We start from the raw sequence: 144,179 nt of genomic DNA, 5'->3' as shown, positions 1-144,179 counted from the left end.
TGTGATAACAGAGAGGGTGTTGATGTGGTAACAGAGAGAGTGTTGGTGTGGTAACATAGACGGTGTTGATGTGGTAACAGATAGGCTGTTGGTGTGGTAACAGGGAGGGTGTTGGTGTGGTAACAGGGACGGTGTTGGGGTGGTAACAAAGGGAGTGCTGGCGTGGTAACAGAGGGATTGCTGGTGTGGTAACAGGGAGGGTAAAGGTGTGGTAACAGGGAGGGTGTTGGTGTAGTAACAGGGAGGGTATTTGTGTGGTTACAGGGCGGGTGTTGGTGTGGGAACAGACAGGGTGTTGATGAGGTAACAGAGGGAGTGTTGGTGTGGTAACAGGGAGGGTATTGGTGTGGTAACAGGGAGGGTGTAGGTGTGGTAACAGGGAGGGTGTTGGTGTGGTAACAGGGATGGTGTTGGTGTGGTAACAGGGAGGGTATTGGTGTGGTAACAGGGAGGGTGTTGGTGTGGTAACAGGGAGGGTGTTGGTGTGGTAACAGAGAGGGGGTTGGTGTGGTAACAGGGAGGGTGTTGGTGTGGTAACAGAGGGAGTGTTGGAGTGGTAATAGGGAGGGTGTTTGAGTGGTAACAGGGTGAGTGTTGCTGTGGTAACAGGGAGGGTATTGGTGTGGTAACAGGGAGCGTGTTGGTGTGGTAACAGGGAGCGTGTTGGTGTGGTAACAGGGAGAGTGTTGATTTGGTAACAGGGACAGTGTTGGTGTGGTAACAGGGAGAGTATTGGTGTGGTAGCAAAGAGAGTGTTGTTGTGGTAACATGGAGGGTGTTGGTGTGGCAACTGACAGGTTGTTGATGTGGTAACAGAGATGGTGTTGGTGTGGTAACGGGGAGGGTATTGGTGTGGTAACAGGTAGGGTGTTGGTGTGGTAACAGGGAGGGTGTTGGTGTGGTAACAGGGAGGGTGTTGGTGTGGTAACAGGGAGGGTATTGGTGTGGTAACAGGGAGGGTGTTGCTGTGGTCATAGGGAGGGTGTTGGTGTGGTAACAGGGTGGTGTTGTTGTGGTAACAGGAAGGTTGTTGGTGTGGTAACAGGGAGGTTGTTGGTGTGGTAACAGAGAGAGTGTTGGTGTGGGAACAGGGAGGGTGTTGGTGCGGTAACAGGGAGGGTGTTGGTGTGATAACAGGGAGGGTATTGGTGTGGTAACAGGGAGTGTGTTGGTGTGGTAATAAAGAGTGTGTTGGTGTGGTAACAGGGAGGGTGTTGGTGTGGTAACAGGGAGGGAATTGGTGTGGTAACAGCGATGGTGTTGGTGTGGTAACAGGGAAGGTGCTGGTGTGTTAACAGAGAGGGTGTTGATGTGGTAACAGAGAGAGTGTTGGTGTGGTAACATAGACGGTGTTGATGTGGTAACAGGGAGGTGTTGGTGTGGTAACAGAGAGGGTGTTGGTGTGGTAACAGAGAGGGTGTTGGCGTGGTAACAGGGAGGGTGTTGGTGTGGTAACAGAGAGGGCATTGATGTGGTAACAGAGATGGCGTTGGTGTGGTAACAGGGAGGGTGTTGGTGTGGTAACAGAGAGAGTTTTGGTGTGGTTACAGCGAGGGTATTGGTGTGGTAACAGGGAGGGTGTTGGTGTGGCAACAGGGAGGGTGTTGGTGTGGTAACAGGGAGGGTGTTGGTGTGGTAACAGAGAGGGTGTTGGTGTGCTTACAGCGAAGGTATAGGTGTGGTAACAGGGAGGGTGCTGGTGTGATAACAGAGAGGGTGTTGATGTGGTAACAGAGAGAGTGTTGGTGTGGTAACATAGACGGTGTTGATGTGGTAACAGATAGGCTGTTGGTGTGGTAACAGGGATGGTGTTGGTGTGGTAACAGGGAGGGTATTGGTGTTGTAACAGAGATGGTGTTGGTGTGGTAACAGGGAGGGTGTTGGTGTGGTAACAGGGTGACTGTTGGTGTGGTAATAAAGAGTGTGTTGGTGTGGTAACATAGACGGTGTTGATGTGGTAACAGATAGGCTGTTGGTGTGGTAAAAGGGAGGGTGTTGATGCGGTAACAGAGAGGGTGTTCGTGTGGTATCAGGGAGGGTGTTGGTGTGGTAACAGAGAGAGTGTTGATTTGGTAACAGATAGGCTGTTGGTGTGGTAACAGGGAGGGCATTGATGTGTTAACAGAGATGGCGTTCGTGTGGTAACAGGGAGGGTGTTGGTGTGATAACAGAGAGGGTGTTGATGTGGTAACAGAGAGAGTGTTGGTGTGGTAACATAGACGGTGTTGATGTGGTAACAGATAGGCTGTTGGTGTGGTAACAGGGATGGTGTTGGTGTGGTAACAGGGAGGGTATTGGTGTGGTAACAGAGAGGGTGTTGGTGTGCTTACAGCGAAGGTATAGGTGTGGTAACAGGGAGGGTGCTGGTGTGATAACAGAGAGGGTGTTGATGTGGTAACAGAGAGAGTGTTGGTGTGGTAACATAGACGGTGTTGATGTGGTAACAGATAGGCTGTTGGTGTGGTAACAGGGATGGTGTTGGTGTGGTAACAGGGAGGGTGTTGGTGTGGTAACAGAGAGGGCGTTGATGGGGTAGCAGAGATGGTGTTGATGTGGTAACAGGGAGGGTGTTGGTGTGGTAACATGGAGGGAGTTGGTGTGGTAACAGGGAGGGGTTTGGTGTGGTAACAGAGAGAGTGTTGATGTGGTAACAGAGAGGGTGTTGGTGTGGTTACAGCGAGGGTATTGGTGTGGTAACAGGGAGGGTGTTGGTGTGGTAACAGGGAGGGTGTTGGTGTGGTAACAGGGAGGGTGCTGGTGTGTTAACAGAGAGGGTGTTGATGTGGTAACAGAGAGAGTGTTGGTGTGGTAACATAGACGGTGTTGATGTGGTAACAGATAGGCTGTTGGTGTGGTAACAGGGAGGTGTTGGTGTGGTAACAGAGAGGGTTTTGGTGTGGTAACAGGGAGGGTGTTGGTGTGGTAACAGAGAGGGCATTGATGTGGTAACAGAGATGGCGTTGGTGTGGTAACAGGGAGGGTGTTGGTGTGGTAACAGAGAGTTTTGGTGTGTTTACAGCGAGGCTATTGGTGTGGTAACAGGGAGGGTGTTGGTGTGTCAACAGGGAGGGTGTTGGTGTGGTAACAGGGAGGGTGCTGGTGTGGTAACAGAGAGAGTGTTGATGTGGTAACAGAGAGAGTGTTGGTGTGGTAACATAGACGGTGTTGATGTGGTAACAGATAGGCTGTTGGTGTGGTAACAGGGAGGGTGTTGGTGTGGTAACAGAGAGGGTGTTGGTGTGGAAACAGGGAGGGTTTTGGTGTGGTAACAGAGAGAGTGTTGATGTAGTAACAGGGAGGGTGTTGGTGTGGTAACAGAGAGGGCATTGATGTGGTAACAGAGATGGCGTTCGTGTGGTAACAGGAAGGGTGTTGGTGTGGTAACAGAGAGGGCGTTGATGGGGTAGCAGAGATGGTGTTGATGTAGTAACAGGGAGGGTGTTGGTGTGGTAACATAGAGGGCGTTGGTGTGGTAACAGGGAGGGGTTTGGTGTGGTAACAGAGAGAGTGTTGATGTGGTAACAGAGATGGTGTTGGTGCGGTAACAGGAAGGTTGTTGGTGTGGTAACAGGGAGGGTGTTGGTGTGGTAACAGAGAGGGTGTTGGTGTGGTTACAGCGAAGGTTTTGGTGTGGTAACAGGGAGGGTGCTGGTGTGATAACAGAGAGGGTGTTGATGTGGTAACAGAGAGAGTGTTGTTTGGGTAACATAGAAGGTGTTGATGTGGTAACATATAGGCTGTTGGTGTGGTAACAGAGAGGGCATTGATGTGGTAACAGAGATGGCGTTGGTTTGGTAACAGGGAGGGTGTTGGTGTGGTAACAGAGAGAGTGTCGGTGTGGTTACAGGGAGGGTGTTGATGTGGCAACTGACAGGTTGTTTATGTGGTAACAGAGATGGTGTTGGTGTGGTAACAGGGAGGGTTTTGGTGTGGTAAAAGGGCGAGTTTTGGTGTGGTAAAAGACAGGGTGTTGATGTGGTAACAGAGATGGTGTTGGTGTGGTAAAAGGGAGGGTGTTGGTGTGGTAACAGCGAGGGTATTGGTGTGGTAACAGGGAGGGTGTTGCTGTGGTCATAGGGAGGGTGTTGGTGTGGTAACAGGGTGGTGTTGTTGTGGTAACAGGGAGAGTGTTGATGTGGTAACAGGGAGGTTGTTGGTGTGGTAACAGAGAGAGTGTTGGTGTGGGAACAGGGAGGGTGTTGGTGCGGTAACAGGGAGGGTGTTGGCGTGGTAACAGGGAGGGTGTTGATGTGGTAATAAAGAGTGTGTTGGTGTGGTAACAGGGAGAGTGTTGGTGTGGTAACAGGGAGAGTGTTGGTGTGGTAACAGGGAGGGAATTGGTGTGGTAACAGGGAGGGTGTTGGTGTGGTAACAGGGAGGGTGTTGGTGTGGTAACAGAGAGGGCATTGATGTGGTAACAGAGATGGCGTTGGTGTGGTAACAGGGAGGGTGTTGGTGTGGTAACAGAGAGAGTTTTGGTGTGGTTACAGCGAGGGTATTGGTGTGGTAACAGGGAGGGTGTTGGTGTGGCAACAGGGAGGGTGTTGGTGTGGCAACAGGGAGGGTGTTGGTGTGGCAACAGGGAGGGTGTTGGTGTGGCAACAGGGAGGGTGTTGATGTGGTAACAGAGAGAGTGTTGGTGTGGTAACATAGACGGTGTTGATGTGGTAATAGAGAGGGTCTTGGTGTGGTAACAGAGAGGCTGTTGGTGTGGTATCAGGGAGGGTGTTGGTGTGGTAACAGAGAGGGCATTGATGTAGTAACAGAGATGGCGTTCATGTGGTAACAGGAAGGGTGTTGGTGTGGTAACAGAGAGGGCGTTGATGGGGTAGCAGAGATGGTGTTGATGTGGTAACAGGGAGGGTGTTGGTGTGGTAACATGGAGGGTGTTGGTGTGGTAACAGGGAGGGGTTTGGTGTGGTAACAGAGAGAGTGTTGATGTGGTAACAGAGATGGTGTTGGTGCGGTAACAGGAAGGGTGTTGGTGTGGTAACAGGGTGAGTGTTGGTGTGGTAATAAAGAGTGTGTTGTTGTGGTAACAGGGAGGGTGTTGGTGTGGTAACAGAGAGGGTGTTGGTGTGGTTACAGCGAAGGTATTGGTGTGGTAACAGGGAGGGTGCTGGTGTGATAACAGAGAGGGTGTTGATGTGGTAACAGAGAGAGTGTTGGTGTGGTAACATAGACGGTGTTGATGTGGTAACAGATAGGCTGTTGGTGTGGTAACAGGGAGGGTGTTGGTGTGGTAACAGGGAGGGTATTGGTGTGGTAACAGGGAGGTTGTTGGTGTGGGAACAGGGAGGGTGTTGGTGTGGTAACAGGGAGGGTGCTGGTGTGGTAACAGAGATGGTGTTGGTGTGGTAACAGGGAGGGTGTTGGTGTGGTAAGAGGGTGAGTGTTGGTGTGGTAATAAAGAGCGTGTTGGTGTGGTAACATAGACGGTGTTGGTGTGGTAACATAGACGGTGTTGATGTGGTAACAGATAGGCTGTTGGTGTGGTAACAGGGAGGGTGTTGGTGTGGTAACAGGGAGGGTGTTGGTGTGGTAACAGGGAGGGTATTGGTGTGGTAACAGTGAGGGTGTTGCTGTGGTCATAGGGAGGGTGTTGGTGTGGTAACAGGGTGGTGTTGTTGTGGTAACAGGGAGGGTGTTGATGTGGTAACAGGGAGGTTGTTGGTGTGGTAACAGAGAGAGTGTTGGTGTGGGAACAGGGAGGGTGTTGGTGCGGTAACAGGGAGGGTGTTGGTGTGATAACAGGGAGGGTATTGGCGTGGTAACAGGGAGGGTGTTGATGTGGTAATAAAGAGTGTGTTGGTGTGGTAACAGGGAGAGTGTTGGTGTGGTAACAGGGAGGGAATTGGTGTGGTAACAGGGAGGTTGTTGGTGTGGTAACAGGGAGGGTGTTGGTCTGGTAACAGAGAGGGCATTGATGTGGTAACAGAGATGGCGTTGGTGTGGTAACAGGGAGGGTGTTGGTGTGGTAACAGGGAGGGTGTTGGTGTGGTAACAGGGAGGGTGTTGGTCTGGTAACAGAGAGGGCATTGATGTGGTAACAGAGATGGCGTTCGTGTGGTAACAGGAAGGGTGTTGGTGTGGTAACAGAGAGGGCGTTGATGGGGTAGCAGAGATGGTGTTGATGTGGTAACAGGGAGGGTGTTGGTGTGGTAACATGAAGGGTGTTGGTGTGGTAACAGGGAGGGGTTTGGTGTGGTAACAGAGAGAGTGTTGATGTGGTAACAGAGATGGTGTTGGTGCGGTAACAGGAAGGGTGTTGGTGCGGTAACAGGAAGGGTGTTGGTGTGGTAACAGGGTGAGTGTTGGTGTGGTAATAAAGAGTGTGTTGTTGTGGTAACAGGGAGGGTGTTGGTGTGGTAACAGAGAGGGTGTTGGTGTGGTTACAGCGAAGGTATTGGTGTGGTAACAGGGAGGGTGCTGGTGTGATAACAGAGAGGGTGTTGATGTGGTAACAGAGAGAGTGTTGGTGTGGTAACATAGACGGTGTTGATGTGGTAACAGATAGGCTGTTGGTGTGGTAACAGGGAGAGTGTTGGTGTGGTAACAGGGAGGGTACTGGTGTGGTAACAGGTAGGTTGTTGGTGTGGTAACAGGGAGGGTGTTGGTGTGGTAACAGGGAGGGTGCTGGTGTGGTAACAGAGATGGTGTTGGTGTGGTAACAAGGAGGGTGTTGGTGTGGTAAGAGGGTGAGTGTTGGTGTGGTAATAAAGAGCGTGTTGGTGTGGTAACATAGACGGTGTTGGTGTGGTAACATAGACGGTGTTGATGTGGTAACAGATAGGCTGTTGGTGTGGTAACAGGGAGGGTGTTGGTGTGGTAACAGGGAGGGTGTTGGTGTGGTAACAGGGAGGGTATTGGTGTGGTAACAGGGAGGGTGTTGCTGTGGTAACAGAGAGGGTGTTGGTGTGGTTACAGCGAAGGTATTGGTGTGGTAACAGGGAGGGTGCTGGTGTGATAACAGAGAGGGTGTTGATGTGGTAACAGAGAGAGTGTTGGTGTGGTAACATAGACGGTGTTGATGTGGTAACAGATAGGCTGTTGGTGTGGTGACAGGGAGGGTGTTGGTGTGGTAACAGGGAGGGTATTGGTGTGGTAACAGGGAGGTTGTTGGTGTGGTAACAGGCAGGGTGTTGGTGTGGTAACAGGGAGGGTGCTGGTGTGGTAACAGAGATGGTGTTGGTGTGGTAACAGGGAGGGTGTTGGTGTTGTAAGAGGGTGAGTGTTGATGTGGTAACAGATAGGCTGTTGGTGTGGTAACATAGACGGTGTTGGTGTGGTAACAGGGAGGGTGTTGGTGTGGTAACAGGGAGGGTATTGGTGTGGTAACAGGGAGGGTGTTGCTGTGGTCATAGGGAGGGTGTTGGTGTGGTAACAGGGTGGTGTTGTTGTGGTAACAGGGAGGGTGTTGATGTGGTAACAGGGAGGTTGTTGGTGTGGTAACAGAGAGAGTGTTGGTGTGGGAACAGGGAGGGTGTTGGTGCGGTAACAGGGAGGGAGTTGGTGTGATAACAGGGAGGGTATTGGCGTGGTAACAGGGAGGGTGTTGATGTGGTAATAAAGAGTGTGTTGGTGTGGTAACAGGGAGAGTGTTGGTGTGGTAACAGGGAGGGAATTGGTGTGGTAACAGGGAGCTTGTTGGTGTGGTAACAGGGAGGGTGTTGGTGTGGTAACAGAGAGGGCATTGATGTGGTAACAGAGATGGCGTTGGTGTGGTAACAGGGAGGGTCTTGGTGTGGTAACAGAGAGGGTGTTGGTGTGGTATCAGGGAGGGTGTTGGTGTGGTAACAGAGAGGGCATTGATGTGGTAACAGAGAGGGCATTGATGTGGTAACAGAGAGGGCATTGATGTGGTAACAGAGAGGGCATTGATGTGGTAACAGAGATGGCGTTCGTGTGGTAACAGGAAGGGTGTTGGTGTGGTAACAGAGAGGGCGTTGATGGGGTAGCAGAGATGGTGTTGATGTGGTAACAGGGAGGGTGTTGGTGTGGTAACATGGAGGGTGTTTGTGTGGTAACAGGGAGGGGTTTGGTGTGGTAACAGAGAGAGTGTTGATGTGGTAACAGAGATGGTGCTGGTGCGGTAACAGGAAGGGTGTTGGTGTGGTAACAGGGTGAGTGTTGGTGTGGTAATAAAGAGTGTGTTGTTGTGGTAACAGAGATGGCGTTGGTTTGGTAACAGGGAGGGTGTTGGTGTGGTAACAGAGAGAGTGTCGGTGTGGTTACAGGGAGGGTGTTGATGTGGCAACTGACAGGTTGTTTATGTGGTAACAGAGATGGTGTTGGTGTGGTAACAGGGAGGGTTTTGGTGTGGTAAAAGGGCGAGTTTTGGTGTGGTAAAAGACAGGGTGTTGATGTGGTAACAGAGATGGTGTTGGTGTGGTAAAAGGGAGGGTGTTGGTGTGGTAACAGGGAGGGTATTGGTGTGGTAACAGGGAGGGTGTTGCTGTGGTCATAGGGAGGGTGTTGGTGTGGTAACAGGGTGGTGTTGTTGTGGTAACAGGGAGAGTGTTGATGTGGTAACAGGGAGGTTGTTGGTGTGGTAACAGAGAGAGTGTTGGTGTGGGAACAGGGAGGGTGTTGGTGCGGTAACAGGGAGGGTGTTGGCGTGGTAACAGGGAGGGTGTTGATGTGGTAATAAAGAGTGTGTTGGTGTGGTAACAGGGAGAGTGTTGGTGTGGTAACAGGGAGGGAATTGGTGTGGTAACAGGGAGGGTGTTGGTGTGGTAACAGGGAGGGTGTTGGTGTGGTAACAGAGAGGGCATTGATGTGGTAACAGAGATGGCGTTGGTGTGGTAACAGGGAGGGTGTTGGTGTGGTAACAGAGAGAGTTTTGGTGTGGTTACAGCGAGGGTATTGGTGTGGTAACAGGGAGGGTGTTGGTGTGGCAACAGGGAGGGTGTTGGTGTGGCAACAGGGAGGGTGTTGGTGTGGCAACAGGGAGGGTGTTGGTGTGGCAACAGGGAGGGTGTTGATGTGGTAACAGAGAGAGTGTTGGTGTGGTAACATAGACGGTGTTGATGTGGTAATAGAGAGGGTCTTGGTGTGGTAACAGAGAGGCTGTTGGTGTGGTATCAGGGAGGGTGTTGGTGTGGTAACAGAGAGGGCATTGATGTAGTAACAGAGATGGCGTTCATGTGGTAACAGGAAGGGTGTTGGTGTGGTAACAGAGAGGGCGTTGATGGGGTAGCAGAGATGGTGTTGATGTGGTAACAGGGAGGGTGTTGGTGTGGTAACATGGAGGGTGTTGGTGTGGTAACAGGGAGGGGTTTGGTGTGGTAACAGAGAGAGTGTTGATGTGGTAACAGAGATGGTGTTGGTGCGGTAACAGGAAGGGTGTTGGTGTGGTAACAGGGTGAGTGTTGGTGTGGTAATAAAGAGTGTGTTGTTGTGGTAACAGGGAGGGTGTTGGTGTGGTAACAGAGAGGGTGTTGGTGTGGTTACAGCGAAGGTATTGGTGTGGTAACAGGGAGGGTGCTGGTGTGATAACAGAGAGGGTGTTGATGTGGTAACAGAGAGAGTGTTGGTGTGGTAACATAGACGGTGTTGATGTGGTAACAGATAGGCTGTTGGTGTGGTAACAGGGAGGGTGTTGGTGTGGTAACAGGGAGGGTATTGGTGTGGTAACAGGGAGGTTGTTGGTGTGGGAACAGGGAGGGTGTTGGTGTGGTAACAGGGAGGGTGCTGGTGTGGTAACAGAGATGGTGTTGGTGTGGTAACAGGGAGGGTGTTGGTGTGGTAAGAGGGTGAGTGTTGGTGTGGTAATAAAGAGCGTGTTGGTGTGGTAACATAGACGGTGTTGGTGTGGTAACATAGACGGTGTTGATGTGGTAACAGATAGGCTGTTGGTGTGGTAACAGGGAGGGTGTTGGTGTGGTAACAGGGAGGGTGTTGGTGTGGTAACAGGGAGGGTATTGGTGTGGTAACAGTGAGGGTGTTGCTGTGGTCATAGGGAGGGTGTTGGTGTGGTAACAGGGTGGTGTTGATGTGGTAACAGGGAGGGTGTTGATGTGGTAACAGGGAGGTTGTTGGTGTGGTAACAGAGAGAGTGTTGGTGTGGGAACAGGGAGGGTGTTGGTGCGGTAACAGGGAGGGTGTTGGTGTGATAACAGGGAGGGTATTGGCGTGGTAACAGGGAGGGTGTTGATGTGGTAATAAAGAGTGTGTTGGTGTGGTAACAGGGAGAGTGTTGGTGTGGTAACAGGGAGGGAATTGGTGTGGTAACAGGGAGGTTGTTGGTGTGGTAACAGGGAGGGTGTTGGTCTGGTAACAGAGAGGGCATTGATGTGGTAACAGAGATGGCGTTGGTGTGGTAACAGGGAGGGTCTTGGTGTGGTAACAGGGAGGGTCTTGGTGTGGTAACAGGGAGGGTGTTGGTCTGGTAACAGAGAGGGCATTGATGTGGTAACAGAGATGGCGTTCGTGTGGTAACAGGAAGGGTGTTGGTGTGGTAACAGAGAGGGCGTTGATGGGGTAGCAGAGATGGTGTTGATGTGGTAACAGGGAGGGTGTTGGTGTGGTAACATGAAGGGTGTTGGTGTGGTAACAGGGAGGGGTTTGGTGTGGTAACAGAGAGAGTGTTGATGTGGTAACAGAGATGGTGTTGGTGCGGTAACAGGAAGGGTGTTGGTGCGGTAACAGGAAGGGTGTTGGTGTGGTAACAGGGTGAGTGTTGGTGTGGTAATAAAGAGTGTGTTGTTGTGGTAACAGGGAGGGTGTTGGTGTGGTAACAGAGAGGGTGTTGGTGTGGTTACAGCGAAGGTATTGGTGTGGTAACAGGGAGGGTGCTGGTGTGATAACAGAGAGGGTGTTGATGTGGTAACAGAGAGAGTGTTGGTGTGGTAACATAGACGGTGTTGATGTGGTAACAGATAGGCTGTTGGTGTGGTAACAGGGAGAGTGTTGGTGTGGTAACAGGGAGGGTACTGGTGTGGTAACAGGTAGGTTGTTGGTGTGGTAACAGGGAGGGTGTTGGTGTGGTAACAGGGAGGGTGCTGGTGTGGTAACAGAGATGGTGTTGGTGTGGTAACAAGGAGGGTGTTGGTGTGGTAAGAGGGTGAGTGTTGGTGTGGTAATAAAGAGCGTGTTGGTGTGGTAACATAGACGGTGTTGGTGTGGTAACATAGACGGTGTTGATGTGGTAACAGATAGGCTGTTGGTGTGGTAACAGGGAGGGTGTTGGTGTGGTAACAGGGAGGGTGTTGGTGTGGTAACAGGGAGGGTATTGGTGTGGTAACAGGGAGGGTGTTGCTGTGGTAACAGAGAGGGTGTTGGTGTGGTTACAGCGAAGGTATTGGTGTGGTAACAGGGAGGGTGCTGGTGTGATAACAGAGAGGGTGTTGATGTGGTAACAGAGAGAGTGTTGGTGTGGTAACATAGACGGTGTTGATGTGGTAACAGATAGGCTGTTGGTGTGGTAACAGGGAGGGTGTTGGTGTGGTAACAGGGAGGGTATTGGTGTGGTAACAGGGAGGTTGTTGGTGTGGTAACAGGCAGGGTGTTGGTGTGGTAACAGGGAGGGTGCTGGTGTGGTAACAGAGATGGTGTTGGTGTGGTAACAGGGAGGGTGTTGGTGTTGTAAGAGGGTGAGTGTTGATGTGGTAACAGATAGGCTGTTGGTGTGGTAACATAGACGGTGTTGGTGTGGTAACAGGGAGGGTGTTGGTGTGGTAACAGGGAGGGTATTGGTGTGGTAACAGGGAGGGTGTTGCTGTGGTCATAGGGAGGGTGTTGGTGTGGTAACAGGGTGGTGTTGTTGTGGTAACAGGGAGGGTGTTGATGTGGTAACAGGGAGGTTGTTGGTGTGGTAACAGAGAGAGTGTTGGTGTGGGAACAGGGAGGGTGTTGGTGCGGTAACAGGGAGGGTGTTGGTGTGATAACAGGGAGGGTATTGGCGTGGTAACAGGGAGGGTGTTGATGTGGTAATAAAGAGTGTGTTGGTGTGGTAACAGGGAGAGTGTTGGTGTGGTAACAGGGAGGGAATTGGTGTGGTAACAGGGAGCTTGTTGGTGTGGTAACAGGGAGGGTGTTGGTGTGGTAACAGAGAGGGCATTGATGTGGTAACAGAGATGGCGTTGGTGTGGTAACAGGGAGGGTCTTGGTGTGGTAACAGAGAGGGTGTTGGTGTGGTATCAGGGAGGGTGTTGGTGTGGTAACAGAGAGGGCATTGATGTGGTAACAGAGAGGGCATTGATGTGGTAACAGAGAGGGCATTGATGTGGTAACAGAGATGGCGTTCGTGTGGTAACAGGAAGGGTGTTGGTGTGGTAACAGAGAGGGCGTTGATGGGGTAGCAGAGATGGTGTTGATGTGGTAACAGGGAGGGTGTTGGTGTGGTAACAGGGAGGGTGTTTGTGTGGTAACAGGGAGGGGTTTGGTGTGGTAACAGAGAGAGTGTTGATGTGGTAACAGAGATGGTGCTGGTGCGGTAACAGGAAGGGTGTTGGTGTGGTAACAGGGTGAGTGTTGGTGTGGTAATAAAGAGTGTGTTGTTGTGGTAACAGGGAGGGTGTCGCTGTCGTAACAGAGAGGGTGTTGGTGTGGTTACAGCGTAGGTATTGGTGTGGTAACAGGGAGGGTGCTGGTGTGATAACAGAGAGGGTGTTGATGTGGTAACAGAGAGAGTGTTGGTGTGGTAACATAGACGGTGTTGATGTGGTAACAGATAGGCTGTTGGTGTGGTAACAGGGAGGGTGTTGGTGTGGTAACAGGGAGGGTATTGGTGTGGTAACAGGGAGGTTGTTGGTGTGGTAACAGGGAGGGTGCTGGTGTGGTAACAGAGATGGTGTTGGTGTGGTAACAAGGAGGGTGTTGGTGTGGTAAGAGGGTGAGTGTTGGTGTGGTAATAAAGAGCGTGTTGGTGTGGTAACATAGACGGTGTTGGTGTGGTAACATAGACGGTGTTGATGTGGTAACAGATAGGCTGTTGGTGTGGTAACAGGGAGGGTGTTGGTGTGGTAACAGGGAGGGTGTTGGTGTGGTAACAGGGAGGGTATTGGTGTGGTAACAGGGAAGGTGTTGCAGTGGTCATAGGGAGGGTGTTGGTGTGGTAACAGGGTGGTGTTGTTGTGGTAACAGGGAGGGTGTTGATGTGGTAACAGGGAGGTTGTTGGTGTGGTAACAGAGAGAGTGTTGGTGTGGGAACAGGGAGGGTGTTGGTGCGGTAACAGGGAGGGTGTTGGTGTGATAACAGGGCGGGTATTGGTGTGGTAACAGGGAGGGTGTTGATGTGGTAATAAAGAGTGTGTTGGTGTGGTAACAGGGAGAGTGTTGGTGTGGTAACAGGGAGGGTGTTGGTGTGGTAACAGGGAGGGTGTTGGTGTGGTAACAGGGAGGGTGTTGGTGTGGTAACAGAGAGGGCATTGATGTGGTAACAGAGATGGCGTTGGTGTGGTTACAGCGAGGGTATTGGTGTGGCAACAGGGAGGGTGTTGGTGTGGCAACAGGGAGGGTGTTGGTGTGGCAACAGGGAGGGTGTTGGTGTGGCAACAGGGAGGGTGCTGGTGTGGTAACTGAGAGGGTGTTGATGTGGTAACAGAGAGAGTGTTGGTGTGGTAACATAGACGGTGTTGATGTGGTAATAGATAGGCTGTTGGTGTGGTAACAGGGAGGGTCTTGGTGTGGTAACAGAGAGGGTGTTGGTGTGGTATCAGGGAGGGTGTTGGTGTGGTAACAGAGAGGGCATTGATGTGGTAACAGAGATGGCGTTCGTGTGGTAACAGGAAGGGTGTTGGTGTGGTAACAGAGAGGGCGTTGATGGGGTAGCAGAGATGGTGTTGATGTGGTAACAGGGAGGGTGTTGGTGTGGTAACATGGAGGGTGTTGGTGTGGTAACAGGGAGGGGTTTGGTGTGGTAACAGAGAGAGTGTTGATGTGGTAACAGAGAGAGTGTTGATGTGGTAACAGAGATGGTGTTGGTGCGGTAACAGGAAGGGTGTTGGTGTGGTAACAGGGTGAGTGTTGGTGTGGTAATAAAGAGTGTGTTGTTGTGGTAACAGGGAGGGTGTTGGTGTGGTAACAGAGAGGGTGTTGGTGTGGTTACAGCGAAGGTATTGGTGTGGTAACAGGGAGGGTGCTGGTGTGATAACAGAGAGGGTGTTGATGTGGCAACAGAGAGAGTGTTGGTGTGGTAACATAGACGGTGTTGATGTGGAACAGATAGGCTGTTGGTGTGGTAACAGGGAGGGTGTTGGTGTGGTGACAGGGAGGGTATTGGTGTGGTAACAGGGAGGTTGTTGGTGTGGTAACAGGGAGGGTGTTGGTGTGGTAACAGGGAGGGTGCTGGTGTGGTAACAGAGATGGTGTTGGTGTGGAAACAGGGAGGGGTGTTGGTGTGGCAAGAGGGTGAGTGTTGGTGTGGTAATAAAGAGCGTGTTGGTGTGGTAACATAGACGGTGTTGGTGTGGTAACATAGACGGTGTTGATGTGGTAACAGATAGACTGTTGGTGTGGTAACAGGGAGGGTGTTGGTGTGGTAACAGAGAGCGTGTTGGTGTGGTAACAGGTAGGGTGTTGGTGTGGTAACAGAGAGGGCATTGATGTGGTTACAGAGATGGCGTTCGTGTGGTAACAGGGAGGGTGTTGGTGTGGTAACAGAGAGGGCGTTGATGGGGTAGCAGAGATGGTGTTGATGTGGTAACAGGGAGGGGTTTGGTGTGGTAACAGAGAGAGTGTTGATGTGGTAACAGAGAGGGTGTTGGTGTGGTTACAGCGAGGGTATTGGTGTGGCAACAGGGAGGGTGTTGGTGTGGCAACAGGGAGGGTGTTGGTGTGGTAACAGGGAGGGTGCTGGTGTGGTAACAGAGAGGGTGTTGATGTGGTAACAGAGAGAGTGTTGGTGTGGTAACATAGACGGTGTTGATGTGGGTAACAGATAGGCTGTTGGTGTGGTAACAGGGAGGGTGTTGGTGTGGTAATAAAGAGTGTGTTGGTGTGGTAACAGGGAGAGTGTTAGTGTGGTAACAGGGAGGGAATTGGTGTGGTAAAAGGGAGGGTGTTGGTGTGGTAACAGGGAGGGTGTTGGTGTGGTAACAGAGAGGGCATTGATGTGGTAACAGAGATGGCGTTGGTGTGGTAACAGGGAGGGTGGTTGGTGTGGTAACAGGGAGGGTGTTGCTGTGGTCATAGGGAGGGTGTTGGTGTGGTAACAGGGTGGTGTTGTTGTGGTAACAGGGAGGGTGTTGATGTGGTAACAGGGAGGGTTGTTGGTGTGGTAACAGAGAGAGTGTTGGTGTGGGAACAGGGAGGGTGTTGGTGCGGTAACAGGGAGGGTATTGGCGTGGTAACAGGGAGGGTATTGGCGTGGTAACAGGGAGGGTGTTGATGTGGTAATAAAGAGTGTGTTGGTGTGGTAACAGGGAGAGTGTTGGTGTGGTAACAGGGAGGGAATTGGTGTGGTAACAGGGAGGGTGTTGGTGTGGTAACAGGGAGGGTCTTGGTGTGGTAACAGAGAGGGTGTTGGTGTGGTATCAGGGAGGGTGTTGGTGTGGTAACAGAGAGGGCATTGATGTGGTAACAGAGAGGGCATTGATGTGGTAACAGAGAGGGCATTGATGTGGTAACAGAGATGGCGTTCGTGTGGTAACAGGAAGGGTGTTGGTGTGGTAACAGAGAGGGCGTTGATGGGGTAGCAGAGATGGTGTTGATGTGGTAACAGGGAGGGTGTTGGTGTGGTAACATGGAGGGTGTTTGTGTGGTAACAGGGAGGGGTTTGGTGTGGTAACAGAGAGAGTGTTGATGTGGTAACAGAGATGGTGCTGGTGCGGTAACAGGAAGGGTGTTGGTGTGGTAACAGGGTGAGTGTTGGTGTGGTAATAAAGAGTGTGTTGTTGTGGTAACAGGGAGGGTGTCGATGTCGTAACAGAGAGGGTGTTGGTGTGGTTACAGCGTAGGTATTGGTGTGGTAACAGGGAGGGTGCTGGTGTGATAACAGAGAGGGTGTTGATGTGGTAACAGAGAGAGTGTTGGTGTGGTAACATAGACGGTGTTGATGTGGTAACAGATAGGCTGTTGGTGTGGTAACAGGGAGGGTGTTGGTGTGGTAACAGGGAGGGTATTGGTGTGGTAACAGGGAGGTTGTTGGTGTGGTAACAGGGAGGGTGCTGGTGTGGTAACAGAGATGGTGTTGGTGTGGTAACAAGGAGGGTGTTGGTGTGGTAAGAGGGTGAGTGTTGGTGTGGTAATAAAGAGCGTGTTGGTGTGGTAACATAGACGGTGTTGGTGTGGTAACATAGACGGTGTTGATGTGGTAACAGATAGGCTGTTGGTGTGGTAACAGGGAGGGTGTTGGTGTGGTAACAGGGAGGGTGTTGGTGTGGTAACAGGGAGGGTATTGGTGTGGTAACAGGGAAGGTGTTGCAGTGGTCATAGGGAGGGTGTTGGTGTGGTAACAGGGTGGTGTTGTTGTGGTAACAGGGAGGGTGTTGATGTGGTAACAGGGAGGTTGTTGGTGTGGTAACAGAGAGAGTGTTGGTGTGGGAACAGGGAGGGTGTTGGTGCGGTAACAGGGAGGGTGTTGGTGTGATAACAGGGCGGGTATTGGTGTGGTAACAGGGAGGGTGTTGATGTGGTAATAAAGAGTGTGTTGGTGTGGTAACAGGGAGAGTGTTGGTGTGGTAACAGGGAGGGTGTTGGTGTGGTAACAGGGAGGGTGTTGGTGTGGTAACAGGGAGGGTGTTGGTGTGGTAACAGAGAGGGCATTGATGTGGTAACAGAGATGGCGTTGGTGTGGTTACAGCGAGGGTATTGGTGTGGCAACAGGGAGGGTGTTGGTGTGGCAACAGGGAGGGTGTTGGTGTGGCAACAGGGAGGGTGTTGGTGTGGCAACAGGGAGGGTGCTGGTGTGGTAACTGAGAGGGTGTTGATGTGGTAACAGAGAGAGTGTTGGTGTGGTAACATAGACGGTGTTGATGTGGTAATAGATAGGCTGTTGGTGTGGTAACAGGGAGGGTCTTGGTGTGGTAACAGAGAGGGTGTTGGTGTGGTATCAGGGAGGGTGTTGGTGTGGTAACAGAGAGGGCATTGATGTGGTAACAGAGATGGCGTTCGTGTGGTAACAGGAAGGGTGTTGGTGTGGTAACAGAGAGGGCGTTGATGGGGTAGCAGAGATGGTGTTGATGTGGTAACAGGGAGGGTGTTGGTGTGGTAACATGGAGGGTGTTGGTGTGGTAACAGGGAGGGGTTTGGTGTGGTAACAGAGAGAGTGTTGATGTGGTAACAGAGATGGTGTTGGTGCGGTAACAGGAAGGGTGTTGGTGTGGTAACAGGGTGAGTGTTGGTGTGGTAATAAAGAGTGTGTTGTTGTGGTAACAGGGAGGGTGTTGGTGTGGTAACAGAGAGGGTGTTGGTGTGGTTACAGCGAAGGTATTGGTGTGGTAACAGGGAGGGTGCTGGTGTGATAACAGAGAGGGTGTTGATGTGGCAACAGAGAGAGTGTTGGTGTGGTAACATAGACGGTGTTGATGTGGAACAGATAGGCTGTCGGTGTGGTAACAGGGAGGGTGTTGGTGTGGTGACAGGGAGGGTATTGGTGTGGTAACAGGGAGGTTGTTGGTGTGGTAACAGGGAGGGTGTTGGTGTGGTAACAGGGAGGGTGCTGGTGTGGTAACAGAGATGGTGTTGGTGTGGTAACAGGGAGGGTGTTGGTGTGGCAAGAGGGTGAGTGTTGGTGTGGTAATAAAGAGCGTGTTGGTGTGGTAACATAGACGGTGTTGGTGTGGTAACATAGACGGTGTTGATGTGGTAACAGATAGACTGTTGGTGTGGTAACAGGGAGGGTGTTGGTGTGGTAACAGAGAGCGTGTTGGTGTGGTAACAGGTAGGGTGTTGGTGTGGTAACAGAGAGGGCATTGATGTGGTTACAGAGATGGCGTTCGTGTGGTAACAGGGAGGGTGTTGGTGTGGTAACAGAGAGGGCGTTGATGGGGTAGCAGAGATGGTGTTGATGTGGTAACAGGGAGGGGTTTGGTGTGGTAACAGAGAGAGTGTTGATGTGGTAACAGAGAGGGTGTTGGTGTGGTTACAGCGAGGGTATTGGTGTGGCAACAGGGAGGGTGTTGGTGTGGCAACAGGGAGGGTGTTGGTGTGGTAACAGGGAGGGTGCTGGTGTGGTAACAGAGAGGGTGTTGATGTGGTAACAGAGAGAGTGTTGGTGTGGTAACATAGACGGTGTTGATGTGGTAACAGATAGGCTGTTGGTGTGGTAACAGGGAGGGTGTTGGTGTGGTAATAAAGAGTGTGTTGGTGTGGTAACAGGGAGAGTGTTAGTGTGGTAACAGGGAGGGAATTGGTGTGGTAAAAGGGAGGGTGTTGGTGTGGTAACAGGGAGGGTGTTGGTGTGGTAACAGAGAGGGCATTGATGTGGTAACAGAGATGGCGTTGGTGTGGTAACAGGGAGGGTGTTGGTGTGGTAACAGGGAGGGTGTTGCTGTGGTCATAGGGAGGGTGTTGGTGTGGTAACAGGGTGGTGTTGTTGTGGTAACAGGGAGGGTGTTGATGTGGTAACAGGGAGGTTGTTGGTGTGGTAACAGAGAGAGTGTTGGTGTGGGAACAGGGAGGGTGTTGGTGCGGTAACAGGGAGGGTATTGGCGTGGTAACAGGGAGGGTATTGGCGTGGTAACAGGGAGGGTGTTGATGTGGTAATAAAGAGTGTGTTGGTGTGGTAACAGGGAGAGTGTTGGTGTGGTAACAGGGAGGGAATTGGTGTGGTAACAGGGAGGGTGTTGGTGTGGTAACAGGGAGGGTGTTGGTGTGGTAACAGAGAGGGCATTGATGTGGTAACAGAGATGGCGTTGGTGTGGTAACAGGGAGGGTGTTGGTGTAGTAACAGAGAGAGTTTTGGTGTGGTTACAGCGAGGGTATTGGTGTGGTTACAGCGAGGGTATTGGTGTGGTAACAGGGAGGGTGTTGGTGTGGTAACAGGGAGGGTGTTGGTGTGGTAACAGGGAGGGTGTTGGTGTGGCAACAGGGAGGGTGTTGGTGTGGCAACAGGGAGGGTGTTGGTGTGGCAACAGGGAGGGTGCTGGTGTGGTAACTGAGAGGGTGTTGATGTGGTAACAGAGAGAGTGTTGGTGTGGTAACATAGACGGTGTTGATGTGGTAATAGATAGGCTGTTGGTGTGGTAACAGGGAGGGTCTTGGTGTGGTAACAGAGAGGGTGTTGGTGTGGTATCAGGGAGGGTGTTGGTGTGGTAACAGAGAGGGCATTGATGTGGTAACAGAGATGGCGTTCGTGTGGTAACAGGAAGGGTGTTGGTGTGGTAACAGAGAGGGCGTTGATGGGGTATCAGAGATGGTGTTGATGTGGTAACAGGGAGGGTGTTGGTGTGGTAACATGGAGGGTGTTGGTGTGGTAACAGGGAGGGGTTTGGTGTGGTAACAGAGAGAGTGTTGATGTGGTAACAGAGATGGTGTTGGTGCGGTAACAGGAAGGGTGTTGGTGTGGTAACAGGGTGAGTGTTGGTGTGGTAATAAAGAGTGTGTTGTTGTGGTAACAGGGAGGGTGTTGGTGTGGTAACAGAGAGGGTGTTGGTGTGGTTACAGCGAAGGTATTGGTGTGGTAACAGGGAGGGTGCTGGTGTGATAACAGAGAGGGTGTTGATGTGGTAACAGAGAGAGTGTTGGTGTGGTAACATAGACGGTGTTGATGTGGTAACAGATAGGCTGTTGGTGTGGTAACAGGGAGGGTGTTGGTGTGGTAACAGGGAGGGTATTGGTGTGGTTACAGGGAGGTTGTTGGTGTGGTAACAGGGAGGGTGTTGGTGTGGTAACAGGGAGGGTGCTGGTGTGGTAACAGAGATGGTGTTGGTGTGGTAACAGGGAGGGTGTTGGTGTGGTAAGAGGGTGAGTGTTGGTGTGGTAATAAAGAGCGTGTTGGTGTGGTAACATAGACGGTGTTGGTGTGGTAACATAGACGGTGTTGATGTGGTAACAGATAGGCTGTTGGTGTGGTAACAGGGAGGGTGTTGGTGTGGTAACAGAGAGGGCATTGATGTGGTAACAGAGATGGCGTTCGTGTGGTAACAGGGAGGGTGTTGGTGTGGTAACAGAGAGAGCGTTGATGGGGTAGCAGAGATGGTGTTGATGTGGTAACAGGGAGGGGTTTGGTGTGGTAACAGAGAGAGTGTTGATGTGGTAACAGAGAGGGTGTTGGTGTGGTTACAGCGAGGGTATTGGTGTGGCAACAGGGAGGGTGTTGGTGTGGCAACAGGGAGGGTGTTGGTGTGGTAACAGGGAGGGTGCTGGTGTGGTAACAGAGAGGGTGTTGATGTGGTAACAGAGAGAGTGTTGGTGTGGTAACATAGACGGTGTTGATGTGGTAACAGATAGGCTGTTGGTGTGGTAACAGGGAGGGTGTTGGTGTGGTAATAAAGAGTGTGTTGGTGTGGTAACAGGGAGAGTGTTAGTGTGGTAACAGGGAGGGAATTGGTGTGGTAAAAGGGAGGGTGTTGGTGTGGTAACAGGGAGGGTGTTGGTGTGGTAACAGAGAGGGCATTGATGTGGTAACAGAGATGGCGTTGGTGTGGTAACAGGGAGGGTGTTGGTGTGGTAACAGAGAGAGTTTTGGTGTGGTTACAGCGAGGGTATTGGTGTGGTAACAGGGAGGGTGTTGGTGTGGCAACAGGGAGGGTGTTGGTGTGGCAACAGGGAGGGTGCTGGTGTGGTAACAGAGAGGGTGTTGATGTGGTAACAGAGAGAGTGTTGGTGTGGTAACATAGACGGTGTTGATGTGGTAATAGATAGGCTGTTGGTGTGGTAACAGGGAGGGTCTTGGTGTGGTAACAGAGAGGGTGTTGGTGTGGTATCAGGGAGGGTGTTGGTGTGATAACAGAGAGAGTGTTGGTGTGGTAACAGGGAGGGTGTTGGTGTGGTAACAGAGAGAGTGTTGATGTGGTAACAGAGATGGTGTTCGTGCGGTAACAGTAAGGGTGTTGGTGTGGTAACAGGGTGAGTGTTGGTGTGGTAATAAAGAGTGTGTTGTTGTGCTAACAGGGAGGGTGTTGGTGTGGTAACAGAGAGGGTGTTGGTGTGGTTACAGCGAAGCTATTGGTGTGGTAACAGGGAGGGTGCTGGTGTGATAACAGAGAGGGTGTTGATGTGGTAACAGAGAGAGTGTTGGTGTGGTAACATAGACGGTGTTGATGTGGTAACAGATAGGCTGTTGGTGTGGTAACAGGGAGGGTGTTGGTGTGGTAAACAGGGAGGGTATTGGTGTGGTAACAGGGAGGGTGTTGGTGTGGTAACAGGGAGGGTGTTGGTGTGGTAACAGGGAGGGTGCTGTGTGGTAACAGAGATGGTGTTGGTGTGGTAACAGGGAGGGTGTTGGTGTGGTAAGAGGGTGAGTGTTGGTGTAGTAATAAAGAGCGTGTTGGTGTGGTAACATAGACGGTGTTGGTGTGGTAACAGATAGGCTGTTGGTGTGGTAACAGGGAGGGTGTTGGTGTGGTAATAAAGAGTGTGTTGGTGTGGTAACAGGGAGAGTGTTAGTGTGGTAACAGGGAGGGAATTGGTGTGGTAAAAGGGAGGGTGTTGGTGTGGTAACAGGGAGGGTGTTGGTGTGGTAACAGAGAGGGCATTGATGTGGTAACAGAGAGGGTGTTGGTGTGGTAAAAGGGAGGGTGTTGGTGTGGTAACAGGGAGGGTGTTGGTGTGGTAACAGAGAGAGTTTTGGTGTGGTTACAGCGAGGGTATTGGTGTGGTAACAGGGAGGGTGTTGGTGTGGCAACAGGGAGGGTGTTGGTGTGGCAACAGGGAGGGTGCTGGTGTGGTAACAGAGAGGGTGTTGATGTGGTAACAGAGAGAGTGTTGGTGTGGTAACATAGACGGTGTTGATGTGGTAATAGATAGGCTGTTGGTGTGGTAACAGGGAGGGTCTTGGTGTGGTAACAGAGAGGGTGTTGGTGTGGTATCAGGGAGGGTGTTGGTGTGGTAACAGAGAGAGTGTTGGTGTGGTAACAGAGAGAGTGTTGATGTGGTAACAGAGATGGTGTTCGTGCGGTAACAGGAAGGGTGTTGGTGTGGTAACAGGGTGAGTGTTGGTGTGGTAATAAAGAGTGTGTTGTTGTGGTAACAGGGGAGGGTGTTGGTGTGGTAACAGAGAGGGTGTTGGTGTGGTTACAGCGAAGGTATTGGTGTGGTAACAGGGAGGGTGCTGGTGTGATAACAGAGAGGGTGTTGATGTGGTAACAGAGAGAGTGTTGGTGTGGTAACATAGACGGTGTTGGTGTGGTAACAGGGAGGGTGTTGGTGTGGTAACAGGGAGGGTATTGGTGTGGTAACAGGGAGGGTGTTGGTGTGGTAACAGGGAGGGTGTTGGTGTGGTAACAGGGAGGGTGTTGGTGTGGTAACAGGGAGGGTGCTGGTGTGGTAACAGAGATGGTGTTGGTGTGGTAACAGGGAGGGTGTTGTTGTGGTAAGAGGGTGAGTGTTGGTGTGGTAATAAAGAGTGTGTTGGTGTGGTAACATAGACGGTGTTGATGTGGTAACAGATAGGCTGTTGGTGTGGTAACAGGGAGGGTGTTGGTGTGGTAACAGAGAGGGTGTTGGTGTGGTATCAGGGAGGGTGTTGGTGTGGTAACAGAGAGAGTGTTGGTGTGGTAACAGGTAGGGTGTTGGTGTGGTAACAGAGAGGGCATTGATGTGGTAACAGAGATGGCGTTCGTGTGGTAACAGGGAGGGTGTTGGTGTGGTAACAGAGAGGGCGTTGATGGGGTAGCAGAGATGGTGTTGATGTGGTAACAGGGAGGGGTTTGGTCTGGTAACAGAGAGAGTGTTGATGTGGTAACAGTGAGGGTGTTGGTGTGGTTACAGCGAGGGTATTGGTGTGGTAACAGGAGGGTGTTGGTGTGGTAACCGAGAGGGCGTTGGTGTGGTAACATGGAGGGTGCTGGTGTGTTAATAGAGAGTGTGTTGGTGTGGTAACATAGACGGTGTTGATGTGGTAACAGATAGGCTGTTGGTGTGGTAACAGGGAGGTGTTGGTGTGGTAACAGAGAGGGTGTTGGTGTGGTAACAGGGAGGGTGTTGGTGTGGTAACAGAGAGGGCATTGATGTGGTAACAGAGATGGCGTTGGTGTGGTAACAGGGAGGGTGTTGGTGTGGTAACAGAGAGAGTTTTGGTGTGGTTACAGCGAGGGTATTGGTGTGGTAACAGGGAGGGTGTTGGTGTGGTAACAGGGAGGGTGCTGGTGTGGTAACAGAGATGGTGTTGGTGTGGTAACAGGGAGGGTGTTGGTGTGGTAAGAGGGTGAGTGTTGGTGTAGTAATAAAGAGCGTGTTGGTGTGGTAACATAGACGGTGTTGGTGTGGTAACAGATAGGCTGTTGGTGTGGTAACAGGGAGGGTGTTGGTGTGGTAATAAAGAGTGTGTTGGTGTGGTAACAGGGAGAGTGTTAGTGTGGTAACAGGGAGGGAATTGGTGTGGTAAAAGGGAGGGTGTTGGTGTGGTAACAGGGAGGGTGTTGGTGTGGTAACAGAGAGGGCATTGATGTGGTAACAGAGAGGGTGTTGGTGTGGTAAAAGGGAGGGTGTTGGTGTGGTAACAGGGAGGGTGTTGGTGTGGTAACAGAGAGAGTTTTGGTGTGGTTACAGCGAGGGTATTGGTGTGGTAACAGGGAGGGTGTTGGTGTGGCAACAGGGAGGGTGTTGGTGTGGCAACAGGGAGGGTGCTGGTGTGGTAACAGAGAGGGTGTTGATGTGGTAACAGAGAGAGTGTTGCTGTGGTAACATAGACGGTGTTGATGTGGTAATAGATAGGCTGTTGGTGTGGTAACAGGGAGGGTCTTGGTGTGGTAACAGAGAGGGTGTTGGTGTGGTATCAGGGAGGGTGTTGGTGTGGTAACAGAGAGAGTGTTGGTGTGGTAACAGAGAGAGTGTTGATGTGGTAACAGAGATGGTGTTCGTGCGGTAACAGGAAGGGTGTTGGTGTGGTAACAGGGTGAGTGTTGGTGTGGTAATAAAGAGTGTGTTGTTGTGGTAACAGGGAGGGTGTTGGTGTGGTAACAGAGAGGGTGTTGGTGTGGTTACAGCGAAGGTATTGGTGTGGTAACAGGGAGGGTGCTGGTGTGATAACAGAGAGGGTGTTGATGTGGTAACAGAGAGAGTGTTGGTGTGGTAACATAGACGGTGTTGGTGTGGTAACAGGGAGGGTGTTGGTGTGGTAACAGGGAGGGTATTGGTGTGGTAACAGGGAGGGTGTTGGTGTGGTAACAGGGAGGGTGTTGGTGTGGTAACAGGGAGGGTGTTGGTGTGGTAACAGGGAGGGTGCTGGTGTGGTAACAGAGATGGTGTTGGTGTGGTAACAGGGAGGGTGTTGTTGTGGTAAGAGGGTGAGTGTTGGTGTGGTAATAAAGAGTGTGTTGGTGTGGTAACATAGACGGTGTTGATGTGGTAACAGATAGGCTGTTGGTGTGGTAACAGGGAGGGTGTTGGTGTGGTAACAGAGAGGGTGTTGGTGTGGTATCAGGGAGGGTGTTGGTGTGGTAACAGAGAGAGTGTTGGTGTGGTAACAGGTAGGGTGTTGGTGTGGTAACAGAGAGGGCATTGATGTGGTAACAGAGATGGCGTTCGTGTGGTAACAGGGAGGGTGTTGGTGTGGTAACAGAGAGGGCGTTGATGGGGTAGCAGAGATGGTGTTGATGTGGTAACAGGGAGGGGTTTGGTCTGGTAACAGAGAGAGTGTTGATGTGGTAACAGTGAGGGTGTTGGTGTGGTTACAGCGAGGGTATTGGTGTGGTAACAGGGAGGGTGTTGGTGTGGTAACCGAGAGGGCGTTGGTGTGGTAACATGGAGGGTGCTGGTGTGTTAATAGAGAGTGTGTTGGTGTGGTAACATAGACGGTGTTGATGTGGTAACAGATAGGCTGTTGGTGTGGTAACAGGGAGGTGTTGGTGTGGTAACAGAGAGGGTGTTGGTGTGGTAACAGGGAGGGTGTTGGTGTGGTAACAGAGAGGGCATTGATGTGGTAACAGAGATGGCGTTGGTGTGGTAACAGGGAGGGTGTTGGTGTGGTAACAGAGAGAGTTTTGGTGTGGTTACAGTGAGGGTATTGGTGTGGCAACAGGGAGGGTGTTGGTGTGGCAACAGGGAGGGTGTTGGTGTGGTAACAGAGAGGGTGTTGATGTGGTAACAGAGAGAGTCTTGGTGTGGTAATATAGACGGTGTTGATGTGGTAACAGATAGGCTGTTGGTGTGGTAACAGGGAGGGTCTTGGTGTGGTAACGGAGAGGGTGTTGGTGTGGTATCAGGGAGGGTGTTGGTGTGGTAACAGAGAGAGTGTTGGTGTGGTAACAGGGAGGGTGTTGGTGTGGTAACAGAGAGGGCATTGGTGTGGTAACAGGAAGGGTGTTGGTGTGGTAACAGAGAGGGCGTTGATGGGGTAGCAGAGATGGTGTTGATGTGGTAACAGGGAGGGTGTTGGTGTGGTAACATGGAGGGTGTTGGTGTGGTAACAGGGAGGGGTTTGGTGTGGTAACAGAGAGAGTGTTGATGTGGTAACAGAGATGGTTTTTGGTGTGGTAACAGGAAGGGTGTTGGTGTGGTAACAGGGTGAGTGTTGGTGTGGTAATAAAGAGTGTGTTGGTGTGGTAACAGGGAGGGTGTTGGTTTGGTAACAGAGAGGGTGTTGGTGTGGTTACAGCGAAGGTATTGGTGTGGTAACAGCGAAGGTATTGGTGTGGTAACAGGGAGGGTGCTGGTGTGATAACAGAGAGGGTGTTGATGTGGTAACAGAGAGAGTGTTGGTGTGGTAACATAGACGGTGTTGATGTGGTAACAGATAGGCTGTTGGTGTGGTAACAGGGAGGGTGTTGGTGTGGTAACAGAGAGGTTGTTGGTGTGGTAACAGGGAGGGTGTTGGTGTGGTAACAGAGAGGGCATTGATGTGGTAACAGAGATGGCGTTGGTGTGGTAACAGGGAGGGTGTTGGTGTGGTAACAGAGAGAGTGTTGGTGTGGTTACAGGGAGGGTGTTGGTGTGGTAACAGAGAGGGCATTGATGTGGTAACAGAGATGGCGTTGGTATGGTAACAGGGAGGGTGTTGGTGTGGTAACAGGGAGGATTTTGGTGTGGTAACAGAGAGTGTGCTGGTGTGGTTACAGCGAGGGTATTGGTGTGGTAATAGGGAGGGTGTTGGTGTGGTATCAGGGAGGGTGTTTGTGTGGTGACAGGGTTGGTGCTGGTGTGGTAACAGAGAGGGTGTTGATGTGGTAACAGAGAGAGTGTTGGTGTGGTAACATAGATGGTGTTGATGTGGTAACAGATAGGCTGTTGGTGTGGTAACAGGGTGGGTGTTGGTGTGGTAACAGAGAGGTTGTTGGTGTAGTAACAGGGAGGGTGTTGGTGTGGTAACAGAGAGGGCATTGATGTGGTAACAGAGATGGCGTTGGTGTGGTAACAGGGAGGGTGTTGGTGTGGTAACAGAGAGAGTGTTGGTGTGGTAACAGGGAGGGTGTTGGTGTGGTAACAGAGAGGGCATTGATGTGGTAACAGAGATGGCGTTGGTGTGGTAACAGGGAGGGTGTTGGTGTGGCAACAGGGAGGGTGTTGGTGTGATAACAGGGAGGGTATTGGCGTGGTAACAGGGAGGGTGTTGATGTGGTAATAAAGAGTGTGTTGGTGTGGTAACAGGGAGAGTGTTGGTGTGGTAACAGGGAGGGAATTGGTGTGGTAACAGGGAGGGTGTTGGTGTGGTAACAGGGAGGGTGTTGGTGTGGTAACAGAGAGGGCATTGATGTGGTAACAGAGATGGCGTTGGTGTGGTAACAGGGAGGGTGTTGGTGTGGTAACAGAGAGAGTTTTGGTGTGGTTACAGCGAGGGTATTGGTGTGGTAACAGGGAGGGTGTTGGTGTGGTAACAGGGAGGGTGTTGGTGTGGTAACAGGGAGGGTGTTGGTGTGGTAACAGGGAGGGTGTTGGTGTGGCAACAGGGAGGGTGTTGGTGTGGCAACAGGGAGGGTGCTGGTGTGGTAACTGAGAGGGTGTTGATGTGGTAACAGAGAGAGTGTTGGTGTGGTAACATAGACGGTGTTGATGTGGTAATAGATAGGCTGTTGGTGTGGTAACAGGGAGGGTCTTGGTGTGGTAACAGAGAGGGTGTTGGTGTGGTATCAGGGAGGGTGTTGGTGTGGTAACAGAGAGGGCATTGATGTGGTAACAGAGATGGCGTTCGTGTGGTAACAGGAAGGGTGTTGGTGTGGTAACAGAGAGGGCGTTGATGGGGTAGCAGAGATGGTGTTGATGTGGTAACAGGGAGGGTGTTGGTGTGGTAACATGGAGGGTGTTGGTGTGGTAACAGGGAGGGGTTTGGTGTGGTAACAGAGAGAGTGTTGATGTGGTAACAGAGATGGTGTTGGTGCGGTAACAGGAAGGGTGTTGGTGTGGTAACAGGGTGAGTGTTGGTGTGGTAATAAAGAGTGTGTTGTTGTGGTAACAGGGAGGGTGTTGGTGTGGTAACAGAGAGGGTGTTGGTGTGGTTACAGCGAAGGTATTGGTGTGGTAACAGGGAGGGTGCTGGTGTGATAACAGAGAGGGTGTTGATGTGGTAACAGAGAGAGTGTTGGTGTGGTAACATAGACGGTGTTGGTGTGGTAACAGGGAGGGTGTTGGTGTGGTAACAGGGAGGGTGTTGGTGTGGTAACAGGGAGGGTATTGGTGTGGTTACAGGGAGGTTTTTGGTGTGGTAACAGGGAGGGTGTTGGTGTGGTAACAGGGAGGGTGCTGGTGTGGTAACAGAGATGGTGTTGGTGTGGTAACAGGGAGGGTGTTGGTGTGGTAAGAGGGTGAGTGTTGGTGTGGTAATAAAGAGCGTGTTGGTGTGGTAACATAGACGGTGTTGGTGTGGTAACATAGACGGTGTTGATGTGGTAACAGATAGGCTGTTGGTGTGGTAACAGGGAGGGTGTTGGTGTGGTAACAGAGAGGGCATTGATGTGGTAACAGAGATGGCGTTCGTGTGGTAACAGGGAGGGTGTTGGTGTGGTAACAGAGAGAGCGTTGATGGGGTAGCAGAGATGGTGTTGATGTGGTAACAGGGAGGGGTTTGGTGTGGTAACAGAGAGAGTGTTGATGTGGTAACAGAGAGGGTGTTGGTGTGGTTACAGCGAGGGTATTGGTGTGGCAACAGGGAGGGTGTTGGTGTGGCAACAGGGAGGGTGTTGGTGTGGTAACAGGGAGGGTGCTGGTGTGGTAACAGAGAGGGTGTTGATGTGGTAACAGAGAGAGTGTTGGTGTGGTAACATAGACGGTGTTGATGTGGTAACAGATAGGCTGTTGGTGTGGTAACAGGGAGGGTGTTGGTGTGGTAATAAAGAGTGTGTTGGTGTGGTAACAGGGAGAGTGTTAGTCTGGTAACAGGGAGGGAATTGGTGTGGTAAAAGGGAGGGTGTTGGTGTGGTAACAGGGAGGGTGTTGGTGTGGTAACAGAGAGGGCATTGATGTGGTAACAGAGATGGCGTTGGTGTGGTAACAGGGAGGGTGTTGGTGTGGTAACAGAGAGAGTTTTGGTGTGGTTACAGCGAGGGTATTGGTGTGGTAACAGGGAGGGTGTTGGTGTGGTAACAGGGAGGGTGTTGGTGTGGCAACAGGGAGGGTGCTGGTGTGGTAACAGAGAGGGTGTTGATGTGGTAACAGAGAGAGTGTTGGTGTGGTAACATAGACGGTGCTGATGTGGTAATAGATAGGCTGTTGGTGTGGTAACAGGGAGGGTCTTGGTGTGGTAACAGAGAGGGTGTTGGTGTGGTATCAGGGAGGGTGTTGGTGTGGTAACAGAGAGAGTGTTGGTGTGGTAACAGGGAGGGTGTTGGTGTGGTAACAGAGAGAGTGTTGATGTGGTAACAGAGATGGTGTTCGTGCGGTAACAGTAAGGGTGTTGGTGTGGTAACAGAGAGAGTGTTGATGTGGTAACAGAGATGGTGTTCGTGCGGTAACAGTAAGGGTGTTGGTGTGGTAACAGGGTGAGTGTTGGTGTGGTAATAAAGAGTGTGTTGTTGTGGTAACAGGGAGGGTGTTGGTGTGGTAACAGAGAGGGTGTTGGTGTGGTTACAGCGAAGGTATTGGTGTGGTAACAGGGAGGGTGCTGGTGTGATAACAGAGAGGGTGTTGATGTGGTAACAGAGAGAGTGTTGGTGTGGTAACATAGACGGTGTTGATGTGGTAACAGATAGGCTGTTGGTGTGGTAACAGGGAGGGTGTTGGTGTGGTAACAGGGAGGGTATTGGTGTGGTAACAGGGAGGGTGTTGGTGTGGTAACAGGGAGGGTGCTGGTGTGGTAACAGAGATGGTGTTGGTGTGGTAACAGGGAGGGTGTTGGTGTGGTAAGAGGGTGAGTGTTGGTGTGGTAATAAAGAGCGTGTTGGTGTGGTAACATAGACGGTGTTGGTGTGGTAACAGATAGGCTGTTGGTGTGGTAACAGGGAGGGTGTTGGTGTGGTAATAAAGAGTGTGTTGGTGTGGTAACAGGGAGAGTGTTAGTGTGGTAACAGGGAGGGAATTGGTGTGGTAAAAGGGAGGGTGTTGGTGTGGTAACAGGGAGGGTGTTGGTGTGGTAACAGAGAGGGCATTGATGTGGTAACAGAGATGGCGTTGGTGTGGTAACAGGGAGGGTGTTGGTGTGGTAACAGAGAGAGTTTTGGTGTGGTTACAGCGAGGGTATTGGTGTGGTAACAGGGAGGGTGTTGGTGTGGCAACAGGGAGGGTGTTGGTGTGGCAACAGGGAGGGTGCTGGTGTGGTAACAGAGAGGGTGTTGATGTGGTAACAGAGAGAGTGTTGGTGTGGTAACATAGACGGTGTTGATGTGGTAATAGATAGGCTGTTGGTGTGGTAACAGGGAGGGTCTTGGTGTGGTAACAGAGAGGGTGTTGGTGTGGTATCAGGGAGGGTGTTGGTGTGGTAACAGAGAGAGTGTTGGTGTGGTAACAGAGAGAGTGTTGATGTGGTAACAGAGATGGTGTTCGTGCGGTAACAGTAAGGGTGTTGGTGTGGTAACAGGGTGAGTGTTGGTGTGGTAATAAAGAGTGTGTTGTTGTGGTAACAGGGAGGGTGTTGGTGTGGTAACAGAGAGGGTGTTGGTGTGGTTACAGCGAAGGTATTTGTGTGGTAACAGGGAGGGTGCTGGTGTGATAACAGAGAGGGTGTTGATGTGGTAACAGAGAGAGTGTTGGTGTGGTAACATAGACGGTGTTGATGTGGTAACAGATAGGCTGTTGGTGTGGTAACAGGGAGGGTGTTGGTGTGGTAACAGGGAGGGTATTGGTGTGGTAACAGGGAGGGTGTTGGTATGGTAACAGGGAGGGTGTTGGTATGGTAACAGGGAGGGTGTTGGTGTGGTAACAGGGAGGGTGCTGGTGTGGTAACAGAGATGGTGTTGGTGTGGTAACAGGGAGGGTGTTGGTGTGGTAAGAGGGTGAGTGTTGGTGTGGTAATAAAGAGCGTGTTGGTGTGGTAACATAGACGGTGTTGGTGTGGTAACAGATAGGCTGTTGGTGTGGTAACAGGGAGGGTGTTGGTGTGGTAATAAAGAGTGTGTTGGTGTGGTAACAGGGAGAGTGTTAGTGTGGTAACAGGGAGGGAATTGGTGTGGTAAAAGGGAGGGTGTTGGTGTGGTAACAGGGAGGGTGTTGGTGTGGTAACAGAGAGGGCATTGATGTGGTAACAGAGATGGCGTTGGTGTGGTAACAGGGAGGGTGTTGGTGTGGTAACAGAGAGAGTTTTGGTGTGGTTACAGCGAGGGTATTGGTGTGGTAACAGGGAGGGTGTTGGTGTGGCAACAGGGAGGGTGTTGGTGTGGCAACAGGGAGGGTGCTGGTGTGGTAACAGAGAGGGTGTTGATGTGGTAACAGAGAGAGTGTTGGTGTGGTAACATAGACGGTGTTGATGTGGTAATAGATAGGCTGTTGGTGTGGTAACAGGGAGGGTCTTGGTGTGGTAACAGAGAGGGTGTTGGTGTGGTATCAGGGAGGGTGTTGGTGTGGTAACAGAGAGAGTGTTGGTGTGGTAACAGAGAGAGTGTTGATGTGGTAACAGAGATGGTGTTCGTGCGGTAACAGGAAGGGTGTTGGTGTGGTAACAGGGTGAGTGTTGGTGTGGTAATAAAGAGTGTGTTGTTGTGGTAACAGGGAGGGTGTTGGTGTGGTAACAGAGAGGGTGTTGGTGTGGTAACAGAGAGGGTGTTGGTGTGGTTACAGCGAAGGTATTGGTGTGGTAACAGGGAGGGTGCTGGTGTGATAACAGAGAGGGTGTTGATGTGGTAACAGAGAGAGTGTTGGTGTGGTAACATAGACGGTGTTGATGTGGTAACAGATAGGCTGTTGGTGTGGTAACAGGGAGGGTGTTGGTGTGGTAACAGGGAGGGTATTGGTGTGGTAACAGGGAGGGTGTTGGTGTGGTAACAGGGAGGGTGTTGGTGTGGTAACAGGGAGGGTGTTGGTGTGGTAACAGGGAGGGTGCTGGTGTGGTAACAGAGATGGTGTTGGTGTGGTAACAGGGAGGGTGTTGTTGTGGTAAGAGGGTGAGTGTTGGTGTGGTAATAAAGAGTGTGTTGGTGTGGTAACATAGACGGTGTTGATGTGGTAACAGATAGGCTGTTGGTGTGGTAACAGGGAGGGTGTTGGTGTGGTAACAGAGAGGGTGTTGGTGTGGTATCAGGGAGGGTGTTGGTGTGGTAACAGAGAGAGTGTTGGTGTGGTAACAGGTAGGGTGTTGGTGTGGTAACAGAGAGGGCATTGATGTGGTAACAGAGATGGCGTTCGTGTGGTAACAGGGAGGGTGTTGGTGTGGTAACAGAGAGGGCGTTGATGGGGTAGCAGAGATGGTGTTGATGTGGTAACAGGGAGGGGTTTGGTCTGGTAACAGAGAGAGTGTTGATGTGGTAACAGTGAGGGTGTTGGTGTGGTTACAGCGAGGGTATTGGTGTGGTAACAGGGAGGGTGTTGGTGTGGTAACCGAGAGGGCGTTGGTGTGGTAACATGGAGGGTGCTGGTGTGTTAATAGAGAGTGTGTTGGTGTGGTAACATAGACGGTGTTGATGTGGTAACAGATAGGCTGTTGGTGTGGTAACAGGGAGGTGTTGGTGTGGTAACAGAGAGGGTGTTGGTGTGGTAACAGGGAGGGTGTTGGTGTGGTAACAGAGAGGGCATTGATGTGGTAACAGAGATGGCGTTGGTGTGGTAACAGGGAGGGTGTTGGTGTGGTAACAGAGAGAGTTTTGGTGTGGTTACAGTGAGGGTATTGGTGTGGTAACAGGGAGGGTGTTGGTGTGGCAACAGGGAGGGTGTTGGTGTGGTAACAGAGAGGGTGTTGATGTGGTAACAGAGAGAGTCTTGGTGTGGTAATATAGACGGTGTTGATGTGGTAACAGATAGGCTGTTGGTGTGGTAACAGGGAGGGTCTTGGTGTGGTAACGGAGAGGGTGTTGGTGTGGTATCAGGGAGGGTGTTGGTGTGGTAACAGAGAGAGTGTTGGTGTGGTAACAGGGAGGGTGTTGGTGTGGTAACAGAGAGGGCATCGGTGTGGTAACAGGAAGGGTGTTGGTGTGGTAACAGAGAGGGCGTTGATGGGGTAGCAGAGATGGTGTTGATGTGGTAACAGGGAGGGTGTTGGTGTGGTAACATGGAGGGTGTTGGTGTGGTAACAGGGAGGGGTTTGGTGTGGTAACAGAGAGAGTGTTGATGTGGTAACAGAGATGGTTTTTGGTGTGGTAACAGGAAGGGTGTTGGTGTGGTAACAGGGTGAGTGTTGGTGTGGTAATAAAGAGTGTGTTGGTGTGGTAACAGGGAGGGTGTTGGTTTGGTAACAGAGAGGGTGTTGGTGTGGTTACAGCGAAGGTATTGGTGTGGTAACAGCGAAGGTATTGGTGTGGTAACAGCGAAGGTATTGGTGTGATAACAGGGAGGGTGCTGGTGTGATAACAGAGAGGGTGTTGATGTGGTAACAGAGAGAGTGTTGGTGTGGTAACATAGACGGTGTTGATGTGGTAACAGATAGGCTGTTGGTGTGGTAACAGGGAGGGTGTTGGTGTGGTAACAGAGAGGTTGTTGGTGTGGTAACAGGGAGGGTGTTGGTGTGGTAACAGAGAGGGCATTGATGTGGTAACAGAGATGGCGTTGGTGTGGTAACAGGGAGGGTGTTGGTGTGGTAACAGAGAGAGTGTTGGTGTGGTTACAGGGAGGGTGTTGGTGTGGTAACAGAGAGGGCATTGATGTGGTAACAGATGGCGTTGGTGTGGTAACAGGGAGGGTGTTGGTGTGGTAACAGGGAGGATTTTGGTGTGGTAACAGAGAGTGTGCTGGTGTGGTTACAGCGAGGGTATTGGTGTGGTAATAGGGAGGGTGTTGGTGTGGTATCAGGGAGGGTGTTTGTGTGGTGACAGGGTTGGTGCTGGTGTGGTAACAGAGAGGGTGTTGATGTGGTAACAGAGAGAGTGTTGGTGTGGTAACATAGATGGTGTTGATGTGGTAACAGATAGGCTGTTGGTGTGGTAACAGGGTGGGTGTTGGTGTGGTAACAGAGAGGTTGTTGGTGTAGTAACAGGGAGGGTGTTGGTGTGGTAACAGAGAGGGCATTGATGTGGTAACAGAGATGGCGTTGGTGTGGTAACAGGGAGGGTGTTGGTGTGGTAACAGAGAGAGTGTTGGTGTGGTAACAGGGAGGGTGTTGGTGTGGTAACAGAGAGGGCATTGATGTGGTAACAGAGATAGCGTTGGTGTGGTAACAGGGAGGGTGTTGGTGTGGTAACAGAGAGGGCGTTGATGGGGTAGCAGAGATGGTGTTGGTGTGGTAACAGGGAGGGTGTTGCTGTGGTAACCCGCAGGGTGTTGGTGTGGTAACAGGGAGGGGTTTGGTGTGGTAACAGATAGAGTGTTGATGTGGTAACAGAGATGGTATTGGTGCGGTAACAGGGAGGGTGTTGGTGTGGTAACAGAGAGGGTGTTTTTGGGGTGAGTGCAAAGCTTGTGGACTCTGCATGCACTCCTGCTGCTCAGTGTAAGCAAATTTCTAAAAGGGAGCTAATAACATGTGTAAGGTTGCTATGTTACAAATGCCTTTTTTAACTCTTTTGGAGTCAACCAAATAAACTAAAATAACAAAATGAAGGACAAAATAAACGCAGCCCCTAAATTAGGGTAACTGAGAAAAACCAAAGACAAAATTTAAAGAAAACTTACAAACTTCAAATCAAAGTGATTAAGGGGGCTGGTAAAACACCCCGGTCCTCGTGGTGTCCGTCGGGCTGGGAAGGCCTCGATGGTGCCGGCAGACACCGCGTGCTCCCTCTCCAGGCTGCGAACGTAGCCGCGGAAGAAGGGCAGACAGTTGGGTCGGAGGACTCCCTCGACCGCCCGCTGCCTGGACCTGTTATTGGCCAACTTGGCCAGGCCCAGGAGCAGGTTCACGAGGAGGTCCACCTCCCTCCCATTCCCCCTCCGCACTGGGTGCCCACAGATCAGGAGCGTGGGGCTGAAGTGCAAACAAAACATCAGTAAAAGGTTCTTTAAATAACTGAAAAGGGAGAGCAGCCTGCCACACCCTATTTAAACGTGGTCCACTGACTCCACAAGGCCGCAAAAGGGGAGGCCTCTTGGGAGTCCGTGAAACAACCCATCCTGCGGCTGCATGGGATTGCTACGTGCAACACCCTCCATCCCAGGTCCCCGATGGAAAGCGGGAGGACACCTCCTTAGATGGCGCCCTCCCAATGGGGACCTCCGCCGCTAGACTGCAACAAGGCGCGCCAGGGCGTGTCCGGGCGGCAGGCGAGGGCAGGGAAGTGAAGGGTGTGTAGCTGCAGCAGCCTGTACAGGAAACCCCTGCGCGCCGTGCTAAAGGACACGGAGGGCATTTCCCCGAGGCGGCTCAGGTTGCGGGGGCACCGGCTCCCCGAGGGAGGTCTTGGGGCCTGGGGGGCCAATGTGGAATTCCGTCCGAACGGGGGAACGCTCAGGCGGAAGACCGCCTCGAATCCCAGTATGACGTTCGGGGCCGAGCAGGACCGTCCTGAGGCCCTGAATGGCATTGGCCGCCAGCCGGCCGTCCACGGACGCGCCAACTCCCGCGGAACAAATGCCTTTTTTAGGTGGACCCCAATCCAAACGCCCGGAATGTCATACAAAGCACTGCCCTTAAAGCAGACCCTCTTTGGGTGTGAGACTTTGCCCTCCGACCTGACTCTGAGGTGTCGTAACTGGGGGAGGGGGGATGGGGTGGGGGTGGGGGGGGTGTGGTACCCAAAGATGCGCTCCACCCCCCCCACTGCTTTTTCCCACATAAGTTTTGCTGTTAGTATTTTTAATGTCCACATGCACTCCATCCCTTTCAGCGGGGGAACCAAGGATGGGTCTTCCTCCCCTTAATACATAGCTGCGTATGGAGACATTGCTCTTTGACAAGGGTGATGACTGCCATGTGTAAGCGGCCTCCCACTCACAGGATTCCCCTTGTCACAACAGAAAGGCTACCCACATGAGCCCTTGTCAGGCAGGTCCATTTCCCACGGGAGGATGGCGGGTTGCAGTCGCTGTTTGGCTGCCGTTCACCCAGGTGCCCTTTGTACGCGTCCCCCTCCCTCCCTTCTTCCCTAACTCTGCCTGGAGCAAATGTCAGTGGCTCAGAATGAACTGCAGCCCTACACCTTGTTGGGATCTCGTTGACGTGAGACCTGCGGCCTTGCGGTCTTCACCAAATAGTGAGGAATAGCAAATGAGGAAGCTCCCAGTCAGTATTCCACATGATTATTGGGGTTTCTGTTTACTTGTCCAGTCGTGCTGACCTTCAGCTCCACCCACCTGAGCAGGCCCTCCCCCGCCTTGACGATTTGCAGTGGGACAAAGAGGGCATTGCCTTGGGTGGAAATTTTCCAGCCCCTCACACAGGCCGGATCTTCTGGTTCCGCCGGTGTGAACAAAGATTTCAATGGCTCGCCGGCCCCACTGTGGTGTTGTGTCCCTCTATCCGTGTCACCATCCTTGCCCCCCTCAATGACCACCCCCTTCACCCCGGATGGCATACTCAGATCCTTCCACCCTACCACATACCAATTCCCCCTCTCACAGTCACCATCCCCTCATATCACCAACATCCCTACTTCTCCCCGCAGGATTCCAATGTCAACTCGGCTGAACTCCCCCTCTGAACCCACTCCCTCCCCCCCATGCCTTCCTTTCCCCCCTTTCCCTTCATGCCTTCCTTCGCCCTTACCCTCCATGTCTCCCTTGTCCCCTCACTCCATCTACACCATCCCTTCTTCTCAACCACAACCCCCCCAGCTTTCTCATATAAACACCCTCCCCATCTTCGCTGGACAACCCCCCATTTCATGTCTTCACTCATGCCCCCCCTTCGTCTGCTCCGGATCTCCCCCGCTTCTGCCTTGCGCAGGCACTCTACCTGCGACCAGCTCCAGTGGTGCAGCCAGCTTCGACTCCAAAGTTAATGCTTTTAAACTCCCCCTTGGCGGAGCGCGTGTCACGAATGTCCAGTCAGCTTAGAGAACAGCATAAACTCCTGCTGGAGGGGCGGATTATTTGACGGGGGTGCGTGATTCCGGTCCGTTGGTGTTTTTAATGGGCATGCATGAGGTGCAAAATGGGTTCCCGCTGAACCTCAGTGGGAGACCAGATCCGCCCTCGATGAACGCCAGGAGGGGACAATCCCACCCTGGTTTTCCGACAACGGGGACCCAGCTTTTGTGCTCCCCGCCCTATCTTCCGGCTCCACACTTCAAGAATCCCGCTGATGGCGGGAAGAGACAATTCCGCCCTATGTGTTTTGTGTTGAAAATCCAAGGGGACGGAACAAAGTCTACTGTGCAGGACATTACCGAGAATAAAACAGTCAAAGGGAAATCAAGATGGACCAGGAACTGCTGCTGTAAAGAGTCCATCAAAAGCTCCTGATGCCTTTTAAAGCTGAAAGCGTCCAGGAGAGGAATATTCCCACCATACCCGGGCACCGAGGACAGTCCTCTCAACACAGATATTTTTCGGTGATAGTTCAGTTGTGTCATATAGTAACACATTTTATTTTCTTGCTTTAGAATTACGAAGAGTTGGAATTTCAGTTCAGTTGGTATTTGGGATGGATATGAATCGTGCAATTTAGGCTGGCCGGGAGAAGCTTCTCAATTATTCACATTTTACAAATGACGCAGGTACTATCGATGTTCTTTCAATGTAACGACGGAATATAAAACAACACCCCCACTCTTGGACCTGTTGTATTTGAAGCTTTCTGTATAGAGAGACACACTCACCAAAGAATTCTGAAATCTAAAGACGATAGAGAAGAGTAGAGATTTAGGAAAAGACAAGCAGAGTGAGACAGGAAGAGACAGTTTAACAGTGTATCAGTGAATCAGGCCCGTGTCTAGAATTGTAGTTTAAAAAAAATTGAACTCTCTTTATCTGAATGTGCCAAGCATTTGCAATAAGATAGATGAACTAATGGCACAAATTGGTTTACATCGAACCATCATTAGGGAGACATTGGCCTGGACTTTGACTCCCAGCTCGGAAGTGCAGAGTTGGGACATTTCCCAGCTCCATGAACCCGACTCAGGGTAAAAGAATTGGAATTTTCCTTCTGGCATGGGGGGTAGTGGGGATGGAGTATAACAGGATTCAGGCCCACTGCCTGCCAAATGAGTGTGGAGGCTGTTGTGTGTCAAAGGTAAAGGACAGCAGATTTCCTTCACTAAAGGGCATTAGTGAACCAGATCGGTTTTTATGGATCATCTGTCACTTGCATATCCTGCTTTCTAGCCTTAATGTCACCCTTAGCACATCCTTTAGCTAATATTACCACCATCAACACTCCTTTGTCCATGACATCCTTGGCAATCTCGTCTTTGCCTCCACCTAGCATTGGCCCTCTATCCAGCTCCACCTGTCCCACACCTCCTTAAACAGCTTACATTTCACCTCATTTCTATTTCTCTTTAGCTCTGATGAGGAGTCATTCAGAGTTGAAAGATTAACTCGGTCTTCTACTCTGCAGATGCTGTCAGACCTGCTGAGTTTTTCCCAGCTATATTTGTTCTTGTTTCAGATTTCCAGCATCTGCAATACTTTGCTTTTATTTTGGGTTTTTATGACAATTGACAATAGTTTCAGGATCATCATTAGACTTTTAATTCCAGATTGTTATTGAATTCAAATTCCACCATCTGCTGGTGAGGGATTCAAGCCCAGGTCGCTAGAGCATTGCCCAGGGTCTCTGGGTTACAAATCCAGTCACAACACCACTATGCCATTGCCTCCCCCTCCTCTCTTAACAGCATATTCCAAACCCATGACCTCTACTACCTAGGACAAGGGCAGCAGGTACATGGGAACACCACCACCTGGAAGTTCCCTTCCAATCCACTCACCATCTTGATTTGGAAATATATCGCCGTTCCTTCACTGTCGCTGGGTCAAAATCCTGGAACTCCCTCCCTAACAGCACTGTGGGTGTACCCTACACCACATGGACTGCAGCGGTTCAAGAAGGCAGGTCACCAGCACCTTCTCAAGGGCAATTAGGGATGGACAATAATGGGTGGCCCAGCCAGTGATGTCCACATCCCATGAATGAATGTAATAAGAAATAGAGAGAATGTTTTTGTAACTTGCTGCAGAGGGTGAAGATGATTGGTTAATCTGGTGGAGTGGGTGAAGCTGATTGGTTAATCTGGTGGAGTGGGTGATGCTGACTGGTTAATCTGGCGGAGTGGGAGAAGTTTAATGGGTAATCCAGCAGATTGGGTGAAGCTGACTGGTTAATCCGGCGGAGAGGATGAAGCTGATTGGTTAACCTAGTGGAGCAGATGAAGCTGGTTTTTGTAACTTGCTACAGAAGGTGAAACTGATTGGTTAATCTGGTGGAGTGCGAGAAGCTGGTTATTAACCTGTTGGAGTGGGTGAAGCTGATTGGTTAATCTGGTGGAGTGGGTGAAGCTAATTGGTTAACCCACTGGATTGGGTGAAACTGATTGGTTAACCTGGTGGAGTGGGTGAATGTGATTGGTTAATCCAATAAAGTGGGTGATGCTGATTAGTTAACATGGCAGAGTGGGTAAAGCAGATTGGTGAATCCGGTGGAGCGGGAGAAATTGACTGGTTAATCCAGAAGAGCGGGTGAAACTCAGGGAATGGGTGAAGCTAACTGGTTAATCCAGAAGAGTTTTGAAGCTAAAACAAAAATACCTGAAAAAACTCAGCAGGTCTGGCATCATCTGTGGAGAGGAATACAGTTAACGTTTCAAGTCTGAATGACCCTTCAACAGAACTAAGTAAAAATAGAAAAGAGGTGAAATATAAGCTGGTTTGAGAGGGTGGGAGTGGGATAAGTAGAGCTGGATAAAGGGCCAGTGACAGGTGGAGATAACCAAAAGATGTCACAGACAAAAGGACAAAGAGGTGTTGAAGGTGGTGATATTATCTGAGGAATGTGCTAATTAAGGGTAGAAAGCAGGACAAGCAAGGTACAGATAGCCCTAGTGGGGGTGGGATGAGGTGAAGGGAAGGAATCAAAAAAGGCTAAAAGGTAGAGATAAAACAATGTATGGAAATACATTTAAAAGTAATGGAAGTAGGTGGGAAAAGAAAAATCTATATAAATTATTAGAAAAAAAAGGAGGGGAATCGGAAAGGAGATGGGGATGGAGGAGAGAGTTCATGATCTAAAATTGTTGAACTCAATATTCAGTCCGGAAGGCTGTAAAGTGCCTAGTCGGAAGATGAGGTCTGTTCCTCCAGTTTGCGTTGAGCTTCACTGGGACAATGCAGCAAGCCAAGGACGGACATGTGGGCATGAGAGCAGGGTGGAGTGTTAAAATGGCAAGTGACAGGGAGGTCTGGGTAATGCTTGCGGACAGACTGAAGGTGTTCTGCAAATCGGTTGCCCAGTCTGCGTTTGGTCTCTCCAATTTAGAGGAAGCCGCATTGGGAGCAATGAATGCAGTAGACTAAATTGTGGAAAGTGCAAGTAAAATGCTGCTTCACTTGAAAGGAGTGTTTGGGCCCTTGGACGGTGAGGAGGGGAAGTAAAAGGGGCAGCTGTTGCACCTTCTGCGGTTGCATGGGAAGATGCCGTGGGAGGGGGTTGAGGTGTAGGGAGCGATGGAGGAGTGGACCAGGGTATCCCGGAGGGAACGATCCCTGCGGAATGCCGCCAGGGCTGAAGGGAAGATGTGTTTGGTGTTGGCATCATGCTGGAGTAGGCGGAAATGGCGGAGGATGATCCTTTGAATGCAGAGGCTGGTGGGGTGATAAGTGAGGACAAGGGGGATCCTATCATGTTTCTGGGAGGGATGAGAAGGCGTGAGGGCAGATGCGTGGGAGATGGGCCGGAAACGGTTAAGGGCCCTGTCAACGACCATGAGTGGAAAACCTCGGTTAAGGAAGAAGGAGGACATGTCAGAGGAACTGTTTTTGAAGGTAGCATCATCGGAACAGATGCGACGGAGGCGAAGGAACTGAGAGAATGGAATGGAGTCCTTACAGGAAGCGGGGTGTGAGGAGCTGTAGTCGAGGTAGCTATGGGAGTCGGTAGGCTTGTAATGAATATTGGTGGACAGTCTATCACCAGAAATTGAGACAGAGGTCAAGGAAGGGAAGGGAAGTGTCAGAGATGGACCACGTGAAAATGATGGAGTGGTGGAAATTGGAAGCAAAATTAATAAATTTTTCCAAGTCCAGATGAGAGCATGAAGCAGCACCGAAGTAATCATCGATGTACTGGAGAAAGAGTTGTGGGGGAGGGGCGGAGTAGGATTGGAACAAGGAATGTTCCACATACCCCATAAAGAGACAGGCATAGCTGGGGCCCATGCAGGTACCCATAGCCACACCTTTTATTTGGAGGAAATGAGAGGAGTTAAAGGAGAAATTGTCCAGTGTGAGAACAAGTTCAGCTGGACGGAGGAGAGTAGTGATGGATGGGGATTGTTCGGGCCTCTGTTCAAGGAAAAAGCGGAGAGACTTCAGACCATCCTGGTGGGGGATGGAGGTGTAGAGGGATTGGACGTCCATGGTGAAGAGGAGGCTGTTGGGGCCAGAGAACTGGAAATTGTTGATATGATGTCGGGTGTCAGAGGAATCACTGATATAGGTGGGAAGGGACTGGACAAGGGGAGAGAGAATGGAGTCAAGATAGCAAGAAATGAGTTTGTGGGGCAGGAACAGGCTGACACAATCGTTCTGCCCGGACAGTCCTGTTTGTGGATTTTGGGTAGGAGGTAGAAGCAGGCCGTCCGAGGTTGGGAGACTATCAGGTTGGAAGCTGTGGAAGGAAGATCTCCAGAGGAGATGAGGTCAGTAACGGTCCTGGAAATGATGGCTTGATGTTCAGTGGTGGGGTCATGGTCCAGGGAGAGGTAGGAGGAAGTGTCTGCGAGTTGTCGCTCAGCCTCTGCGAGGTAGAGGTCAGTGCGCCAGACAGCAACAGCACCACCCTTGTCAGCGGGTTTGATGACAATGTCAGGGTTGGACCTGAGAGAACGGAGTGCAGCAAGTTCAGAGAGAGACAGATTAGAGTGGGTGAGAGGAGCAGAGAAATTGAGATGACTAATCTCATGCCGACAGTCTCAATGAAAAGATTAACAGAAGGTAAGAATCCAGAGGGAGGGGTCCAGGTGGAGGGAGAATATTGGAGGTGGGTAAAAGGATCCGTTGAACGGGGAGAGGACTCCTGCCCAAAGAAATGAGCACGGAGACGAAGGCAGTGGAAGAAGAGTTCAGCATCGTGTCGAGCCCGAAATTCATTGAGATGAGGGTGTAAGGGTATGAAACTAAGTCCTTTGCTGAGCACTGAACATTCAGCATCGGAGAGGGGAAGGTCAGGGGATTTGGTGAATACACGGCCTGGCTGGGATTGGAAGACAGGATGGGGACAGAGGGACAGACAGGGGTGGAGAGTCCTGGATGGATGTTGGTGTCAATGAGTTGTTGGAGCTTGCGTTCCTTCGCACCTAAAAGAAAGAGACAAAGTTTCTCGTTGAAGAATAAAACGAAACTGAGGGCATAAGCAGCTTTGAAAAAGGGTACAGCGGTGCTGCTGGAGGGAGAGGTTGAGTGTGTTCATATGGCGGCGCATGGCACTGAGTGTGGATCTCAGAATGCGACGATAAAAGCAATCCGAGGAGCGTTGTATGTCCCGGAGATACCTGTAATCCTGGGTGGGTTCAAAATATGAGGGATGGAACTTCAGAAGATCTCCAGAGGAGATGAGGTCAGTAACAGTCCTGGAAACAATGGCTTGATGTTCAGTGGTGGGGTCATGGTCCAGGGGGAGGTAGGAGGAAGTGTGGTGTGAGTTGACGCTCAGCCTCTGCGAGCATTACCCTGACCTCCCTGTTGCTTGCCATTTCAACACCCCACCCTGCTCTCAGGCCCACATGTCCGTCCTTGGCTTGCTGCATTGTCCCAGTGAAGCTCAACGCAAACTGGAGGAACAGCGCCTCATCTTTCGACTAGGCACTTTACAGCCTTCCGGACTGAATATTGAGTTCAACAAGTTTAGATCATGAACTCTTTCCTCCATCCCCACCCCCTTTCCGATTTCCCCCCCCTTTTTTTCCAATAATTTATATAGATTTTTCTTTTCCCACCTACTTCCATTATTATAAATGTATTTCCATCCATTGTTTTATCTCTACCTTTTAGCCTATTTTGATTCCTTCACCCCACCCCATCCCCACAAGGGCTATCTGTACCTTGCTTGTCCTGCTTTCTTCCCTTAATTAGCACGTTCCTCAGATAATATCACCATCTTCAACACCTCTTTGTCCTTTTGTCTGTGACATCTTTTGACTATCTCCACCTCTCACTGGCCCTCTATCCAGCTCTACCTGTCCCCCCCTCCTTTAAACTAGTTTATATTTCGCCTCTTTTCTATTTTTACTTAGTTCTGTTGAAGGGTCTTTCGGACTCGAAATGTTAACTGTGCTTCTCTCCGCAGATGCTGCCAGACCTACTGAGTTTTTCCAGGTATTTTTGTTTTTGTTTTGGATTTCCAGCATCCACAGTTTTTTGCTTTTATCTTAAAGTTTTGAAGCTGATTGGTTAACCTAGATGAACGGGTGATGCTGATAACCAAGAGATAAAAACAAAAAAACTGCGGATGCTGGAAATCCAAAACAAAAACAGAATTACCAGGAAAAACTCAGCAGGTCTGGCAGCATCGGCGGAGAAGAAAAGAGTTGACGTTTCGAGTCCTCATGACCCTTCGACAGAACTTGAGTTCGAGTCCAAGAAAGAGTTGAAATATAAGCTGGTTTAAAGTGTGTGTGTGGGGGGGCGGAGAGATAGAGAGACAGAGAGGTGGGGGGGGGGGGTGGGTGGAGGCTGTGGTTGTAGGGACAAACAAGCAGTGATAGAAGCAGATCATCAAAAGATGTCAACGACAATAGTACAATAGAACACATAGGTGTTAAAGTTAAAAGTTGGTGATATTATCTAAACGAATGTGCTAATTAAGAATGGATGGTAGGGTACTCAAGGTATAGCTCCAGTGGGGTTTTTTTTTTATATAATGGAAATAGGTGGGAAAAGAAAAATCTTTATAATTTATTGGAAAAAAAAGGAAGGGGGAAACAGAAAGGGGGTGGGGATGGGGGAGGGAGCTCACGACCCATCCCCACTCCCTTTGTTTCCCCCTTTTTTTTCCAATAAATTATAAAGATTTTTCTTTTCCCACCTATTTCCATTATATAAAAAAACAACCCCCACTGGAGCTATACCTTGAGTGCCCTACCATCCATTCTTAATTAGCACATTCGTTTAGATAATATCACCAACTTTAACTTTAACACCTATGTGTTCAATTGTACTATTGTCGTTGACATCTTTTGATGATCTGCTTCTATCACTGCTTGCTTGTCCCTACAACCACACCCTCCCCCCCCCCCCACCTCTCTCTCTCTCTATCTCTCCGCCCCCCACACACACACCTTAAACCAGCTTATATTTCAACTCTTTCTTGGACGCGAACTCAAGTTCTGTCGAAGGGTCATGAGGACTCGAAACGTCAACTCTTTTCTTCTCCGCCGATGCTGCCAGACCTGCTGAGTTTTTCCAGGTAATTCTGTTTTTGTGATGCTGATAACCAACCTTGAGGAGTGAGTAAAGCTGATTGGTTAATTCGGCCAAAGTGGGAGAACCAGAATGGATTAATCTGTAGTGTGTGAAGCTGATTAGTTAACCAGTCAGTGTGAAGCTGATTGGTTGATCCAGTGGAGTGGATGAAGCTGATTGGTTAACTTGGTGGAGTAGGTGTAGTTGGTTTGTTATTTGTAGTACTGTGTCCAGTTCTGGGCACCATACTTGGGGAAGGATGTGAAGGCATTGGAGAAAGTACAGAAGAGATAGGAATGACTCCAGGGATCAAGAGCTATATCCACGTGGATAAATTGGAGAGGTTGGGACTGTTCCTTGGAAAAAAGAGGCGGAGAGGAAAATTAACAGATGTATTCAAGATCCTAAGGGGACAGGATAAATTGTGAGAAAGTGTTCCCACTCAAGAGATCATCACGAACAAGAGAGCCCAGATTGAAAACTTGGAAATGTGACGTGAGCAAATATTTTTTCGCCGAGAAGGTGGCTGGGGTTTGGAAAAACTTCCTGAGAGGTGGTGAAGGCGGGTTTGGTCGAGTATTCTGAAAAGAGCGTGCAAGGTTATGGGGATAAAGCAGGGGAGTGGGACGAGGTAGAATGCTCTTTCAGAGAGCCAGTGCAGACCTGATGGGCCGAACGGCCTCCTTCTGCGCTGTAAAGATTCTGTTCCCCCCCCGCCGCCCCCCCCCGCTCTGCAGTGGGTGAAGCGGATTGGTTAATCCGATGGGGCGGGTGAAATTGATTGGTTCCCTCGGCGAGGTGGGTGAAGCTGATTGGTTAATCCGGGGTGGGGGCGGGAGAGAGAGGGGAGCGTCTGAAACGGATTGGTCAACCCGCCGCTGGAGCGCGGCACGAGGTCGCGGTGGGTTGCGTCAGAGCCAGTGACGTGCGGCAGTGGGCGGGGCCTGCTTCGCCCTCGTCTCCTTAAAGGCGAGCGAGCGGGAGGGAGAGAGAGGCGTTAGGCACCGGGAGGGAGGGGATCGAGCAGCTGGGCACATCACCGCAACCAGTACAGAGAATTAAAACAAAAAGCACAATAACAGCGGGAGGTTCGCTCTCTTACAGATTTACCTGCTCCAGGGAGCTGTTCTTATTTTACATTAACCGGTTTTCTTGAATCGTCGAGGCGGCCCCTCAGCATGTTCAGCTGGTTAGGGAGGGATGACCGGAGGAGGAAGGACCCCGAGGTCTTCCAGACGGTGACCGACGGCCTGAAGAAGCTCTACAAAACCAAGCTGCTCCCGCTCGAGGAATGTTACCGCTTCCACGAGTTCCACTCGCCCTCCCTGGAGGAGGCGGATTTCGACAACAAGCCCATGCTGCTGCTGGTCGGCCAGTACTCCACCGGCAAGACCACCTTCATCAGGTCAGGCGGGTCAGCGCGGGCCGGGGCGGGGCAGAGGGGGCGGTGGGGGGCAGAGAAACCTCACTCACACTGCTCCCAGGGGAGGGGAGGGGGCATTGCGTAGGGATATCACTGTGTGTGTGTCCCCAGGGGAGGGGAGGGGGCACTGTGCAGGGATATCACTGTGCGTGTGTGTGTGTGTGTGTGTGCGCGCGCGCCCCCCCCCCCCCCCCCCCCCAGGGGAGGGGGCATTGTGCAGGGCTATCACTGTGTGTGTGTGTGTGTGTGTGTGTGCGCGCGCATTGTGCAGGGCTATCACTGTGTGTGTGCCCCCCGCCAGGGGAGGGGGCATTGTGCAGGGCTATCACTGTGTGTGTGCCCCCCCCCGCCAGGGGAGGGGGCATTGTGCAGGGCTATCACTGTGTGTGCCCCCCCCGCCAGGGGAGGGGGCATTGTGCAGGGCTATCACTGTGTGTGCTCCCCCCGCCAGGGGAGGGGGCATTGTGCAGGGCTATCACTGTGTGTGCCCCCCCCGCCAGGGGAGGGGGCATTGTGCAGGGCTATCACTGTGTGTGCCCCCCCCGCCAGGGGAGGGGGCATTGTGCAGGGCTATCACTGTGTGTGCCCCCCCCGCCAGGGGAGGGGGCATTGTGCAGGGCTATCACTGTGTGTGCCCCCCCCGCCAGGGGAGGGGGCATTGTGCAGGGCTATCACTGTGTGTGCCCCCCCCGCCAGGGGAGGGGGCATTGTGCAGGGCTATCACTGTGTGTGCCCCCCCCGCCAGGGGAGGGGGCATTGTGCAGGGCTATCACTGTGTGTGCCCCCTGCCAGGGGAGGGGGCATTGTGCAGGGCTATCACTGTGTGTGCCCCCCCCGCCAGGGGAGGGGGCATTGTGCAGGGCTATCACTGTGTGTGCCCCCCCTGCCAGGGGAGGGGGCATTGTGCAGGGCTATCACTGTGTGTGCCCCCCCCGCCAGGGGAGGGGGCATTGTGCAGGGCTATCACTGTGTGTGCCCCCCCCGCCAGGGGAGGGGGCATTGTGCAGGGCTATCACTGTGTGTGCCCCCCCCGCCAGGGGAGGGGGCATTGTGCAGGGCTATCACTGTGTGTGCCCCCCCCGCCAGGGGAGGGGGCATTGTGCAGGGCTATCACTGTGTGTGCCCCCTGCCAGGGGAGGGGGCTTTGTGCAGGGCTATCACTGTGTGTGTGCCCCCCCCAGGGGAGGGGGCTTTGTGCAGGGCTATCACTGTGTGTGCCCCCAGGGGAGGGGAGGGGGCACTGTGCAGGGATAACACTGTGTGTGCCCCCAGGGGAGGGGAGGGGGCACAGTGCAGGGATATCACTGTGTGTGCCCCCAGGGGAGGGGTGGGGGCATGGTCAGGGATATCACTGTGTGTATGTGTCCCCCCAGGGGAGGGAAGGGGGCACAGTGCAGGGATATCACTGTGTGTGCCCCCAGGGGAGGGGTGGGGGCATGGTCAGGGATATCACCTGTGTGTATGTGTCCCCCCAGGGGAGGGGGAATTGTGCAGGGGTAACACTGTGTGCCCCAAGGGGAGGGGGCACTGTGCAGGGATATCACTGTGTGTGTGCCCCCAGGGGAGCGGTGGGGGCATGGCACAGAAATCACTGTGCTCAGGGAGGGGGCATTGTGCAGGGAAATTGCTCTGTTCCTTTGTGCTCTGTACCCTGTAGTCAAGGGGACATTGAGGGAGCAAATGCTGCATTTTGTTAGCAGACAGTGCCGGTGGCATTGTGCACAGTATTCCCCACAGCTTGGCTTGGTTGCTCCATCACCCTGCACCCTGGATCTGGGATGGTTGTGGCTTTGGCATATCTCCCTTCTCTGTGTGATCCTTTGACCTCCTGAGCCTGCTCCTTCATCCCTTTAGATCTGGGCTCATCTGCATCTCAGCTATGTTTACCTGCCTTTGCTCCGTATCAGAGAGTGCAGTGTAGAAACTGGTTATTTTGTCCAACTACAGTAATCCACAGGATACTTCTCCCATCCCTGTTTAAATAATGAGCAGATCCTTATTCCTTCTTTAGTTGCGTTGCTTGTCTTAAATGTGTGTCTGCTATTTGCTTCGGCTATTTGTAATGAGTTCCATATTCTTTCCACTCACTGGGTTAATAGATTTTCTTAACCCTGTAGGCAGCAAGTCTGGCAGTACTGTGGAGGGAGTTACAGTTCAGTTCTGTGCCCTTCCATCACAATTACCTGAGACAATAACTGGATTCTCTGTCTGATGTTGCCAGAGCTGCTGAACATTTCCAGGCCATTTGTTTTTATTTCAATTTCTTCCAAAAAAGGGTTGTAGATGAGAGAATAATTGGAGCTTTCAAGACAGATCAATATATGTGTTAGTAAGGGTATCAAACAACAGGATAAAAGCAAAATACTGTGGATGCTGGAGATTTGAAATAAAAACAAAGTGCTGGAAAAACTCAGCAAGTCTGGCAGCATCTGAGGAGAGAGAAACAGTAAATGTTGAGTCCAATATGACTCCTCTTTGAACTCTGAAGAGTCTAGCATCTATAGTTTTTGCTTTTTTTTTTTCTCTCTAGAATTGCTTAACAGCAATTCATGACCACCTGAGATTACTAGGCCCTAGTTATGGTCTTGCATGCAATCGCAAACATCTTCCATGTCAATCTTATTGAATCCTCTCAGTATATTAAAAACCAGTCTGGTCTCTTTTGAACCTCTTCCTCTTTAATATGGAAAAGAGCCCCAGCTTGTTCAGTCTTGTCTGATACTCCTCAGTTCAGGTACCATCCTTGTAAATTTCTTTTGTACCTTTGCCAGTGCTCCTGTAATCTTCCTATGGTGAACACAGCTCCAAGTATGTTCTCACCATAACATCTCCTTCTGTTCCAGAAATGAATTCCGGTGCTTTATTTGCTTTCTCTATTAGCTTTATTTAAACCATGTGATGTTTAGTTATTTATGTATCAGCACCCCTACATCCTTTTGCTCCTCCATCCTATTTAGACTTACTTTCCAGGGAGTATGTGCCCCCTTATTCCTATTAAAATGCACACTTCTATTGTTTAGTATTTAAAAAAAAATAAAGTGCTGGGAAACCTCTGTAGATCTTGAAGCATCTGTGGAAACAGTTAACATTTTGAGTCCAATATGACTTCAGAACTGAATTGATCCATTTCTCTTCAGAGTTCAAAGAGGAGTCATATTGGACTCAACATTTACTGTTTCTCTTTCCTCAGATGCTGCCAGACTTGCTGAGTTTTTCCAGCACTTTGTTTTTATTTCAAATCTCCAGCATCCACAGTATTTTGCTTTTATCCTGTTGTTTGATACCCTTACTAACACATATATTGATCTGTCTTGAAAGCTCCAATTATTCTCTCATCTACAAACTTTCTTGAAAGAGATTGCTTTTGTGGAGGGCCCTTTGTGACCTTTAGAACATCTCAAGGTACTTACAGCCAACGTAGTACTTGAAGTGTGGTCACTGTTGTAATGTAGGAAATGGGGCATACAATTTGCACACAAATTCCCACAGACAGCAACGTGATAATGACCGGATAACTGTTCTTGTAATGTTCGTTGAGGGATGAGTATTGGCTAGGAGACGGTGGATAAATCTTTAAAATAGTGCCACGGAATTTTTTATCCTCTGAGAGAGGGTCGACAGGGCTTCTGTTTAACATCTCACCTGAAAGATGACACCTCCGACAGCGCAATGCTGTCAGGTATTTGCAACACAGAAGGAGGCCATTTGTTCGGCCCATCGTGTCCACACCAGTCAACAAAAATCTGACTACACTGGTCCTATTTTCCAGCACTTGGCCCATAGTCCTGGAGGCTATGGCAACGCAAGTGAATATCTAAGACTACTAAAATGTTACGAGAGTTTCTGACTCAATCACCCTTTCAGGCAGTGAGTTCCAAACTCCCACCACCCTCTGGGTGAAAAAATTTCTCCTCAACTCCCTTCTTAGCCTTCTACCTCTTACCTTAAATCTATGACCCCTGGTTATTGACCTCTACTAATGGGAAAAGTGTCTTCCTATCCATGCTCACTGTGTTGCACTGGAGTGGCGGTTTTGATTTTGTGCTCAGGTCTGTGGAGTGGAACTTGATTCCATAGCCTTGTGACTCAGATAAGAGCGCTACCAACTGAGAGACAGCTGACATTGGAGAGATTGCGTTTGTACTACCCTTGCTTGACTCCCCTTTCGTTCTTGCCTTACTCATTGGTGATAATCCTTGGTCCCATATCCCCACCTCCTAAGCTCCTTAACCATCCCCAATCTTAGAATGCAGTGCTGAGGGAGTGCTGCATTGCTGGAGGTGTGCTGTTAGATAATGTGTTAGTTTGCCTATCCCATTGGCTAATCCTCATCCAGTGGATGCCAGAGGTCCCATGTCACAGTTTGAACAGTAGGGAAGTAAGTCCCCCAGTTACTAAAGAAGAGGCTTTGCTCCTTGTGCGATCATATATAAAAAGAGCTGCCTTTGCAAATCATTGGACTTGAAAGTTAATGGATGTCAAATGTTTTCAGATTTCTGAAGAAAAGGAGCTGTGTAGATGCAACTTTATCCTCATACGTGACATCCTGAAGTGCTTTCAGAATTATTTCAGTTATCTATGTCATATACATTTAATACTTCTAAAGCATTTTAGAATTCTTGTACTTAAAGGGCAGAAAGTTGGGAAAATGATATATGAAATGATTGGATGAATTGAGTCATACCTGCTATGCATAACAGCTGCCTCCAAAAATAAGCAAGTGCAGAGTGTAGAGTGTTCTAGATGGATGGACTAAATGGCTTTCCTATTTGTTAGTTATTTATCTTGTGACTTTGAGCCATGAATAGTTACTTGTATTTAAATTAGAATTTTGTCCATCTTAGGAACTGAATTAATCTGTCTAAATGTACAATGTGATTCTGTTATTCTAAAGGCAATGCAGAAAATTAGCAGTAAATTTTCCTAGCTTTCCAGGCTATTATGTAAACTATCTTCAAGGAAGATGTTGCTGCTTGCACATTCAGTAGCTGCAAAGTACTGACTACTGGAAATATGATTCTAGGTGCTAATAAGAAAATGAAGTGTTGGAGGTTTGCCATTGCCTGGGAAACTATATCTCACCTGGTCACTGAGACCTGGCCTTCTCCCATGTGGCTTCAGAAAACCACTGGCCTAACTTTAAGGATGAGTTGTTCATGCAGCCAGAGGTTTGCCAATGGGATGTGCCATCTTACCTGATTAAACTCCACCAAAACCTTTGCCTACACTTGAGGATCATAGGGACAGGAGTAGACCATTCATTCCTTTGAACCTGTACCATCAATTTATTAGATTATGGCTGATCTGTATCTTAACCCCATTTACCCACCTTGGTTCCATATTCCTTAAATATCCTTGAAGAACAAATCTGTCTGTCTTGGTTTTGGAATTTTCAACTGACTTAGCCACAATAGTTTTGGAGGAAGATGAGTTCCAGCTTTTTACTTCCCTTTACATGAGGAATTCCTGAATGGCCTAGCTCTTCCTCTGAAAACCTTGCTCTTGCTGGCATGGAGGGAGAAACCAGATAACACAAGACTTATGCATTGAGGAAGTTCCTGGACACATTCATCAGGGATTGAGTGACTGAGCACTTGGGCAGTATAACCAGTCAGGATAGATTTTAACTAGTCAAATTTTTTGAGGATGTCTCTAAAGTGATGGCTTCTGGAATTTCTGTAAATAAACTTTTAGAGGCATTGCAAAAGGTTCTACATAAGCTTATTAGCAGAAGAAAAGTACATGGAATTGGAGGTAACCTGGTAACATAGGTTGGGTAGTTGGTTTCAAGTTGGAGACAACATTGGGGATAATGGGAATGCTCTCTGACTTGTGCATTAAAATGAGTGGTGAATCAGTACTGGGGTCTCGGCTTTTCATCAAATATATTAATGACTTGAATGACAGAATAGAATATAACTATGCATCCAATTTTGCAACTGATATTGCTTTGGGTGGCACAAAAAGTTGTGTTGATGAAAACAGGAACTTGCATAGGGACTTGAAGTAGGCAAAAGTGTGGCAGATGGTGTTTAACATGGGGAACTAAAGTGATCCACTTTGGAACCAAGAGACAAATTGGAGTTTTTGTTTTTTCATCCATGAGGTGTGGGTGTCACTAGCTAGGCCAGCATTTACTGTTCACCCCTTTTTTGGTGAGATCCTGGGTGCTGCAAAGGAGAAAAGGGATTTGGGCATCCATGTAAATGCATCACTGAAAGTGAATAAGTAAAAATTTAAATTTAAAAAGGTGTTGGCCTTTTGCAATTTGGAATACAAAAGGGAGGAAGAGATGTTTTCTCTGAGAGGTTTGATTAGTCCTGATCAGGAGTATAGATTTCCATTTTGGGCATTGCACCTCAAAGATGTATTGCTTTTGAAAGGGGAAATAGCACACATTCACCAGAATGATGCCCGGGCTCAGTCTGAGTATATATTGGATAGATTTTTGATGTAAAGGGATATGGGGATGGTACAGGAAGGTGAAATTAGCCAAGGTTGCATCAAATCAAGGTGCATAAAAAGATCATGTTTCATATGGTTGGGTAAGATAGAACAAAGGGCATAATACAGCTGCTTCAGTTATGAAGTAAAATCAGGAAACTTTTTTTCACACAAGGTAATGGAAATGCAAAATCTTTCTCCCCATTACCTTCAGCCTCCCAAAAAGCTTTGGGTGACATTGACATTTGCAAGACTTGAGATTGAAAGCTATACTACAGAACATGTGAATGTGGGTGAAATGGAGTTGAGGTGCTGATCATCCATGATGTAATTAAGTGGAAAATGGGCTTTGAGGAGAATGGCGTATTCCTGTTTCTATAACCTTTTTAAAATAAACTGCCCATTTAACAATGCTTAAGGAATTCCTGGGTCATCTTCCCCGCAAAGGGGGACATCGGTGTGTTCTTTGTGAACCATTGCTATTATTGCAAAGACTGTTTTGATAGGGCTATGTGTGTAATGCACATATTACACATGTGCATGCACACGCACACAACACTTGAGACTGCTCTGAAAGTTGGCCTACAATATTGTAATCCATCTTGCTATTGATCTTGCAAAGTGACCTCCATGTGTATGTGTTTTGTGACAGTATCAGAAGGCTGAATTATGGTGACACCTGAACAGTTGCTTGCTTGTATGCTTGTTGATATTAATTGCATCCTTTAACCTTAATTGCTGCAAATATTGATGTTTCTCTGGCTCTGTCTCAGGTACCTTTTGGAACAAGATTTTCCAGGAATGAGGATTGGACCTGAGCCAACTACTGACTGCTTCATTGCTGTAATGAATGGGGATGTGGAGGGTATGATTCCAGGAAATGCTCTGGTGGTGGATCCAAAAAGGCCATTCAGGAAACTTAATGCATTTGGCAATGCATTTTTGAACAGGTTAGTACCTTAATCACTTTATAAATTGGTAATGTTGGGGAATTTGAGGCATGCAGCAAGCAAGATTGGAGTTTTTATTAAGAAATCAAACTACTGCAGTTGAGTGCTGGGTTAAGCAGCTTGAATCTCAGGACTGTATCAGGTTTACTGCACATTCTTGTTAGAGATTGGGGTATAGAAACAGGATATTGGCAGTTCCAAGGTTAAAAGTAAAGAATATGAATTAATATGTACCCAGTACCTGATGTAGAGATGGGAAATATAATCTACAAACTGTTGAATTAAAAAAACATTCAATGACACCACACTTGGCACTGCTATCTCCGACTCCAATAACCTACTCTTTCTGTAGATTAACTATTGTAAATAGATACTTGCAATATGGCACCCTGAACTTGAATGACACTATGCCTGCAATGCTATCTCAATCAGGCTGTGGCCCTCCAGATTGCTCTAGTTACAAAGATTTCTAATCAAGTCCATTTAGCTTGTATAAATTCAGTGCTTTTTAGATTGTTTGGTGGCTTCACCAGTTCGATCCTTTTAAAGACTTTAGAATTGGGAGGAGGGGTGGGGTGGAATGCTGGCATGATGGTAATGTCTTTGGACTAGTAATCCAGAAGCTAATGCTCTGGAGACACTGGTTCAAATCCCATCACTGCAGCTCGTGGAACTTGAATTCCATTAATAAATCTAGAATCGAAAGTCAGTCTCGGTAATGATATTATAAAAATTAATATGGTTCACAACCTTCCTTTAGGGAAGGAAATCTGTCATCCTTACCTGACCTGGCATATATGACTCCAGGCCTACAGCAATATGGTTGACGCTTAACTGCGACCTGAATTGGCCTAGTAAAACACTCAGCTCGAGGGCAATTAGGAGTGGGCTACAAACTCTTACCTTGCTAGTGCCACCCACATCCCATGAATGAATTTAGTAAATGAATGAATGTTTAATCTTTAGTGGATTTTTCCAGATTTAACAATTTGTTTTTTTTTTGACTAAAGGTGTGAATTGGGGTTGAGAATTCTGACTTGAAAAACCTAACTTTTGTACAGCTGGGATTTCTTTTAAATCCAACTGACAAACTTCCAGAATGCTTTTGATCACAGTATGGAGTTAGTTTTCCAATGTGTTTTTTTGCTGAAATTTTCTGTCTTCCATCCAATTTTATCTTTCCATAATATGAATGAAGTTGTTTTATATTCTGAGATTTTATTGTCTTACAAACAAGTGAATTAACAGATTAGGAGTAGGGGCAGGCCACTCAGCCCCTCAAGCCTGCTGCGCCATTCAATAAGATCTGATTTTAACCTCAGTTCCACATTTCTGCCTACCTCTGATAACCTTCCACCCCTTTGTTAATCGAGAATCTATCTAGTTCTGCCTTAAAAATTATTTAAAGATTCTACTCCCGTCTTTTGAGGAAGAGAATTCTGAAGACTCTCAACCCTCAGAAAAAATTTCCCCTCATCTCTGTCTTAAATGGGTGACCCCCTTGTTTTTAAACAGTGACCCCTAGTTCTAGATTCTCCCACAAGAGGAAATATCCTCTCCACATCCACCCTGTCAAGACCTTGTGTTTCAATCAAGTCACCTCTTACTGTAAATTCCAGTGGATACAAACCTAAACTGTCCAGCCTTTCCTAGTAAAACAAGATTATTGAATGGCAGAGCACGCTCGAGGGGCCAAGTGGCCTACTGCTTCTAATTTGTATATTTGTTTGATTCATTGCTGGGGTGAAGTGACATTGATTCTTGTGCTAGTTAATTAGTGTTTTGTTTTTAGCTGGCCATTATTTGGCCAGGAATTCCGGCCCCCACCGTGTTGCCTCCTAAACTGATTTTTATTTTCCTCTTATCTAAAAGCCACTTGCTGTCTGTCTCAGCTGAATTTGTTAGTCTATTCCTGTTACTTAACTTGGATTGTTAAGCATATTTTCTTATGTAGTCAACTAAATTAATCAAGTTAAATAAAACAGGTATTTTCCGCACTAACAGTTATGGTACTGGGGAGGCAATAATGTATTGAAAGTAGTCTCAATTACTTTCAAATGGAATCGATTAATGTCTGTTATTGGGAAATTATTGGAATCCATTATTAAGGAAGTAGTAACAGGGCATTTGGAAAGTCAAAATGCAATCCATCAGTCAGCATGGTTTTATGAAGAGTAAATTGTGTTTGACTAATTTGCTAGAATTCTTTTGAAGATGTGATGAGTGAAGTTTCCTACTTTCTGCCTTCCCCCCCATCCCTTTTTTTTTTGAATAAGGACATTATATTAGCATTTTTCCAATCAACTGGAACCTTTCCAGAATCCAGGGAATTTTGGAATCTTATAGCCAAAGCATCCACTATCTCTGCTGCCACTCCCTTGAAGACCCTGGGATATAGGCCATCAGGTCCTGGGGACTTGTCACCCTTTGATCCCAATAGTTTGCTCAGTACTTTTTCTTAAGAGAATTTCTTAAATTCTCAAGAATTTCTTTTCTTTTTGTAGTCATTGATTAATACAGCATAGGAGGTTGGGTCATCATGCCTGTGCCAGCTATTTGAAGAAGCTATACAAATGTTCCCTTTTCAAGTATTTAATTGATTCCATTTAAAAGTAATTGAGTCTACTTTCACTGCCCTTTCAGACAATGTGTACTAGATCACCACTCACTTCCTCAATATTCTTGGTGTTACTTTTACTGCTTTTGGCAATTTCCATAAATTTGTGTATTCTAGTTAGCAACCTCTGACTGGAAACTTTTATTATTTATTTACTCTATCAAAACCCAATCCTCTAAATCACCCCCGACTTGGTCTTCCAATGACAGAAAAGGCTAACTGCAGCTTCTCTAGCTCATTTTGTCAGAGCTTGATTTCTTTTTTCAATTTGTTCATCCAACCAAACACATTTCATCAACGAGGTTATTTATTTTGCTGCAGAATGTCTCAGCAGTGAAGTTAATAGCAGTGTTTCCTAAGCCGCCATGATTTGTATTGAAGGGCTGTAAAGTAAACACTCGAGGAAGTCAGTCTGAAGAATAACTCTTATTTGTTTTGGGCATTATATTGAAAAACTTGGCATAAATATAGTACAGTAAAAATTAAAATATTCAAGCCTCCTGAAGATACTTTAAGAAGAAAATGAATCTGATCATTATTATAGGCTAGTAATTTTCAGTAGGAAATATTGGGGCTACTAAAGAATTATCCTTTGACTGAAGGGGTTGCATATATTTGTAATGCTGATTACAACTGCAAGAAAATTAATTTGTCTGTCTGGAAAGCTTTATGCCTGATAAGTGTTCAGAATGTCTTGTCAGAGGATTGCTTTCGTCAGAGGGTGGTTTTAACTGTGTATTTGATGTGATGTTTGACCTGATTGAAGCAGACTGTCAGCTTGAACGTTTTCTGCATCTCCCAGCTGTGGATGTTTTTGTCTTATTTTTCATAATTATTTTGTCTTTTTTTTAAGTTGAAACTTGATTGTGCATCTACTTCACCACCCCCCCCCCCGCCCCCCCCCCCCCCCCCATTCCCTCCACCACATACAATTTTTCATTTCAAATCTGTCACTTTGACCCTCTAATAAACCATTTTGAAGCAGCTATTTTTGACTAACTTTTGGAAGGAACAAAATCGTAGGATAACAATGGATGAGGAAGACTATTCAGTCCAAATTATTCATTTAACCAGAGATTCAACAACGTTTCTTTTCCCACCAACTCCCCTCTGTGTGCATTTTCAGTGGTCTATCTGTGGAATCGGTCCATGGTTGTATGCTCCATTTCCCTTCCTGGAAAGTATCCATGCATTGGTCACTTTGTGTGAAGAAGAAATTGCAGTCATTAGTTCCAAGTCTTGTTTTTATTAGATTGAATCTGTGTTCCCTTCGCAATTTCATTTGTGGGATTCTGAATTTTTCTTTTTGCATTACTTTTGCACCCCCCCCCCCACCCCAAAAAAAAATCTTATCTGAGAATTGATCTCAAGAGTTAACAACCCTTTCCAGGCTGCAAATCCCACCTGTTTTCAGACTATACTGATGGTTCAGCCCTTTAACATTGCTGAAACTTATGGGCCTCTGCACTTGTTCTGGAGCTTGAATGTCACTCATGTCTAGAACTGGATCACATGGGATGTAGCCTAATCAGAAGTTTGGTCATAACCTCCTCTGACTTCGATTCTGTGTTCTTCAGTGATTAGACATTCTTGGCTTTCTTTTAAATTAATAGATAGCAGTAAAATTAACTTGCTCATCATGGAGCCCACGGGAGACCTGTAGATCTCTTGGCTTTGTCCTTGCTTTTTCAGCACTATTCATGGGATTCATGTGTCATTACTTATTCATCTGTGCACTTGTCTGCATTATGATACATCATTGTTCTTTCCTATCCACTTATGCATTTTATTTAATACATCCTGAAGTTTCTGGGCTGCTCCCTTATGATTCCTTTGCCCCTTCTAATTTTGTGCCATTTGCAAATTTTGACCCACTGCATTAAGTTTCTGAATCAGTCGTTGATCTATATTAGAAACAGTGCTGCCAACGCCAGGCCCTTCTGCCCTGTGCAACCCCTGACTTAACCACTAATAATGAATTGTTACATTCCGTGATTGGGTCCATTTCTTTTCCAGTCTCTCTAGCTTTGAGATATGAAACTTTTCCTGTTTACTTTTTGGTATATCACCTTGTAGGGCTTTCTACAATTCACCTGTGTTCAAGATGTGTGTTTTTAAAATTAACTATTGTCTGAACCTGGTTCTTGGATGCATCTCCATTAGATGCGCCATCACTTTCTGGATTGATATTTGAATATTGCTATTGAATATTTGTAAAGAAAAAAAATTGGTTGTGATCTTGAAATTTGCCATTCTTGTTATGTCCTGATGAGTTTAAGACTGAAACCTTTGGCAACATTTGTGTCTCCATCAGTATTCAAGTTCTGTGCTAACCAGGTGACCAGTTTGATATTTGCACTGTTTTCAAACAATCTTGAGTTGATTTTTATTTGCCCACAGTTTGCCCCAATTATTTCTCCTTTCCTGAAGAAAGCCACTTAAACTGCTGTGGGGTTTTATGGATTATCTTGGTTCTCTGCAACTTGGGGAAAAAATAGACGTTTATGCATGTTCTATTATGACAACTACATGCGCACAATTTGGCAAGAGTCCTCTGATAGTGAGCATAGCTCTCTTGCCCTCCAAGTCTGTGTGGCTAAATGCCACACAATGCTGTGTAATATTCCCAAATTGGGAGTTGAGGAATGTGTGGGAGCAGCAGTAAGGGTTGACAAACGTTTACTGGTATGAGTATTCGTTGGGTGGTAATTTGTGCAGATGTAGTAAAAAAAAAAAATTCATTTAGACCCTACTTTTTAGGCCCCACTGTTTGCTGATTGTCCAAAAGTCTGTTGCTAGTTCAACAGCTAAATGGTTTGCATTGGCCATAATGTTTACGTTTTAGGTCCAATTCAGAACTCTTGTTTGCTAATATATGTGTTCTGTTTCTTATTTTCTACTTACTCCCTTTAAAATCTTTTAAGTAAATGAATTAAGGTGGATTGAAAGATCTTCCTCATCCACTTCCAAACATGTTTGAGGCTCTATCTAGGAAATTTAAGTATTGCGTTTTGTGCACATCTGTCTCCCTTCACATCAGTGTTGCTTATACATGTTCTGTTTCACACTGTCCCAGACACTTGATTAGCTCATACTTATACATTAAAAACAGCAAGAGTCTGCAATATTCCAAAAGAGCTGCACCTGTAAGTGACGTGAGATCGTGTTATGTTCAGACAATTCCATTGTACTAAATTTGTATTTGAGGTTGTAGACAAGTTCTGTTTCACATTGTCCCAGACACTTGATTAGCTCATACCTATACATTAAAAACAGCAAGAGTCTGCACTATTCCAAAAGAGCTGCACCTGTAAGTGACGTGAGATTGTGTTATGTTCTGACAATTCCATTGCACTGAGCTTGTATTTGAGGTTGTAGACAAGTTTAATTCCAACTTCTTGAAGTTGCCTTTGTACTAACAACAACAAACACTTGTATAGTGCTTTCCACATAGTGAAATGTCCCACAGTGGGTCCTAGGGACGTAATTGAACAACAAAAATGAAATCCAGCTGAAGGACACAAGTGTCCTTCTAAAGAGAGGTTTTTAGGTTCCTCTTAAAGGAGAGAGGTGAGCATTAGGAAGAGAAACCAAGAGCTTAGGGCCCAAGCTTGGGGACCATCTTCAAGTAGAACCTAAAGGGTGTTAAAAGAATGAACTTTTCTTCCAGGTTCTTCTGTGTCAGCATAGGTAACTTGTCTCCATTCACAGCACGTAATTATACTGTTACTGTATCCATTCTTATATTGGAGTGGAGGATTTGTAATCTCTGATTTAGGAACTTGAAAGAAAACATGAATGCTGGAAGTGCTCTCCATGTTACCTTGCAATAGACCGTGACACAGGCCAGCTTTACCAGGCCTTTGGCAACAGGCCGAGCAGCAGGAAGGCTTGCGCAATGGTGTGGGAATACCAGTCTTGCCATTTTGCTAGAAGTGAGAAAGCTGGCAGATCTGTCACCTGCCTACAGCCACTTAAACTCAACAGGCATTTTGACTGTGATGGAGTGGGGGCCACCACCACATGGGGCGACTATCCATCAAAACCCAACAAGCTCCAAATGAGCACTTCATGGCCCATGGAAGGGCATCCCAGTGGCTTTGTTGACCCCACCCCACCTCCCACCAACGGCAATGCTACCACCGCCTTTTTGCCTCAACACCCCCACAGCCTCTAATTGCAGTATGCCTGCCTAACCAAGTGTCCCTCAACCCCACTTACCTCTCTTTGAAGACTACAGCCATTGAAGCACCCTCTGCTGCAGTAGCAGCCTTAGCATTGCTCTCTGCTTACTATTCTTTGAATGTTGTTGAGTTCTTCTGCATCCGCTGCTGAGAGGTGCCTCTGTTTAACATTCTGTTCAAAAGACAACATCTCCAACAGTTGTGATGCACTTTCTGAAGTTGGACATGATACTGCAACCTGAATTGGAGTGAGAACTACCAGTGTCTAGGATGGCATCTATTGTATCCTAGTTTTGAGATATTGAGGATGCAGAAGACATCTTTGCTGATGTTGGGAGGATTGACAGAAGATTGAGGAGACTAGCAGAACATGGACATAGAACAAAAATCTAGCAGACAAAATTAAGGTGATTGGATTAAGCAAATTAACTGCACAACTCTGTCCACTGGTTGTGGAGTTAACTTGAGAGACAAACTTAATGTAGCACATTAGCATCAGTAGAATGCATAATCTCCAGATCTTGGTATGCAGGGGTCAATTTCAAAGTTTGTGGATGATACAAAACTTAGAATCATTGTAAACTTTGAGGAGGACCATATAGAACTTCAAAAGGCAATAGACAAGTTGGTGGAGTAGGCATATGAAGTTCAATGCAGGGACGTGAGGTGATGTCATTTTGGTAGGAAGAATATGGAGAGACAATGTAAAATAAGGAGTACAATTCTTAAGGGTGTGCAGAAGCAGAGACACCTGGGTGTATAGGTGGCAGATCATTGAAGGTGCCAGGACAGGTGGAGAGAGCAGTTAATAAAGCACACAGTATCCTGGGCTTTATTAATAGGAGCATCGAATACAAGAGCAGGGAGGTTATGCTGAGTTTATATAAGTCACTAGTTAGAGCTCAGCTGGAGTATTGTGTACAGTTCGGGTGCCACACTATAGGAAGGATGTGAACACATCGGAGAAAATGCAGAAGAAACTTACAAGAGTGGTTCCAGAGATGAGAAACTTCAGTTATGAATATAGATTAGAGAGGTTGGGACTCTTCTCCTTGAAGAGGAGACTAAGAGGGGATTTGATAGGATTGATTTGATAAGGAAAGATGTACTGGCATTGGAGCTAGTCCAGAGAAGGCTCACTAGGTTGATCCTCTGGAGAGATTTTCATGAGAGGTTGAGTGGGTTGGGCCTGTACTCTTGGAGTTTAGAAGAATGAGAGGCAAACTTATTGAAATATATAAGATTCTTAGGGGGCTTGACAGGGTAGGTGCTGAGATAGTTTCTCCTTGTGGGAGAGTCTAGGACCAGAAGGCATAATCTCAGAGTAAGTATTTTCATCTGAGGGTAGTCAATCTGTGGAATTCTTTACCGCAGAGGGCTATAGAGGCTGGATTATTAAGTATATTCAAGGCTGAGATAGACAGATTTTTAATCAGTAAGGGAATCAAAGATTATGAGGAAAAGGCAGGAAAGTGGAGTTGAGAATTATCAGATCAGCCATGATCTCATTGAATGATGAAGCAGTTTTGATGGGCTGAATGGCCTAATTCTCCTCCATCTTATGGTCTTATAGGTGTTCAAAATCCTGAGGGTGCTGGATAGAGTAGATGGGGACAAGCTGGTTTGTCAAGGGATTGAAAATGAGAGGGCATGGATTTAAATTGATTCACAAAAGAAGCGCATGTGATGTGCAGAAAAAACTCTCACATAGTGAGTGGTTCAAGTTTGGAATGCACTGGAGGTGTGGTGGAGGCAGGTTCAGTCAAGGCATTCAAGAGGGCATTGGATGATTACTTGTTTCTGTTCAATGTGCAAGGGCATGGGGAAAAGGCAGGAGAATGACACTAACTCATGATGCTCATTTGGAGGTGCTACTGTGGCCATCAGTGTGACTCCAGGATGGCATGTTGCCTCCCTGTTGTCAGGGTCCAGGATGTCACTGAACGGCTGCAGGGGGAGGGTGATAAGGCAGACGTCATGGTACATGTTGGTACCAATTACATAGGTAGAAAGAGGGATGTGGCCTTGCATTAAGAATTCAAGGAGTTAGGCAGTAGATGAAAAAGCAAGACACTCGGGTTGTAATCTCTGGATCACTCCCAGTGCCACGTGCTAAGGACCTCAGAAATAGGAGAATAGCGCAGATGAATATGTGGCTTAAGAGTTGGTGCAGGAGGGAGGGTTTTAGATTCCTGGATCACTGGGACCATTTCTGGGGAAGGTGGGACCTGTACGAGCGGGACTAACATCCTTGCGGGCGGGTTTGCTAGTCATGTTGGGAGGAGTTTAAACTAATTTAGCAGGAGGAGGGGACACAATGTTAGCAGAATCAAGTCAGAGGGAGTACAGCTGCATTAAGTGTCAAGGGAGTAAGGCAAGACTGGATGGCCTCTACTTTAATGCCAGGAGTATTACAGGTAAAACGGATGAGTTAAGGGTGAGGATTGACACGTGGAATTGTGATATAGTAGCCATCACAGAGATGTGGCTGAGGGAGGGGCAGGATTGGCAGCTCAACATTCCGGGATATAGAATCTTCAGGTGAGAAGGGAGGGGGTAAAAGAGGAGGAGGCATTGCATTGTTAGTTAGAGTCAGTTACTGCAGTAAAGAGCGGTGATATCTTGTAAGGGGTATCGAATGAAGCTTTGTGGGTAGAGCTTAGGAATAAAAAAAAGGGCAGCCACATTGTTAGGTCTTTATTATAGACCCCCAGATAGTCAGTGGGAAATTTGAGGAGCAAATATGTGCACAATTTGTGGAAGTGTGTAAAAACAATAATAATAGGATAATTATATTAGGTAATTACAACTTTCCCAACATTAATTGGGATAGACAGTGTTAAGGGCTTAGATGGAGTGGATTTCTTAATGTGTACAGGAGAACTTTTTAGGTCAGTATGTAGAGGGTTCAATAAGGGACGGTGCAGTGCTGGACCTAATTCTGGGGAATGAAGCTGGACATGTGGCTGAGGTGGTGGTGGGAGAGCATTTTAGCAACACCGACCACAATATGGTACAGTTTAAGTTTGCTATGGCAAAGAAATAGACAAGTTTTGGATTGGGGGAGAGTGGATTTTAGTAAAATAAGGCAGGATCTGGCCAAGGTAAACTGGGAACAGCTACTTATGGGGAAATCTACAGAGGAGCAATGGGGGACACTCAAAAAGGAAATGAGGAGGGTGCAGGTTCAACATGTTCCCTCTAAGGCAATAGGAAGGAGTGACAAGCCCAGAGAACCATGGATGACCAGAGATATTCAGGTTACGATGAGAAGGAAAAAGAGACTTTTAGCAGGTACAAGGGAAGCAAATCAGTGGAGGCATTAGTGGAGTGCAGGGTGGAGCTTAAAGCAATCAGGAGAGCAAAAAGTGGTTATGAGAAAGCCCTGGCTGGTAAAAGCAGGGAAAATACCAAGATATTCTATCAGTATGTCAAGGGGAAGAGGATAACCAGGGAAAGAGTAGGGCCCAAACGGGACCAAGGGGGCAATCTATGGGTGGAGCCAGATGACATCGCTAGAGTGTTGAATGAATACTTCACATCTGTCTTCACCCAAGAGAATGAGGATGAAGGTATCAAACTCAGGGAGAGAGAGTGTGAGGTTCTTATGCAAATTGCTATAGGGAGTGAAAAGGTATTGGAGGTGTTGGCAGGCTTAAAAGTGGACAAATCTCCAGGTCCGGATGATTTTTGTCCCAGACTGCTAAGGGAGGAGATCGCAGGGGCTCTGACCCAAATTTTTACTTCCTCTCTGGCCACGGGGAGGTGTCAGAGGACTGGAGAACAGTTAATGTGTTTCCACTATTTAAGAAGGGTTGTAGAGAAAAGCCAGGGAACTACAGGCCAGTGAGTCTCACGTCAGTGGTAGGGAAACGATTGGAGAAAATTCTGGAGGAGAGAATCTATCTCCGCTTGGAGAGGCAATGTTTGATCAGGGATAGTCAGCATGGCTTTGTCAGAGGGAGGTCATGCCTAACAAATTTGATTGCATTTTTTGAGGAGGTGACCAGGTGTGTAGATGAGGGTAATGTAGTAGATGTAGTTTATCGGGATTTCAGCAAAGCCTTTGACAAGGTCCCACATGGGAGACTTATAAAGAAGGCAAATGCACATGGGATACAGGGTAATTTGATAAGGTGGATTCAAAATTGGCTTTGTTGTCGGAGACAGAGGGTGATGACAGAAGGATGCTTTAGTGATTGGAAGCCAGTGTCCAGTGGTGTGCCACAGTGATCTGTGCTCGGTACCCTATTATTTGTCATTTATGTAAACAACATAGATGACTATGTGGGGTGTAGGATTAGTAAGTTTGCGGATGACACAAAGATTGGCTGGGTGGTTAACAGTGAGGTTGAGTGTCTTTTGCTACAGGACGATAAAGACGGGATGGTTGAATGGGCAGATAAGTGGCAGATGGAATTTAACCCTGAAAAGTGAAGTGATACACTTTGGAAGGAGTAATTTGACAAGGAAGTATTCCAAGAACAGCATGACACTAGGAAGTTCTGAGGAGCAAAGGGACCTTGGCATGTGTTTCCATAGATCTCTGAAGGCAGAGGGGCATGTTTGTGGCATGGTGAAAAAGGCATATGGGACACTTCATCAATCGAGGCATAGATTACAAAAGTAGGGAGGTCATGTTGGAGTTGTATAGAACCTTGGTGAGGCCACAGCTGGAGTACTGTGTGCAGTTCTGGTCACCACAATATAGAAAGGATGTGATTGCACTGGAGGGGGTGCAGAGGAGATTCACTAGGAGGTTGCTTGGGATGAAACATTGAAGTTATGAAGAGAAGTTGGATAGACTTGGGTTGTTTTCGTTGGAGCAGAGAAAAATGAGGGGCAGCCTGATCAAGGTTTACAAGATTGAGTGGCTTGGACAGGGTGGATGGGGAGCAGCTGTTCCCCTTAGTTGAAGGGTCAGTCACAATGGGACATAAGTTCAAGGTGACGGGCAGGAGGTTTACAGGGGATGTGAGGAAAATCTTTTTTACCCAGAGGGTGTTGACGGTCTGGAATATGCTGCCTGGGAGGGTGGTGGAGGCGAGTTGCCTCACATCCTTTTTAAAAAAAAAAAAGTACCTTGGCTCATCATAACAATCAAGACTATGGGCCAAGTGCTGGTAAATGGAATTAGGTAGGTAGGTCAGGTGTTTCTCACGTGTCGGTGCAGACTAGATAGACCGAAGTGCCTCTTCAGCACTGAGATTCTGTGATTCTGAGAGCTGGTGTTGACACGATGGCTGAATGGCCTCCTTCTGAGATTCTGTGGAAAGAGAAGTGATTACCAAATATTTGTAGGCGGGGAGTAAGAAATTTTAACAGGCTATTGGAATAAGACTAAAGAGTTAGCTTTTTCCAGTTGAATGGCCCCCTCTAGTCCTGCTTCTGTTGAGCTCAAGTGAGCTTGTGATTGCTGAGGTGAAAAATGGTTTGAGCTTTATATTGGATTCCAAGATGGAACTAATTACAAAATATTCAGACAAAACCATCCTATTCAAGAGGAAATGCTGTTTTGAGAGCATTCTGTGCAGGCGAAGGGTATTAAAACTGCTTGGTAATGGAAAATTAGATGGAGATTAATTTTTGCAAATTTGTGAATTCTTATCGGAGACTAAGGTATGATGGGCTAGTTTTATCGTCAACGCTCTCACAACCCCAGTCTTTTTCTCAAATTTGATTATTACAGATCCCCCTTGGACTTTGCTGTCTAAAGCCCAGGACAATTCCAGTGAAAAATTATGCTGAATCCAAATTATTCAATTCCACCTTTGAAAAAACCTAGTTTTCTTCAACACAGGTTCCTGGCATTCCAGTAATTTCTTAAATTGTTTAGTAATCCAAGGGGAAAAGAACTTAAAACAACTGCTAACAAGGCAATCTATTTTGCCATGCTCATTATTTGGCCCCATTTCCATATCTGACACTGTAGAAATTTTTCTAAATCCTGTGTTCTAGTGTTTTTTTTTAAACCCATTATCCAGCAACCCCTTCCTCAGATGATACTGTTGTGACCTGTTCTCTGAACTGAAAAAAAATCATTGTTTGTTCATGGCAATCAACCTCCTGGGAAGATGACACCAATGGATTGCCACCTCTGTCCTCTGCTATCCTGATGCATTGCACATAAGCAAACAGCATCCAGTCCACTCCTGTCGCTTGGCATTTCAACACTCCACCCGTCTCTCATGCCCACATGTCCGTCCTTGGCTTGCTGCATTTTTCCAGTGATGCTCAACGCAAACTGAAGGAACAGCACCTCATCTTCCGACTAGGCACTTTACAGCCTTCCGGACTGAATATTGAGTTCAACAATTTTAGATCGTGAACTCTCTCCGCCATTCCCACCCCCTTTCCGATTATTTTCTGCCCCCCAATTTTTTTCCAATTTATATAGATTTTTCTTTTCCCACCTTTTTCCATTATTTTTAAATGTATTTCCATCCATTGTTTTATCTCTACCTTTTAGCCTATTTCAATCCCTTCCTCCCACCCCACCCCCACTAGGGCTATCTGTACCTTGCTCATCCTGCTTTCCACCCTTAATTAGCACATTGCTTCAATAATATCACCACCTTCAACACCTCTTTGTCCTTTTGTCTGTGACATCTTTTGGTTATCTCCACCTATCACTGGCCCTCTATCCAGTTCTTCTTGTCCCACTGCCCCCCTCCCTTAAACCAGCTTATATTTCACCTCTCCTCTATTTTTACTTAGTTCTGTTGAAGGGTCATTCGGACTCGAAACGTGCTCCTATCCGCAGATGCTGCCAGACCTGCTGAGTTTTTTCCAGGTATTTTTTTTTTGTTTTGGATTTCCAGCATCCGCAGTTTTTTGCTTTTATCCACTATATCTGTCTTCCATTTTCTCCTTTTCTCCTCCAAAAACTGTCTCTTATCTACTGTCTGCTCTAGGTGAATGAAGTATTGTATCTTTCTCTCTTTGTTATGCATTAATTTTTTTTTCTCCAAACATTTCCAGCACTTATTTTTCTGCCTGTAGGATATGCAGAACATTGTTTTTTTATGTCCACATCTCAAATGTATTCAGTCTATCAGTAGTCTCTTTGTTATCCATGTCTCCTAAGCATATAACAAAGATGACAAAAGCATGCTTTTCCTCAGATTTGCACTCAGTTTCTGTTAACACGGCCTTCCTTCTGACAAAGATGGTCTTGACTACCTCAATTATCTTTCAAATTTCAATCTCATCTTCCATCGTTCTGTGATAATCTGCCCAAGGTATATGAACCTTTTTCCTTGTCCCAGGATTTCAATTTTAATTTCCTGGGTTAGATCTCTGCTTATCACCATTTTCTTCACATTTTATTCTTAATCCATGTTCCTCGCTCCTTACTTTCACTTTATTTGCAATTTCCTGTAGTGCCTCTTCTGACTCTGCAATCAATGCAGTTTCATCTGTGTATCTCCAATTGTTGACATTCAACCCCTGCCATGTTTCAATCTACATCTCTGAAGATTGTATAGGATGAACAGTTTTGGGGACATGGCACATCACTGGCTCTCGTGCGCTCTCCTTTTGATTGGGAAGCTGTCTGACAAACTGCTAACAGGTCTTGCCACTGCTGATTGATTCCAGTATGGATTCTGAATTATCCTTTTATCATATCAGTTTGAGTTGTCTAAACACTCCTTTACTTCACGATGGTAGACTCTCCAATGACTTCTTGCAGTCTATAAAACATAAATACACTAGGTTTTTGCATTTCCCTGTATCTTTCAATGACTACCCTCAAGTTAAAGATGCCATCTCGTGTTCCTTTCGTTGGTCTGATGCATGATTGGCTATCATTTATCTCTGCTTTTATAGACTGATTTCTTTACAAAATAATTAGAAATCATTTTCATCACCTCGCTTATGAGGCTAATTGTCCTGTGCTCTGAACACTCCAAGGCTTTTGGTTTCTTTGGGAGCTTAATGAAACCTGACTGCATATGTTCCTCTGGTAGGAATCCTGCTCAATAAATTTTGTTGTAAAGGTTTGTCAGTATCCCAATGTTAACAACATTCAGGACACTCTGGCATTATGTTGATATCTTGTGGAGATGGTGGCATAATGTTGGTAATGTCACTGGACAAGCAATCCAGAGGCCTAGCCTACATGTGACTCCAGATCCACAGCAATGACCTTTAACTGCCCTCTGAAATGGACTTGCAAGCCACTCAGTTCAATAGTAATTAAGGATGGGCAACAAATGCTGGTCTTACCAGTGATGCCATGAAAGGATAAAGAGAAAAAATCTTGTTGATCCCAGGTGCTGCCTTTGCTTTCACTGCCCTGACTTCTGTCTAAGTTATCTCTGGTCAGAGATAATTGACCAGTGATAATTGAAAAAATTGAAAATATCAGAAGTTAATTTCCATTGGAATTGATTTGGGGAGGGTAGGGGTAGGAATCTAACAACGAAGCAGACTTGCTGTGAAGTTGAATCTGCTCTAGAATAGAAAATGTCAAGAGCATGGCACTGCTAGCTGCTTGAAACAATGGCTTTATGACATCTTGTCATGGAAGAGGAGACCATGGTACAATTTTCACTTCTAACTTTCTAAATTGTGGTAATAGATCACAAAGTTATTGATCACAGAATCTCACAATGCAGAAGAGGCCCTTCAGCCCATCAAGTCTGCACCAACACGTGAGAAACACCTGACCTACCTACCTAATCCCATTTACCAGCACTTGGCCCATAGCCTTGAACGTTATGACGTGCCAAGTGCTCATCCAGGTACTTTTTAAAGGATGTGAGGCAACCTGCCTCCACCACCCTCCCAGGCAGCGCATTCCAGACCTTCACCACCCTCTGGGTAAAAAAAATTTTTCTTCACATCCCCTCCTTGTATAAATGGGTGTGATAAACATAATTCAGTACACTAACTTTGAAAGGATTTTCTTCTCTTTTTTTCCCCCCCCACCCCCCCCAAACAGGATGTAACACAATATGGATGCAATAAACTTTTCTCTTACTGGTAAGTGGCACCAGGTTTTACCAATGTTCTCTATGCCACATTGAATTAAATCTCAGAACTTTAAAATACACCATTTTAAATTGTATTGAAATGATATGCTACAATACTAAACAAAACGTGCATAGTCAAAAAAAATTTAAAATTCAGATGATATGGTGAGCCACATGGTAAACAATTGCATTTTGTGATCCTATGCATCCTGTGCATTACAGGGGTAGAGGTTAAATACCTGCAGACTGAAAACAGCATGCACATTACACAGCAAAGCTTTACAGACTTAATATGAATCAAATGCCTTATCACAATAAGATACTGTGTTGAGAATGAGACACAATTCTCTAGCAGTAAGCAAAAATCTACTTGGTACATTTTGTTGCCAGTTTCTAAAGGGGCCAATGATCTTTGTCAAGTGCCAAGTTAAATTATCATGAATCTGAGCATTCAGGATTTCAGCTTGGGCAATGCTTTTTTGAGCTCTAAACAAAGCATACTACTGTATGGTAGAATTGCTCTCAGGACTTTGCTGATTGAGGAATGAATTTCTCAATGGCAGAAAAGAACATAAGGCAAATGAAATGCAGGCGATTTTTAAAATTTGATTTGAAGTTTGGTTCAGCCTCATGCTCCTTCTCCCTCACCTTCTTAAATATGAACATTAAGTGAAAAAGCTTGAGCAGCTTTTTTGTGTGGCCTCTTTTTCCACCCCACCTTCAAACACAGAATCACAAAGTGTTGACACTCGTGAGGCAGAAACAGCATTTGTATGTACGTAACACCTCTATATAATGAGAGAGGAGGCATGGGTGTGGTGTATTTTAAGGAGAAAAGTCGGAAAAGCAGAAGGGTTTAGGGAAAGCTTCTAAACAGGTGGGACCTGGGCAGCTGAAGGCATTGTTGCTAATGGAAGGTGTGGGCTGCTGTGATGCACAAAGGCTTGCATTTGTGTGGTGCCTCTCACGACTTGGGGACTTTACAATAGTGTCTACAACTCCAAGAATTGTTTTGCAGAAAACTGGCCAATTTGTGCAAAGCAAGTTTTTGCAAACTGTTCTCCTTGGAGGAAAGACTGTTCAGAGGCGATTTAATAGAGGTGCTCAAAATCATGAGTCCTGTCACGATCTCTCTTTTTGGTTTCATCATACTGCATTAAATGAAAGTGCTAATCTATACAGCAACAGCTTGTGTTTATGTAGCACCATAACATAGTAAAGCAACCCAGTGTTTGTGTGTTATAAAACAAAATTTGACACCATGCTGGAGTTGAAGGCAAGTAACAAAAGCTTGAACGAGGTACGTTTTAAGGTGCATCATAAGAGGAAAGAGGTGGAGAGGGTTTAGAAGGGCATTCCAAATCTTATGGCCTTGGCAACTGAAAACACAGTTGCCAGTGGTGAAGCAGTTAACATAGAGGATGCTCAAGGGGCCAAAATTGAGTGCAGATATTTGAGGATTGGAGGAGATTAGGGTTAGAGAGGGACAAGACCGTAAGATGTGAAGACAAGGATAAGATTTTAAAATTGAGATGTTGGGAGCAAGTGTAGGTCAATGAGCATAGTGATCATAATGAAGTTAAGAAGATTTGGTGCTAGTTATGCATGGGCAGCAGAGTTTTGGACAACCTCCAGTTTATGGAGGGAGGCTGTGAGCAGTTATTAACTTTGATTATTTTCTCCGGTAGCACTTAAGCTGGCAGATGCTGTTCAATAGATGACGAAAGTTGGTGCGACTTTTAGTTTTGCAGTATATTTTTACACATGTTCGAGGGATCAGGGGGGAATGGAGAGAGATGGCATTTATTCACTTGTGAAAATGTTAAATTAAGATTTTTCCTTCAGTTGGTTAAGCTTTCATATAATTCTGCAACCATGACAATATACAATAAGCTGGATGAAAGTTTAATTCAAATGCCAGAGGCATGTCAAAGTAACATTTTTCAGTGTGACTGTTGGATTCAACCTGACCATTATAACTGCTTGCAGCATTCCTGAGAGCTTCAATCATGTAATTATTGCAGTTCATAGCACCATGTGGAGGCCACCATAGAGGCCATTTGGCCCATGTTTATACAGGGTTTTTGCAAGGCCAATCTAAATTTAATGCCACTGCCCTATCCTTTCTTCATAGTTTAATACCTTCCTCTGCTTCAGGGTAGGGTTTGGGTGAAGGGAGACTTAGAAATCCAAAGTGAGGTCAATGTATTGGCACAGTATAAGAGGTGTGGGTAAAGATGAGCAGGGTGGGACGGATAGGGACAGAGTTTTACAGTTTTTTTTCTTATTCAGAGCATAAAGTCATTGCAGGGAATACAAGTAAAAAATAAGTTAAAGTTACTTTATCTGATTGCTTGAAGCATCTGCAGTAAGATGGATGAATTAGTGTCTCAAATAATAGAAATTATTTTCATCTGATCATTACAGAAACATGGTTACAAGGTGATCAAGTTTGGGAAATAAATATTCCAGGGTACAAAATATTTCAGAAAGAGTGGCAAAGGAGGTTGGATAGCCCTTATGGTAAAGGATGACATAAGAACATTATTGAGAAAGGATGTTGCCTCTGAGGATCATGTAGCAGAATCAGTATGGGTGGCAATTAGGGATATCAAGAGTCAGAAAATACTGGTGGGAGCAGTTTGTAGGACCCCTAACAGTGGTTATACAGTTGTGCAGAGCATTATTCAAGACATTATTGGAGCCTGTAACAAAGGAGATGTAATCATTGAGGGACTTTAATCTTCATATGGACTAGGACAATCAAATCAAGAATGGTCCAGAAGATGAGTTCGTAGAATATTTTCATGACTGTTTCTTGGAGCAGTACATTGTGCAACCGATTAGGATAAAGCTATCTTAGATCTAGTATTCTGTAATGAAGCAGGGTTAATTAGTAATGTCATAGTAAAAGACCCACTGGGAAATAGTGGCCATAATACCATTTGAGTTTCAGGTTAAGTTTGAAATTGATGTATTCCAATCAAAGAAAAATCTTAAAGCCATATGAGGAGGAGAACTGGCTAAGGTTAATTGGGTAAATAGACTAAAAAGGTATGGAGGTAAATGAATAGTGGGAAACATTTAAAGAAACAATCCAGAATGTTCAACAAAAATATATTCCAGAAGGACACATTCTTGGCTCACTCAGAAAGTTATGGATTGCATTAGATTAAAAGAAGATGCTTGCAATGTTACAATAAACAGTAGCAAGCCTGAGAATTGGAGTGTTTTAAAACTAGCAAAGGGCCACCAAAAAGTTGATAAAAAGGAAAAAAATAAAATGAGAAACTGTATAAAACTGTATGTAATATAGTTAAGAGCTTTTAAGTATATAAAAAGGGAAGAGTGGCTAAAGTAAATACTGATCCCTTAGAAACAGACAGGAGAAATTATCATGGGGAATGAGGAATGGCAGAGGCATTGAACAAATATGTTGTCTGCCTTCGCAGTAGAAGGTATAAGTGTCCATTTCTGGTATGGAAATAACTTACAGGCTAAAATGGATGAGGAAATTTAATATCAGATAAAATATTGGAGGAACTTGAGGGACTAAAATCTGACTAATCCCCAGGACCTGATGGCCTACACCCTAGGCACTGAGCACATCGAGAGACTTTGGGAGCATGTGGAGGTGAAGCCAAAGCCGTGGAGCACAAACCTCCAAACGCCTCATCTGATCAACCCTTCACGCACCACCTGACCTGCATGTGTCAGTCTGCAGATCATGCATTAGACTTATCAGCTATCTTGGAACAGTAGAAGCAAGCCATCCTCAATCCTGAGGCACTGCCTGAGAAGGTGACCTTGGAATCACTGAAACCATCTGTTTCTAGGCAGCCTGTTCCATCCCTTCAATTTTTTTAAATAACTTTGCTATATCCAATGTAATCTCCTCTTCCAATGTTTCCAGGTTTTTCTTCATGTTTCATCATACCAGGCAGTTTCATAGTCAATCTACACTGTACCGTCTTACTTCAACATCCTTTATTGCATGTGAAATCCAAAATAACCTATAGTATTCCAGCTGTTCTGCTTTTATTACATATTGGCTTTTGTATTCTATACCTCTTGCCTTAAAACCATAGTTTCCTATTATCTTTTTTAAAAGCCTTATCCACTTGGAAGTGTTGCTCTAAATCCAATTTGGACAGCCCAGGTCACAGTACTGTTTTGTGGATTGCTTCGAATCCTACAGCAAATTTTTGTAGGTCATGTCCATTCACATTGTGGTGAACGGTCTGATCTGGGCAACCACAGTTGCAAACTGGACTGACATTGAAGGTCCAGTTAAGGAGAAAGTATGATCTCTTTGCATGAAGAGTTGATTCTGTTGAGAGACCACTTTTTCGAGGGAAGTCAATGGCTATACTGGTCAACTCACTCGACCAATCTTTGGCAAAATTGGTGTCAGCCCGGAGATTTGTCCTTTTTTTTTCCTTTGTCAAAACCTGTATCACTCAAAGCATTCAGTATTCCAGAAAGATTTGTGATTGGAGTCACATTTAGTAACTTCTGAAGGTCTTCATAGATTTGCAGTTCTGAGTTGGCCTCCGTGCAGTCAAACTCGTGTTTTTTGCCTCCAGCACCCATCAAGAGGTGGGACATTAGACAGGACTGGGAGCTTTTGTACATGCTTGATCTCTATGTACCACTGATTATTTGCATTGGGTTGACGACTGTTTCCAAGCGCTGAGACTACTCTTTGCCACGCAGGAGCTATGAAGGATCCTGGACTTTATAAATAGAGGCATGGAGTGGAAAAACAAGGAGGTTTTGATGAACCTTTATAAAATATCGCTTAACTCTCCACTAGATTGTTGTCTCCCCATAAGATGCACTATGTGCTTTTATCTTGCATTACCCTTCAACTTGCTCATTTCTTTTACCTTTTTTCTGTGTTGATCTCAAACCATATCACTACTTCTGTGATGCTCACCCACATTTAACTGCTCACCTTGAGTTCTGATATGAGTTGGGGATGTTTCCGGCAGATGTCTTTGCCAGAATCGACATCTCCTCGGCTCTCATCCTGCAGGAACCATGCATCACTCTCCCTTCCTGCACAGCCTGCAAGTCTCGCTATGCATGATATCAAAATTCAACCAATTTTAAATTTGCCTAATTTCACTTGAACTACTCTTGCTCCTTCCTCTATTTTTGAATTTCACCTTGAGCTAAATTCCTGTTTTGGAAATCTTCTTTTCTTCCTACCTCACTTTGTTGCCATATTCATTCTTGGACTGTTCGTATGAACTCTTGTATTCTTTTCAACTCCCTTAGTGATGTCTGTGCCATGAGTTTGTTTGCCCATTTTTTAAAAATTGTTTTAATAAAGCATTATCTACATCTACAGCAGAATATGTACTGCTAGTATAAGTTTTATTGTAGACGCTATTGCAATACAATGGCATATTTAGAATTAGCAAATGTAAATATTACCACGTGTTTGGCAACATCAGAGCGGTAGCGGAGTTGTGGAAGTCATTTTTCTCCCTCATGTAGATGCTGAGTTATACATGTTTTGACTATTGGGGTATGAATTTCATGCTGGGGTATTGGAACTGCAACCCTTCCACGTGGTTTTACTACGGTTTATTCTTGTTCTTTTTTATTTTATTCATTCACGGGATGTGGGCTTTGCTAGCTGGGCCAGCATTTATTGCCTAACCCTAGTTGCCCTTGAGAAGGTGGTGATGAGCTGCTGCCTTGAACTGCTGCAGTCAATGTGGTGTAGGTACACCCTTAGTGCTGTTAGGGAGAGTTCCAGGATTTTGACCCAGCAACAGTGAAGGAACGGCGATATATTTCCAAGTCAGGATGGTGAGTGACTTGGAGAAGAGCGACCAGGCGGTGGTGTTCCCCATCTATCTGCTGTCCTTGTCCTTCTAGGAGGCAGTGGTCTTGGGTTTGAAGGTGCTATGGAAGGAGCTTTGGTGAATTCCTGCAGTGCATCTTGTAGATGGTGTACACTGCTGTTACTGTGCGTCAGTGATGGAGGGAGTGACTGGCATCACATCCACAAACAATCAAGCAGACTGCTTTGTCTTGGACAATGTCCACCTTCAGTGTTGTGGGAGCTGCACTCATCCAGGCAAGGGGAGAGTATTCCATCACACTTCTGCCCTGTGCCTTGTAGATGGTAGACAGGCTTTGGGGAGTCAGGAGATGAGTTACTCATCACACAGTTCCTAGCCTCTGACCTGCTCTTGTAACCACAGTATTTATATGGCTAGTCCAATTGATTTTCTGGTCAGTGGTAACCCCCAGGATGATAGTGGGGGATTCAGTGATGGTAATGCCATTGAATATCAATGGGCAATGGTTGGATTCTCTCCTTCTTGGAGATGGTCATTGCCTGACATTTGTATGGTGCACATGTTATTTGGCACTTGTCAGCCCAAGCTTGGATATTGTCCAGGTCTTGCTGCCTTTGGACATGGATGACTTCAATATCTGAGGAGTCAAGAATGGTGCTGAACATTGTGCAATCATTAGTGAACTTCTGACCTTATGGAAGGAAGGTCATTGATGAAGTAGCTGAAGATGGTTGGGCCTAGGACACTACCCTGAGGAACTCTTGCAGTGATGTCCTGGAGCTGAGATGACTGACTTCCAACAAGCATTGTGAGCATTGCTGGCAAGGCAAGAATTTACTGTCCCTGATTGCCCTTGAAGGTGGTGTTGAGCAGCCTTGAACGTCTGCAGCCAATCTGGTGCAGGTATATTTAGTGCTGTTAGGAAGGGAGTCCCAGGACAGTGAAGGAATGGCAATTATAGCTGCAAGTCAGGAAAGTGTGGCTTGGAAGGGAGCTTTAACATAAAGGTGTTTCATATGTCTGTTGCCCTTCTCCTTTTGAGGTGGTAGAGATTTGGAAGGTGCTATTGAAGGAGCTTTGACGAGTTGCTCAATAAACTCTGGGGTTGAATTTACTTGGAAGTTCTTCCGATAGCCTGCCATAAATTCAGCAATAAGTTCCAGGAAAACTGCTTACACAACCACATGTGAAATTTCTCAGGTTTCCATTAAGTTTGCATTGCTAATTACCTGTGGAAATTCTGAACCAGAGAGAGTCTCAGGGATAATGTGTGGGTGCTGGTATATACACTAACCTGATTGTCAAAGCCCTTGGATATCAGGAAGAAAATTGATTCCTGAGGTAACAGACCCAGAACTTCTACAGGGATTCCTTTGAGGAAAAGTGGAATGTGTGAGAGACTGCAACCCTGTCAAGGGATTTGGGTCTGAGAAATTGAATTATTTCCAGTATGTCTTTAAATGTAAAAAAAAAAAAATAAACTTATTGAAGAATGGGAAGCCCATATTATACAATGCTACTATCGACAAGCGAAATTAGATGAGGTAAATAACAAATATGTAGGTTCTGGAACTGTGCATTGCTGTCCTTCGCTAGTTGCTTTTGTACAATTGAGTGGCTTGCTAGGACAGTTAGTGTAATCCATATTGCTTTAGACTGGAGTTGCATGTAAGCCAGGTAAGGATGACAGATTCACTTCATTGAAGTGAATTGGTTGGGTGTATTACCCCTAACAGCACTGTGGGTATTCCTATAACACATGGACTGCAGCAATTCAAGAAGGCAGTATATCACCACCTCTGTGAGGGCAACTAGGGATGGATAGGTAGTAAATGTTGGCCTAGCCAGTAATGCCCACACCCCGTGAATGAACGAATTTTAAAAAAATTACAGCAATGATCATTTTACTAGTACCAGATTTTTATTTCCAGCTTCTTTAAAAACTGAATTCAAATTCTCAAACTAGAATTTGAACTATGGATTTACCTGTCCAATAACGAATAGCTATATGCTACCATCTGGCAAGTCCTCACTGGCAGAGAGTATTACTAAAGGACCATCCTGACTAACACCAATTTTTCTTTGTAATTAGTTGGAAGAAACCCAGGCCCATGGTGACTTATCTGTCTCTATCTTCCAACAACGATTTTTCTCTTCTTCCTCTCCACCCCAGTGTTAAGTACTTAACCTGTACTAAGTTTGCTTTATTTCTAGTTTGTCATAGAGTTTCAAGCGCACAACCAGATCCCAGTCCTCCATACCCAGCTAACTGAAGATTTGTCTTGATCAATTCTGTGTAGGGAAAATGTAATTTCAAAATTGCTTATGCTACATGATAAATTCTGCTCAAAATGCAGCTCCTGCCCCCACACATTTATAAGCATTAATGCACCCTCAATCCACCTGGCAAATCAGGACTGGAGGTTCATTCCAGTTCTCTATTCTTAAAATCATTGCATTCCAATGAAATAAAGCAATACGTGGATAAATCCATGGATGTGCAGGTCACAGTAAAAATTTGCTGATGGCACAAAACTTGGAAGTATTGACAACTTTTGAGGAGGATAGTGATAGACTTCAGGAGGACATAGGCTGCTTAAATGGGTGGACAAGTGATGGATGAAATTTAATGCTGAAAAGTGTGAAGTGATGCATTCTTGATAGGAAGGGCATTTTTGATAAAATATGACATCCTAAATGCAGTGCAGGAGCAGAAGAACCCGGGGGTATACATGCACAAGCTGTTGAAGGTGGCAGGGTGGGTTAAAAAAGCAATTTAATGAGGCATTTGAGGCCCTGGGTTTTATAAATGGAGGCAAAAGTGCAAAATCAAAGATGTTATGATGAACCTGTATTAAACACTGGTTTGGCTTCAACTAGAGTATTATTTAATTCAGGGCAGCACACTTTAGGATGAAAAGGCATTGAGAAAATATTTACAATGTTCCTAGGGGATAAGAGACTGTAGTTAGAAGGATAGATTAGCAGAGCATGGCTGTCGTCTTTAGAGAAGATTTGAGAGGAGATTTGAAAGAGGTGCTCAACATCATGCACTGTAGAGTACATAGGGAGAAGCTTCCCTTTTGTGATAGGGTCGAGTTTAAGGTGATTAGCAATAGAAGTAAGGGCAACATGAGGAAACACTTTTCTACAGAGGTTAGGATCTGGAATGCACTGCCTGAGTGTGTGGTGGAGGGAGGTATAATCGAGGCCTTCAATAAAGAATTGGATAATTATCTGAAGAGGAAATTTGCAGGGCTACAGGGAATGGCAGGGCAGTGGGGCTAGCTGAGTGAGCTGTGCCAGCACAGACATAATGGGCTGAATGGCCACCTCCTGTGCTGTAATTATTCTTCCATGTGTGTGTGTGTTTCATTCACTTTAATATAGCATTATTTCATCAAATCTTGTGGTTAATACAAACAAACACCAAAATTGTTTGTCTTCTAGATTTATGTGTGCCCAGTTGCCGAACCCTGTGCTGGAAAGCATTAGCATCATTGACACTCCTGGCATCCTATCTGGAGAGAAGCAGCGCATCAGCCGAGGTGAGGTTTTTTTGTGACTCGGGTTTAAAATAAAAAAAAACATCCTAGTTGTGTTTTAGTAGTGTCCTCTTTTTTTAAGAGGAAAACGGACACCTGTTTATTGCAGGGCCCTTTTGTCAGTGTACCGAGCCGCACTGGTAAATTAAACTTCAAAAGAACACAAATAAAATATTCCAACTCATCATATGATGTTCAATTCCATCTTGCATTGAGATATGAAGTGTTTGAATGCTCTAAAACCATATTTAAAAGCAACATCCATTTATTTTTTTCCCTATAACTTATTTCCTCTCCTGTGATTGACAAGAATGTTGATACATCACCAAGTATCCAGACAAGAAACAGAACTTGTACTGGGTGGGAGTTACCTGGGAACAATTGTTTTTTGCAATGTGTAGGAGCTCCTTTCATATAAGTTACTATGGTGAACAAAATACTCTAACTAGCAGCTTCCTTTTGAACAAATGATGTGGAATCACCAAATACCTCAGCAAATAAAACGTTGTATTGGTGTACTAACAAGTGTACTGTTTGAATCCTTTCTTTGGCCTAATTTATTCTTTATCCCAGCAGCAGTTTATTTTCTTGCAATTTCCTTTTTCATACTGTCCAATTGTGTCTCTTCCCCTATTTTCCTTGTTTTTAAATGATGCTGATCTGTAATATTTCTGGTATTAAGGAAGGGGCCAGTGATTGGAAATACTGACTGCTGTTTTTCCACAGATGTTGCCTGACCTGAATGTTTCTACTTTGTTTTTTCTGTTTTGTTGAAGGGTGGGTTTGTTTAAGTACACAGCTATTGCATGCTCAGGAAAGGTGAGTGAATTGGCAAGCAGTGCTATGACCAGGAGGTTGTGAAGCAAACACCTCAACTGTTAGTCAGTTTTTCTCTCTTTCTGCTCTCCATGCCACTAGGGAATGTTTTTTATTTCTCAGTATCCTGCTCAGAGTGGAATTGACAAAGACCTCACAGCAATTGATACCTCTGTACTCTGCATTGGTGGTGGCGCTAGGGGGAGAATAGGCGGCATTGCAGATAAAGCCATTTATTCACTTGCTTCTCCCTGCCCACAGACAAGTTGAGAGTAAAGTCCTCAGGCGATGAAGAGCTGCATCAGTGACCCCAGAAAGATGACTACAATTGACAGCGTGTCAGATGTTTTCATGAAAATTTGAGACAAAGGTGGAAGTAACTACTTGCTCCTCCTTAGGATGTAGAATCCAACTAAGAACAGAGTGCTTATAACAAGTCCCACAAAATGGTGAGGGCTGTGGACAAGTCCCAGTGATTTGTTCTCAAACTCTAGCATTATTGCTTCCAGTGTGAAGGCTCTGGTTTATAAAGTATCAGTAGGCCTATTTCCAACAGGGAAGACTTCAAGAACCATCAGCCCTAATCTTTCCTTGGATCAATAACGGAGCATAGAGCAGAATCTGTCCCACTTGGTGTTTCAACATCTTTGAGGATTTCTTTATACTGAAGTACAAAGGCCAGGCCAATGTGTCACCCTTTTTACTTTCTTTCGCTGAGGAAAAATACCTTGAGCTTACTGTCTTTTTTTCACTAAGCTCTCTTCACCTTGCACGAAAAATGTAACTTCTCATTAATACAAATGGACAGACTTAGTCCTGATTTGAAATAGCTAACAAAGCTGACTTGGGATTTGATATGTAAATTTGGCCTGGAACGACTTCCTGAGTATAACACTGACGGGGTTGTATGCTTCAGCCGCAGGGTCCAGAACAGGAGACCCTGCCTGGAAGCAGCCAAGGAACAACAGCTGTGGACCTTGAGTGCCTGAAGTGTAGCAAGTGGCATTTGGGGCTTGGCACCAAAATGTTATAGTGTATGTGATCAATTACAAGGTCTTTGTAGCCTTTCAAATTTCAAACCCTCCCCACACTACCAACAGAAGTACACCAGTTATCTTTGAGCCCAACATTGTGTTATGATCTTGGTATAGACGAGTAACTTTTTTTTTCTTAAGTAAATGAAATTCTAAATACCAGGTCTTTACCAAGAAAATAAAACCACAAAATTCCACTGTTTTAAACTAACAGAAGAATTCTTGTTCTACAAGAGTCAACAAATACTACCCATCATGTTCTCTAACCTCCAGAATTAACACTAGGTAAACAATTGACAGGCAAGTTGTGGACTAATCAACTATAATTGCACCTTTTAAGTGGCAGATACACCTAAGACCGATTTTAAAAAAAAAAATAAATTGGCTCAGCAGCCCACTTAGATTTTATGGATCAGCGTGAGTCACCAAGTCTTTCAAACTCTGTTGTCCTCACAGGGAATTTCGGCTCCACTGCTGGGAGCTAGTCTGATCTCCAGCCAACAGCAGCGTATAACTAACCAGAGTTCTACAGGTACAATCCTCACCAAGAGGCACACTATTTCCTGTATCTCTCAGATCTGCCCCCAGATCAAATCTTTTTGGACTGCTTCTCCAGCTTCATTGACCATTTTAAGACTGCATCCCACTCTTACCAGGCTACACTCCAGCCTCTAGTCACCAGACACAGTCCCAGTTGAGCTGCTGCTAACAAGTACTGCTTGGACTGATATGTCCTGTTATATCTCCCAGTAAGGTTCAGCCTCTGCCATGATGTATCGAAACTTGGTACATTATGTACTTCAAATGTTTCAATCTGTTGAATCCCCTTTGAATTGTTTCCTGGCACGGCCATCAGCTGGCTGATGTATATGTTTGGCACGTTGAAGGCTTTGGTTTTGATGATCACCATGATTAAATACTTCTATCCAGTATTTACAGACTAGGAAGTTTTATTGTTGTCAGTGGGAACTGGGCATTGGTTAAAGGAGTTTAAGGAAAATCCGAATGCCAAACTTATATGGCTCTTGGAGAAACTAAACAAAATGCTTTATTTATAATGTGCCTCTATCCATAACACTTTTTGAATTGCTGCCGATAATGAAGCAGTGAATATTATTGATCTGAAATGTTCTTAACCTTGCAAAATAACTTTTCATCTCATGCAGTGAGTACTCAACGTTCCTGATCTGAGTCTTATAAATGGTGGCAGAGGATCTGAGGTCAGATGGTGAGCCGCTCTGGAATGAACGGCTCACCGTCTGACCTCAGATCCTCTGCCACCATTTATGATAGAGGACTCTGTAGTAGTGGTCTTCCTGAAGTTGGGGGGGGGGGGGGGGGGGGCAGGGAAATGGCTGGATTACATCTAGTTTAAGATGATCAGTAGCTTGCAGTTGATGGTTAACATCAATGCTGTACATGATTTTTTTTTCAACCAGCACACAGTAGGATAGGATGAGCTGCATCTTTATTGGAGGAGTTCTGAATTGAGCTGAGCACTATGGAATTGCCTGTTACTGGGCCTACTAACCTATTCAGAGGGCAAGGATATTGAAGTAGCTGAAGATGGTCAGGCCACATGATGTCCTGGTTCTGTGATGGGTAACCTCTTGGTACCATTGGCATCTTCCTTTTGCATCAGATATGATTCTAATCATGATTTTTCTCTTCAACCCCTTTTGCTAGGGCTTCCTGATGCTATACTTGATCAAATGTTGTCTTATTACTGAGGGCAATTACTCTCCCTTGACACTTACCTGCATCAAAGTTGTGATGAGATCTGGAAAAGTCCTTGGGACCAAAATGTAGCATCACTGAATAGGTATTTGATAAAGTTAATGACTTCTACTGATTTGGGAGGAGGTTGGTAGTTGGCCAGGTAAACTTTCCACTCCTACAGCAGAAGTCTCAATGCTATAATGTGCATTGCTTAGTTTGATCTGTAGTTAAGTTTACTACAATGACTATTAGTAGGGTGGATGAGAAAGTTCAGCAGAGGCATGTGGTGAATGCCAGGTCTGAAGAAAATCCTTGCCTGCATGTGGCCTCCAAGAAAGAAACATCCTGGTATTGTTGAAGGGCTGTATTTTTGAAGAAATGTTTTTTTTAAATGTTTTAACCTGGGAGGTTAGGAACCCAGTCAAGGTTTGCAAAATTCTGGAGGACTAGTGAGCATTGTTCCACTGGTTGCCAATCACTAGGGGCATTGATTTGTTGTATATTGAGAAGGAATGGGGACACTTTGAAATATGGAATCTTTTACTATAAGAGGCTATTGAGACAGTGCTTAAAACGGGAATTTGGTGTCTTATTGAAAAGAACTATAAAAGGCTGCAGGGAAAAGGCAAGAACATGAGGGTAAACAGTAAGAACTGACCATGGCTTGGGCACAGTCAGTCAATTGAACATATAAACATGCGAATTAGGATTAGGCAACACAGCCCTTCGAGCCTGTTCTGCCATTCAATAAGATCATGGCTGATCTGTAACCTCAACTCCACATTCCTCTCTCACTGATAACCTATCACCCTCTTGCTTATCAAGAATCTATCTACCTCAGCCTTAAATATTCATAGACTCTGCTTCCACTGCATTTTTTTGTTGAAGAAAATTCCAAAGACACCTAATCCTCAGAAAAATTCTCCTTATCTCTCTCCTAAATGGGCAATCCCTTATTGTTAAACAGAGGCCCCTAAGAGGAAAGAGGGTCTCTATATTGACCCTGTCAAGACTCCTCAGGATCTTGTGTTTCAATCAAGTCACCTCTTACTGTTCTAAACTCCAGTGGATACAAGCCTAGCCTGTCCAACCTTTCCTCATAAGACAACCTGCCTAATCCAAGTATTAGTCTCGTAAACCATCTCTGAACTGTTTCCAATGCATTTACATTCTCCTTTTAAGTAGACCGATACTGTGCACACTACTCCAGATGTGGCCGTACTAACCTTTTGCAATTCATGCACTAGTTCATCTAGATCCCTCTGCATTTCAGAGCTCTGCAATCTCTCACCATTTAGATAATATGCGTCTTTTTTGTTTCTTGTCAAAATGGACAATTTCACACTTCCTCACATTATACTCCATTTGCCAGATCTTTGCCCACCCACTTAAGGAGGCTACAAAGGGACATAGGTTAAGTCCTCTTCACAACTAACTTTCCTTCCAATCTTTGTGCCATCGACAAATTTAGCAAACATACCTTCGGTCTCTTCACCCAAATCATTTATATAATTTGTAAAATTATCCCTGTGGCACTCTGCTCATTACATCCTGCCAATCAGAAAGAGACCCATTTATGCCTATGCTCTGCTTCCTGTTAGCTTGGTAATCTTTTATCCGTGCCAATGTTACCCCCTACACCATGTGCTTTTATTTTTGCAATAACCTTTGTGGCACCTTATCAAATACCTTTTGGAAATCCAAGTACAATATATCTACTGGTTCCCCTTTATCCACAGGACGTTACTTCAAAGAACCCCAATAAATTGGTTAAACATGATGACCCTTACACACAACCATATTGACTCTGCCTACTTACCCTGAATTTTTCCAAGTGCCCTGCTATAATGTCATTAATAATGGCTTTCAACATTTTCCTTATGACAGATGTTGGGGTAACTGGCCTATAGTTTCCTGCTTTGTCTTCCTCCCTTTTTGAATAAAGGTGTTACATTTGCTATTTTTCAATCTAATGGAACCTTCCCTGAATCTGGGGAATTTTGGAAAATTAAAACCAATGCATCAACTATCTCTCTAGCCATTTCTGTTAAGACCCTAGGATGAAGTCCATCAGAACCTCGTGACTCATCAGCCTACAACTCCGACAATTTTCTCAGTACTACTTCCCTGTTGATTGTAATTTTTCCAAGTTCTTCCCTCTCTTCCGTTTCCTGATTTACAGCTATTTCTGGAATGTTACTTGTATTCTCTATAGTGAAGACCCATTCAAAATACTGGTTCAATTAATCTGCTATTCCTTATTTTCTATTATTAATTCCCCAGGCTCACTTCCTATAGGACCAATGCTCACTTTTTGTTAACTGCTTTCTTTTTTAAATAGCTATAGAAACTCTTACCACCTGTCTTCATATTTCTAACTAGCTTTCTGTCATACTCTAATCTTTCCTTCCTTCCTTATCAATCTTTTGGTCATCTTTGCTGTTCTTTATATTCTGTCCAATCTTTTCACCTGCCACTCATCTTTGTGCAATTATGTGTTTTCCTTAAGTTTATTACTATCTTTAATTCTTTTAGTTAACCATGGATGGTGGGTCCTCTCCTTGGAATTTTTCTTGTTGGAGTATTCTGAAATTTCCCCATAAATGACCTCTACATCTCTATGGACCTACCCCTTAAACTATAATTGATATGACTCTGTTGTGTTGTGATTGTGTCTGAGAATTTATTGTTGCAAATTGAGGCTATATTTGGTCTGAAATCAATCCAATGTCTCTTTTAATGTTTTAACACGGCACATTACTGGCAGAGATCCAGAATGCATTAAAACCTAGACCAACTGCAGGAGATTTGATGTTACTGACAACCGGTTTTGTATGTTGGCATCCAGTGTTGATGCTGCTTCCTAAGAAGCATGTTTCCTTATGCAAAACATTTCCTTTCCCTTGAATAACTCTGACTTCTCTCAACTCAATTCATTCCAGGATTTGGATACTCAACAAGATTGAGACCTACTATACTGGAGAGTTGAGTTTCAATGAGTTGAATGGTCTTTTGTCAACTCTTGACTTAACACTTCTTATTGCTGCTTAATGGCCAGTGCATTCCTTGTCCCTTACCTGGTGTATCATCCCATGTATTATTGCCTGCATCACCTCGTCTCTTTTTACCCTTTCCTTCTGCATTATCTGATGATTTCTAAAGCTGCTGAAACATGTTGATTTTCATGAAGTAATATTCTAACCACGTCCCTGGCTTTAAATAGAAGGCATTTCAGAATTTGTGCCAAGGAAAGAGCAACTTGCACTTGTAAAGCTCCTTTCACAACTTCAGTAGGTCCCAAAACAATTTGTAGCCAATTAACTGTTTTTAAAGCGTAGTGCCTTCTGACACAGGAAAGACAACAGCCAATTTGTGCACAGCGAGACCTCTAAGATGCATAATTAGATAATCTTTAAAAATGTTAGTTGCTTAAGTATTGGCCAGGCCACTGGGGAGGAGGAATGTGTAATTGGTTTCACAAAAAGCACATGAAGTTAGTGAGCATTTCTTGATTTCTCTCTCTCTCTCCCGCACCCCCCACGCCACCCCAATTTGTTTACAGGATGTTTGTCATTCAGTTAAGACCAGAGCCTAACTCAGTAATTGATTATTGCAGCTAAATTCTGGATTTTCTTTGTCATGGTAATGGATTATTTGATAGAGATTGCTGAGGTTTTTTCCAGTGGCATTCTCCATATAATTGTAAAACTACAGCATGATGACTACCAGTATCTTGCACAAAAGGCCATTTAGCAGGTGCCACTGGTCTATAGCACAATAGGGGTGCTTGACTCAAGAACCTGACCCTGTCCTTGTCGAATATCAAAATGTGAAGATTAGAAAAGTTTGCTGATTAGCAATGGTAGGAAGCCTGTTTATTTCCTGTTCTCTCCCAGTTGGTGGACACATGGCCAAAGGCCACCACTTCCTTTAGACCTAAAAAGTGCCCTATGTACCTTCAATTACCCTGGAAGGGAGAAATATCTCATTTGAGCAACAGATGAAGTTATCTGTTTCGTGCTCCTACTATGCAGTGCTAACACTGCTTTTCCACTAACAGGATGTTGCTGTCAAGCCAAAAGGATGTTCTGTCTATCTCACAAATGAGTAATTTGGTATATAAAAGCAATGCCAGTCTGATACCAGGTATATAGGTCACATGATTCGCCAGTTGTTTGGACATATCAAACAGCAAGTCCCTTCGTCTGTTTGCCATAGGCAGAGTACTGACTACTCAACCAACCCATGCTTGCAAAACTCAAAACATAATGTCTAACATTAGATGTGATTTCACATCTAATTGGCCAGCTCTTGCTGAACAATCGCAAGCGTCCTAAGAATTGAACAACCAATTTACGATTATCAGTCAGGCTTGCAATGTAGCTCATTTAGGCTTGCTAGAAGCTACATATTCATATGTAGGGACCTGTCCTCTGCAGGTAAAAGGAATATGTCCAGACAGTGCACCTTTTTTTGAATAAACAGAAGCATGGGGGACAATAGCTTCCTGGTGCAATTGCCATGGCAATATCTTGACCTATCAGCGCATCTGTTATCATGCAGTGTAAATTGTTGTTACCTTTTGAAATTTGGCATTCTTGCATCTGTCCTGAAGAGTACAAGACAAAAAGCTTCAACAGCATGTCTTTCTAAAAAAAAAAACTGACTTTTTTCACAAATTTGGACAGTGTGTATTTTAAGCAAAAGTTTTCTGAAAGGTGAAAATTTAGTGTGGCAGAAATGTTAGTTTGGCCATCTAGAGGTAGCTAAGAGGTAGTATAGATGCAAGCCAGGATGCTTTCCCCAAGCCCCAAACAATACCTCATTCTTTAGCAACATCTGAGCATTCAAAAGACCATCTGGCACCTTGGCATTGTCAAACTTCCTTTGATTTCTGCAGGCCTCCAAAAAAAGGTTTACCTCAAATGCTGTGTATTGCACATACTCATAAATGGGCCAAAGGTCTTTCAGAGGATCAAAAGACTGATTTAAGTGGGGAAAAATAGAGAGTAAACTTGCAAGGAACATGAGAGGACTGTAAAAGCTTCTATAAGTATGTATGTCCCTTACTGTCCAAAACAGGAAAATTTATAACTGAGGAAAAAGGATATGGTAGAGCAATTAAACGACTTCTTTAGGACTGTCTTTATGGAGGAGGAGACACATAGCTTCCCAGAAATACTAGGGAACCAAGGGTCTAGTGAGAAGGAGGAATTGAAGGAAATTAGTATTACTAAAAAACAGTGCTGGAGAAATTAAAGGGACTGAAAGCTGATAAATCCCCAAGGACTGATCTACGTCGCAGGGTAGTAACGGAGGCAGCATGAAAATAGTGGGTGCATTGGTGGTCATTTTCCCAAATTCTAAAGATTCTGGAACAGTTCCAGCAGATTGGAGGATGGCAAATGTAACCCCACTACCTTTTTTTTAAAAAAAGAGGGAGGGGTGAAAACACTGGGAATTGCAGACTGATTAGATTAGCATCAGTGGTAGAGAGAATGCTAGAGTCTATTGTAAAGGATGTGATAACAGGACACTTTGAGCAATCCCATTGATATTTTCTAAGTCAACATGGATTTATGAAAGGGAAATCATGTTTGATAAACCTACTGGAGTTTTTTTGAGGACATAACTTTCAATAGATGAGGGAGAGCCAGTGGATGTGGTGTATTTAGATTTTCAGCTTTTGATAAAGTCCCACATAAGTAGTTGGTGTGTAAAAATTAAAGCACATGGGATTGGGGGTAATATATGGACATGGATTGAGAATTAGTTAACAGACAGGAAACAATAGGAATAAATGGGTCTCTTTTGGAATGGCAGGTAGTGACTGGTTGGTTACTGCAGGTATCAGTGCTTGGGCCCTAGCTATTCACACTATATATCAATGATTTGGATGAGGGAACCAAATGAAATATTTCCAAGTTTGCTGGCAGCAAAACTAGGTGGAAATGAGTGTGAAGAGGCTTCAAGGTGGTTTAGACAAGCTGAGTGAGTGGGCAAATATAAGGCAGATGCAGTATAACGTGGATAAATGTGAAGTTATTCACTTTGGCGGGAAAAACAATGGCAAAGTATTATTTAAATGGTGATAGATTGAGAAATGTTGATGTACAAAGACACCAATCACTGAAAGCAAGCATGCAGATGCAGCAAACCATTAGGAAAGCAAATGGTACTTTGGCCTTTATTGCAAGAGGGCTTGAGTACAGGAGCAAGGATGTCTTAACTGCAGCTCCATAGGGCCTTGGTGAGACCACACCTGGAGTATTATGTGCACTTTTAGTCTCCTTTCATAAGAGAGGATATACATGCCATAGAGGGAGTGTAGCAAAGGTTCACCAGGCTGATTCCTGGGATGGCAGGATTGTTGTTTGAGGAGAGATTGGGCAAACACTGGGATTTAGAAGAATGAGAGGAGATGTCATTGAAATGCATAAGTTCCTGACTATGCTGAACAGACTGGATGCAGGGATGATGTTTCCTCTGGCTGGGGGTGCTCTAGAACAAGGGGTCACAGTCTCAGGATAGGGGGTAGGCTATTTCGGACTGAGATGCAGAGAAACTTGTTCACGCGTAGTGATGAACCTATGGAATTCTCTACCACAGAAAGCTGTGGAGGCCAAGTCACTGAACATATTTAAGGAAGAAATAGATTTTTGGACTCTAAAGGCGTCAAGGGGTATGGGGAGAGTGCAGGAGTCTGGCGTTGAGGATAGATGATTAGCGATGATCACATTCAATGGTAGAGCAGGCTTGAGGGGCTGAATGACCACCACCTTCTATTTTTCTATTTCTATCTGAAAAGTTACTGTACTGACAAATAAGCTTCAGTGCTTAGTTGGCTGTAAAGCCCTTTGAGATATCCTTCAGTTGTGAAAGGTAGTTCACAAATGCAAGTCTGCCTTTTCTAAATTGTGAAACAGAACTGTGACTTTGAAGCAAGATATCAAAAGGTCAGTGAGTTTTATCAGGAGAGATAGGGCAGAGCTTTCTGGAGTGGGCCCTCATCAGCCTGAGCTGTTGGGTTTCCTTTCCTGTAGCCTTCACCACAGATTTCTTTTGCACAGTAACTTGCTGGAAGTACAAACTTAAAACTCTGGTGAGGCCAACACCATATCAGGGACAATTGAACAGCAGGGCCAACAGTGCATCTCCTTAACCATTGAGTTTTAACCATTGTGGAAAATAAGAATGGCGGAGAAGGAAATAAGATGAAATTATTCAAATTGGTACTGAAGGAAATGGAAAGAAAGGCAAAGTAAATTGTTAGATTTGAAAACTATGCATTCCAGGAGTGAGATTGAACCATTTCAGTTGCTCTCCTTCTGGGCCAGGGAGGTTGGCTTTGCATTCATAAATATTATGGTTTAAAAATACTTTTTATAAATTCCAACTGTAACTTCCTGCAGTTACTTTAATTAGTAATTAATGTGGATTTAGGACCTGGAATGCACTGCCTGAAAGGGTGAAGGTAGAATCAGTTGTGGCTTTCAAAAGGGAATTGAATAAGCACCTGAAAGAGAAATAATTGCAGGGCCATGGAATGGGGCTAGCTAAATTCTCTGCCAGAGAGCTGCATGGGCTTGATGGGCCAAATAACTTTCATGTTCTGATTCTAAATTCTTTAAAAGTAATTGGCTAAAGTCAAGATGTCGCTTGCGCAGAGCAGCATAAGTTAACCAGCAATCCCTGGAGATTCACAACTCACAGCATATCTCTGAAAGCCCAGGCTTTCTGGTTGATTTGTGTGCTGTTTACATGCTGTTTATCCAGCAAGATTTGGTACAATATATTTTGACTTTGACTGTTTCTCAATGCATCTAACTGCTTCAGCTTTTAACCTTGCTGAATCCATTTCAACTCATCGTTTCAAAAGAGCATTGAGTTTAGCAAAACCCCCATCAGTCACACTAAACATTTAAATTGTGTTGGCAACATACTATCCACAACCATTAATATACAAATTATGAATACTGTCTAACAACCTCTTTTTTTATGGCTTTACACATGCTATAGCCACACTTTTGATTTAAAGCTTAAAATTAAACTAGCCAAGTATATTAGTAACTCCAGAATTATAGCAAGCATGGCATTAACCCCTGCATCACAGAATAGCATGGTATCAACCCTAGAAATCTGGAACATAAGTAGCTTTTGTTGCCTTTTGGTCATCAAGTCATTTGTGGCACAGGAGACCATTCAGCCCCTCAAGCTTCTGCCAGCTCTCTACAAAGCAATCCTGCTCCCCTGCCTGATTCCCATAGCCCTGCAAGTTTATTTCCTTCAACTGCTGATCCAGTTTCCTTTTGAAATCATTATTTCCACTTTGGCCGCCCACCGTCCATGTGGACTGCATGTTCCAGATCATTACTGCTCATTGCGTAATAAATTCTTCCTCATTCCCCCTGCATCTCTTGCCCAAGACCTTAAACCTGTGTCCACAACTCCTTGTACTATTAGCTAATGGAAAGTTTTTTTTCCTTGTTTACCTTATTGAAGCTTGTCGTCATCATCATCTTATACACCTCAATCAAGCCTCCTCTCGGCCGTCTTTGCTCCAAGGAGAACACTTTCAAGTTGGTGAAAAGGCCAGAAGGAAAGTGGGGAATATCCTTTCGGGGGATGCCCTTACCAATTGCCTGTTTCTTTTTCTCTCCAGATTGTTTCTAAAACCTTAACCACTACTGATATTAAACTGACTGATGTGTAGTTAGGACTGTACTTGCAACTTGAATAAGGGTGTCATATTTGCCACTCTCCAATCCTCTAGCACTTCCCCCATATCGAGGGCAAATTGAAAGATTATGGCAAGCACTAATGCTATCTCCACCCTCACTTCCCTTGGCAATCTTGGATGCAAACCATGCAGACCAAGTGTCTTAGCCATTCTAAGCATAGCCATTGTTTCCAGTACCATTTCCCTCACTTTTCACCCTATCCATTGCCTCTACTATCTTCGCTTCTACTGAGATTTGGTCAGATTCCTCTTCCTTAGTAAACACTGATATATTATCTTGTGATGTTTATTTTGTGGAGTGACAAACCACTTGCCTTCCATCTTGTGTGGGCAGTAGTTCCAGTATCCACTTGTTGCCAACACTTGGCAGTTTAACATTGGCCTGTTGAATATTGTTTCACCCATGGATACAAGTTAAACTAACATGCCACCATAGAATTTTTTTTGACAACGAAGTTGTGTGATTGATGTTTGCAGCCTCTCATCCAAAACAAACTTCAGAAAAAGTTAGAAGCTAGGCATTTATATGGTGAGCAATCTAATACAAGAAAGTATCTTGCAGCAAAGCAATGATAGCCTCAACAACAAATCTGCAATTGTTTTTGTATTTCGCTTTACACTGGAGGCTGTTTTCCTTCCTTGGATGAGAATGCATCATGTTACAAGGATGGGCTTTTCAGTGGATGAGGAGTGGCAGTAACATTCACGTCTCATTCCATTTAATGAGAGCTTTGTGCTAAGTGGGTATTGACTAATGACATCTGTTTGGATGCAGTACAAAAAAACAAGTGCTGTCTACCAGGAGGTTCTCTGAGGGATTTCAAAGGAAAGTAATCATTGAGATGTCCTTGACCCAAGTATAAACTGCATAACCTACTGTAACAAACAATGTTAGCCAGAAGCAGCCATAAAAGGACAATGAGTAGAATTTTATTGTTCTGACAATTAACTTGAGTGGAGATCCTGATTTTAAAGATGATAGTACAACCCTTTCAATGTCCATCTTGAATTGTGTAACTTTTCACAGGCAGCCTGAATTGGATGGGTTTAATGCTGTTTTCTAATGTTTCTTCTCTTTCCTTATAACCATCTTTTATCTTTGAGCAGAGCAAGAGGAAGGGTACAGCTGGCTCCGTAGATGCCCATATGGAGGTACTTCAAATTAAAGCAGCACAGCTTTTTTTTAAAAAAAACACAAACCTTTGCTCTGACTTATGAATTACTTGCATCACTGGCTTCACTGAAAGAAGACTAAGCTCTGGCTTGCAATTTGCCTGCTTCACTTTTTTTTTAAATCCCTTATTCTATTAATAGGTAATAGGAAGGTTTCAGGGCTCAAATTCCAGTAATCTCTTTTTTTTCTACTTTGATATCTGTTCTTCATTCCTCCACACAACTCTGCAACATTTTTTTTTTCCCAGCAGAAAACAATACATGTCTGTTCCTGTTGAAGGTGGATATATTCACCATTATCATTTTCGTTTTCCTGGCTCAGAGGTAACTATGTCAGTTTGATATCTGTTTAGACAGACCTTGGAGTGACATTGGCAGACATTTAAAATCCAGTCATTTTTTTCCATCTAAAGTAGGCAGGACCATTTTAAATGGTTTAAAAATACAATATCATAAATTTAAAAATAATTAAATTCTACAATAGTCCCCTTCTTGATTATGATCATTTCCTCTGTCAGACTCTTATTTGATTCATGCCTGTATTATAGAAAACCTGTGTCCATATTTCAAAAAATTGCCCCTTTTAACACGTAGAAGCTTTTATATAATTTTCACCTTGTTTCAAGCTACCTTACAAGCTGATTGTGACTGCAATCGTCTGATAACAGATTACATCAACTACCTTTCAAGGCCTTCTCTAATGTTACAATGATCTGTCCAATTACAGAGGACTGTATCATTTAAGAAACCACTGGATTTTCTTTCTTTTGAAGTGGGGCAGAAATGAGGAGTGGGCAAGAGATTGTAGGTCCTTTCAAGTTTATCCACCCAGAATAGGCTGCATAACCCTTGTTATCTTGATGTCTTGAGTATTCCACAAACACAAAAATGAAAGCTGGCTTGGAGGTGTTTTGTTTTGAGTCAAGAAATAAATGAATTTTCACTTCGGAGTGTTTATGACACTGTGCTAGGAAACCCGACATCTTGAGTGTAAATCCCATTGCAAAAAGCTTGAAATTGAATTCAGTAAATCTGAGTACTGGAAAATCAGAAAAGAATCTGCTACCCGCATGTGCTTTGACCTACATGTGACTATAGTGACATACTGCTTTGCTGGTCTTGCCCACATGCCAAGAACTAATTTAGAAAAATAACATTTTCCACCCACCCAGATATTTTTACTTGCAGTTTTATTCCATGGATAACGTTCAGCTTTTTAACCCCTGTTTAATGTGTGTTGGAAAACCGGATGCTTATGCAGTGAATAATGAATGAATGATTCACTTGCTTCTAAAACGTATGTTATTGCATTTGTTTCTTTTGTAATATTTGCATTTTTATACATTTTGTTTATGAAACGATGCATTTGAAGTGGAATCCTGCTGCAGAAATAGATGGATAACTTTTTTTCTATAAAGCAGACTTGATGTAATGATAAACTTAACGTTTGCTGTAAACAATTGAGCTCTACTGTACAACACATACTAGGATTAGAATGTATTTGACACCTTGATTGACACTTGTATGTGATACAGTAACACAACACCTTGTATGATATTAATTGGTTTACAGTAAATTCCCACTGTTCCCTCCCCCTTCCGTCACATTTTGTTTACCTGCGCAAATCTATTTGTGTATCCAATTGCAGTTTGCGCCTTCAAAACTTTGCGCATCCACAGTTAAAAATGTAACAATCTGGATGCTACCAATTGAAGTCGAACCAAAAAGGCACTTGAAGGACACAAACTTGCCTCCATTTGCAGATCTTCGAGTGGTTGACAAACTTGCTGCTTCAGTGCTTCAAGCTCATTGGACCAGCAAAAGGCCACAAGTGCAGAGTGACATTTTAAACAGCGCACACGCACAAAAGTTAATAAAGAACTTGCTGTACTGTACCTTTATAAAACTTCTTCAGAAACCATAAGTTTGTCCTCTTGTCCTCAAAGAAAGCGCACACTGCAAAAGCCCCTTCACTGCCATATGCAGCCTCTATGTGCATATGGGTTGCTGTGATTCATAGGATTCTACAGTGGTGTAGTATTTTGCAAGTGAGCCAGAGCCAAGCAGAAAATGTCCAGGAAGATGATACTTGAACAAAAAGTTACAATCCTAGATAGACTGCAAAATGGGTGCAATTGCTTCCATGTTAGCCCCGGAATAATGTGAATGAATCCACAATTGGGTACATTAGGCAGTCTGAAGGAAAAAATAAGGGCCAGCCTTCGTGTTTCTAATAGTTGTACTGCTAGGTTAACTTTTGTAAGCAGGAAGGATCCACACTTGGAGAAAATGGAGAAGTTACTCAGTGTGGATAGAGCACCAGCATCAAAGGAGGACCCCAGTTAATGATCCAATCATTCAAAACAGCCCTTGAATTGTGCCAGCAGAGAGTAGTGAAGAGGGTAGTGCTGCTGATGGCTAAGGTGTTGCAGCAGGTGTCTCCTATTTCCAAAGGATTCTCAGACAGTGCAGGACTGTTCAATCGCTCTAAAAAGCGTTTCAGGCTGCATAATGTGAAGTTGGTCGGGGAGGCTGCTTCAGCTGACCATATAGTTGCAGGAATACATTGAGAGGCTACCAGGCAAAGCAGGTGTTCAACACAAAACTGGCCTGTTGTGGAAGATGATGTCAAGTAGGACCTACATGTCAAAAGAAAAGACAAATCCTGAATTTAAAGTTGCAAAGGAGGACAGGTTGATACTTCTGCTATGTGCCAATGTGACTGGTTTTAAATGTAAACCACTGCTGGTTTATAGGACAGAAAACCCTCAAGCTTTGGGAAAAATAAATCTCATCTGCCAGGCTTTTGGAAGGCTAACAGCAATGCCTGGATTCCAGCATCTGTATTTGAAGACTGGTTTGCCAATTACTTTCTGCCAGAGGTCCGCATTTATCAGAGGGAAAAGAACCTGTCTTTCAAAGTCCTGCTAATCTTCGATAATGCACCTGGGCATCCACACTGTTTGGCCAAAACCAGCCATATGTTGAAATTTTGTTTTTGCCCTGAAATACAACCTCAATGGACCAAGTGTCATTGCCCCATTCAAGGCTCACTACACCCGATGAAGTTTCAGCCACAGCCCCTGATTGCTGGAAGCAATTCAACATCCTCATAGCATTAGGGTTAATTAAGGTCTTGTGGAATGAAGTTAGACCTTCAGCCACAAATACCTGCTGGAAAAAACATTTTTCCTGAGGGTGTGAATGATTTCACCGGGTTCCCCAGTGTGGATGCTGAAGTGGCCAGGATTGTTTACCCAACAAAACAAGTTGGAGGGGAGGGATTTGAAGACATCACCACAGCTGAAGTGGATGAGTTACTTAAATTTCAAGAAGAGGAACTCTGTCTATGGAAGAATTGGTTGAACTGATGAGATTAAATGAGCCTGAGCAGGAGTGGGAAGAAGAGCCTAAAAAGGCTCAGTTCGATGGCAGGTCTCATGAAGTCAGCTGAAAGATTGGTGGGTGTGGGGGGCAGGGGAAGAAAGCAGGCAACAGACCATGATACAAGCATGGAAAGAAGCAACGCCTTTTGTAGTGATTGACACAGCTATTGCTCCCTTACAGAGAACCATACGACATTGATAAACAGAAGGTGAAGCACTCAACAATAACATTGTTCTTCTCATCCAAATCATCCATATCAATACAGTAACGTACAGCACTGATTTGTAAATTGTTCTGCAGATACATACTATTCTTGTGTTGACAATTTTTCTTCAGTAAAATTGTCTTCAATTTAAACAACAAAAATTTTTATTGCTTCCATTAATGTAAAAATGTGAAATTTGGGGATGACTGGAACATATCTAATTCAGTTCCATTATAAACTGTTTGCTCTTCGAGATCTCATGGAAACAGAACCCCCATGAACGGCAGGAATTTACTGAATTCATTTGAGTGCATCCAGACTTGTTCTAAAAAAAAAAAATAACTGCGTGCTTACTTTGCTTACAGCCTATCCCAAATTATCGATCCTACAGCTCAACAAATATTCATATTAATCAGTACTGTGTCCTTTCTAGAAATTGATTATAAAGTTGAGGAGTGTCATGTTTTGCTTTAAGTACCTCTTATTCAATTTTTTGCTTGCGTGATTAATAATTGATTGCACAGTTAGGAAAAAGTGGTGAGGGGGATGGACAACAGTCACACAGGATTCGAAATGGTGCAATTGCTGACTACCTTGCTGTAATGACTAATTGACCTCAGTTATTTGGCTTCAAAACATAGAACAAGAGGCCATTCAGCCCCTCAAGCCTATTCTGCCATTCAATGTGATTGTGACTGGTCTGTATATTAATTGTATACACCCTGACTTCGCTCTGTATCCACTGTACTACTGCTAGCCTCTTTCAAATTTCAAATTTATGAATCGAACAAGCACCTCCTTTTTGTAGGAGGCAGTTACGCATCTTTAAATCCTTTGTGAAGAACTGTCCTGACTGATTTGGAGGTCATGCCCCCTTGTCTAAGACGCCTTCCCCTCCCCCATCCCTGCCTATCAACACATTAGTTCTTTTCCAACTTAGTGGTGATTATGCACAGGAGCAGTCAAGGTAACTTGTTGAGCAGTCGGCCGTCAGTATTTAACGCAAGGTAATTACAACAAAGATTAACTTGGTTACGTCTGCAGGACAATATCTTGCACTGTGCAGATGATGATATCCTGTATACCATTGTATCACTTGCGTTCCAGAACAATGCTCCCTGATGCCGTGCAACATGAAATTAAGACTAAAAGTCATTGTGTGTTAAATAGTATCCAGCTTACTGAGTTATTATATTTAAAGAAACTGCCTGTGTAATAGCTGTCACATTTCATAAAATTGCTATCCTGTTTATGTAGTAGTTTTCCTCTTTATGAAGTACAATTGAGATAAATTCATGAATGAGAAGCTATTTTTATACAAATGTCCAGCCTGGCATTAGAATCTTTGGGAGAAGTTACAGAATATGCTGATTTCAATACCCAGCTGATGCAAACTTTTATTGTGTTATTGAAAAAAAAAAATAATTCTGGCAGCATGCTACATAAAAATTAACCCTTGAGCTGAAACCGTAAATATTTAAACCAAATGGAATTTCACTACTTAATCCACAACAGAATTACTGAAGGTCATATCCTAGTTGCATGAAAAATGAAACTATGTAATGCTGCAAATTAGTGTTGTACCTGGCAGAAGGAAAGATTTGACAGTTATGTTGACCTTGTAGTGCTTATGAAGGGTGTCAACAAGATGAACTCTTCAGAGATTTTTTGCCATGACACTTAGATGGTGATGAAGGGCACAGGACAAGACTGTAAAGGGGGAAAGTGATTGAACAGATCTGATGTGATTAATTCGCACATTAGGCAGTTCTTGTTTGGAATGGGGAAGGCAATTTTAGACTGGTCACAACAGTAATTTTTTTAAGAGGGAGTTCCAAGAACATTTGCCCAAAAAAGATTTGAGTGGGGTGGGAGGCAGGGAGCAGAGAAAAATGATAAGCAGATGTAACTGGCAAGCTGAGGTGAGCAACATGAACTTCAAGCAGCAGGTGAAGTTAGCCATTTCACGCTACTACTATGCAGTAGTAACACGAGTGGTATTCACCACTAACAAGATGCTGCCGTCAATCCAAAAAGACGTTCTGCCTATTGCACAAATGAGTTAAGTGGTATACAAATTTGTGCTAGTGTGATGCTAGGTAGCCTTATGTCCCAAAGACTGGCAGATCATATCAAAAATATGTCCCAGCCATGTCTCAACAGGCAATGTACAGACTCTGCCCAACTCAACCAGTCCATGCTTGCAAAACTCAACAGTGTCCAACATTAGATGTGATTCCATGATTGGACAACATTCTGCTAAATAATCCTCCATGCCCTTTTTAAAAAAAAAAGAACTAAATTGCGCTTCCAACCAATTTAAGATTGTCAGTTGGGTTTACAGTGTGGTGCTCTTTATGTATATGGGAAGCTACATATATTAATACACAGGGCTCTGTTCTTTACAGACAGAACACGTGCACACGTTGCGCCCCTTTTAACTAAACAAAGTAAGTGACAGCCATTCACTGGTTCATTCCCAGGGCAATGCCTTGACCAATCAGGGTCAAACTGCCTGGTTTAAATTTCAAAAAATGCTTGGAGGTTAACTGTCAGCCCCCATCACTCATGCACTCTCCATGGCAATGCCTCTATCAATCAGCACTTCTCATGCAGTATAAATTGTTGTTTTCCCCTTGTTGGTATTCTTGTGAAGTGCCCTGATGAGTGCAAGATGAAAAGCTTCAACATGTCCCTTTTCTTCAATGTGAGCTTTACAGCTGCATCTGAGCATGCATACTTGAATTTCAGTTTCCTTGTGCTGAATGATGAAGTTGAGCAGCATTGCATTCTGAAGTTCCTTTCTTTGAGCTTTTATATTTAGACATAACCAGGCAGCCTTGTAATGAATCTGCATTGTCCCTCTTCCAAAACCTCAATGTTCATCCAAAAGACAGAACTCGATACTCCACAGCATTCTTGAGCTCTGGTGGATTTACAGATTCTTGTTGTCCCCTCGCTTGTGTATCTAGTGATAACTAGAATTCCATGAACTTCTTTTCACAACCACATCTACCTCTGGTAGAAAACCTGTGAACATCTTTTTTTGAATTTTATTGATGGCAATTTCAGTAATGGGAATGCTTGCTACCCATTTTTCTTGTGCAGCACTTTATATTGGCCTTTGTTAAGCTTAATTGCCATTGCTCAATTCCAATCTTAAACATCCAGTGTCACTGAAACAAACAATGCTCAGGTTGGAGGACTGTTTGAGGAGGATAGTGTGACTGGTGTCAGAGTTGAAGGCGAACGTGAATGGATAAGACATCGTGGTCGCAACCAGAGAATATTTATACTGCCATCAGGACCGTTTTGTGCTGTGGAATTTGGGAAAGCCTAAGTAAATGTTTTAACACGGGTGTAATTTCAGATGATACCATAAAATGGATACAGCACACTGCAGGACAGTTTATGGGTTGAGTAAGCAGATCTGGCATTTTATTTTATTTTTTTAAGTCAAAATTGCTAAATGTAAATCTAAATCCATTTGACTAGTTTGCACATAAAATTTAATAACTTCATTTTGTTTGTCATTATGTAATTTAGCACCTGAAAATTAAGTAATTCAACTCAGTTAAATTTTAACTTGGGTCTTGTAACATGGAAGCGAGAGATCACAAGTGAGAGTGCATCTGGGGAATTGATAATGGAAAGTTGGGCGATGAGTTAAAGGTATTTTGCATGGGTCTTCACTATAGTAGACACAAATAACATCCCTGAAATGGCTGTAAACCAGAAAATGAAAGGGAGGGAGGAACTTAGGGAAAATTTACAATCACCAAGGAAGTGGTATTGAGCAAATTGTTGGAGTTGCAGGCTAACCAATCCCCAGGTCTGGATAGGCTACACCCTAAGGTCTTAAAGTGGATAGTGGGATAGTTGATGCACTGGTCTTAATTTTCCAAAATTCCCGAGATTCAGGGAAGGTTCTGTTAGATTGGAAAATCGTAAAAATAACTCCCCAATTCAAAAAGGGAGGGAGACAAAGCAGGAAACTATAGGCCAGTTAGCCTAACATCTGTCGTAGGGAAAATGTTAGAAGCTATTATTAAAGATGTTATAGTAGGGACACTTAGGAAAAAGTCAGGCAGGGTTAACATGGCCTTGTGAAAGGGAAATCATGTTTAACCAATTTATTGGAGTTCTTTGAAGGAGTCACATGTCGTGGATAAAGGGGAACTGGTGGATTTACTGTACTTTGCCTTCCAGAAGGCATTTGCCACATCAAGGGTTATTGCAGAAAATAAAAGTTTATGGTGTAGTAGGTAAGATATTCACATGGATAGAAGATTGGCTAGCTAACAGAAAGCAGAGTTGCCATAAATGGGTGTGAGGATATGATGAGTGGTGTGCCACAGATCAGTGCTGGAGCCTCAACTTATAATTTATATGGATGAAGGAATGGATGCTAAATTTGCTGACAATCAAAGATAGGTAGGCAAGTAAATTGTGAAGAGGATGTAAGGAGGCTACAAAGTGACAGGTTGAGTGGGTATCAGGCAAATGGAGTATAATGTGGGCAAATGTGGAATCATTCACTTTGGCAGGAAGAATAAAAAAGCTTATTATCTAAATGGTGAGAAATTGCAGAGCTGCGAGACTCAAAGGGATCTGCATGTCCTAGTGCATGAATCTCGAAAGGTTAGTATGTAGGTACAGCTGGTAATCAGGAAAGCTAATAGAATGTTATAATTTATTGAGAGGGGAACTGATTACAACAGTAGGGAGGTTATGGTTCAGCTGTACAGGGCATTGGTGAGACCACATCTGGAGTATTGTGTGCAGCACTGGTCTCTTCCTTATTTAAAGAAAGATGCAAATGCTTTAAAAGCAGTTCAGAGAAGGTTTACTAGACTAATCCCAGGAATGGCTGGTTTGTCTTATGAGGAAAGGCTGGACAAGTTATGCTTGTCTCCACTGGAGTTTACAAGAGCAAGAGGCGACTTAATTGAAACCTTTAAGATCCTGAGGAGTGTTGACAGGGTGGATGAAAGTGAAGGTCACTGTTTTAAAAATAACGAGTCACTCATTTAAGACAGATGAGAAATTTTTTGAGGGTTGAGAGTCTTTGGAACTCTTCCTCGAAAGGCTGCGAAAGCAGAGCCTTTGAATATTTTTAAGGTAAAGGTAGATAGGTTATAGGGGGTAGGCAGGAATGTGGGGTTGAAGTTGCATTCCATCAGCTATGATCTTATTGACTGGCGGAGCAGGCTTGAGGGGCTAAGTGGCCTACTCCTCCTAACTCATATGTTCGTATGTAGATCATTAGCTGTCACCACTTCCCGTCACAAAAGTATACCTGTACATTTATCTTTTCTTTCTCCCCTTTTAATTTGGAAAAATTGCAGATGATTTTGTACCCTTCCTATTTTAAAGCAAAGTAAACTTTCCATTTGCTGTCACTTCCAGGTTATGACTTTGCTGCAGTATTGGAATGGTTCGCAGAGCGTGTTGATCGTATCGTCCTCCTGTTTGACGCTCACAAGCTGGACATTTCTGATGAGTTTTCTGAAGTTATCAAAGCACTGAAGAATCATGAGGACAAGATTCGTGTGGTGTTGAACAAGGCAGACCAGATTGAGACCCAACAGCTGATGCGTGTTTATGGTGCGCTCATGTGGTCTCTGGGGAAAATTGTCAATACTCCCGAAGTGATTCGGGTGTACATTGGCTCGTTCTGGTCTCATCCTCTGCTGATTCCAGACAATCGCAAGCTTTTCGAGGCTGAAGAACAAGATTTGTTTAAAGATATCCAGAGCCTTCCTCGAAATGCTGCTTTACGAAAACTCAATGACCTGATCAAGAGGGCACGTCTTGCAAAGGTTTGTATGCATAGAAGATATTGAAGGGATATTTTTGTTATTCATTCACAGGATACAGGTGCCACATTTATTCCCCATATCTAATTGCCTTTAAAAAGTGGTGGTGAATACAACTAAATGGTGTGCTAGACCATTTCAGAGGGCAACTAAGAGCCAGTTGCATTAATGTGGGCCTGGAGAGTCTCGTAATTAAGGACAGCTGATTTTTTTTTTTACCCTAAAGAACCAAATTAGTGAACTAAATTTTCTTATTTTAATGACAATCCAGTAGTTTCTTGGTTGCCATTACTAATTAATAAATCTGGAATTAAAAGTCTAGTTAATAGAATTTAAATTCCCCGCCTGCTGAGATGGTTTGAACTCATGAACTCCAGACTTCTGGACAGTTCAGTAACACTGCTTCAAATCTTTAAATGATTGAAAACAACTTTTTTGTTTCCTCCATATCCCTATGTGTATTATTCAAGAATTTTAAGAGATGGGAAAAGATCATTTAGCCCATTGAAACTTTTCTGCAGCACTGTCATAATAGCACCCACCTGTGTTTTGATCTTGATTTTTGTCCTTCTGCCATGTATGGCAGACCATTCTACACATATTACTCTTTGAATATAGATTTTTGTTTTTCTTCTTTAAATTTTTAACTACTTTCCATTCATGTCTTTATACTTTGGTCACTTTTGATGTGATAATTTGGGTTTGCTTCCTTCAAATTTAGTTAATATTTTATGTAACTCAACTTAAACACTGCACACCTGTCTAGCACACCCTAGATTGTAAGGCTTAAACTTGCAAGTATTTATTTCCTCTTAGCATTTACCACTTTGTTTTATTTCTCTACAAGTAGAGTAGCAAATATAAAATTTAAACATTTGTAAGCCACACTTAAACAATGTCAGTGGGGGCTGCATCATAGTGACAGTCTACACCTGAACCATGTTCTTGTGAATTGCATAACTAGGAAAGTAGAGAAGGCTTTAAACTAAACAAGGGAGAGGGGGTGGGATGAGGGATGAAGCTTGCATAGATGTGACAAATCAGAGGATGGTTCAAGGCAGGAGACCATAACATTAATATGGGAAATGAGGGCCACGGAATAGCAGGAAGAGGCAAAGAGATAAAACCTAAGAATATATCAATAGTCAAGACTACATCTTACAAAGAGACGAAACTAAAGGCTCTGTATCTGAATGCATGTAGCATTCATAACAAATTAAATGAATTGATGGCACATGTTGAAGTAAATAAACATGATCTGATAGCCATTATGGAGATATGGCTACAGGATGATGAAGATTGGGTCCTGAATATTGAGGGTAAATGACATTCAAGAAGAATAGGAAGCTAGATAAAGGTGGAGGAGTAGCACTGTTGACCAAGGATGGCATTGATGCAATATTTAAAGATGACCTTTTGTTCAGGAGACCAGGATGTGGATAAAAAACAAATACTGTGGATGCTGGAAAACTGAAATAAAACAAAATGCTGCTAAAAGGGATGTGGAATTGGATTGGGTGGAGATGAGGAATAGTAGGGGAAAGAAGTCTCTATTGGTAGAGGTCTACAGGCCTCCTAACAGTAACCACAATTTAGGACAAAGTATACAAAAAGAAATATTGGGTGCTTGTGATAAAGGAACGGCAATAATCATGGATGAGTTTAACCTACATATAAACTCTTGTAAAAAAAAAAAAAATCAAATAAATAAATTAGAATGGCAGTAGTACCCTAGATTAGGAGTTCATAGAATGCTTTTGAGAGAGTTTAAGAGCAGCACGTTCTGGAACCAACCAGAGAGCAGGTTATATTAGACTTGGTATTGTGTAACATGACAGGATTAATTAATGACCTCAAGTGAAGGCACCCTAGGTAACAGTGACCACAATATGATTGAATTTTACATCCAGCTTGAAAGGACGAAGAGTGGATCTAAGACTAGTATTTAAAACTTAAATAAGGGCAACTATGTGGGCATGAAAACTGAGCTAGCTGAAGTGAACTGCAATACTAGGCTAGGGGATAGATCAATAGAGAAGCAGTGGCAAACATTTAGGGGGTTTTTCAGAATAAGTATATTCTTACTATAAAGAAAAATTTGAAATGATGGATCCACCATCTGTAGCTAACTAAAGAAGTTAGGGAAAGCATCAACGATGAGTGGCAGATTGGGTGATTGGTCAGAATTCAAAATGGCAGAGAATGACTAAAAGGTTAGAGTATGAGTGGAAACTAGCTAGAAATCTAAAAACAGCAAGAGTTTCTACAAGTATTTAAAAAGGAAAAGAGTGAGTAAAGTGAGTGTTGGTCCTGTAGAGAGATTGACAATGGGGAGTTAATAGTAGATAATAAGGAAATGGCATATGAAATGAACAAATATTTTGCTTCTCTCTTCACTACAGAGGATAGAAAAAAACATTCAATATTAGCTGTAAATCAGGAGGTGGAAGGGAGAAAGGAACTTTATAAATTACAATCACTAGGGAAGTGGTACTGAGCAAACTGATGGAGCTGTGGGCTGACAAGTCTCTGGATACTGATGGAATTCATGCCAGGACCTTAAGAGGTGGCTAATGAAGTAGTAGATGTGTTGGTGTTAATTTTCCAAAATTCCCTAGATTCTAGAAAAGTTCTGGCAGACTCGAAAGTAGCAAATATTACCCCTCTGCTCAAGAAGGGGGAGGGAGGCAGAAAACCGGAAACTATAGGCCAGTTAGCTTGATGTCTGTCATGGGAAAGGTGATAGAGTTGATCATTAAGGAGGTTATAGATGGCCACTTAGAAAAACTTAAGGTAATTGGGAAGAGTCAGCATGGTTTTATGAAAGTGAAATCATATTTAACCAATTTTATTGGAGTTTTTTTGAAAGAGTAACATGTACCATGGATGAAGGGGAACCTGTAGACATGCTGTCCTGGAATTGCCAGAAGGCATTTGATAAGGTGCCACAAGGGTTGAAGGAAATAAAATCTTATGGTGTAGGGGATAATGTATTAGCATGGATAGAAGATTGACTAACGGGCAGAAAACAGTATATATAAATGGTTATCTTTCTGATTTACAGGATGTAATGAGCGGAGTCCTGCAGGGGTCTGTGCTAGGCCTCAATTTTTTACAATTTATATCAATGATATAGATGAGGGGAGTGAAGGCATGGTAGCTAAATTTGCAGATTCCACAAATATAGGTAGGAATGTATGTTGTGAACAAGACATAAGGAGGTTGCAGACAGATATGGATAGGTTAAGTGAGTGGGCAAAAATCTGGTAGATTGTGTATAATGTGGACAGTGTAAAGTCGTTCACTTAGACAGGAAGAATACAAAAGCAGAATATTACTTAAATGTAGAACAGCTGCAGAATTCCAAACTACAGAGAGATCTCGGTGTTCTGGTGCATGAGTCACATAGTTAGTATGCTGGTACAGCAAGTAATTAAGGTTAATGGAATGCTATCCTTTATTACAAGTGGAATTGAACATAAAAGTAAGGTTGTGTTTCAGTTATACAGGGCATTGGTGAGACCACATCTCATATTGTATGCAGTTTTGGTCCCCTTGTTTAAGAATGTAAATGCATTGGAGGTGGTTCAGAGGAGGTTTACTAGATTGATACCTGGAATGAGTGGGTTGTCTTATGAGGAAAGGTTGGACAGGCTGGGCTTTTTTCCAGTGGAATTGAGAAAAGTGAGGGGTGACTTGATTGAGGAATATAAGACCCTGAACAGGATTGACAAGGTGGATATGGAGAGGCTATTTCCCCTTGTGGGTGAGCCCAGAGTTCACTGCACTGTTTTTAAAATTAGGGGTTGCCCTTATAGGGCGGATGAGACATTTTTTGAAGGTTGTGGGACTTTGGAACACTCTGTCTCAGAAGGCAGTGGAGGCAGGATGATTTGAATGTTTTTAAGGTGAAGGTTGATAGATTCTTGTTAGGCAAGAGAATCAAAGGTTATTGAGGATAGATGGGAATGTGGAATTTGAAATGCAAACAGATCAGCCATGATAATGAATGGCAGAGCAGGCTCAAGGAGCTGAAATGACCTCCTGCCCCTATTTTGTATGTTTGTATGACTGTATTGCTTCCTTTTGAGTGAGATGTTCTTGGGTCATTATGTGCATAAAAGTCTTGGCAGGCAGGCAACTTGGGCATACTGTAAAAGAGGGGGACACGCCAACAAAGTTTATTGATGTTGGGAGGGGTGGCCCAAGGTGGCAAGACAGTCATAAGCAGCGTGCAATAGACAGTACTAATTGATCCCACAACCAACAGATCAGATCTAAGCTCTGCAGTCCTTCCATAGCCAGTTATGAATGTTGGTGGACAATTAAACAACTAAATATGAGGAGGAGGCCCCAAAAATATCCCCATCCTCAATGGTGGGGGAGCTTAGCAAAAAGAACAGGCTGAAGCATTTACAGCCATCTTCAGCTAGAACTGCTGAGTCGATGATCCATCTGTTTCCTCCTGAGGTCCCCAACATCATAGATGCCACTTTTCAGCCAATTTGATTCGCTCGATGTGATATCAAGAAATGGCTGAAAGCACTGGGCACTACAAAGCCTGTTGGCCCTGATAGCATTCTGGCAATAGTACTGAAGACTTATGCTTCAAAACTAGCTTTGCCCTTATCTAAAGTCTTCCGGTACAGCTACAACACTGCCATCTACCTGACAATGTGGAAATTTGCCCAGGTATATGCTGTCCACAAAACCAGGACAAATCCAACCTGGCCACTTAGCCCCAACAGTCTACTTTCAATCATCAGTCAAGTGATGGAAGTGGTTGACAGTGCTATCAAGCAGCACTTGCTTAGCGATAACCTGCCCACTGATGCTCAACTTGGATTCTGCCAGGGCCACTCAGCTCTGACCTCCATTGCAGCCTTGGTCTGAACATGATTAGAAGAGGTGAGATGAGAGTGACAGCCCTTGTCATCAAGGCAACATTTGACAGAACGTGGCATCAAGGGGTCTGAGTAAAACTGAAGTTATGGTAATCGGTGGGGGGAGAAACTCTCCACTAGCACAAAGGAAGATAGTTTTGTGGTTGTTGGAGGTCAGTCATCTCAGCCCTGGGACACTGCTGCAGGAGTAACTCAGGGTAGTGTCTGAGGCCCAACCATCTTTTGCTACTTTGTCAGTGACCTTCCCTCCATAAGGTCAGCAATGGGGGTGTTTGCTGATGATTGGTGTTGAACATTGCACATTCACAACTTTTCAGATGTTGAAGTCAGTGTCCATATGTACCAAGACCTGAACAACATTCAGGCTTGGGCTAATGAGTGGCAAGTGACATTCACACCACACAAGTGCCAGGCAATAACCATCTTCCCTTGACATTCAATGGCATTCGCATTGCTGAATCCCCCACTACCTACATCCTGGGGGTTAGCATTGACCAAAGACTGAACTAAACTAGCTGTATAAATACTGTGGCTACAAGAGCAGGTCAGAGGTTGGGCATTCTGCAGCAAGTAATTCACCACCTCACTCCCCAAAGCCTATCCACCATCTACAAGGCACAAGTCAGGAGTGTGATGGAATACTCGCCACTTGCCTGGATAAATGCAGCTCCCACAATACTCAAAGCTGGGCAAAGCACCCCTCTTTATTAGCACCATATGCACGAATACACACTCCCTCCACCACTGACGCTTATTGGCAGCAATGTGCACCATAATATACACTGCAGGAACTCATCAAGCCTCTGTAAACAGCACCTTCCAAACCCACGACCACTACCATCTAGAAGGACAAGGGCAGCAGATAGATGGAATCACCACCACCTGGAAGTTCCCCTCCAAGTCACTCACCATCCTGACTTGGAAATATATCACTGTTCCTTCACTGTCACTGGGTCAAAATCCTGGAACTCCCTCCCTAACAGCACTATGGGTGTACCTACACCACATTGACTGCAGTTCAAGAAGGCAGCTCATCACCTTGTGGGCAATTAAAGATGGGCAATAAATGCTGGCCCAGCCAGTGACACCCACATCCCATGAATGAGTAAAAAAAATCATCTGCCATTTCTACCACCTGCAATATAATGCTGCCACCAAACCCATCTTCCAGCATCCCAAAGGGACCATTCCCTCGACCTGTTACACCCCTCAATGTATGATTGCTTTTTTGAAACACCTCTGTTCAATCACTGATTTTGTGTGATATACTCTTACCTCTGGCCTCTGCCTGTTACACTGTTCTAATGAAGCTCAATGCAAGCTCAAGGAACAGAATTCCATCTTTCACTTAGGCACTTGACAGCCTTCCAGACTCAACATTTGAGTTCAGCAATTTCAGATCATAACCACTGTTCCCTTTTTTTTTTTTTTCCCCACATAGTATGTCACACATGATGTTCCTCCACCTCCTTGTTTCTTTTACTTCTCTCATTACCGGTGTCTTTTTTTTTCTCTCCTGCCTTCCACCCTATCACAAACCCTCCCTTATTGGCACCTTTTTCTCCTCCTCTCCAATGTGAACAAGTGCAGGAGTAGGCCATTCGGCCACTGAAGCCTGCTCCATCATTTAATAAGGCTATGGCTGATGTGATAGTACCCTCATCTGAATCCCGCCTAACCCTGATAGCCTATCAGCCCCTTGCTCACCAAAAATCTATCCACCTCTGCCTTAAAAATATTCAAAGACCCTGCCTCCTCTGCCTTTTCAGGAACAGAGTTCTAAAGATTCACGACCCTCAGAAAATTTCGTCTCATCTCCATTTCAATGGCCGACCCCTTATTTTTAAACAGTGACCCCCTAGTTCTAGATTCTCCCACAAGAGGAAACTGCTTCTTCACATCCATTCTGTCAAGTCCCCTCAGGATCTTGTATGCTTTAATCAAGTCTCCTCTTATTTTTCTAAACCCCAGTGGATACCAGCCTAGCCTGTCCATCCTTTCCTCAAACACAACCTGCCTGTTCCAGGCATTAGTCTGGTAAAACTTCTCTGAACTGCTTCCAACACATTTACATCCTTCCTTAAATAAGGTGCCCAATACTGTACACAATACTCTAGATGTGGCCTCACTAGTGCCCTGCATAACTGAAGCATAACCTCCCTACTTTTAGATTCCATCCTCCTCGCAATAAATTATAACATTCTGTTAGCTTTCCGAATTACTTGCTGTACCTGCATACTAGCCTTTTGCAACTCATTCACTAATACACCCAGATCCCTCTGAATCTAGGAGCTCTGCAACCTCTCACCATTTAGATAATATGTCTTTCTTTTATTCTCCCTGCCAAAATGGATAATGCCTTCTCTCTGCTTCCTGTTAGCCAGGCAACCTTCTATCCATGTCAATGTTACCCCTGATACCATGAGTGCTTATTTTCCATAATAACCCTTAATGTAGCACGTAATCAAATCCGTTCTAGAAATCGAAGTACAGTGCATCTACTGGTTCCCCTTCATCCACAGCATGTAATACTTCCTCAAAGAACTTCAATAGAATCACACAATCTCAGAATCTCAGTGCAGAAGAGCCCCTTCGGCCCATCGAGTCTGCACCGACACGTGAGCAACACCTGACCTACCTACCTAATCCTATTTACCAGCACTTGCCCCATAGCTGTGAATGTTATGACATGCCAAATGCTCATCCTGGTGGTACTTTAAAGGATGTGAGGCAACCCGTCTCCTCCACCCTCCCAGGTAGCACATTCCAGACCGTCACCACCCTCTGGGTAAAAAAAGTTTTTCCTCACATCCCCCCGCACCCCCCCCCCCCCCCCAAACCTCCTGCCCCTCACCTTGAACTTATGTCTCCTTGTGACTGACCCTTCAATTAAGGGGAACAGCTGCTCCCTGTCCATGCCCTTCATATAATCTTGTTCATCTCGATCAGGTCGCCCCTCAGTCTTCTGTGCTCCAATGAAAACAACCCAAGTCTATCCTAGACAAAAATACCTGGAAAAACTCAGCCGGTCTGACTGCATCTGCAGAGAGGAATACAGTTAACGTTTCGAGTCCGTATGTCTCTTCACCAGAACTAAGGAAAAATAGAAAAGAGGTGAAATGTAAGCTGGTTTAAGGGGGGTGTGACAAATAGAGCTGGATATAGGGCCAGTGATAGGTAGAAATTGCCAAAAGATATCATAGACAAAAAGACAAAGAGATGTTGACGGTGGTGATATTAGCTAAGAAACGGGCTAATGGTGACATTAAGGGTAGAAAGCAGGACAAGCAAGGTACAGATAGCCCTAGTGGGTGTGGGATGGGGGGAAGGGATCAAAATAGACTAAAAGGTAGAGATAAAACAATTGATGGGAATAAATTTAAAAATAACGGAAAAGGCGGGCAAAGAGAAATATATATAAATTATTGGAAAAGGGGGGATCGGAAAGGGGGTGGGAATGGGGGAGAGAGTTCATGATGAAAAGTTGTTGAACTCAATATTCAATCCGGAAGGCTGTAAAGTACCTAGTCAGGAGATGAGATGCTGTTCCTCCAGGTTGCATTGAGCTTCACTGGAACATTGCAGCAGGTCAAGGACGGACATGTGGACATGAGAGCAGGGTGGTGTGTTGAAATGGCAAGCGACAGGGAGGTCTGGGTCATGCTTGCGGACAGACCGAAGGTGTTCCGCAAAGTGGTCACCCAGTCTGTGTTTGGTCTCTCCAATGTTGATGAAACCGCATTGGGAGCAGCGAATGCAGTAGACTAAATTGAGGGAAGTGCAAGTGAAATGCTGCTTCACTTGAAAGGAGTGTTTGGGCCATTGGATGGCGAGGAAGGGGGAAGGGGCAGGTGTTGCACCTTCTGCGCTTGCATGGGAAGGTGCCGTGGGAGGGGGCTGAGGTGTAGGGGATGATGGCGGAGTGGACCAGGGTGTCCCGAAGGGAACAATCCCTGCGGAATGTCACCAGGGGGTTTGAAGGAAAGATGTTTGGTGGTGGCATGCTGGACTTGGCGGAAATGGCAGAGGATGATCCTTTGCATTCAGAGGCTGGTGGGGTGATAGGGTCCCCCTTGTCCTCACTTATCATTGTTCTGGGAGGGAGAGGAAGGTTTGAGGGCGGATGTGTGGGAGATGGGCCAGACACGGTTGAGGGCCCTGTCAACCACCATGGGAAAACCTTGGTTAAGGAAGACATGTCAGGAACTGTTTTGGAAAGTGGCATCATCAGAACATATGTGACAGAGGCGAAGGAGCTGAGGGAATGGGATGGAGTCCTTACAGGAAGCGGGGTGTGAGGAGCTGTAGTTAACGTAGCTGTGGGAGTCAGTAGGCTTGTAATGAATATTGGTGGACAGTCTATCACCAGACATTGAGAGAGCGGTCAGGGAAGGGAAGTGTCAGACATGAGCCATGTGAAAATGGAGGGGTGGAAATTGGAAGCAAAATTAATAAATTTTTCCAGGTCCAGCCAGGAGCATGAAGCAGCACTGAAGCAGTCATCAATGTACTGGAGAAAGAGTTGTCTATCCAACCTCTCTTCATAACTTAAATGTTTCATCCCATGCAACATCCTGGTGAATCTCCTCTGCACCCCCTCCAGTGCAATCGCATCCTTCCTATAATGTGGTGACCAGAACTGCACACAGTACTCCAGCTGTGGCCTCACCAAGGTTCTATACAACTCCAACATGACCTCCCTACTTTAGTAATCTATTCCTCGATTGTTAAAGGCAAATGTCCCATAGCCTTTTTCAACCACCCCACTAACATGCCCCTCTGCCTTCAGAGATATATGGACACACACACCAAGGTCCCTTTGTTCCTCAGAATGTCCTAGTGTCATGCCGTTCATTGAATACTTCCTTGTCAAATTACTCCTTCCTAGGTGTATCACCTCTCACTTTTCAGATTTAAATTCCTTCTGCCATTTATCTACCCATTTGACCATCTCGTCCACATCTTCCTGTAGCCCATGACACTCAACCTCAGTATTAACTACCTGGCCAATCTTTGTGTCATCCGCAAATTTAGTAATCCTACCCCCCACATAGTCATCTATGTTGTTTGTATAAATGACAAATAATAGTTGACCAAGCACAGATCCCTGTGGTATGCCACTGGACACTGGCTTCCAGTCACTAAAGCATCCTTCTGTCATCACCCTCTGTCTCTTACAACTAAGCCAATTTTGAATCCAGATATCAAATTACCCTGTATCCCATGTGCATTTGCCTTCTTTATAAGTCTCCCATGTGGGACCATGTCAATATGGATTTCAGCAAAGCCTTTGACAACATCAACTGCATTACCCTCATCTACACACCTGGTCATCTCCTCAAAAAATTCAATCAAATTTGTTAAGTATGACCTCCCTCCGACAAAGCCATGCTGACTATCCCTGATCAAACCTTGTCTCTCCAAGTGGAGATAGATTCTCTCCTTCAGAATTTTCTCCAATAGTTTCCCTACTACTGACGTGAGACTTACTGGCCTGTAGTTCCCTGGCTTATCTCTACAACGTTTCTTAAATAGCGGAACCACATTAGCTGTGCTCCAATCCTCTGGCACCTCCCCTGTGGCCAGAGGAATTAAAAATTTGGGTCAGAGCCCCTGCGTTCTCCTCCCTTGCCTCCCTCAGCAGTCTGGGACCCAAATCATCAGATTTGTCCACTTTTAAGCCTGCCAACACCTCCAATACCTTCTCACTTCCGATATCAATTTGCTTAAGAACCTTGCAGTCTCTCTCCCCGAGTTCGATACCTTCATCCTCATCCTCTTGGGTGAAGACAGATGTGAAGTATTCATTCAACACTCTACCAATTTCTTCTGGCTCCACCCATAGATTGCCCCCTTGGAACTTTATAGGCCCTACTCTTTCCCTGGTTATCCCCTTTGCATTGATATACTTATAGAATATCTTGAGATATTCCCTACTTTTACCAGCCAGAACTTTCTCATATCCACTCTTAGCTCTCCTAATTGCTTTCTTAAGCTCCACCCTGCACTTTCTGTACTCTACTCATGCCTCTGCTGATTTGCTTCCCTTGTACCTGCTAAAAGCCTCTTCTCCTTCTCATCGTAACCTAAATATCTCTGGTCATCCATGGCTCTCTGGGCTTGTTACTTCTTCCTATCACCCTAGAGGGAACATATCGAGCCTGTACCCTTCCCATTTCCTTTTTGAACTGCTCCTCTGTAGATTTCCCCACAGGTAGCTGTTCCCAGTCTACCTTGGCCATATCCTGCCTTATTTTACTAAAATCCACCCTATCCCAATCCTAAACATTTTATTTGCAACTTGTCTATTTCTTTGTCCATAACAAACTTAAACTGTACCATGTTGTGTTCATTATCACTAAAATGCTTAAACCCACCGCCACCTCAGCCACCTGTCTGGCTTCATTCCTCAGAATTAGGTCCACACTGCGCCGTCCCTTGTTGAACCCTCTACATATTGACCTAAAACGTTCTCCTGTACACATTTCAAGAAATCCAAGCCCTTAACGCTATGCCTATCCCAATTAATGTTGGGAAAGTTGAAATCACCTAATATAATTACCCTGTTATTGTTTTTACACACCTCTGCAAATTGTGTACATATTTGCTCCTCAATTTCCCGCTGACTATCTGGGGGGTCTATAATAAACATGTAACAATGTGGTTGCCCCTTTTTTCCTAAACTCTACCCACAATGCTTCATTCGATGCCCCCTCCAGGATATCATCTCTCATTGTAGTAACTGACTCCTTAACTAATAATGCAATGCCTCCTCCTCTTTTACCCCGTCCCCTATCTCGCCTGAAAATTCTATATCCCAGAATGTTGAGCTGCCAATCCTGCCCCTCCCTCAACCACATCTCAGTGGCTACTATATCACAATTCCACAAGTCAATCCTCACCCTTAATTCATCCGTTTTACCTGTAACGCTCCTGGCATTAAAATAGAGGCCATCCAGCCTTGCCTTGCCTTACTTTCTTGAAACTTAATGCAGCTGTACTCCATCTGATTTGATTGTTGGTTAAACATGGTTTCTGTTTCTCAAAGCCATGTTGACTCTGCCTGATTACCTTGAACTTATCAAAGTGCCCTGCTATAGCTCCTTTAATAATAGCTTCCAACATTTTTCCCTATGACAGATGTAAAGCTAACTGGCTAATTTCCTGCTTTCTTTCTCTCTTTTTGAATAATGGGTTCCAGTTGCTATCTTCCATCTAATGGGACCTTCACAAATCTTGGAAGTTCTGGAAAATTAAAACCAATGCATCAACTATATCACTAGCCACTCCTTTTAAGGCACTAGGATGAAGTCCATCAGGACCTGCAACTCTAGCAATTTACTCAGCACCACTTCTCAGGAAAATTACAATCGCCATAGTCCCTTCCTCCCTTCCATTTCCTGATTTATAGCTGCTTCCTGTATCCTCTATAGTGAAGGTCCCTTTCCCTGCCTCACCCTGTTATATCTTTATTGTTTCCAGTCCTGATAATCATTTAACAGAAACATTAACTGTTCCCTAGGTGCTGCCTGATTTGAGTGTTTCCAGCAGTTTTTATTTCCAGATTTTGAGATTCTATCATATTTTTCTTTTAAATATGTGTGGCTGTAAATTGCTTTGGGACACCCTGAAACTGAAAAAGATCTTACTATGAACCAAAAGTATAACTAGTTGCATTTATATCACTTAAATCCCAAGGTGTTTCACAGGATTAAACCTACAATGATATGACCCCATTTCCAACCCATGCATACTTCAAGTGTAGCTCTCCTGTGGGTTCGGCCCTGGAATCAACCCTAGGGTGTTGAGTGAACGCTGACTGTAGTTTTCAGTTTTACCATTGTGTTTGTGGGGAATTTGAATAGCATATCCAAAGCATGCAGTATTCAAAGTTAATTGCAATGGGTAACATGAATCTTAATTAAAAATGTTTGTAATCCTAGCCTGTTAATATACTTGCTACTAAAGAAATGCTGACCCACCTGATGTAGTTCCAACTTGGAGAACAATGCATATTCATTACCTAGGTGGCCTGGTGGTGTTCTGACTGTATATATACACAATATATTTGCTGAAAACAGGTATTTTAAAGTTTTATTTCTAGAATAAGTAAGCTGATTATTGGATATAGAAGCATATATCTTAAAATTGCAACATGCTTTTCATTATTACATAGGATATACAGCATGGATGCCGAATGGCCTGTTTCTATGCTGGAATTTATGTTCAAGACTCCACCTGCCTTCATTTAAGTCTTCCATTTCCTCCTCCCTCAAATGCTTGTCTAGCTTCCCCTTAAACGCTTTCCCTAAAATGAAGGGATTGAAGGAATAGTCACACCAGGTTTATAACTTTCAACCCAAAAAATGACCTTCACATGACTCAAAGAAGCACAGACCCCAATGTTTGCTTTGAGAAGGCACAGGGTTGCTTATACTGCAGCTCAAATAGTAGGAGTGAGTGGAAACAGAGCAGCCATCTGGTATCTTGCCCAGCTTATGTTGTGAGTTAACATGGGGATTTGATTCTGTCTGCCTAGGCATCACTTCCAGGATTGGTCACTGGATAATCAGCAGGATCAGAAATTCCAGCTAAAGATTGCCAGACCCCAACCTTGGGAAATGTTGTAACCAATTTATATTCCCACTGTTGGTTTGGCTGAATCACCTAGCTTCCCACAAATTATTGTTGAGCTACCTGGGTCTCCGCTACGCACTGAACATGAAGTTGCTAGTCCAGAATGGTTACTTTTCAATCCCGGAGTCTTGCATCTTTCAGACCTAACTCCCAAATAAATGTTACAGGCTATCTATTGTACTTGGTCCAAGATGATTTCTGGAATATAATCAACTTTAATAATGATCCTTTCCAACTCACTTGTAAGGTCAAGGTGCTCTTCTTTTGTTAAAAGGGAAACAGTTTTGCAAATGAATTATTACATATACATCCCGAGAGTTTCCGGAGCTTGAATTTGTTTTCCTGTTTGTGTCACTTGGAAATACTTGCCGTAGCTGACTGTTCTCGCCTATCCTTCAGACCTTTTTTTTTTTAAGTAGTCTTTTCGGTCTTTTTAAAATAGTGAAGCATCTTGGTTGTGCTGGTTGCCTTGACTAGTTACTGGATTAATTATTTACTGGTTTTGACTGTTGGTCTGCAGAAGAATTCTAGTGGTGAGATTACATTTGATCATTTAGAAAATAGCATATGTGCAAATCCTATGGCTCCTATATGCAATCAGTAAGGAATAAAAGCTTGATGCAGTGTTGAGCATTTGCTTTACATTTACTCAAGTCGTTAATATCAGTATAACCTATTTTTCTACTTTGAATTTTGCATGGACTAACTTAATCATAGGTGGACTTTTAAGGATATGTCATAATACAAAAATAATAAAAAAGCAATTCGATCCAATCTTAAAAAGTTGCTTCCATAGAGGCCTTAAAAGCCACATTGATAATGCTCCTGTAGTGTGGTTCTCCTGCAGCCAGAAACCAGTACTGGATTTATTTTTTCACCAGTTAGAATGGCCCATTTTCTTACTTAGGGCTAAGACTATAACACAACATCACCATGGACAAATCAATCCATCATTGTCATAAGTCACTGTCAGTGGGTCATTAGTGTGTGCATATGCATTGACCACAGTGTCACAGTCTGCCCTACATACATGTACAGGGTTGGGCTTTCACTTTGCAGCTGCTTTACAGGAAGACAACACTATTGAAAATAAATAAGGGTGAGCAGCTGGGTTAGCTGACTCAAGACCCAGGCTGCTAAGAAAGAGAGAGAAAAAACAATACGTATATTTGTACAGCACCTCAATCCCTCATCAGAATACTTATTCACAACAGATAAATTACTTTTGAAGTGATAAAACTGTCTCTTAATGTTTGAGCATTTGCTTCTGGTTGCCTGCCCAGTAGAGTCAGCTAGATATTCATCATGCAATGCAAATGAAGTGCTTCCTGACAGCAAGCCTACAGTTGTCTTGTATCAATTTGTACCTAAGCATCCTTGTCCTGCACTCTTGGTTTAATCTCTAATGGTGCTGAGCATTACACTCTTCTATTCCACTTTGCATTTTGAATATCTTCATTGCTTTTCATTCATTCATTCATTCATTCATTCATTCATTCATCTCTTAGGGCTAAAGAATCTTGAGCTTTCCTAGCCTTCCCTTCAAAGCTCTATTCTCTAGGACCCTAGTTTAAATGAGTGACCCTCTCTGTCATTCCTGGGCTTTGACGTTGCCTCAGTGACCAGGCTGTTATGAAGCTTCAGCACAGCTTTAGATTGATGCTCTATTGATTTGGTAATATAACTCAACAGTACGTTGATACTGAAATTGAGACCCAGAAGTTCAGACTCTCACTTGATTGTGCCTTCTAGGCAGCTAACTTGACTGTTCCATTTTAAATAACCATCTGCCATACTAGTTTGTATCCAGCAGCTCTCCTTTTCATTAAAACATATTTAATGAAGTTCCCTTTAAAACAGAATGTTCATGGCTTTTGCCAAGCTTACTAAAGGATAATTTTTTTTTTCCCAGCAGAAAAAAATAGTATGATCTGGTAAAGGCAGGGGCAAGTGAGAAGGCTCAGTGTATAAAGGCACATCCCAGAGTGTGACTGAACCACACAACACAAGGATCCCAAGTTCAGTATCCAGCCTGTGTTAAGTTAACTGATTCATGTTGAGGTGCTATCAAGTCAGGGAAGAAATGAACTGATCCTTAACTGATGCCTGTTCCAAAGTACCCGTGTACAGAGGTCCAGTGAGGCTGGCCTCTATACAGTTCGTAGTGGGTTAGCCTGTAGAAGTCAGTTTAAGCATATATGTAAAGAATGGTTGGTTTTTGAAGAGATACAGGAAGGCTGCCAGTGCACATGGAGCCATACTGAGTCAGCAGCACTGGGCAGCAAGGAGACCAAAGCTGTGGAAAGTATGATTTTGAAACTTGTTGGCTCTTGCATGAGTGGGAAAGGGTGGGGCAAGGCAGGCTTTTTCGAGTGCTGAAGCAGAGTGGGTGGGTATCAAATTTTTGCAGTCATTATAAAATCAATTTTTTAAGTCCTGGTGATTTAAGGTCACAATTGCCTTTTGCTACAGAGTCTCCCTGTCCCTGGTCATGTTTTGAGTGTGTGCGACGCCTAGCTTGTTGTTCTTGGACAATCTCTCACTAAAGAACAGCTGGTTTGCTAAGTTGATGATCCGCAACCTTGATGTAGTCAGCCCCAAATAGTTTAGCGGATGCACTTTCCTATTGGGATGCAAATTAGTTCCTGGAACATTGTAAATGTAGAGAAAGTTGGAATTTATCACTCACTAGTTGTAATAAGGGAAGTAATGTTGTAATCAGAACTCTTATGTTTTTGCATTAGACAGTTTGTATGCAAACGTTCTTTATCGTTAAGTATGCAGTTTCAGGTGAGCTTTCACTTTTTAAAAAATCTAGTCCATTGTGGCAAAGTTCAATACAATTTTGTGATTTGAGTGCCCAGTTATTGACAAGTAATCAAGTTTCATTTTGTTCTAGTTGGTGTGAGATGGCCAATTGGAATGCAAATCATTTTTCTGCATTCTAATTTGGGAAACTTGCCCTATGAAGTTTCTTTACAGGTTTTGAGGTAAATGCTACCAAAGTAGCACTAAGCTATGTGGGATTGGGGACTCTCACTCCAGAAGAGATGACCTTGTTTCTACCTCCTTCTCAAGATCCACAACCTATACTGTCACAATAGTCTGTTCTTGCCCTACAAAGCTAAATGCTTATCTTTTTTTTCTCTCCTTTTCTCCTTGTCCGGTTTCTTCCTGTCAACACCTGTGACACCTGCTTCCAATGGCCTTCCCACCTGCTCTTCTGCTATTGCCACTTAGAGACAGGGAAAGAAACTGGGGCAGGGTAGAGGAAGAAAAAAGGTTTATGATAGGATGCCAAGCAAGGGAGTTTAAAAGGATGATGCTGCAAATCAAAAAAGGGGATGGCAATGCAACAAATTCAGCACCATTTGTGACTCGTCAGATACTGAAGCAGTCCATGTCCAAATGCAGCAAGAGCTGGACAGTATCCAGGCTTGGGCTGACAAGTGGCAAGTAATATTTATGCCTCAAGTGCCAGGCAATGACCATCTCCAACAAGAGAGAATCTAACCATTGCCCCTTGACATTCAATGGTATTACCATCACTGAATCTCCCCACTATCAACATCCTGGGGATTACCATTGACCAGAAACTGAACTGGACTAGCCATATAAATACTGTGGCTACAAGAGCAGATCAAAGACTGGGAATCCTGCAGCGAGTAACTCACCACCTGACATTCCAAAGCCTGTTCACCATCTACAAGCCTCAAGTGAGGAGCATGATGGAATACTCTCAATTGCCTGGATAAGTGTAGCTCCAACAATACTGAGGAAGCTTGATATCTTCCAGGGCAAAGCAGCCTGCTTGATTGGCACTCCATCCACAAACATTCACTCCCTCCACTACTGACACACAGTAGCAGCAGTGTGTACCATCTACAAGATGCACTGCAGGAACTTGCCAAGGCTCCTTAGTACCCTCCAAACCCAGAACCGCTACCATCTAGAAGGGCAAGGGCAGCAGCCATATGGGAACACCACCACCTGGAAGTTCCCCTCCAAGCCACTCACCATCCTGACTTGGAAATTTATTGTTGTTCCTTCACTGTTGCTGGGTCAAAATCCTGGAACTCCCTTCCTAACAGCAGAGTGGGTGTACCTACACCACATGGACTGCAGCGGTTCAAGAAGGCAGCTCACCACAACTTTTTCAAGGGCAGTTAGGGACGGGCAATAATGCTGGCCCAGCCAGCAACACCCACATCCTATGAATGAATAATTTAAAGTAAAAAAAAAAAACAAAAGGTGAGCCAAGGAGTAGGTGCAAGTGGCAAAAGCAGAATCACCACCAATAGCTGCTGGCTGCAAAAAAGAAAAATGGGTTTAGAGGCTATGACCTGAAATTATTGAGGTCAGTGAGGCTATCAAGTGCCTAATCAAAAGATGAGATGCTGTTCTTAAGCTTACATTGAACTTCATTGTCCAAAATATCTCAATTGTTCTAGTCTATGCGAACATATGAATTAGGAGCAGGAGTAGGTCACTCAACCCCTCAAGGCTGCTACACTGTTCAATAAGACCATTACTAATCTGATTTTAACCTCAATTCCACATTTCTTCCTACCCCGACAACTTTTCACCCCCTTGCTTATCAAGAATCTGACTATCTTTGCCTTAAATATTTAAAGACTCTGCTTCCACCGCCTTTTGAGAAAGAGTTCCAAAGACTGACGACACTAGAGAGGAAAAAATTTCTCCTCATTTCTGTTTAAAATGGGCGACCCTTTATTTAAAACAGTGACCCGTATTTCTAGATTCTGTCACATGAGGAAACATCCTTTCTACCCTGTTTCTTTTCTCAGGATGTGAGCAATGTTTACAAGACCATGTTTATCACTCTATGATCATGCTTCAGCGAGGAATTCCAGGACAGCGGCAATGAAGGACTACCATGTGCATTAAAGTCAGGATGGCTTGAGAAGTTGAATAAAAACAGAAAAAGCTTGAAATATCACCACACGTGACAGAATCTATGGAGAAACAGAACTGATGCTTCAGAACTGTGGCCCTTCTTTAATTTTGGGAAAAGTTAGCAATGTAATAGGTTTTGAGCAAGTGAAAGGGGAGAGGGTGGGAAGAACAAGGGAAGATCTGTGGTGAAGTAGAAGGGAAGGCAGGAGATCAAATGCCAAAAGGTTTAGTGTTGCAAGGTCAAAGGGAGTGGTATTGGGATAAGTAAGGAAACAAGATGACTAGAGGAGGTTTGAGTGAACAGCTACCATATGAAAGTAAAGGAGCTAAGAGGGAAAAAACAGCAAAAATAAAAGAGAATGGGGGCAGAGGTTACAATCTGAAATTCTTGAACTCAGTGTCCAGAAGTGTGTATAAGTTCCCGGTTGAAAGATGAGGCGCTATTCCTTGGGCCTGCATTGAGCTTCATTGGAACACTGCAGTAGGCCAAGGACAAAGGTCAGAGTGAGAGCAAAGTGGAGAATTGAAATGTCAGGCAAATGGAAGCTTGGAACCATGTTTTGTGGACTGAATGGAAGTGTTCTGCATCTGGTGGTCTCTACATCAGGGAGGCCAAACTGTGAGCAGTGAATACAATATACTGAATTGCAGGAAGTGAAGGTGAAGTGCAGCTTTAGCTGGAAGAAATGTTTGGGACCTTCAGTAGAGAGAAGGGAGGATCTTTCTGTCCCTGTTCCCCTGCTCAGACTATTTGCCTGGTGCTAATTCCAGCCAGAGCTGGGCTTGCAGCTTTTTTTGAGGCTGGATAGTGATCATGGACTCCAGGCAGGGAGTCTGGAATCAATTGTTAATGAATTTTAACACAACTGTTTTCAGCTCCTGCACTTGCGTGGAGAGGTGCTGTAGGAAAGGGAAGGGGTGTTTGGGGTGACTAAGGAGTGGGTCAGGATGCTGAAAGGGAGAAATGTATTGCAGGAAGGAAAGACATTTTTGCTGATAGCATCACGCTGGAGGTGGCAGAAATTGTGGAGGATGATCCATTAAATACTGACACTGGTAGGGTAGAAGGTGAGAAGGGGAAGCCTGTCATGGTTCCATGAGGGAGCAGAAATGGAGACAATCCTTGCTTAAAGAAAGGAAACTTATCGGAATGAGTTTGGGGTTAAAGTTGATGAGCCTGATTGCTGGATCATTGCCACTGGATCTTTCTGATTTTTTTAATAACATTTTTTCTTTTTGTCGTCATTTGATATGTCATTTACTTACTGTCACTTCAGGGCATTAAAAGTCAACTATGTAGTGAGAGCTGGAATAATCTGTAGACCAGACGGTAAGGTTAGCAGGCTCCCTTCTATGAGGATATTAGTCAACATGTGGATTTCTTAAAAATAGTTGTTTGGGAACTTTCATGATTTATCTGATGTAGTCCACAAATAACAAGATTGTAAAGAATGCAGTTTTGCATCTTGCCATGGTGGTAAAGTATTGAACTTGGAACCTCTGCATGCCATTGTGGTTCTGTAACACACCAGAAGTAAAAATTATTATTTGCAGTCTTCTGTTGCCTAAAACGTGCTTACATAAACCAACTACTGTTAATTTAAGCTGTTTTTCCTGTTCCCAGGTTCATGCCTACATCATCAGTTCCTTACGGAAAGAGATGCCAGCTGTGTTTGGTAAGGACAGCAAGAAGAAAGAACTGATCAACAGCCTCGGAGAGATATATGCCAGGATTGAACGAGAACATCAAATCTCCCCTGGGGATTTTCCTAACCTTAAGAAAATGCAGGTAAGTTTGAGTTAGGTAGCTTTAGCTTTTTTTTAGTATGCTTTGCCACATTGATGATGTATGATGTAGTTACAGCACAGAAGGAGGCCATTCGACCCATGTCTGCTCAGACTCTCCAAAGGAGCAATTCACTCATGCCGTTCCTCCGCCTTCTCCCTGTAACTGTACACATTCTTCTTTTTCAGATAATCTAATTCCTCCTTGAATGCCTTGATTAAAGCTGCCTCCACTGCACTCAGGCAGCACGTTCCAGACCTAAATAATTTGCTGTGTGGAAGTGCTTGTCATCATTTGGCCATTGCTTTTTTTTTTTTGCCAATTACCTTAAATCTGTGATCCAAATGCGTTGCAAACTGGGATCCTTGGGTTGAATCTGCTGCCTGATTATATAGTTGTCTGTGAATGTATATACCTTTGTTCTTTTGTGTTTCTAGGAAATCGTTATTGATTAACAAGTCTCCAGTCTGTACAGTGTGCTGTCTGATCTGTCATCTTACAATCATAGAAAGGTTATGGCACAGAAAGAGACCACTTGGCCCATTGTGTCTGTGCCAGCAGAAAAAAGCAAGCCACCTATCCTAATCCCACTTTCCAGCATTTAGTCCATAGTCCTACAGGTTAAAGCTCTTGAGGTGCATATCTCAACACTTCTTTTTAAATGAGTTGAGGGCTTCTGTCTCTACTACCCTTGTAGGTAGTGAGTTCCAGACTCATACGATCCTCTGGGTGAAAAAGATTTTGCTCATCTCCTCTAATCTTTCTACCCATCACTTTAAATCTATGCCCCCTAGTCACTAACCTTTCTGTTAAAGTAAATAGGCCCTTCCCATCCACTTTATCCAGGCCTCTCACAATTTTGTATATCTCGATCAAATCTCCCTTCAGCCTCCTCTCTTCCAAGAAGAACAATCTCTGTCTATCCAATTTCTCCTCAGAGAGCTGTAACTTTCCAGTCCTGGCAACATCCTCATAAAACTCCTCTGTACCCTCTCTAGTACAATTACATCCTTTCTACAATGAGGTGACCAGAACTGCATACAGTACACAGGTTATGGCCTAACTAATGACTTATACAGTTCCTGCATAACCTCCCTGCTCTTGTATTCTATGTCCCAGTTAATAAAGGATTCCATAAGCTGCCTTAACCACCTTAATCAAGCTACCTTCGGTGACCTGTGGGCATTCACTCAAGTCCTTCACTTCCTCTGCAACTCTCAGTATTCTCCCATTAATTGTGTATTCCTTTGCATTTGTTTTACCTCCCCAAATGCATCACCTCTCACTTCTTTGGGTTGAATTCTATTTGCCACTTTTCTGCTCACCTGACCAGTCCATTAACTTATGTTATTAATGAAGGATAAAGTGTTTACCGAGTATGCACCATTGAGATGTTATCTTCTTTCATTTCTATGCCCCGATTTTTTTTTTTACTAGTATTGCTACAGGTATTGGTGCAGCTTTCCTTCGTTAAGTGCATCCAATGTGTTCCTGAAAAACAGCATGGTAAATGAAAATTCAGGAGCAATTAACTGCAGACTCCGTGCCTGGAGTTTGGGATCATGACTGGGGCCCCAAAAGGCTGCAAGCCTGGCTCTGGCTGGAATTAGGTGAACCCAGAGCAGCACATTCTGAGCAGGGGGACGGTAACAAAAATCCAGTTCTGCTGTGACAGACTGGAACATAGATTTAGAATAACAGGAGTAGCCTATTCCGTCCATTAAAATTTAACCACACTAAACTGAAAACTGAGGTCATGGCTGCCAGTGCTACTTGAAAATCTTCCCTAATTTAAAAAAAAACACTCTAAAATAAAATCACACTATTCGAAAATGCTCTAAATGGGGTATTAATGTATTGTTGAGGTTTTTGAAGATTTAAAGCTGATTTAGTATTTGCAAGATTGACTCTTGTGTTGCTATATTAGATAGTGATGCATGGAAATAAGTGTCAGAAAAAAAAAACCTTAATCCAGTAAAAGCACTGACATTTTTCAGTATTCACATGTGTAAGTAGTGCAGAATGAGAGCTCGCAGAGCCATGGCTTTGCTTTCTCATTGACTCAGATGCTTGCAGCATAGGAGGCTAATCAGCCCACCATGTCTGTGCTGGTCAACAAATCTGACTTCACTAATCCCATTTTCCAGCACTTGGCCCATAGCCCTGGAGGCAATGGCAGTGCAAGTGAATATCTAAATACTAAAATGTTACAAGAGTTTCAACCACCCTTTCAGGCAGTGAGTTCCAGGCTCCCACCACCCTCAAAAGATTTCTCCTCAACTCCCCTCTTAGCCATCTACCTCTTGTCTTAAATCTATGTCCCCTGGTTATTGACCCCTCTACTAATGGAAAAAGTACCTTCCTATCCACCCTATCTATACCCCTCATAATCTGAATTATAATTATAATCTCTGATGCTACTGGAATGAAGTCAGACCCACTGGGCAGAATCTTCTGGCCTAGAGTATAAATTTGGAGGGCAGGAGTGGAAGTTTGGGCCAGGTTTGGGTGGTGAGCTGGCTGGCTGTGCATGATCTCGTGCTGGTCAACTCATTACGTATGCATGTACGAGCAGCATGGTGAATCTCGTGATGGGGTGGGCAGGAAGTTCACCCCCCCCCCCGCCACTTCTTCAGATCTGGACCATAGTTAGTAGAAGTGCAGGTTTGCCTGGCACCAGCATCTTGTATGCCTGAGGTGATTGGTGTACAAATTGCAGTGATCCATCTAATTAGCATATTCTTGGAAGCTGTTTCTCCTGACCCTGAACATTTCAGCCAGTGGGAAGCCCTATACCTAGCACTGGCCTACCCCTGGCCTCGTGCCCCCCCCCCCCCCCCCCCCCCCCCACCACCACCCCCCACCGTGGCGAAGCCTATGCTGGAGGACTCCAATGAGTTCTCTCATTCATGCATCCATGTGCATGGAGACTACAGTAATGAAAACTATGCCTGACGACCTTCCCCAAATACTATTGGGCTTCACTCCATCACTTTTTCTCTCTTGAGATGCTTGCCTTGCCATCATAGATGCACCATCTACCCAGGATCCTCGAGATTCTAAACCAGCACATGTTTATGGCCTCCCCGTGGAGCTGCTCCCTGCCATACTTCCCATCTCCCTCCCCCCAAGTTTTAGTCGACTTGAGTTGCCCTTCGGCACAGACTACACTGCAGCTCCTGACCTTGCTGGGATCTCAATGTTGAGACCCATGAGGGGAGCAAACCTGCTGCTGTTTGGGCTTCATCTGAGCATGGTTCTGAAACAGTTGACTCATGATTATTAGGATGTCCTTTTAGTCGGCCAATTGTACTTCATCCACCCAAACAAAACCCTCTTCCCAATTTGAGGATTTACATGCACAGAGCAACTATGTTGTGAAGCAGAGCCCTGAGAAAATGGTGTAACTTTCCAGACACACTCCTCCATCTTCTACCCACACCACCACCACCGCCCCCCGGCCCCCACCACCGTCACCCACTAACTTCCCTGCTCCCCATCACACTTCACCCACCCCAATGGAAGAGTTCCTCTTCACTCTGTTATCCTTGAACTTCCCCTGTTACCCCTCAGCCTATGATCATCATCCTGTGCATTTTTTTAGGGCATCACTGAACAGACCAGCATTTATTGCCCATTGTTAGATAATAGAGAAGCTTTCGGCATCAGGAGGTGAGCCACCTGCTGAAGAATACTTGGCCTTTGACCTGCTCTAATTTCTGGCCATGACTGGCCAGAAATTCAATCAGACCAATGCTAATCCCAGGAAGTTAATGGTTGGGGGGGGGTTGGGGGGGTGGGGTGATAATAGTGGCACCACTGAGATATATGGGAGCTGGATGGGATGGCACACACTTGGCTCTGTTCTTAAACATCTAACTGAAGCCAGAATATCAGTTCCACTGGCCTCTCTCTTCCTGCCAGTGCACTGTTACTTCTGGTGTCCATTCCCCACCCCCCACTCCCCCAACAATCTATCATTGACCAACCCCCTCCTATTTCTCATCTACATGTTCAATGACATCATCCAAATTCAGTAATCACATGAATGCTGATGTGAACAAACTCCACCACCTCTCTTGATCCTACACTGTCTTTAAATTATAACTGTCTGACATCCAGTACTAGATGAATGGAAATTTCTGCCTATTAAATATTGGGATGACTGAAGCTGTATTGTATAGAAGCTTGGTTGGACCATACCTGGAGTACTGTGATGGCAGGACTGTCTTATGAAAAGAGATTGGATAAACTGGGCCTGTGTTCTCTACAGTTTTGAAGAATGAGAGGTGATCTTATTGAAACCTACAAAATAATTGAAGGAATAGACAGGATAGATGCAGGTAAGATGTTTTCCCTGGCTGGGGAGCCTTAACCAGGGGGCAACATTTCAAAATAAGGGGAAAGCCACTTAGGACCAAGATGAGGAAATTTTTCTTTACTCAGGGTTGTGCATCTTTGGAATTCTCTACCCCAGAGGCCTGTGGAAACTGTCGTTGAGTATATTTGAGGCAGAGATTGATAGATTTCTGATTAACAACGTAAAGGGTTATGTGGATAAAAGGCATTAATGTTCAAACAACCTTGATCGTATCAAATGACTTGATCAGCTGAATGACCTGATGCTATGTTGTCTTCAGTCTCCACTACAAAATCTGATCCCTAGCCACTGACTGCATCCCTCTTCTTACCAACTGTCTAAGGCTGAATCAGACTGTTACCAAATTCGTTGCGCATCTCAGACTGATGACCAGTCATTCATGAAGTGAGTTGGGTCAAGAACATCCTAAAGTGATGGGATGTGGTGGTGTTTTATTATTTCCTGGGATGTGGACATCGCTTGAAAGGTCAGCATATGTTGCACATGTCCATTTGCCCTTGAAGTGAGCTGCCTTCTTGAACTGCTGCAGTCCATGTGATATAGGTGCAGTCACACTGCTGTCAGGGAGCGAGTTCCAGGATTTTGACCCAGCAACAATCAAAGAAAAACAATATAGTTCTAAGTCAGGAGGGTCTGTGGCTTGAAGGAGAGCTTGCACATGGTAGTGTTCACATGTATCTGCTGCCTTTGTACTTTTAGGTGGTAGCTTTCACGGGTCTGGAAGGGGCTGCCAAAGGAGCCTTGGCGAGTTGCTGCAGTGCATCTTGTAGATGGTACACACTGCTCCTGCTGTGTTGGTGAAGGGAGTGAAAGTTGAAGGTGGTGGATGAGGTGCAAATCAAGTGGGTTGTTTTGGCCTGGATGGTGTCAAGCTTCCTGTGTTGTTGGTGCTGCACTCCTGATCTTGTGCTTCGTAGACGGTGGACAGGCTTTGGGGAGTCAGGAGGCGAGTTACTTGCTGCAGGATCCTTAGCCTTTGCTCTTAAGACCATAAGATGTAGGAGTAGAAGTAGGTCATTTGGCTCATCAAGTCTGCTCCACCATTCAATGAGATCATGGCTGATCTGAATCCTCAACTCCACTTTCCTGCCTTTTCCCCATGACCTTTGACTCTCTAACTAATTGAAAATCTGTCTATCTCAGTCTTGAATATACTTAATGACCCAGCCTCTACAACCCTCTGCGGTAAAGAATTTCACAGATTGACTACCCTCTGGGAAGAAATTCCTCCTCACCTCTGTCTTAAATGGGTGACCCCTTTACTCTGAGATTATGCCCTCTGGTCCTAGACTCTCCCACAAGGGGAGGCAACTTCCCAGCATCTACCCTGTCAAGTCCTCTAAGGATGTTATGTTTCAATAAGGTCACCTCTCATTCTCCTGAACTCCAGTGAGTACAGGCTCAACTTCTCCTCATAAGAAAATCTCTCCATACCCAGGGTCAACCTAGTGAACTTTTTCTGGACAGTCCCCAATGCCATTATATCTTTCCTTAGATAAGGGGACCAAATATGTTCACAATATTCTAGGTGTGTTATAACTAGTGCCTTTTATAGTTTTAGCACGACTTCCCTATTTTTATACACCATTCCCTTTGAAATAAATGCAAGTATTCCATTTGCCTTCTGTATTACCTGCTGAGCTTGTATGCTAGCTTTTTCTGATGCACAAGGGTTCCCTAATCTCTCTGTGCTGCAGCCTTCTGCAGTCTTTCTCCATTTAAATAATGTTCAGCTCCTCTTGTTCCTGCCAAAGTGCATAATCTCTCATTTTCCCACATTATATTCCATCTGCCAAGCTTTTGCCCACTCACTTAACCTGTCTATACCCCTCTGCAGATTGTTATCCTCACCACTTGCCTTCCTACCTATTTTTATTTCATCTGCAAACTTGGCGATAGTACATTCACTTCTTTTATCCAAGTGATTAATATATATTGTAAATAATTGTGGCCCCATCACTGATCCCTGTGGCACTCCACTAGTTACATGTTGCCATCCTGAAAATGCCCCCGTATCCCAATGCAGTCTTCTATTAGTTAGCCAATCCTCTATCCATGCTAATATACTACCCCCAACACCATGGGCTCTTATTAAGTAAGCTTATGTGCGGTACCTTATTGAACGCCTTTTGGAAATCTAAATATATTACATCTACTGGCTCCCCTTTATCTATCCTGCTTGTTACCTCCTCAAAGAATACTAATAAATTTGTCAGGCATGATTTCCCCTTCATGAAGCCATGCTGACCCTGCTTGATTATGTCATGTATTTCTAAATACTCTGCCCTTACACCCTTTATAATAGACCAACATTTTCCCAATGACAGATGATAAGCTAACTGGCCTATAGTTACCTGGTCTTTGTTTCCCTCCCTTTTTGCATAAGGGTGTTACATTGGCAGTTTTCCAATCCTCTGGGACTTTTCCAGAATCTAAGGATTTTTGGAAGATTACTACCAGTGCATCCACTATCTGTAACTACTTCCTTTGATATCCTAAGATGCAACCCCCTGGGTCCAGGGGATTTATCAGCCTTTAGCCCCATTAGTCTCCCTAGTACTTTATTTCTAGTGATAGTTAGTTATTTATTTCCTCCCCCACTTTTGCCCTGATTATTTAATAGCTTTGGAATGCTGTCAGTGTATTCTACTGTGAAGACTGATGCAAAGTATTTATTCGACTCCTCTGCCATTTCCTGGTTCTGCATTATTTCCTGTGCCTCATTCTCTAAGGAGCCTATGTTCACTTTGACCTCTCTCTTCCTTATATATTTAAAGAAATTCTTACTGTCTGTTTTTATATTATTTGCTAGTTTACCCTCAACGTTTATTTTCACTGTCTTTATATTTTGGTCATCTTTTGTTGGTTTTTAAAACTTTCCCAATCCTCCGGCTTACCACAAACCCCTTTGCCACATTGTATGTTTTTTTTTCTTTCATCTAGGTGTTATCTTTAACTTCCTTGGTTAACTATGGTCGGTTTATCCCCTCCCTAGAATCCTCCTTCCTCACTGGGATATAACGGGGTGGGGGGGGCGGTGGGGGGGGCGGGGGTGGGGGTTCGGGCCCGCTCCCCAATGCTCAGTGACTTCGGGCGGGTGTCCTGACATCACCACGCATCATTTAGATTTTCAGTTCGGCAAGCGCACAGCCGAGTTGGCTGTGTGCCTGCCCAACTGTCAAGCCCAGTAAGACCTGTTTAAAAACTAATGTAAACAATTAAATGAGCTGCCCATCCAACCTTAAGGTTGGCGGACAGGCAAAGAGCCCAGGCAGCCTTCACATTTTTCATGGAACCTCATCCACGGGTGGGATGAGGTTTCATGAAGTGTTTAAAACTTCAATAAAATTTTTTTTAAAAATCATTGATATGCCCCAGCGCTTGTAGCACTGCTGCATGAGGGGATATGTTCTAAAAGATTTCAAATACTTAATTTAGAAATTTTAAACTTAAACAAATCTCCCTGAGGCACCTCTGTCTCAGAGAACTGACTCAGGGAATCCCCCCAGCCTGCACAGGGAGCACTCAGCGCTTTCGGGCGGGTGTCACGCTGGGCTGGCCTTAATTGGCCTGCCCACATAAGATGGGCAGCACGCACCCACACAACCACCCCCTCTCCCCCAAACGGGGAAGTGGGGGGGTGTCAAAATTCAGCAAATGAACTTTTTTTTTTAAATGCCTGCCATTGTTCGTCAATCGACTTTTCTGTTAAACTCTCTTCCCAGTTTCCCCCCACCAACTCTGCCCTCCATTCCTTTGTAATGAGCTTTTATTAAGTTTCACACAGTTGTTTCTGACCCAAGTTTCTCTCTCTCAAACTGAATGCTAAATTCTACCTTGTTATTGTCACTGTTCCTAAGGGATCTGTTAATCTAAGGTCATTTATTAATCCTGCCTAATTGCCATTATCAGATCCAAAGTAGCCTGATCCCTGGTTGGATACATAACATGTTGTTCTAGGAAACTGTCCCGAATACGTGCGATGAATTCTTGCTCGTGGCTACCTCTGCCAATTTGATTTTCCCAATCTACATGAAAATTAAAGTCACCCATGATTAATGTACTGCCTTTTTTTACATGCCCTCCTTTTCTCCTGATTTATTCTGTCCTACAGAATAGCTACTGTTAGGGGGCCTATAGACTACTCCCACCAGTGTCGTCTTCCCCTTGTTTTTTTACCTCCACCCATATGGATTCTGCATCTTCCGATCAAGATCATTTCTTCTTATCGTACTTATTCCATCTCATACCAACAAAGCTACCCCACCACTCTTTCCTTCCTGCCTGTCTTTTTGAAAATTCAATTACCCCTGAATATTTAGTTCCCAGCTTAGATCTTCTTGTAACCATGCCTCCGTCGTCCTCACTGTTTACAATGCGTCCGAGCTTCATCAGCAAACTTTGAAATTGTCCCCTGCACACCAAGATCTAGATCATTACTATATATCAAGTAAAGTAAGGGTCCCAATACCAACCGCTGAAGAACTCCACTACAAACCTTCCAGCCTGAAAAATATCCATTGACCATTACTCTCTGCTTCCTATTTTTCAGCCAATTTCATATCCACGTTGCCACTGTCCCTTTTTATTCCATGGGCCTTAATTTCTCACAAGTCTAAGTGCCTTTTGAAAGTCTATGCACACCACATCAACAGCATTACCCTCATCGACCTTTTGTGCCACCTCTTCAAAAGTCTTCAAGTTAGTTAAATGCTCTTTAGAAATCCATGATGGCTCTTCCTTATCAACCCATATTTTTCCATGTGACTACTAATTCGATCCTGAATAATTGTTTCTAGAATCTTGCCCACCACTGAAGTTAAACTGACTAGCCTGTGATTGCTGGGCTTATCCTTACAAAGTTTTTGTTTTTGAATAAGGGCGTAATGTGTGCAATTTTCTAGTCCTCTGGCACCATCCCTGAGTCTAGGAAAGATGGAAAAATTATGGCCAGTGCCCCTGCAAATTCTACTCTCTCTCTTCCTTCAGTATCCTTGGATGCATCTCATCTGGTCCTGGTGCCTTGTCAATTTTAAGTACCGACTGTCTTTTCAACACTTCCTCCCAAGCAATTTTGAACTCTTCTAGTGACAGAGTTTCCTCGTCTGTCACCATGGCCTGGGTAGCATCTACCTCATTGGTAAAGACGAATGCAAAGTATTCATTTAATACCTCAGCCATGGCCCCATCGTCCATGTGTAAATCCCCATTTAGGTCCCTAATTGGCCCTACTCTTCCTTTTATCACTTTCTTACTATTTATATGCCGATAGTAGAATTTGGGATTCCCCTTTATGTTGGCCATCAGTCCCTTCTCATAACCCTTCTTTGCTTCTCCTAATATGCTTTTCATCTCTCCTCTGAGCCTCTGTATTCCTCTTGGTTCTCGATTGTATTTTCTACCTGACACCTGTCATAGCACACTTATTTTTTTAAAATCTTAATTTCTATCTCCTGTCAGGAAGCTCAATGCTCCTTCAAAATTCCCTGAACTTAATTACAAAAGTTCATCTTGCCATCAGGAAGAGCTAATTTTTGGCCTCCTGCTCAGTTACATTCCCCCAACCATCTTGCCTCCCATTCTGGGGAGCAGCGCAAGATTCCTCCCACTGACATTTTTCATCCTTTTACTTTAATGGCATTTGCTGTATTTAAAATAAATAAATAAATTATTCAATCTGAATTGATACTTCCACAGAGATGCAATTTTTGGTTGTATGATCACTCATGCAGATTGACAAGTACGAAAAGCTCGAGTAGTTTAAATTAATTACAATGTTCATTAATTACAAGATAATTGTATCCTTTTTAAAATAACTAATTGTGCATTGGCAATTTTTTAAGTTAACTTTGTAATTGTCTTATGGGATTCTTCCTTTATCATGACACACTTAAAATTGGTTACTGCTAGCTATGTCTGGAGGCTTGCACAAATCTCAAAAGTTGTCTCCTACCTGTTGAGGTCTGCCTGTTTTCTGATTCATGATGGCTCAAGATAACTGTATCCTGTTTGTTTCCAGGATTTGCTGCAGTCGCAGGATTTTGCCAAGTTTCAGCCTCTAAAGCTTAAACTTTTAGAGACAGTAGACGACATGTTGGGAAATGACATCGCTCAGCTTATGACCCTGGTACGCCAGGAAGAAACCCAGAGGCCTGTCCAAATTGTGAAAGGTGGGGCCTTTGAAGGCACGATAAATGGCCCATTTGGACATGGATACGGAGAAGGAGCCGGTGAGGGCATTGATGACCTAGAGTGGGTTGTGGTCAGAGATAAGCCGAGCTACGATGAGATTTTCTACACCCTTTCACCTGTCAATGGGAAAGTCACAGGTGCAAATGCAAAGAAGGAGATGGTGAAGTCCAAGCTTCCAAACACTGTACTGGGGAAGATTTGGAAGCTGGCAGACATCGACAAGGACGGCATGTTGGATGATGAGGAGTTTGCATTGGCTAATCATTTAATTAAGGTCAAGCTGGAAGGTCATGAACTACCCAGTGAAATTCCACTGCACCTAATTCCACCATCAAAGAGAAAGCTGGCTGAGTGATACTGAGTGGCGATTACCCTTTCCTCAAACTGAAAAATACACTGCAATATCAATTTGAGGATGAAAAAGACTTTGGGAAACTAGACAAAGTCTTCAAACTAAGTGAGGCAGATGGAACCATGTAACTAACAGCTTTTACAATAGTAAAGTACTTCTGTTTCCTCCTATATAGAAGGGAAAATGCAAATTTTACATAATTATGAGGCATGTATTCTGTATATGATCACTGAAACGTTATGACCCGCGAAGGAGAACATTTTCTCTGGTTCAAAGAGCAGGGTGTTGTAGGCTAAAGTTATTGTACACTAAGTATTGCATTGAAAGCATAGGCATCTTTTTACCACCGTGTTTGTTTCCAAGGCAGCAAATTCAGGGTTCCAAAGTAGATCAGGCAATATCTTATCACAGTTGTGTTGGGGATCCTTTGATTTGTTACTCTTCTATACTTTCCTCCCTTGTTTTGAAATGCTTTGAGGCATTATCTTGTACGCAAGGAGTACTGCGCAGCTCGAGTTATCAACTTATATCAGGACAGTGGAATTCCTTTATCCGTTTTTAGCCCTGTGGCTCATAACCGTCAGGGTGGATCCCTTTACCCAGAATAGTTTGTATTCCACTTAAGAATGGGTGTTTGTGTATGTAATTTTAGTTTTTTTTGCCTTCTGTTTTGCAGCTCCTGAACCATAGTTGAGTGTTCACCCATTTGGGTGATCTCTGGGTAAAACCACGCTAGTGTAGGGACAAGTGTTGGTTTTTATGAAAGCACTAACAGGACTTTCTATGTATTGAAAGTTTCATGAAGAGGTGCTCCTGTTTTGCAAAATCATTCCATTCATGCCTTTGCTGTGACTTGTAATCTGTAACAATAGATTATAATTTTACTCAGCTTGTGTGGTAACTGTATGAAGTAAGCTAGGTGATGACATTGGCAAAAAAAAAGCTGAACCAAACTCCATTGTATGGAGAACTGTGAATTGTATAGCAGTATATTGACTGTGTACTTATTTGTCAGGTTTACCATGCATAACTATATATTGGAGAAAAACATGCAAAATAACTATGCATTGAACAGTTAAGATACATTCATGCAAATCCTCTGACTTGGTACACTGGCCTTTTTGCCTTTAAATGTGTATATGTAGTAGTTTCCACATGTTGCTTGTCCTTTTCTGTTTTGTGCATGTTTTTTTTTAAACTGGGCCTCGGTGATTATAAGTTACTATGTATGACCTTATCAATCGCTCAGTACAATGTCTTTCATTGTGGTTGTATTGAAGACTACTGCACTGTTTCTAAGTATTGCTTGTGTGGTGTAGATGAGTTCTTTGTAATGTAAATGTCTTAGTTTTTCCTGTCATGTTCAAAACTGCACTATTGAAAACTGCCCTACTGAATCAATCCTAAGAGATATTGAAAGTATGTACAGGTGCAATATATTTGTGGGAGGTTTGCTGAGTGGGTAATAAGCTTTCTCAGATCTTCCATTGTTAGAACATCGAGATAGTAAGATTGTCAACTGTTAGATGTAATTTCTCTACAGTTAACATTGCAGTATGTTTACTGAATATTGAGCTAGTCTAGAACCTGTAAGAATACAGTATATATTGACAAAATAATTGAGAATTTTAAATGCTACTTAAAAAGAGAATTTCACAAATGTACACTGAAAATTGAACCAAAATTTATCCTCTCCCCCCCACCCCCCCACCCCCCCACCACCGCCACCACCACCACCACCACCATTCAATGCGAAACGTCAATTAAGAAAAGCTAGTCAAAAACTACACAAGTCTCTCACTGACAGTGGAGTGCTTGAGGAAAGCAAGTACGGCACACATCAGTCATCCGGTTAAGTGAAAACTAGCGTCTCACTGATACTGACACCTCGGATCAAATTAATGTTAATAGTATGATTTGACTTTCAATTTGGAATATTTGTGATTCATTGGAATTTTAACCTCTTGCATCATTTTAAATGTTTTTTTAACTCTAAAATGTAAGATCATCTTAGAAAATTTAAATCGGGTTACCAATGAGTAAAACTTCCTATTCGGATTCCACAGCTGGTGGGTTTGAGTGTGTGGGGGTGTTTAAGGACAAAGGGATGAACTTCAACTTTACACAAGCAGTATTCTACAGTTTGATTTTTTTCCAAATAAATCATTTGTGAGAATTTATTTGTTCTATTTTTGCTGCGGGGAGGGTGTTGCAAGAAATATTGAAAAGTTTCCTTGCAGAACTATTCCTTTTGAGTATCAAAGTAGGGGTTTGGCCCCCAGGGTTGTAAAGAGGCTGTAGAAGATGCAGGCTAATTGGACCAAGTCCCTTTTTCTTGATTCATGCTGTGATGGTTAGGTTAGCCTAATAGCGAACTCAAGGTAGATTCTTCATATGTATATATAGTAGTTCAGGCACTTAGGGAATACTTTCAACTAGTTTTCCACTGAGTTGATGGTACCGGAATAAAACACAAACGCACCCCCCCCCCCCCCCAGCCCGGCCACAAGGGTTAACGTGCAGGGTCTGTTCACTATAGGTCTGCATTAGGAGGTACTCTTGCATCTTTATTGTGCGGACCAGCATTATATTATGCCAGCACTTTCCAGTTAAGTATTCATATATGATCCAAATGATTAGTGTGGCCTTTGAGAATGTAGGCCAACTCAAATATTCCATAAACAACCACTTCAGTTATGTTCTTGACCAGATGTGTCAAGATGCATTTACATTAGGCCATTATAGGAGCAGGCTGCTTCTAGTCATTATTGTAGGAAATAGAAACTCGCAGCTAAGATTTCCTCTGGTCATTATTTCTAATTAAATTGTTAATGCATTATTTTGAAACACGTCACCACCTATAGAAAACATCCTCACATATAGACAATTTCTTGAGCCATCTGCTCATTTGGTAGTACTCTTACTTCAGGTTTTGGAAGATTGAGAGTAAAGGCTCAAGGATTAGTGGATAACGTTTTAATCTTCCAACCATTGACACATGCATAGCACTGAACTTCCCACAGACTTCCTAATGTAAACACATTGAGCAGTCCTTTGGGCACCCTGGTTGCATAACACTAAATAAATATATACTTATGTGCATCATTGGTTTTCAAAGAATAAGGATAGAAGAGCAAATTAATTTTGCCTGCTGTTCAAGTGCACTGTTTTAAAGAAATGCCATTAATAATGTGAAATACTGTGGTCCAGTGTAGAACCATATTTTACTATAAGCCACCTTTGGTAAACAAGTTGCTGCTTATGAAGGATATTTCTGCTGAAGTTTGATACCAAATTCCTATTGGCAGCAAAATTTACTGAACAAAGGATTATTTGCCACATTTTTGGAAAACCAGTGTATAATGTACTGTTGTTGAATGGGAAATATATTAGTCTTTCACTGCGCTATGGTTGGCTTTTTTTTGGCAGTCTTTTTTCTTTTTAATCAAATATTATAAAATTAGGTGTCTAGTTTCATGGTTTTTGCTGAATCTGCCTGATAATTACGTATCTTCCTAAATTTATATTTCCAAGCATTCAGTTCAGATAGACCATTCTCCATTATATTCCTTACTTTGTTTGGATCCAAGTATCAAAATAGGCTGGATGCTAAGCATTTATCGATGCATTTTTAGTCCTTGATCCATTTTCTATTGTGCTCCTGTTAGTGATATCTGTATAGTGATTCATTAGAAATGATATCCATGCCTATGTGCAGGATAGTACTGTCCTGGATGTGTTGTTCAAAGTACACGTGTTGAGTGAAACAATGATGGATTAAACTTGCTAAATGCTTATTTCTCATCAGGAAAATTTAATATTGTAGCATCGATTAACTTGTTTTTTTGGATTTATTGTGGTGTTTCATAACTGAGTACTGGTTTCCCTATTTGCACTAATTAAGGGTTTGTTACCTCATTACTGGGTTTGGAACACTAAAAATCAGCAGTCGTTGTAAATTGAGCATCAGACAGGATGTCAGTTTTTGAAACTACTTTTTAAAAAAAAAAATCATGATCACTGTCACCTTTTTTCAAGCCTGTTCATGTAGAGAGATATTGTGGCACCTTGGCGTACCTTGAAAATCAAATTCTCGCTTATTGTGCTTCTGAGAGCAGAATGAGGATGAGAAAATGACTATGATCATTGAGGTGTTTGTGGTTTTGCTGCATATTCCAATTATGCAAATATCTTTACATGTAGATACTGCATCTTGGAAATTCCATTATGGCATTCCTGGTTCAGTACAAAACAACTGTTTCCAAGAGTTTGTCAAAACAACTTATCTCTTCTAATATTTTTGTCATTTGCCAATAATATGCTATTGTACATTTATAAAATGTAGATTGTATTAACAGATTTTCATTGCATAAAGTTGTTGTTTCTCTATCTCTAATAAAAACACTCAACTTCTTGCATCCATTTTTTAACTAATTACACACATGTAAGCTAACTAGAGATTAGTCAGCATGAGGAATAAGCTTGGCCATCCTCCAGTTTATTCAGGAAGATTTTTTAAATATGTAATTTTGGGAATTGTAGGAGCTTCACAAACTACATTTGCTATCATAGGTCTAATATTAGTGTTTTTTTGCTTTTGGTAGGGTGAGTGTTGATTTTTAATTTTATTCATTTATGGGGTGTGAGTGTTGCTGGCTGGGCCAGCATTTATTGCCCATCCCTAGCTTCCCTCGAAGGTGGCGGTGAGCTCGCTACCTTGAACCACTGCAGCCTGTCTAGTGTAGGTACACCCACAGTGCTGTTGGGGAGGGAGTTCCAGGATTTTGACCCAGTGACAGTGAAGGAACGGCGATATATTTCCAAGTCAGGATGGTGTCTGCTGCCCGCTGCCCTTGTCCTTCTAGATGGTAGCAGTCATGGGTTTGGAAAGTGCTATCTGAGGAGCCTTGGTGATTTCCTGCAGTGCACCTTGTAGATGGTGCACACTGCTGCTCCTGTGTCGATGGTGGAGGGAGTGAATGTGGATGTGGTGCCAATCGAGTGGGCTGCTTTGTCCTGGATGGTGTCAAGCTGCTTGTGTTCTTGGAGCTGCACTTGTCCAGGCAAGTGGACAGCATTCCATCGCACCTAACCTGTGCCTTGTACATGGTGGACAGGCTTTTGGGAGTCAGGTGAGTTACTCACTGCAGGATTCCTAGCCTGTGACCTGCTTTTGTAGCCACCATATTTATATGGCTAGTTCAGTTTCTGTTTAATGGTAACCCCAGGATGCTGATAGTGGGGGATTCAGTGATGGTAATGCCATTGAATGTCGAGGGTGGGATGGTTAGATTTTCTTTTGTTGGAGTTGGTCATTGCCTGGCACTTGTGTGAGGGCAAATGTTACTTACCGTTTGTCAACCCAAGCCTGGATATTGTCCAGGTCTTGCTGCATTTGGATATGGACTGCTTCAGTATGAGGAGTCATGAGTGCTGCTGAACATTGTGCAATCAGTGAATATCCCCGCTTCTGGCCTTCATGATGGTTGTTGAAGCAGCTGAAGATGGTTGGGCCGACAACACTATCCTGAGGAACTCATTATTATGGTTGCACATCATGAGCTCTGGCATGAATCCAGGCCAGGCAGGGTAAATCTATAACAAAAACAGAATTACCTGGAAAAACTCAGCAGGTCTGGCAGCATCGGCGGAGAAGAAAAGAGTTGACGTTTCGAGTCCTCATGACCCTTCGACAGAACTTGAGTTCGAGTCCAAGAAAGAGTTGAAATATAAGCTGGTTTAAGGTGTGTGTGTGGGGGGCGGAGAGATAGAGAGGTGGGGGGGGTGGTGTGGTTGTAGGGACAAACAAGCAGTGATAGAAGCAGATCATCAAAAGATGTCAACGACAATAGTACAATAGAGCACATAGGTGTTAAAGTTAAAGTTGGTGATATTATCTAAACGAATGTGCTAATTAAGAATGGATGTTAGGGCACTCAAGGTATAGCTCTAGTGGGGTTTTTTATTTTTTTTCTAAATTTTTTTTAAATAATGGAAATAGGTGGGAAAAGGAAATTCTTTATAATTTATTGGGGAAAAAAAAGGAAGGGGGAAACAGAAAGGGGGTGGGGATGGGGGAGGGAGCTCACAACCTAAAGTTGTTGAATTCAATATTCAGTCCGGAAGGCTGTAAAATGCCTAGTCGGAAGATGCGGTGTTGTTCCTCCAGTTTGCGTTGGGCTTCACTGGAACAATGCAGCAAGCCAAGGACAGACATGTGGGCAAGAGAGCAGGATGGAGTGTTAAAATGGCAAGTGACAGGGAGGTTTGGGTCATTCTTGCGGACAGACCGCAGGTGTTCTGCAAAGTGGTCGCCCAGGGTAAATCTATAGTTGTTTCTCTCTTCTTGGCTGTTTGATATAAGGGAAATAACAGCAAAGTACACAATTTGCTGCTGACTACTCTAAACTCATTTTGTCTTCCTGTATGTTCTTATTCATCCTAAGAAATTAACAAGTGGAGAAAGGGAGTATAGGGCAAAAAAACTTGCAAGGATGTCAAAGCTAACAACAAAAGTTTTTATAAAAATTGGAGTGCAAAGGGGCAATGTAGGCACAATAAAGACAAGGATGATTCTTTTATGAATGCAAAGGAAATGGCAGACTTGTTAAGTGAATTCTTGTTATCCTTTTGCACTGCAGAGGAAAAGGACAAAATACTAGCAGTACAAGGAACCTAAAAAGAAAATCAAGATGTTGGAACTTATTTGACTTAATACATAAAAGTGGTAATGGTGAAAATAATGGGACTTGAGCAGGACCTGACTACTTCCACTTTGGAAAAAAAAAATGGGTGCAGAAATTGCAACTGCTTTGGTCTTAAATTTGTGCCCAAATTGGAAAATTGCAAATGTTACTCCATTATTTAACAAAAGGAGAAAGAAACCAGGAAACTGTAGACCTATCAGTTTAATGTAGATATATTATTGAAATTTATCTGAGAATGAGGGACAAATATTGGCTCTATCACCATCAATGAATGGCCAGAATTCCCCCCCCCCCCCCCCCCCCCCCCCACATTTCTGTTTGTGGAAGCTTGCTGTATGCAAATTGAATTGTGTTTACATTACAGCAGCGACTGCACTTAAAAGAGGGATGGCCCAAAGTGCTTTCAAAGCTAGAGGTTGTGCAAGTTCCCTCTTTAAACATAGAATCCAATTTGCATTTTTTTTAAAAACTGCCTTTACTACTCAGCCTAGAATGTAATGGGAGAAGGCAAAAGTCATTCGGCTCTTCAAGCCTACTCTGTCATTCGATAAGATCATGGCTGATGATGTACCTCAGCCTCATCGTCCTGTACTATTTCTCCCCATCTCTTAATTCCCTTTATTGCCAGCTACCTATTGATCTCCTGAATATGCTCAACAGTTGAGCATCCACGACTCTCTTGGGTAAAGAATTCCAAAGATCCTCATTCCTTTGAGTCAAGGAATTTCTCCTCTCATTCCTAAATGATAGCCCCTTAATCTGAGGCCGAGCCCCCTAGATCTACACTCCCAATCAAAGGAAGCATCCTTGCAGCATCTACTGTGTCAAGCCCCTTAAAAATTTGTGTTTCGTTTAGATCACTCCTCGTTCTTGGAGGCCTCATCTACTCAATCTCTCCTCATAGGAGAATCCTCTCATTCCAGGAGTACCATGTAGGCTGGCACTCCAATACTGAGGGAGTGCTACCCTGTCAAAGGTGCCTGATTTTGGCTGCGACACTAAATCAAGGTCCCTCTTCCTTCTGGCGGACATAAAATGTTCCAGGGCACTACTTTGAAGAAAAGGCTGGTTGAAGGGGATGAGAAAGAGCTTGGGGTGGCAATAAAACTCCTATTAGGGAGCCCTGCATGAGGGCTGAAATGTTTTTGAGACATGACTTTGGTTATGTTTTCAACTCCTCTGCACTTCCTAAACATAGCACCTCTGGCAATTGGACTTGGCTATGGTCAAGATACCTATTGTCTTGAAATGGAGGCCTCCCACTCAACTCTGCCTGAAGTGTTTACTTTGAAGTCATGTGGCAGGGAGATTTAGGGTGACTGAAATGTGTTGAAACCTATAATAAGGGAATAGCCACTTTTGGCTCTGCTATTCCTTTGCTTTCACATCCACTGTTGGGAAGCCTGAAGAAATTTAGCAAACTCTAGGACTTGGACAAGGAACATGGCTCATTGTGTTGTGTGTGTAATCAGCAAAAATTTGGACACTCTAATAAATCCATTGTCAACAGGAAATGACTGCTCTAAGTGGTCCAGATAATAGGCTGAATCCCCCCACCCCCCACATCAGGAACTGAGGGTCCAGGCATTTTCATGCGGAATTTTCATCCTCTCCTTGGAACCAAAGAAGAGTCATGTGGGCTCAAAATGCTAACTCTTTTACTCCCTTCACAGACGCTGTCAGACCTGCTGAATTTTTCCAGCATTTTCTGTTTTTATTAATGCTCTTGAGGTAGAAGGTTTGTCAGTTTAAGTTCCATTCCAGGGACTTGAGCACAAAATCCAGGCAGTCATTTCAATGTGTTATGATGCCAGCTGATGTTACTACTGGACAAGTCAGATGCCAGGGTGGAACCCGGCTTGATGGATCCTAACTTTTTTGTTTCGAAATGTGGAGGCCGGCTACTGAACAGGAGTCACCTCATGAGCTTTTAACTAAAGAATAAAACAATTATTAAACAAAACATGAACTATATTACAATACCCCTTCACCCAAAACTATACTTATACAGATATATACAGATTTGTAAGGATAACATAAGTCACAAAAGCTATTTTATACTCTAATGTTCACAGTAAATATACAGTCCTTGTAAACCAATAGGTGACCTGTGACCAGACATACCACACAGAAACCAAGCGACAGGTGCCATCCCAAACAATTGTTATGGATCTCTTATCAACCACCTTCCCCCAACGACCCCTTCCATCCCCTCCACCACATTCTTGTCACACCATGAACTAACTGATCTCACAATTCATTCTTTCACTTAAGGGTTTCCCATCACCATTCTCGAAGAACTCTCTTTAGAATCTTCTCCCAAAAGACTCTTTCTCTCGGGTACCTTCCATAAGGTTTTAATCTTTCCTTCCATTGTTCCTCTCCCCTGGATTGCCATGTGTATTCAAGCTTCACCTTACATGCACTCTCTCTCATACTCAGCCACAGCAACAGGACACTGCATCACATGCCCATAGTAAAGAGTCACCAATCTGCGGCTGTCTCCTCAGATCTTCTGGCTTCTTGCAAGCCCACTTTGCCTTCATTCTTCTCCCTGTAGCTTTCTCTCTTTAATCCATAGCCTTTCCCTCTGTGCTTAACTTTCACTTCCATTGAACAGGACTGTTACCAATTCCTCTTCCTGCTCTTTGACTTACCTATCTTCCTGGGACTTTCTTTTGTCCCTATTCCCTGGTTTTTGGGACTTCCTTATGTTCTTTTGGGAAATCTGCTCTCTGCAGTTCCCTCTCCTGCCTAGCTTCCTCACCCTGTGGTATCCACAGACCAACTGAACTCAAACTGATTTTTTGTTCCTCTCTGTAGGCCTCCTGTTGCTAGGCAACAGCAACGTTTTTTTGGTACTGTGTTTTAACTTCTTTAAACTACTTTAGGGTTGTAAAACCTCATTAAAATGCAGATATACAAACAAACCCACAGACTTGGAGGCAACATTCTAAAATGAAACTCGATCCCAGGTTTTGCCTTTTTAACCCACAAATAGAAAAATATACATTTGACTTAAACTTAAGGCTACAGATTATTCCTAACAGCTATTAAGACAAATATAACTCACTTAAGACTAAGATAAAGGCAAAATACTGCAGATGCTAGAAATCTGAAACAAGAACAAAAAATGCTGGAAAAACTCAGCAGGTTTGACAGTATCTGTGGAGAGAAAGACAGAGTTAACGATTCAAGTCCATATGACTTCTTACGAGCTAAAGGGCAGTAGAAATGTGGTGAAAGATACACTATTTAAGTGGGGAGGGGGCGGAACAGATGAAACTGGATAGAAGCCAGCGATGGGTGGAGACAAAGGAGAGATTGCGAAAGATCTCATAAACAAAAGGTCAAAGGGTTGTAAATAGTGGCAATGCTGGCTAAAGGAGGTGCTAATAGTGGAAAGCAGAATGTGATAATGACAGGACCAGGGTAAGCGCTCTGGAAAGCGACAGATGGCCCTAGTGGGAATGGGGTGGGGGGAGACGATGGTGGTGGGAAAAAAGATTGAAAAGGCTAAAACCTGGGGATAAAACAATGAATAAAAATTGAAATAAATCTTAAAAATAATAAAAGTGAAAATAAGTGTGGAAGTAAATAAAAAATACAGAATAAAAATGAATAAGAAAAACGGGGGGGAACAAAAAGGGTGTGGAGATGGAGGAGAGAGTTCATGGTCTGCAGTTGTTAAGTTAAGGTTAAGCCCAGAAAGCTGTAAAGTGCCTAGCTGGAAGATGAGGTGCTGTTCCTCCAGTTTGCATTGAGCTTCACTGGAACATTGTAGCAGGCCAAGGATGGGCATATGGCTTGAGAGCTGGGTGGTGTGTTGAAATGGCAAGCGACAGGAAGGTCTGGATCATGCTTGCGGACAGACCGAAGGTGTTCCGCAAAGCGGTCACCCAGTCTGCATTTGGTCTCTCCATTGGGAGCAGTGAATGCAGTAGACTAAATTGAGGGAAGTGTAAGTGAAGCGCTGCTTCACTTGAAAGGAGAGTTTGGGCCCTCGGACAGTGAGGAGGGGGTAAGTAAGGGGGCAAGTGTTGCACATTCTGTGATTGCATGGGAAGGTGCCATGGGAGGGGGTTGAGGTGCTGGGAATGATGGAGGAGTGAACCAGGGTGTCCCAGAGGGAACGGTCCCTATGGAATGCTGACAAGGGCAGTGAAGGGAAGATGTGTTGGGAGTTGGCAGAAATGGCAGAGGGTGATCCTTTGAATGTGGAGGCTGGTGGGGTGATAAGTGAGGACAAGGGGGACCCTATCATGGTTCTGGGAGGGAGAGGAAGGTGTGAGGGCAGTTGCGCGGGAGATAGGCCGGACACGGTTGAGGGCCCTGTCAACCACCATGGGTGGAAAACCTCGGTTAAGGAAGAAGGAAGACATCTCAGAAGAACTGTTTTGGAAAGTGGCATCATCAGAACAGATGTGACAGAGGCAAAGGAACTGAGAGAATGGGATGGAGTCCTTACAGGAAGCAGGGTGTGAGGAGCTGTAGTCGAGGTAGCTGTGGGAGTCGGTAGGCTTTTAGTGGATATTGGTGGACAGTCTATCACCAGAAGTGGAGACAGAGAGGTCAAGGAAGGGAAGGGAAGTGTCGGAGATGGACTATATGAAAGTGATGGAGAGGTGGAAATTGGAAGCATACTTGATACATTTTTCCAGGTCCAGATGTGAGCATGAAATAGCACCGAAACAGTCATCGATGTACCGGAGAAAGAGTTGTGGGAGGGGGCCTGAATAGGACTGGAACAAGGAATATTCCACATACCCCATAAAGAGACAGGCATAACTGGGGCCCCATGTGGGTGCCCATAGCCACACCTTTTATTTGGAGGATGTGAGACAAGCTTAAGGAGAAATTGTTCAGTGAGAGAACAAGTTCAGCCAGACGGAGGAGAATAGTGGTGGATGGGGATTGTTCGGGTCTCTGTTCAAGGAAGAAGCGGAGAGCCCTCAGACCATCCTGGTAGGGGATGGAGGTGTAGAGGGATTGGACGTCCATGGTGAAGAGGAAGTGGTTGGGGCCAGGGAACTGGAAATTGTTGATATGATGTAGCGTATCAGAGGAACCGTGGATGGAGATGGGAAGAAGCTGGACAAGGGGAGAGAGAATGGAGTCAAGATAGGAAGAAATGAGTTCCGTGGGGCAGAAACAGGCTGACACGATCGATCTACCGGGACAGTGTTTGTAGATTTTGGGTAGGAGGTAGGAGTGGGCTGTCCGAGGTTGGGAGACTATCAGGTTGGAAGCTGTGGAAGGAAGATCTCCAGAGGAGATGAGGTCAGTAACAGTCCTGGAAACAATGGCTTGATGTTCGGTGGTGGCGTCATGGTCCAGGGGGAGGTAGGAGGAAGTGTCTGAGAGTTGGCGCTCAGCATCTGCGAGGTAGAGGTCAGTGCAC

General features: G+C 44.7%; 1 protein-coding gene across 1 annotated transcript; it reads left to right on the top strand.

Annotated features, from left to right (window-relative positions):
- The first annotated feature begins 45,051 nt into the window (after positions 1-45,051).
- On the top strand, positions 45,052-133,766 carry LOC121278228 (EH domain-containing protein 3). The gene is made up of 6 exons (XM_041188448.1): positions 45,052-45,454; positions 52,690-52,866; positions 77,915-78,012; positions 100,493-100,905; positions 120,985-121,149; positions 131,547-133,766. The coding sequence occupies exons 1-6, from the start codon at positions 45,228-45,230 to the stop codon at positions 132,072-132,074; spliced, it is 1,608 nt and encodes a 535-aa protein (XP_041044382.1). The 5' UTR covers positions 45,052-45,227; the 3' UTR covers positions 132,075-133,766.
- The last annotated feature ends 10,413 nt before the right edge of the window (positions 133,767-144,179 follow it).

The sequence above is a fragment of the Carcharodon carcharias genome, chromosome 5 (assembly GCF_017639515.1).
Source record: "Carcharodon carcharias isolate sCarCar2 chromosome 5, sCarCar2.pri, whole genome shotgun sequence".
NCBI classification, from domain to species: Eukaryota; Metazoa; Chordata; class Chondrichthyes; order Lamniformes; family Lamnidae; genus Carcharodon; species Carcharodon carcharias.
The sequence above is the reverse complement of the archived record's forward strand: the minus strand, read 5'-3'. Positions and strand labels throughout refer to the sequence as shown.

Coding starts and splice junctions, on each gene's coding strand:
- LOC121278228 (XM_041188448.1), top strand. CDS start 45,228: ATGTTCAGCTGGTTAGGGAGGGATGACCGGAGGAGGAAGGACCCCGAG. Junction 52,867..77,914: donor GGCAATGCATTTTTGAACAG/GTTAGTACCTTA, acceptor TTTGTCTTCTAG/ATTTATGTGTGCCCAGTTGC. Junction 121,150..131,546: donor CTAACCTTAAGAAAATGCAG/GTAAGTTTGAGT, acceptor GTTTGTTTCCAG/GATTTGCTGCAGTCGCAGGA.